This window comes from Ascidiella aspersa, chromosome 1, assembly GCF_963924565.1.
Source record: "Ascidiella aspersa chromosome 1, kaAscAspe10.2, whole genome shotgun sequence".
NCBI lineage: Eukaryota > Metazoa > Chordata > Ascidiacea > Phlebobranchia > Ascidiidae > Ascidiella > Ascidiella aspersa.
In genome coordinates this window covers 9,442-131,337 of record NC_139447.1, presented here as the reverse complement: position 1 = coordinate 131,337, position 121,896 = coordinate 9,442, and the positions used below count along the sequence as shown (strand labels likewise).

Here is a 121,896-nt window from a genome sequence, read left to right as displayed (position 1 = left end):
TATAAAAATATTATGTCAATTAGTGACAAATAACTTGCGAATAAGTAATTAATCTTAAACCATGTTGCACTAAATATGGGATAAAAGAAATTACCTTGACCCTTGCAAGATAAATGTCGACCTTAATTCCTGATCCGTAACAGCAGAATAATCTAGCACAGCTAGCAATTTAGGTTAGACACTTTTTACAGATCTTAAAAGACACAATTAAACAGATCTAAACTTTTTAGATCCGTTAATTGTGTCTGACCTGAATTGCTAGCTGTCCTAGAGTATTTTCAACTGTAATCTTAAACAAGTAATAATTTGCGTCAGCGATAAAACTGTGACAACGGAAAACAAAATTGCGAAAAAAAAACATGAAAAATATTGGGGCAAATAAAAACACCCACATGTCGGCCATTGCACTTTGCATAACACAAACAAAACAAGCAAAACATAATGTAAAAATTGAACAATTGATTTTGCTACTAATAGGAAATATTTTCAGCACAATATTGCAAAACCACTCGACTTTAGCTAAATAACTTCATACATAGAGCTTTATGCAGATGTTGTAAGCTTTACAAAAGTAGGACTTTTTGCGGCAACAAGGTTTAGTTCATGGGCACCCCCATTGGGGGTTTAATGTGTGGGGGGGGGGGCACTTGCCCCACTCTGGAATTATAAAAAGCGATTTCATTTTTATTGTTTATAAGTGTAATATGTATTACTTTTGAACGTTATGGAATATTTTGTATTGAAATTTCAGCTGATATAAAATCGTACATATTAATATCGGTACTGAAAGTTAAGTTTAGTATAAATATTTTTTTTCTGCGGGCGCCTCCGAGCCAGGTGTTCACGGTTGACGGACCCCAGCTTATGTCCTTGACGTCCCGAATGGCCCTGATGAAACACCTCTAAGGTAACGCGTGTATGACGTATTCTTCTGATGACGTAATGTTCTCTTCCGAATAAATGTCTTCAATAAGTCGGTGATATTTTTGGACGACAGACTTTCGTTTAAGTTTCATAGTTGGGCCTGAGACAAAAAAAATACTGGAATTAAACCCAACAAAAGTATAAGTTGCGAAAAGACATTTTCTTTCTGCATAAGTTTGTCAACAATAAAACCGGAAATTATAGATCCTAATCAAAATAAATTTAAAGCTTACCGATCTCTCCTCCAGCCACCGAGAACTCATCCGACAAAACAACCCACTTCTTGATTTGTTGGGCACGGGATGTCGCCAGAGAGTTCACAACGATCAAACTTTCCTGAAAATAAAAATGCAGCAACGTTTACTACGTCATCAACAAATGACGTCAGACAATAAACCACTGACGTCATATTCTGAGTGTTCATTTGTGTTTGGACTTGAATTTACATGAGTTCATTTTTCAAGTTCAAAGTTTGTTTCATAAACTTTTTACCTCAATGGCCTTTATGACGAAACTATCAGCGCCCGACGTGATTGGCTGAAGGGTAGTGACGTCACTACCACAATGACGACAGAATTGGAGGGCGGGGGGTGAAAGGCTCCCCTCTTCGTTCTACAAATAACAAAGTTTGAAACAAAGTGTAAGTTGCGTTTTATTTGAACCCGGACAAATGTTTCCTCATTTAAACAACTCAGACACGAAATTATAAACCAGAAATAAATTGTAACTGATCAAAGTAAAAGTGGTTGTAGTCACGGTAATTCCCCCAACACAACATTGTATTCTGCTTATACCTGTGTTTTGTGTCAACTAACAATGTATTACTGGCAGCTACCAGGAGACTGCTTGGGATATTTGCCACGGAGTCCAAACAACGTAAAACACAAACTGTTTCACTTTTTTAGTTACTTGTGTTTCTCAAACTCCTGGGCCGCGACCCAAAATCGGCAATAACTGTCGTACTAGGGAAAAGTCTGTAATGTTGGGGAAGGTTAGCAACAAAGATGGCGGCCAGAATAACTTGGTTTGATAAAACTAAATGTAAAACTGGGATAAATTGTGTTTATTATTGAACAATATCGTTTCTGTTGAGAAACAACTCCGACATGAAAGTATCGGAAGCAACTCCCTTTATCTACCACACTATCTATGTGACGTCACACCGCAGTTGTCACGTCACAAGTGGTGCTTGCGAGATTAAAGGCGTTCACTTTGAGCTGTCAATCAAACAGTCTTAATAAGCACGTGATGTAATGCTTGGCTGCACACGACACCACTCATTATGACGTAACACTTGATGTCTCGCCGTTAGTTTTGGTTCTCATAAGTTTCAACTTCGATATTTCTTAAAAGTATTTTGCAAGTTTTACACGGATTGTTCTTGCTACAAACTTGCTTATATTTTATCGCATTATTACGTCATAGAACCTTGATTGTAACGAGTAGGGAAAGAAACCTCCTTCGATCCCCGACGAGGAAGGCTGATCCGATGAGGGGAAGGGATTGCGTCACCCTTTGTTCGATTTGAGTAGGGGAGACGTTTTCTCCCCCGGCTGTGATCAGCAGGTCTGTAAGAGTTTATAAGAATTAATCCATTTTTTTATTGTTACTTTTTTTATCGAAAGTACCAAATATAAATCAGTGTGCTTACAAAAAGCTTGTCAGATCTGATCTGCGGCTGGCGTCCATAACAGAACATCACAATCAGTTTTGACAAGCGGAGTATTTCATTAAAACTACGAATGTAAAGACTTTCCAAGCAACATTAATTATCGCGATAAATATCGGACAGAACCGATACTGCGAAGCTCTTATGTCGTCACACTCACCTTTGATGCGACCTGTGACGTAAAGAAAGCCATCGTCATCAAACCGACCTACGTCACCGGTGTGCAGCCACCCGGAACGATCAACGGCCTCGTGTGTGCACTCAGGCATGTCGAGGTACCCCATCATAATGTTGCGACCCCAGAGAAGAATCTAAACATTGAATCGTTTTGAGAATAGAAAAAGTGTACATTGTGACGTCATCCGCGACTTTTAACCTTCAAAGCCCGAACCTCAAGGTCACGAGTTACTTCAGCTTTAAAATGGCTACAAAACTATTATAATTTAAGGTTCAACTTATTTTATTCGAGTGAGATTATGACATCACAAACATCGTGTTACCTCGCCGCTCTCATCCATTTTTGTGAGGACTCCGGGCAAAGTACGGCCCACTGATTGGATTTTGAACTGCCCAGGTTTCTGGTCGCATACAACGTGAGGACCTGAAGGAGGTAAGGGAATAAAACGTAAGCTACACACGGAGGTAAAAGTTCAATTGCACAAATCCCAAGACCACGGTTTAAAATGAAACTTTGAAGCAAAAACCCGGTTAATTTTAAAGTTCTGTTTTTTGCTTTTTATCCCAACATTCATCGTTTCGAGTTTCACCTTAGTTCCGAAGAACGTCTTGCTTTTCTCGAGTCAATTTTTTGAATTCTTAACTTCTTAAATTAATATTTTGGAAAGTTAACCTGAAGCCAAGAATATTTTTCGGCAGCTTTGGTTTTCATCTTAGGTTAAAGGTCAAAGTTCACCTGTTGATTCACTCAACCCGTACATCTGCACAACCGCCACGTGGTGGCACCACAGAGCGCGTTGAACGTCATCAGCTAGCGGTGCCGCCGAGGATACTAACAAGTCGCACCGATTTAATCCTAGGGAGGAGCGCACCTTCTTGAAGAGAAAGAAATCAGCCAAGCGGAACCCCAGAGAATTCCCCTCAATTCTACCAAGAACAATATTGTTACGTCACTATCAAATAAGTTTTTTTTTATATGGAAAAACTTTTTAAATCCATGGTTACAAAAGTAGCTTATGTCAAGATTTGTTTGTCCCTGTAATTCGAAGAAATATATTTACTTAAATAGAATCTATAATTACAAAAAGTAGCTGATTAAATTGACAAGCGAGTTAGTTTTATATCATTACCCATCATTTTGGAAAAAAAAAATCGTATTATTACAGCATGGCAAAATATTCCAATAAAATAGCGGATTGCGCGCATATTACTTTGATTTCAATAAATCTATAGTTACAAAAAGTAACTCCTGCAAAATTTATTCAAACAGAGTTGAATTGCAGAAGCAAAGCTGCAAATATTCACATAAAAAGCTTCGCAACAACTTCGAGCTTGATATTTGCCAAGCATCACGTGACTTCGTGGGTGTGTCACGTGACTGTTTGCTCAGCCCACGCAGGGGATTCCCCAAGTGTGGAATGCGGCGCAAAAAAATGACATTCGAGTGTTAAAAGGTATGACCTTTATATGACCTTTACAGTATTGGACGAACACAATTACATAAAACTTTTTTGGGTTGGAATAAAAACGTTAATTTAGTTTGTTAAAAAATGTTTTCAATCTCTTACATCAACGGACAGAAAGTAAATATAAATCCCAAAATTTCATAAAAAGCAACAGTTTTTAAGAAGCTTTTACAATTTGTGAACTTATAGTGTTGGTGGCATTGTTATTACGCTACAACCCACTTCCATCCAACCCCACTCACCCCATGGAAGCGTCGGTGAGCGACTTGAGCCCGATATTTTCGCTCCATTCCCTCAAGTTCCTCTGCAAGTTCCCAACATCACCAGATGAAAAGCTGAGACTCTGCGCGATCTTCTCCCAAACCCGAGGAACGGCGAAGAACTTGGTGGGTTCAACTCTCCTCAGACTTTGTGTCAACGCGCCCTGAACAAATACCAAGTTATTACGTCACAACCAAGCTTCTTGGCCTATTGGCCACCTAACAATAAGGTCAATAAGCTTTAAGCATAACTTGGTTTATAACCAGTCAGCACAGTTATGTCTTTCCAGTCCTTTGCGAAAAAGTTTGCTGGCCCAGTTATGCCGCTTTAAAGAATCGTTAATGCACAAGCTATCGACGATTTTTGAAGTATTGTGTTAAATTATTCACTTTGTGTCGTTTTATTCTAAGGTCAAATTTATTTACATTGCAACAAACAGTTAAAATAACTACTTGTTTAGGGGAGGTCAATTGTTGTTTTGGTTTAAACTGCAAGGTTTGTGACGTCATAATTTAGCTATGTCATGTTCACTGCATAAGTATCGATGAAAGTGCGACGAGACAATGGGCTACCGTCGCGTAGTGTGACGTAATATTTAGGGGTAATGGGAGACAATAGAAGGGACTTTGTAGTGTTTGTCCTTGGGGCGGTGTTGAAGGTCACGCGAGAAAGAACCACGTGTTAAGTCACGTGATGCATGACGTTGGGAGAATTGGATTCTACTTTCTCCCAGGAACCACGTGTTGGCAGAGGTCATTGTACCGCTGCAAGGTCACACATTCTCGGGAGTGCTTTATTCTGCCACGTCTCATGATAATGATCTCGCCACTTAACTAAAGATGCCCGAAAGTTTGTGTTCCGATAACGATATTTTAGACATAAGTGTATCGCGAACTGATACCAAGTGACGAAATTACTACGTCACAATAAGCAAAAGAAATTACATCAAAAATAATCGAACGATATATATTTCCAGGTTTTATGCCAAAATTACTTTAAAGTCAGAAAGTAAGGTCTTGTTAATTTACGTTTTAGTTGATAAATTTACCTTCAAGATGAACAAATATTAGAAGGTGGAAAAATATTGGAGCAAGACTGAAATCCCAATCTCCGTTTGTCCCTAAATGTCGGACGAACAACGACTAACCCCCCTCCCCCCATCCCACCCACTCACACACACTTACCACAGAGCGACAAACAGACGAACCCAAGAATATTGTCATTATTTATTCAGGACCGGAATGTCGCGTCCTTCCTTTATGATGTCATAACCGCGGCATTTTTATGAATGGAACGCGGGATTTAAGCTTTTTTATCAACCCTCGCATTCCACCCACACAAGCTTGTTAGTAGAAGGACAATGGCTTCGTTTGTGACATAACAATCGACAAAAAGCGGCATGTTGTGATGTTACAATCACAATGAAGGGATTAGCAAGTTTTTGATCCGCATATTTAATAAACCGCTGAATGTTTCAAAGTTTTAACTTTGCAAATATTTTAGGCAAACGACGCACAACGTTTCACTTCTTTGTTCTCCGGAGTCGGTTTGTGCGAAGCCGACATTTGAAGATTTAATAATATAATAATTAAAATCCGAGCCTTGCCGTTTTAGTTCTTTATTTAAGGCATATTGGTCGATAAAAAATATAAAGTTTTAACTGAATTTAGTTAAGATCAGCCGCCATACTTACTCAAAATGGACCGAAGTGAAATCACTTTTAGTTTCTAACCAATTTTTTACAGAAACAAAACTTTTTGCGCTTTTTGCAAGCTGACGTCGCAAGTTGCTTCCTAATAAACAACTTTGAGCTATTAGAAGCGACACTTAACGATAATACTGGCCACATATTCATCCGCGCACCTTTAGAACGTCGTGTGGCGCGAAGTGTAGGGTATTCCCCGCCACCAAGGTCGCCCAGAGGTCACACATTTGTGCTGCGATGTGCGAGAGTGGAAGATACGAGAGGAGAACTTCGTGCTCCATCTGCAGGTGCGACACCAAGTGGCGGGCTGTGCTGCACACCTGCAACAACATATCCATCAGCGGGAAACAAATATTCATCCGCGGGTGTTAGAGTTAGAGTCGGTATCACGTTAAATTTATCTTCACAGATGTTGAGAAATATATTGGGAAATTACTCAATTTAATTAATATTTATCTATCGATGAATGATTTTCTTAGAAAAGATGTTGAAAAACTGCTGCTCAACAAATAAACAAATAAGACGTTTTGGGTGAAATTATTCGAAGTTGTTGTGGAGAAAATCAAAACAAGATAAGAATTTAAACCATGTTAAAAGCTTACGTTATCGTGACTCAGCAAAACTCCCCTCGGGTCGCCAGAAGTCCCGGATGTGAATATTACTTGACAACATTGATTGGCGCGCTGTGATTGGACGATATCGCGAACACGTGACTCGCTGACGTCATCACCCGCGTCGAGGAAGGACGACCACTAGGGGGCGGAATACGTTTAGAAAAGTTAAACTTGATTGTTTATTTGATAAATTGAAAAGGAAAATGCTAGCTGTGTCAAAGTTTTGTGTATTTCTGTGTTTATGAGCCAATCTACAAATTTGTTACAATATACGTAGATACAAATGCACAACAAATACAAACGCTTGGATCATGATTTATGACTTCAAGTCAAGTTTTGTTGAATACGTGAATGGGCCAGTAGAGTAATACTTCATTAAACCACTTCAAACTCTTGCGAATAACTTACTTAATTTACAACAACATATTTTATGCTAGTTGTCTGTATCTTGGGTCATGAGGTGTTCACAAAACTCATACTTGGGCGCACTTAAAATAGCTTGGGAGCCACTGGTATACAGAAACAAACAAACACAAACACCTGTCGTTTTGCTCACCGAATAAACGCACACGTCTTCGGTTTTGGGGATTCCCCTGTACTGGACAGCAACCTTTAGGTGGGGGAGACCATCCCATACCTACGTCACAATAACAGGTGACAACGTCACAATAATGTGTCGGCTACGTCACAATAATATGTCGGCTACGTCACAATAATATGTCGGCTACGTCACAATAAGAAGTGACAATATAATATGGACTACGTCACAATAGGAATGTCGGATAATATCGGATCGGAGCCGATCCCTGATGCCAAGTTGCAACATCGGCACCTGATGCTAAATTAACATAGGAGCGATGATTTGCGATTAAAAGTAAGATTTTCTCCCTTAAGTAAATTTATTAAAAATTAATAAGTTAGCAACTGGAGGGAAATAAAAAAGTATATTTTTGCCTATCAACCTGGAAAATAACCTTGGAGTGTTTTAATTTCATCTATCCGCTTGTGTAAGGAATGACGTCGTTTAGTCGCGATACTTTTTTCCCAAATATCGTTATCGTTATCGTTATCGGAATCAAAGGTTTTACTGAAAAAAAAAATTAATAAATTTTGATTTTGCCGCTTTGTAATTCGCAACATGTTCATACTCGGCAATATGACCGGAGATTATTCGCAAATACTCGTTATTAATTGGTAAATACTCGTATGTACCCGCCTTCAATATTTTGTCGAGTTGTGTTTTATCTTCCACTACCACGATGTTAGCTTTGGTGATTTGTAGAATGTGGCGACAAGCTTCTGAATTGTTGGTCGTATAAATGCCGCACCCGGCGCCCCTACAAACAACACTTCACATATGATGGAACAAGTCAATTCAGTAAAGCAGGGTTCTTAACCATGGACCCTTTGGATCGCTTGGGGGTACGTGGGTTAATTTTGGGGGTACTTGGGTTAAATTTGGGGGGTACTTGAGACCTCATTGAAATCCTGTTGTCCAATTTAAAAAAATGAAACAAATTTTTAAAAGATAAGTTAATATCAAAAAACGCTTTGGTATTTAGACTTTATATTGGTTTCACATTTGTGGGATTAAAAGAGAGTTAAGCATAATTGTTTTATGATGTCATCTCTAAATATCCCACGCCGGCCCTGGCCAACCGGAACCGAAATAATTTTAGGGTCTCCATTGAAAAAGTTTAAGAACCACTGACTTAAAAGTAGAATCCAACATAATATATATAATTTAGGCTGAAATTCAGGTTTTACTCCACACAAAATGCATTAAACTGTTGACGAGCTTCCGCACAACCGTAGTTCACTAGATCATGACGTCACTAGATCATGACGTGTAAACGACGATGAAATGTATCGAGTTATTTGAAAGGAAATCGCCTTTTAATGTAGAGCTACATAGTATATGTATTATACAGATTTTAAACTAACTTTTCAAGCCATTGAAATTCCTTAAACTTCGCATTTTTTCAGATAAGCTAAATATTTGCCACTAGGAGTGTGCAGGAGCTGGTGTTGATTTTATGAATCAGATTTTTCTTTTTATGATAAAGTAATTATATTTAGCCGATAAAATGATGCCAATAAAACGAAATCATCGTAAAACATCGGCGAAGAATTAAAAGTTCCTGCTTCAACGAAGCAATAAAAAACTTGTTGAAAGATTCGGAAAGTTTGCTTGAGTGGGAGGTTAACAACCGGGGAATACCCTACTATGTTTGGTGATAAACATGCGCTGGAAAATTTCCGGGTAAAATTGGTTTATTTACGTCACAGACGCCATTATTACGAAGAACATGTTTCGTTGAAATGTATTTTTGTAAATGAGTCCATTTGTTTTTGACAAGCCCGGTTACGGCAGAATTAAAAAATATCTCATGTTTGTGTTTCTCCGCAGATAACCAAAACAAACACGAACAAAACGCGAAGTACATTGTCACACGATATCGCGGTCCATTGTTTCCATATTCCTCAAAGGAATTCATACATTATCGCGTCATAATGCCCTTCTGGGCCACAATAATGGCAACATTACTTAAGGGAATCGAAATAACGTCAAACTAACTGAGTTTCCTGACGCAAAATCAAATTTGGCTTAAACACATGATTAAGAAGACCTTTCTTTATTTATTTTACTTAATTAACTGTTGGTATGACGTCATTTGGCATCAAACGACTTATTTTCACGATATCAAGCATCGGACAGAACTTGCCCGATACTCGAGTGGTGAGATGTTCATGCAGCAGCCTTGTAAGCAGCGTGACGGTTTATCACGGTTGGATGATTACCTAACGACCAAACACTTGCGTCTAGTAGGAAGTCGAGCCCTCAAGGGCAAATATTTGTCCTTGTGGATGACGTCACGGGTGCTTACCCTGCCAAGATGGCGCCGAGGTTTGCGATGAGCCAGTGAGGAGAATTGAAGCCCAGGATGCAAACTCCTCTGAAGCGAGCAAGTCCGACCTGAGGAAATAACTGTGAATCACAAGCGCTATTGTGACGCAATTGTGACGCGATAAAGACTGGCGCGACGTCTGAACGTGGTAAATGATGAGAAATGATTGAGGTTTGGCTCCAAACTTTACAACTTTCAGGCAACGGTTTCCCGACAACCTGGGGCTTTCCCTTATATGTGCCACGTAATGTTGCTTGAACTTTTCTCGAACTTTGGAGCAAAGCATCTGAACAGCGGCCCTTTTATCGCGGCAACCAACTACTATTCGTAAGCATAACAGCGGAGTTTTGGCGACCCGACTCTCCTAACAGAGTTTTTACGCCAACAAACGTAAGACATTGGCAGAAATAAGTTCAAACTTAAGCCATCCTTGCGTATTTCTCTCCACAATTTTCTCAACTAATAAATCTTATACAGAAACTCTCAACAAATCTAACAATGTGGACGCTACAGTCGGCGACGCAAGCAAATCATGCCTCGATTAAATCTAGGGTCGAGACCCATGGGAGAAGAAACATTGATTTAAAGCAGCGGACCCAAAACTGGGTCCATGGAGTTTAAAGGATTAAAAATACACTGACCGATAGAATTTATTTTTAAGAATAATAAATAAATTTTTTTTCATTTTTACAGCTTGTGTGAAGAAAAAACACTTATACATGAACATTAATTGGAGTGTTTAACTAAATATTTCACCTCCTACATCTGGTTTAAATGAGATAAGATCCTCCAATATTTTAAGGCCGTAAAATATGTCCACCAAGTGAAGACTACTGTGTTGTGGGGGTTTGTGCAACCGTAGCGTATAGTAATGCCTGAAAGTATATCTCCACACTTTCTGCTAAGGAAGCTTGTATTTCCCAAAACACACAAAAGACAGGAATGTTAGTCACGTGACCCGGGTTCCTACATAGTGACGTAATAAAAGGCGGAGTTAAGTAAATACAATAAAACTATCTCCGGTTACAAGGTTGGGTTAAGTGGCGATTCTTGTTCCACCAGTTGTCCGTTAGTTTAGCTCGGCAAACCACATTCCGCTATTCACAACATTGTTACTATACGTGGTCGGTCAAGCGTGACATTACGTAACCCCCCAAAGTATGTTTTATTGATGTTCAGGGATGGGCAAGCGTGGGCGTAGGGGACAATAACCCCCTCCCTAACCAAACACTACAACAAATATAGAACACTTTGCGTCAATCACGTCACAAATAGACGTTTGTTACTCACAATGCCCCAGGGGAGAGTTGGAACGCACGCTACTTGCGTCCGAAGCGTTGTCTGCTGTTACGTCACAGAACGTACGTTAATATGTAGCGTTGTTGAGTGTGCGGTTAAAACAAATGGTAGTTGTTACGTCACAAAGGAACGAAGCGTCCGCCGATCAAGGTTAAGATCAAAGCTGAATTAACGTTTTACTCCGGTTTCATTTGCGGTTTAGCCGCGTTAAAATGAACTCAGCACCAATATACAGTGACTAGTCATTATACACGCAACAATTGAACCGCATAATGATCATGGTGACATCACAGACTTACCTTGACGCATGACTTAGCAAATCTCCAGGCCTGGTCATAATACTGCCGGTAGTTCCATGTGAGTGTTACCTCTGGTTCGGGATGGTGGACCAGCGCTAACCTTTCCTCGTGTTGCTTCACCGCACAGAGCAGCATCTCGCCAACCTAACAACATAAGGATGTCGGTGACACTTGGCTTATTTTGGTATTCAACGAACAAAAAGGTTAAGGAATTTGTCACGAAATGTTATTTGGTTTCAATTTAAATTAAAACCAAATACCAAATAAATACATTAAATACTGTTTCAGACTTTAGCTTATTATCTAACGACTTACTTGTAATTAAAATTCAAAACAAATCTTTACACATTTACTCACTAATAAGACAAACTAGTTGTATCTGCAGATTGAAAAGCTCTAATAATGGATGTGCCGAAGCCATATTAGCCATGTGTTACGATAACTGTTACTGCACAAAATTTGTAGGTTGGGCACAACACAACAAAGGACATAAGTGTTTTTGGGCTTAAGGTGCTCACAACAAACCTTGCTACGGCATCGCCTGCGAGTCTAAACAAAAGACCAGACCACTGTGAAACTTTCACGTTGGAACTTCATGGCCCAAAAAGTTTTCACATTACTGCTGTTTTTATACGTTTTCGTGAATTGTTTGTATTTCAATTATCTTCGACCAAATAAGGCGAGGTTTTTGTTCGTCGGGGCGTGGGACAGGTGTTCCCAAGAGTAGGACACTTGTGACGTCATAGAGTAGCGCGCGAGGTAATTCACACCCTTGACAACAGGAAGGCTTTGATCTATTTCAGGGTAAACTACGACATTCCATGGTCGTTACAAGAGTGGAAATCTAAACTTGATAGAAGTGTTTGTTTGATTTCCTTGATGTTCAAATGACTAATTATAAAAATATTTATACAAGCTTTTACTTCTTCCATTGGTTTATATTTCCGCAGAACTGTTGGCTTTGAAGCTGCTTCAAGATTGCTTTAAATGGTCTACTCTGCGCTTAGCTACTAGCGTTCTGCGATTTCTACAACTCCTTAGAAAAATATTATTTTTATACAGATCATGCTCTTACATGGAACTTTATTTTTGGAGCATTTGTCATTGAACTATGGCTCACAGGTTGTACACGATTTATTACACTAATTCGCAACTTAATATTGGTAAGGAGATGTTTCTAGAGATCTCTGATGCAGTATTTAGCTTTACAAGTTTAAAAACTAGTTTCTGACCTTAATATTGACACAAATCATCAGTAGTTTTACACCAAGGTCCACTCACGGTTTCATAGCATGGTTCCCCGGGATCGTTGCTGTTTATCCTGATATCCACGGCTTGTGTGACATCAGAAGTTGTGAAGCAACCCTCAGTGTGATCTGCCAGCAAGTCAAGCCTCTTCGCTGCTGAACAACCACAACATTACGCTTGCTCATTCAACCGTACATCTGCCAATTGTTACGCACTACAAGCAAACAATTGCTTCGCGCGACGTGATGGAACGACTGCCAAACTGGCCTTTACACATTTCAAATAACCACTCCCTCATACAAAATAACCCGCCTAACGTTTTCAAAACCTATTATTTTGCTGATATTCTTACAGTTGAGTTATTTAATGTGGTGTCCAAACTGATTAAATTTCAACCAGCTTTTTAAATGTAATTTCCTGTATGAAGATTTCTCAATTTGTGTTAATAGATTTTATTTTTAGTTTCTACCAGTTTAAAAGGTTATAGATGACTTGATATTTAATAATACCTTAACTAACTTTAAATCCTTTTATGTTTCCCAATTGTACTACAACTGTAACTGTATCTATCATAACACCATTCAAAGGAATCCTAAAACTGGTTGGGTTAAATAACTAGAATAACAAACATGCTAAATTAATTAAACTCTGTCCGTTAAAACAAATATTTTTTGACAACATTTTATTTAGAGCATATTTTTGCCCAATAAATTTGTGCTGTGGTCACGGCAAGGTGAAAGAAATAAGAAGAAATTTGAAATGTTGGACAAACATAAGCATTCTATGACATCAAAGGCAGAGCGAAATTAATTTGCTGATATTTTGGTCGAAAGCACTTGAGAATCTCACAACAAGCCGCTTAATACGTGTTAAGAGGTATACAACTACAATATATGAATAATTGAAGAGAGCACACATATAAGTTAAAAGCAGATGATTTCATTTCGCTAAAAAAACATTTGCTTATTTTACACAATAAATTCAAAACAAACTAAAAATTCTTTCAAGATGGGAAAGAAAATGATATAAAAAATAAAATATGAAATGCAAGGCACTTGTAGAGAGTTTATATGAATATCCAGTGGAATTAGTAGCATGGGAGTTAACCCACATTACATAAACACTGTAATACTGTACCAGATAAAATGCAATTCTGAAATAATAAAAGGCACAATAAAAACAAAGGCACAAAAATGAATATAAATAAAAGCACCGTTTTAAACAAAGTTATGATAAGCATGAGATGATACGATAATACAAGTAGACTTCAATGATTTTGTTAAATAGGCAAACATTCACCTACATACAAAGTAAACTTCATGCACTTACTTCCTCAGTTTAGCAACAAACTTGTTTTAACAGTAACAAATAAATACATGTGTGTATAAAAAGTTTCAAAATAAATTTGCACAAAATAAATGGCAGTGGCAACATAGATTCCAGAACAGGCAAAATTTAGGCTCAAAACTTTTATATTTAATTTAAAAAAATTAAATTTGTTTGTGTCACTGCCATTCAAATGGTATGTTATGGTGTCTAAACATTAATGCTCGGTGATTCGGGCAATTCGTCGCTACTTTCGATAATAACGCTGCCGGACGACAACGACAAGGTTGAGCCGATGTTTTGGTCGGTGAGCAACGGTAGATGATGTAAGTGGGCCGATGCCACCGGGCTCTTGTAAAGCACCGGGGCAGCAGGTTGCGGGTAAACAAACTCATTGTCTTCCCTGCTTGGGAAACTGAGGGACGTGTCGGGAATCTCGACCCCGTTGAAGGGGTCGTCACCATCGTCACGCTTCTCCGAGGTCACGCTTGGGTAGCTCGGAGGAACGACGTTGTTGTAGACGAACTCCCGGTGGCTCGATCCAGGACTTGAGTGGTTGCTAGGTAACGATTGTGCATGCGACTGCTCTGAGGCTACAGGGGAGTGGGGGGTGACGGCCGAAAGGGGGCCTTCATCGCGACCCATTTGTTCCTGGTGGATCCCACCATCGGGGCCGAAGGTCGTAACCTTGTGGCTTTTTACACTGCCGGTTGTGCTTAAGGGACTCCCCCCAATATACTGCATCTCGACCCCCTCTAGTGGTGGTTCGATGAGGTTGGAAGCGCTCCCCGAGAGCAGGTGTGCCGGTTGGTGCTTGACGATCGTGTCCAGCCCTTCATCAAGGGGGAGTTTGGCTTGGTGTAGATGAGAACTTGAAGCTTCGCTCTGTGGGTACGACCCCAACAATCCACTTTGCTCCTTTGCATCACCGCTTCGTTCCTTCTTACTGCCGTTAACGTACGGACCGCTCTTTGCCATCCCGTGGAGCCGCTGGCGCTTCTTCCCGTCACTCAAACTGCTCACCGACGGTCTGTTGCTAGGCAACCTTGGGCTGTGCGGTTCGTCGAGCACGGCTGGGGTTGAAGAAAGGTCGGACGATCCTCTTGTCTGTGACCCATTGTTGTTGGAGTTGAGGGGTCGGGTTACCTCGATTTCGGGGGAGTCCCGGGCTGGGGGGAGGCCGGACATCATCGGTTCACGCTCGACCGATGAAAAGAACCTCCCATCGACCAAAGCGACCGACGGGGGATCAACGTCGGGCGAGGCGTGCGAGGGGTAACCGTTCCACAAGTTGGGGGAGCGCTTCTTCTTGAATATGCAGTAAACACCAAGGCAGATGACGGCCGCGATGAGGATCGCGAGGCAAAGTCCAAGGACAGCTGCCACTTGAGGGGGTGAGTCCTGTGGGCCGGTGACCCCCCTAATTTCACATCGCCCCCCTCGAAAGTTGGGGTAGCACAGACACCTCTCACGTCCCTGATCACTGCAGCACAAACCGTTCACACAAAAGCTCGGGTTCTCGCAAGCTCCACAGTTCTTTACCGGTTTGATTTCTATGTCAAGCGTGTAAGTGACATTGATGTTGAGTACGTTGCTGTGGGCAACACAAATGTAAAGACCACTGTGCTTTGCTTTTGATGCATTTTTAATCGTCAACTTTGGAGATCTCCCCTTAGATACGCTGATACCTTTCGGAAGATTTGGTTTCTTCAGCTTCTCTCCATTAAAAGTCCAGTAAACCTGGTCGGGTTTTCCTTTCACCTTGCATTTCTCTGTGTGCTTAAATCCTTCCATAAGCTCAAGCGTTTTAGACTTCACTTTAAACTTTGGTGCGGTTAAAAGTTTCGTCAGAGTTTTTTTGTCTTTTCGTTTTGGCTTCTTCATTGGATTTACCACCAACCAGAAAAATCCTTTCTTGCTGGAAGGTTTTAGGAACAGCAAAGCTTTACCTTTCTTTACATCGATACAGTTTGGAAGTTTCCCAAAAGGGCCGATGCGTATCTTACTTTTTTTCTTTAATCCCCCGTTCTTGTTCTGAAAGACTTGGTCAACTTTTGCCGTCAAATTGTATCTTTTCTGGGAACCTTTGCCGACTTGGTCAACCTTTTTAAGCAGCCTTCCAACAATTACTATCGGAGCGTCGGTTGCAAGTTCCTTTACATTAGGTTTCTTGGGCAGAGAAGTGCAAGTCTGTCCAAAAACACTTTGTGCAAATATCGCACTCAAAATCAGGAAAACAATATAATGCATGTGATTTTCAGCTGAAGCTCTGCCAGAAAATTTAGTAATAAAGAATTCCCGGAATTTAAAGTCAAACTTTATTGTCTTAGCACCTAATAATGCGGACAAATGTGTTAGACAATAGAGATCTAAATAAGTGAGCTTACTCTAAAACTTGAAAGCTAAACTTGCTAATTCAATACATTTTTTGTAGTTTATCAAAAGCTCGGCTTTTACCATAATTAACACTTTAATTGGTGCTTGTCTAGAATCATACCACAATGCACAGTATTTAGTAATCAAGTTGGGGTGCTGGTTAGCGTTTAGGTTTGGGTGGGTTAGTTAATACTTGACCCAACCTCACTCAAACACCCAATGTTACCTCAACCCAAATGTTGTGGGCTGATTTAATAATTGTTTAACACTGTGGTAAAATTCTAGACCAGCGCCCTTAAATTTAAAAAGTCAGAAAAGTACCACATTTTAAAAACAGATGTTGGTGCCTAATGTTAGCTGCTCTATCATTTCTACATTTGTTTTACAACAAAAGTCAGTTTTAAAGCGGAATAAACCAAATATTGTATTAAAGATAAACCTCAGTATCTGCAAATGTTCTACAACCTGCGCTGTTTAAATATCAGCGTGGAAATTTACAAGAAGTAAAGTATTTAGTGGAGCCACAAATGTCCGGGCTCGACCCAGTTGCACTTTATAACTTCGCCTCCCACGCAAAACGGAGAAAAACAGGCCGTAGCGACGCCAGCCAAGCGTGACCGCCCAGATATACGCCGCGCGGCCGCATTGTTGGATTGTGACGTAACTATAGCACAGCGAGAATCTTTAGGAAGCGACGGGGAATTTATTGTCGCTAATGTTGCGTAATGCGCTGGGATTGGGAATTTGCTGGCCGTATTTTACGGGTTTTAAGGTATATTAGAATAGGTTTATAATTTAATGTAGCTGTTCTTTGACATATTTGTGCTGAAACATTTGTGGTATTCATTGTAGAGATCGTATTCACTAACCTTGATTTTATGTTGTTAAAATATGTTGTCGTGTGTACTCGAGGTTTTAGAATTGTTCTACACCTGGTATTAAGGCATCATATGTTAAATCGCCCGAGGCAGATTACCACAAGTGTTGGATCCACCTAATCGTTTCCGCTGCTTGGTAGTGAACCACGGCTATTGACACGAAATGTCCTTTAATACTTTGGTCGCTTCAACCAAGATAATATTAAAACCAAGTTTTTTGAATGACGTAACTGCTCACTAGCGCCTACTAGCGATCGACGTTACGACAAGTGCGTTTTATCCTCGCTTCAAAATCAGTTTTTTCATTAGCGCCAATTTCTCTACTTCTAAAACTACTTTCGCTTTATTTAGCTCATTTTTATGGTCTACCATTTAACGCAACTTCAATATACGCCTTTAAAGTCTGAATACAAATGTTTGCTTAAGGGATTTTAATTTTAGGTAGCCATTTTTGCTTGTTGGAGGCTGTTGACCCAATTCGCAATTGGAAGTAAAAAAAGTAAATAAAAGTAGCCCTGGAAGGCCAAAATTGCGAGACAAATTACCCAAAGACTAATCAGTATCACCAATGATATACCAATATTGAAGCAACAATTTAACTACACAACAATCTATAATTCAAGTCAGCATAACTGGATATTGTTTTGCGACATCATGTGATTATAAAAAAACGCAGTAAATAACATTTTCGCCACTACAAAAGTCATCTTGAATTATTTCCTTCTTGGTTATGTCCACAATATTGTGGGCCAACACAACACATGTGCGACAATTTAGTCTAACCACCTTCAGGTTTGCCAACCATCATTAAGAGGATTGTAGTGTGGTCTTGCAAGTGGCTGGCAAACTACTTGAACTTAAAGCGAATATCCGATACAACACACTCCTAATAAAAGCTCTTTATCAACAATATGGTGCTCATAACCAAGACCTTACTTCAATACACAACTACATCATCTCAAACTACAAAAAGTAACTTTGCCAACAACTGCAATTTAGCGAAAAACATGAAGGCTGTAAACTCACAAATGACAGTTCAGTCAAATACCGCACCTCAAAATGTCCTGACAATGTAATCTATGTTGTTGTAACAATGTGATACATACAATCAGTTATAAAGAAGCAAACGTTTGTTGTTTATATTTAGATTACTGATATGTACGAAACCAAATATCTATTTACTTCTGATATTTTTTACGAGGACGTTTCTCGAGCAGACGAGCTGTTACCAAATATACACCGAGCCCACTAAAGTAGCTTATCTGCTTAAACACCTGAAAAAACTAAACAAACTTTAACAACTTACCACGTGACGTCATCGCTGGTTAATCAGTGACTTTTTTAAACCACCGACGTCACTTTCAGTTTTAATGTAAGCAATTTAAATATTGTCCAAATCTGTAATAAAATGCAAATAACCTTAAAAGATAAAAATATCTTCCTAAGAAATCAGATTACAAGCCAAATCAGTAAAACGCCACAACAAACCATGTTTACCGATTATCGGCACTTTGCATTAAAAACATAGTTTTTTTGAAGTTAAACTTATCGGATAATATGTATCTCATCACTTTTGAATACAATTTCTGTAAAGTTTTGAGCGACCTAACCCCAACCGCTCTCTGTAGCAATGCTCTTGTATGCGCAAACAATGCTTGTATGTGACGTCACTATATACAAACACAAGGTACCAGCTGCGGAAGTTAAATGTTAACTTTTATCAAAACGTCAAAATAAAAGCAGCATTGCGAAAACAAACAATTTGATGTCATCATGAAGTTTCGGGGTCGTGGATTCGAATCCCACCAAAGTAGAAAGCATATTTGCTGCAGCGTGATATTGCCTCATAGACCCGAAACATTTATCTTTATTAGGACACGACCGGATTCCAAAAGAAAAAGTAGGCTACTTGTTCCCTTGAACAACTATATAAATCAGGTTTTTGGTGACACTTATGCTCTAGCATTAACAAATGGCTCACGACTTACGACTGCATACTACCTTGTACAATAATAATAATCAAAACACCTGGACTGACCTATTTGTGAAGACTTTCTTGCGTTTATATCATACATTTTTGAAGTAGTAGGTTTCGCACAAAATTTTTGATTACTCTTTTTAAAAATTACAAGTACAAACCTACATTCAATATTATAAGAATATAGAAATAAACAGCTTCCAATAAACTACTTAATTGAATGCTTTTCATAAAATAAAACTGGAAAAATTATAAAAATGTCTTTCAGTTTTTATATTTTTAACATTATTTAAAAGACAAAGATTTCTATTTTTTAAGCCTTCTTTTACCATAGAAATGTTACACACTTGAACCATTGTGAAAGTTGCGACAAGAATCTCTCTTTTCCCTGAAAATCCAGGAAGGTCTTGAACAAAAATATGGTGGGTTTTAAGCCGTTTAAATCACTTGTTATATTGCAAAAAATTAGGTTCTGTTGTATTCTTATTAATATATAAGGGTGGTTTGTCCCAATGAGAGTTAGTTATGAATGTTCTGTGACCATTTAGGTGACATATTTTCGATTGAAAATTGCTGTTTTGGCAAACCTATGTTTAGGCCATTGGTTCTTTAAACTGCAGTTATTACTCGAAAATTGGTAAATTGTCATTTTAAGATGATTTAGGCAAAGGTGTGAGATCGTATTTTGGCGCTGGTCTAGAATCCTATCACAGTTCTAAAATCAACGCACAAAATTTGAGTTAGGGTGCGGGTTTGGGTGTGGGTGGGTCAAGTATTATTATATTCTTTGTTTAATAATAATACTTGACCCACCTTAACCCAAACGCTAACACGCACCCTAACCCAAATGATGTTTCGTTGTGGTAGGATTCTAGACCAGCGCCGGATTTTTATATTCTTGGTGGCAAAAAACTGCTCAACGTTTGGATTGATCAAAATTTTAGACATTTTAAGTTCAAACATTTCAAGCTAACGTTTGTTGTTTCACCACTAATTGTTTATAGACATTAATAGAAGCGTTTAGAATGGGTATTTTTAATTTCTTCTTTTAGCAATCAGTTGCAAGAAGTTGAAAAACAACTAATTTTGGTGAAGCTTACAATTAAGTTCCTTACCTTATAATAATCTAAAACACCACAATATTTGTGTAAAGTAGCGTACTCGCCAATCCTGGAAATATATGCACTTTAACTTTGTGACGTAAAAGAAATATTTTACTCGCTTTCCAGGCGGATGCAGCGGCTGTCCCTAAACGAAGAACTTTTCGTAAGTTCAGCTACCGAGGTGTTGACCTTGACCAACTCTTGGACATGTCAAGGTCAGTTATATTACTTTTGTTTTATTAATTCTTACGATGTGTTTCACAAGTTTTACTGAACCGTATTATGGTTGATTGAAGTGGGGATGCCGGATGTCAAGTAACTGGAGGCGGGTATTGCTGCCGGCCTGATACCAAATAAGTTTGTTCATTAAAGCCATGTTTCGCATTCCAACAGAGTTTTCAATACTTTGATTGCAAATTATCCAAAAATGTAATATTTTAAAATATTAAAGGTTACCTCAATGCAAAAGCTATTTTAGTTCCTTCCCATTAATTATTTATTTTTGAGCTTCGGTATGAGGTTGTTTGGGACCAAATTGAGAAACTTTTTGACAAACAAAATTTCATACGACCAAAGTGCGAACATACTTGTTTATTGCGTATTTTTTTATGTATTGGAAATCACAATGATTATTTAATATTTGTTGCCATTTTGTGGCCTTACAACTTAATATCATGGTTTGTATTTTGTTTGTTATGTATAAAGCAGTGTTTGCTCTGTTTAATTAAGTTGTGTTTCTTTAGGGCTCAACTGATGGAGCTTTATTGTGCTCGTCAACGTCGAGCTTTCACACGAGGTGTCAAGCGAAAGCACAACGCTCTCCTAAAAAGACTCCGCAAGGTTCGTAACTTAAATAAAAGTTGTTCTTAGTTGGTATTTGATGAACATACACTACCATGAAAAGTATTGCAGTGGCTATTGTTGAGCTCATGTAGGTTCAGTATTTACCAATTTATGTCCAAGAGTAGCATCTTTTTATTCTAAAAATCAATGCAAACCCTCACTAGCTGAATCAATAGAGTTATAATATAGTGACGTACAGTTGGTTATTAACTCAAGTAAACATGAAATTACAAACATAAACACAACATATGAACTGTTGCTACCAGGCATAGTAATATAAATAAATATAAATAAAATATAATATAAATAAATAATATTTTTTTTGCTATTATATAATAAAAAAACAGCTCCTCTGGTCTACCAGCAAAAAAAATATTCCAGCTTATCATTCAATTTGTTTGGTATAAAACTTTTATACAAATGTGTGTTTAATAAGTTACTGAACAATTATTACTATGCAAATCTGTGACGTCGTTGTTGAATTGGTTAGGCGAAGAAGAATGCTCCTCCGATGGAGAAGCCTGAAGTTGTGAAGACTCATCTTCGTAACCTCGTCATAGAACCAGAGATGGTTGGAAGTATGGTCGGCGTCTACAATGGAAAGACCTTCAACCAAGTGGAAGTAAAGGTACATCACATAATTACTTGCTGGTTCACTAATACATAAGTAGCATGGTTGATGTAGGTCTGGTTAGCCCTTGAAAATGTCTCTGTGGTTCAGTTTAGTTACCGAAAATGTGGAGTTACTGAAATGCCCATTGTGAATAACAATTTGCATACGTTCAGTACTTCAATATTTACAGCAACAGTATGTGTGTCAAAAATGTGGCTTTTAGAGTTATAGTAGTATTTTTTGTATAAAAGGCGTCACTTGGTTTAGAGCAGGGGGCAGGGGTCGGAACCTATGGCTCTTTTAAATATGCCATATGACTTGTTTTTGATATTGTAATCTTGCTCGCAAATAAATCTGAGGTATTATTTCTTATCATGACTTGAATAAAACTCCACGCGGCCATGAGCCCTTTAAAACTGTATTTTGTGAGTATAATAGGAATAATAGCAAAATTTTCCGGGCTTTGTGAGAATGCTTTTGGTCTTTTTGTGGCTCTTAGCCGATTGATGAAACCCTTTTGCATATAAACGGCCTTGTTCATAGCATGACACTCCGTATTCAAAGTTTTGCAAACTTAGTCTTTTTTTTTCGCGCTTACTCTAGAATTAGTTGTTTTAAAATATAATATGGCTCTCCTGGAAATGCAACCAAAAAATATTCAGCATTATTTATGGCTCCCTCAGCTAAAAAGGTTTCCTACCCCTGGGTTAAGACGGGCCACCCTTTAAATATCGACCTATACAAAAGTGTTTGTTTTGTTTTACCGATGTTAACAGTGTGAATTACACGCTTTTGTAAGATTGTTACATGTGAATACTTCTTTTAGCCGGAGATGATTGGGCGGTACCTCGGTGAGTTCAGCATCACTTACAAACCAGTGAAGCATGGCAGACCTGGTATCGGAGCCACCCACTCGTCTCGTTTCATCCCACTCAAGTAAATAAAACAACCACAAACACCATCGTGTCCTGCTGGTGGGAGGTTTACACAGATTACTCAGTTATATGCCTTAGATCAGTCAACAGCTTTTCTGTATTTTGTGAGATAATGCAGCAAGGTTAGAAGAAATAGTGACTTCCAAAAGACTGGCCCAACCATAGTCGCTGGTTGCAGCTATCGATATGTGCACATGCTAACGCACGTAAATACAACGGTCCTAAAATACCAACCCCTGAACGAACTCGAGCCATAAGACCGGGGTAAGAACGAACCCCACCCTTGAGTACATCACTTACTCACCTAATAATTTCAACCAACCCATCTTCTAACCCATGGGTGGGCAATTATTTTTAGTCGCGGGCCGCATGAGAAACTTAAAATGTTGTGGCGGGCCGGGTAAAAAAAGGGATCTGAAATACGACGTCCTTCTCTGACGGTATAAATCAAATAAGCTAACGAATTTGTGCCAAAATGTACAATTTGAGCTGAATGTAAAAAAGCCGACTAGACTTCGCGCTAAGCGCCAAAAAATTGCGACTAAATTTGTATGAAAATGCAAACTTCAATTTAAATTTAATAATTTTGTAATTTAAATTTAATAATTTGGTACAAAAAACTCGTGTTTTTAAAGCTTTAAGTTATCAATATGTTACTTGCGGTACAACGGTCATATTGCTAAGACAATATTAAATTTGGAGAAACGCACAACATGACACTAAAATAGGTTGACAAAATATGAATCGGTATATTTCAGGGTTTAGAAAACGGTAGGTATTTCGTTCATATTTTAAAGACGGAATACTTTCGACGCGCAAAAAATATATAAATATCAGGCTAAGCTTGTTAGAGTTTGCGCGAAACTTGAAAACAATTTCTGTTTTAGGCTAAAAATCGATTTTGTCAGGGTCTTGAATAGTTTTCACTTATGAATTTTAAGGAAAATAAGCCGCCGGCCGGATTAAACTGCTTGGAGGGCCGAATCCGGGCCGCGGGCCGTATGTTGCCCCGGAGGTCTGTTCTAACCCCACCCATTACCCACCAATAACCCCAAACAGGGCCAGAACAGCAGCGCCGGTCAGACTAGGGCGTCCAAAACGGCCGATGGCCCCGATCGTCTCATACCCTCTACCCACAGGTTCGGGCCTTATTCCGTTGAATTTAGTTCTTATTCAGACGATTTTGATCTTATGCTGTACTGGATATTACTATGTATTTGGCTTTATTATGTCGTTGACCTTAATATTATGGTTTATAGATTTTTTTCCTTGGGGTATTGTTGCTTTTTAGATCTTATTGTGTGTTACCTCCTGAACGATTAATGCAAACTTTGACTGGCAATATTTTACTTCATGTTTAAACTTGCGATTATGTGCGGTTTATTTCTTTACTTGGTTGCATACAACCTTATACAACCTGAAATTCCTGACCCAGACACTTTTACCCAAACATTAAACTCTTCGAACACAATGTCAGTTGTCAAGGTCATCGTTAGTGAGCAGAAAAAGGTCAAACAAGCTTCACAAAATAAGAGTTTTTAAAAGAACTGCACACCTGTGTTGTGACCACAAAATCGCTCTTTGGGTCATGGAAGTTTCACCACAATCGCGTCATCATTGTTCAAAGTCACAATTTGTGGTTCAGAAGCGATAAAGGCGTTTTCATTTTGACAAATATTTACGTTAAAAGGTCTACAATAATAAAATAACGCTAAATGCAAAGAGATTAAGAAGTAAAAACACAAACGTGGAGAAGTTCTGCAAATAAGGAACAAATAAAAACCTGAGGCAGCAAAAATGTTGCCACTGAAGCAAAAAATAAAGTAGATCAAAAACAGGTTTTGGGAAAGTCTAAAAAATGTGCGAGTTTCAATCTAAAAATCGTGGTGTAATGTTGTTATTGTTAAACATTTTATTAAAATTACAGAAGCTATTATATTCGATAAAAACGACATTTTTCTGGTACAAACGTTTCGGCAAAACCCCAGGCGACCATCAGTGTAAAAATACAGGTAAAGATAGAAATGCTTCAATAAAAAATTTATCGAATAAAGCGGCTTTAATGTTTTTATTGAAATTACTGAAATAACCTGTGTATTGTGTTCCAACAACATTTTGTTATAAAAGTTCACTTCGATAGATTCATAAATAAACAAAATGCAAAAAAAAGTTTATTCATGGAAGTGCATTTCCTAAACATGTCAGTTTCGTCAAAATCTCCTTCGCCAAAGTTTACAGAATGAGGCTCGACTTCGGGCGCTTCTTTTTCTTTCTTTCCTTTCTATCCAACTTTAAGCTGCTTCTCGCTTTTGGGAGGTCGGGAGGGGGCGGAAGGTCATCGTCAAGGTCATCCAGCATGTTCAGCGACTTTGCTCTCATCTGTTTCCCGATGTTAACGCTCTCCTCATCGGACGAAGGCATCAGCATGAGCTTGGCGTTTGCTTTCAGCAATTCACTTCTTGTGTCGCTCGAAGTCGACCTGAACGAGCTCTGCGTCGCCCCCTGCTGGCTGCCACCACTGCTCACGCTTCCACCGCGAGATGGCGCCGCTGAGCTATGTGGAGATCCTGGCAGTGAAGCGGGTTTCGGGGGTTTAAGCGCTTTCGAGGGCGGGGGAGGGGGCGCAGAAGGCGTGACGTCATCGGGAGGGGGTGCTGTGACGTCAGGAGGTGGGGGGAGGTCGTCAGGGGGGTCGTTGGGGGTATTTTTGTTGAGTTTTGGGGGAGGTTTGATGGCTGATGTTGGCACGTGACCTCGCTTCGTAGATTCTAAACAAACAAAGTTATTTCGGTGAAAATCATAAAAAATGTCAGAATAAAGTGAATATTGCGTCATAACAACAACATAATGTTAGTATTGTATCACAATACTGGTAATGTGACAACAGTGAAAAGTTTTGTGCAAAACACATTTGAGTCAAACATTCCAAAGTGTTAGTTAAATTAAACATTTGTAAATTTGTGCGAAACTTGTATGACGTGAACTTGCTTTGTGACGCACACAACTAAAGTTATGACAGAACAAGCGCGCGTGCAGTTGCTTTGCACGAATCTTCCAAATAAGGGCATACGGTATGTGACGTCATGTCCTGCTATTCCTCAGTGATTGTTACGTCACTTACCCTTTTTCCTTTCCTCCTCGAGGTCGAGCGATATTTCGCAGACGGTAGCCTGGAAATAAACAATAAGGAGGTGAGTTGCAACAAACGCGAGTTCAACTTTAAACATTTGATACGAGCAGCAGAATTTTTAAACCAAGCTTATTGAATTGAAGTTTAAAACTACCATTAATTAATTAATTAAGTTTAATTAAGAAGTACACTTGGTGAAATAATTTGTTTGTTAAGCACACAATGGTGTTGATTATGACGTCACTTACCCGATCGCGAATGTGTTGTCGGGTTGGGGGTCTTCTGCGGGCTCCGGGGGGCTTCGGGCGCGATTTTGTCACGTGTTCCAGGTTTGCTCCTTCACCCTGAAACACACAAGGGTTACTCATGGTCACATGTAACCCGGGGTTACTCGAGGTCAAGTATAAACCGGAGTTACTCGAGGTCAAGTATAAACCGGGGTTACTGAATCTTACGCTAGTTAAAATATGTACCTTTTTAAATCAGCGATAACAGAAATGAACAGAACAATAACTGCTTTTCTTAAAAGTCGTTTTTATCTCTTCATCATAATGTCAACGTGTTGTAGATAAACAATTGCAAAACACTTGAAAAATGTTTTCGAAGAGTGAGCAGCAAGTAACATCCTTGTCAGACACCGGTGCGCAGTTATTACGTCACAATAGCGTGGCACGATGTCCTCACAACCTTGTTGTTTTAGTGAAAAGGAAGTAGTCGTTGAACAAACAAATGCTGACTGACTAGCGACAACTCATTTCAACCTCTGCAACATTTCGACCTCTGCGGCGCATTAATATTTCATTCCACATCAGGCCTCGGTTGAAATACGAGTCCCACCTGACACACACGACGTAACACCGCGTCATTTATTTGTATAAATTGTTCCTAATGTTGTGGCCGCCATTCGCGTAAAGTATTCCAGGTTTGCATTCAACACGTAAAAAAGTGCCCAACGTAGATGCTTTGTAAAGTTAACGTTCCATGTTGTGGCTTGTTTAGGGAAACACTTCAGCATCTTACACAGCGACAACTATAAGGAGGCTGGTTAGTCAACATTTCACCGAACCAATATTTGACAACTTTGTTTGTCGCGTTTAAACGCTTCATCGGACGAAAGTTTTATTTGTTTGGCGTCTTTCCAAAGTAACTTTGCGCAAATATTCCATAAACCACTGTATGCGCAGTTTTGTTGGGAATTTATAGGTAATACATTTTTCGACTGGAATAAAAGTTGATTTCGAAATATCATTATTCTAGTTGATAAAAACCGGGCATAGAAATTGTAAAATGTTTTAAATTTAGATTTATAGCTCAATTTATTTTGTTTAACAGCGCATAAAAGTGAACCACATCTTTGATTTGTGGATTTAACAAAGTGAAAGTTGTTGAAACAAACCTGTCGGCAAAAACACGTTGGTTCTCAGCAACCATCGGTTGTGACATTTTACATCGATCCAAACCCCACGCTCATCGGACGCTTTTAAATCCAATCAGCGGTCGATTACCGCGTCCCTTGGCGCCCTCTATCGACCGCATTAGTTGACGCGGGAAGGTAAGAAGTGCATGCCGCACGAAGTATTGCAAGTGCTGCTTGTTACAAGTAAAAAAGCGAATCCCCTCCCCCACTTTGAAGGTGGACCTGAGTGAGGTCACAGGGGTCAGCAAACTATGACGTAACAGTGACGCTCGCGGGAAACTTTCGCGGTTTAGAAACTTCTCCCGCCATAAAATCGGTGATTCCCCAACATCGATGCACCCATGCACTTTGACCTTTTGGCCCCAACGGTTCATTGTTCGGCTTTACAAATTTAGCCCCAACAATCTTGTAGCTATGACTTTCCTCGAGGTCAAAGGTCAACCACAACCAACAAGGAAGCGATGAAGAAACTCAATTGTGACGTAACAGAAGTGAAGTTTATCGTCACGAAGCGAGAATAAAATGTTTGAGTAAAGTGCCTAGAGGTCACGTGAAGGTCACGGAAGGAACAACCTTCTGGTGGTAACTTTAACTTACTGAGAACTACGCTGCATTAACAAGTAACCTAAAAAAACTGTCACCAAAGCGCTATAAACGAATGTACATTAGACAAACATCAAAAAACGCTAAATCTATACTTTTATCTCAACACTTTGCGTCTAAAATATCGCCTTGGCTTAAACTTCGATCGAAACTGACATTTCCACAAAATTTCCACTAGTGACATTTTAACTTTAACGTCTGTCGAAAGTTTGACCTGAACTAACCATCCAGCAATCGACGGTCAGTGACGTAACAATAGTATTGTTTTATGACGCAATAATTACCATGGTTGCGATGGCAACAGCTTCGGCGAGCATCCGGAACCATTTCTCGCAATCTTCAGCCGAGCTTGCGTAGAACAACTCGCGGTGAATCTAAACAACAAGTAGGTGGTGCTGGGGTTCGAACCTACGACCGATGGAACCTGAGCTACTGGTTTAGCAAATGGGTTGTGGAACATCACATTAAAACATATTTTGTATCGCATGTCCTTGCTTTTACCAAGCTTATTAAGTAAAATAGGGCTCAGTGCATTGTTATTATCTGTAGCTCACCGAACATTATTTAATCCAAATGTTTACAAACTTTCCGCTGTATTGGGACGATTATTCGACGCGTCACTAGAAGCAAATGTGTTTAGATAGTTTGCCTGTTGTTTGAGACTTCGTACTAAACGACCGCGAACCAAGCGAAAATATTATTTTGTCTCTAGATGCTGACAATCTTTGTTTCGAAAGAATGTGCTTTTTAGTTGTGAGTATTTATCAAAAAGTTAAGATAAAATAATGAAAGTTAAACCAAATAAGGCGGGAATAGGGTTGTTGGAACTGTCAGTTCGCGCTTAACTCGTTTTGTTGGCAAATTGTAAAATAACGCGGCTTTGACATAAAGAGCTTCAACTTGCTGCAACTCTATCGTGGGTTACCTTGGAGGAAGACTTGCTCTTGTGATCCTTCTTCTTAACTTCCAGCACCAGAGTGAAAGGACTCTTCTTGCTCTCTTTCTTCCCAGCTTTGGCGCATTTCTGGTACAATGATAAATCCAGTTCCCCACAACCCTTCTCATTGGGCTCGACCGGCTGCAAAGGAATTATACAAGGTTTTAATAATATTCCCTCAATAAATAAAGTAAACAGTAAAATGGCCCAGAATTTACTAATAAAAGAGTCGGACTGCATACAACATTCTACACAGTTGTGTCCGATAATATCAGATCTAGACGCTAATTAACTGAAGTTTAGAAGTTTAACTTTATTTAGGGTTTTCTTTGATAATTGCTTTCACAAACTTTTGTTCTGGTTTCTCTATGTAAGTGTTGGTGTCCACATTAGGACATATTATTTTGTTTATCGATACTGCCAAGTATCGGACGAGCAACGATACTTGTAGTGTGTATCGACCGTACTCGATATTGGCTGATGGTTTGCCTACTCCATGTTTAACCAAAGTCATTTTGTTAATGTCATGTTGGTTAAAACCAGCCGAACGTGAGCAGTTATGACGTGAGCAGTTATGACGTGGGCAGTTATGACGTGGGCAGTTATGACGTGGGCAGTTATGACGCACAGCCTTGTGTTTAATTGGTGAGCGATATAAGTGTGGGAGGCAAGCAAGTTTGTGTGTTCACGTTTGGCCACCAACGAAAATACAAGAGAAACATTGAAAAGTTGGAAACATTGAAAAGTCAGTGAATTAAGGTAACGTTGTAAACACAGGCCTGCATATAAGTTCAACCTCAAGCCATTATCTTAAGAGTTATTCGAAGCATTCAAAATGCTGCTTAGTTCTGTATGGGCTGTGATACTCATTCTACGTTTAACTACAACAACCGCTTAAGATAAATCGTATGTCGTAAATATGCCTTATTTGATCTCTTGTAATTCTGTCATACACTTATTTCTTGTAATTCTGTCATACACTTATATCACAAACGATTAATAATTTATTTGCCACAAATGCATCGTTTAAGCCAGGGATGTCCAACCCGTGGCCCGCGGCCCGCATTGCGGCCCATCTGATGTTTACGTGCGGCCCACCACTTATTCTCAGTTACAGTAGCCTTTTTTAAAACAATTGTTTCGACTATCATCAAAACGTGTAGAACGCGCAGTATTTGAAGTAGGCCTAATCTTATATTTTTTCTGAAACTAGAATTGAGTCTCTTATTTCCAACATCCATCAAACGCTTGTGCACACATTATTGTTAAGCAAGATGTGTGTTTTTCTAATTGTGCGTTTTTGCGGACCATTTTAAGGAAATTTATCCGCCCAAAGGTTCGTACCATGGCAAGATACGGCACGTAAACTTAATTTTTCGCGCTTCGCCAAAACAAATGGGGCCGAGATTTAGGCTACTCGCATATAAGGCCGAGATTAACTTGCATATTTGCGCGCGAGTGAATTCTCGAAGAGCGGGTGTTCGTTAGTTAAGTTGTTTTATGACGTCACGATATGGCGTAAATTATGACGTCACACCTTTAATTCGACAGGTTTTGCGGCCCATCGACATTTTTAAAGTGGCAATGCGGCCCATTCTGCTGAAAGGTCGGACATCCCTGGTTTAAGCGAACAACAAGCGTTAATGTCTGACGTCACCGGCCAATGACGTCACGCCTCACCTCGCTTTCGTAGAGTCTAAGCTTTCCATCGGTGAGGACGCACCATCTTTTGCGCCATCGCTTACGAAGCCAGCCTTCCTGGATAAAGCGGAACAGGAATCCAGCAGTTTGGCCTCCACTACTGCCAGCACCACCAGCAGCTACACCGGTACCAGCACTACTGCTGCTTGCTGCCTCCTGCACCAACAATTAAGTGATTAAGACTCGCCACAGGCGGCTATTAACAACACACAATTCGCCACTGGATAAGGTTGTTTTGGGAAGTTTTCCATTAAAACTTATTTAAACGTTCAGTCGCTGGATTTAAACTTCGTCTTTGTTAAATTTAAACAGATCTATTCTTGCCATTTATTTATTTTTACAAACACAATAAAATGTTTGGAGACGCTCATAATACAAACAAAAACATTGGAGTTAACCCAACAATAGACACCATTGTTTGCTTCGATTTATTTAATACGTCACAATGCCACTCACCTTCTGTGCAGTTCCATTTGCATTTGACGTCATAGTTCAAATTGAGTTCCAGAATCCTTGAGGTTTGTTGTCTATTGTTGCCGATTTACGACTGGGCCATGACCAGCAAAAATCATCAAACAAAAACTTTACGAGGCTTCGGCGTCGTTTAAACGCACCAGGCGTCTGTTGTCGTCACAATGTACATTTTGTTCAAACAACAAAGCAATGTTTGAACAACCTAATGGTGAATATATTCTGTAAAATATAGTTCACATAGTTTATTTCCTTTACTTTGTGCAAGCAGCATCCAAGTCTTGGAAATTGTTACATTTAATTCTTGTCCAGACATCCAGTGCCAGGGTTAACGACCAGGTACAAGCGCCAAATAAGGCAACAGTCGATACGAATATTGATTGGTTGGATATTAGATGTGCTACCACTGTTGCTGAAGCCAGGAACACAGGGTTTGCTTTGAAAAGTACTTTGATAGAAACCTGCAATATGCTTAAACCAAGTTAAATAGAAATGTGGGAATAAATTTCTTAAATAGCTGGAAATTATTCCCTTTATATTGTTTCGTTAAGGCCTGCATTAGAAGCTTTATTATGCGTCATAACACATGATTGTGTCGTCACATTGGTTCAGACAATCATTGCTTGTTACTCATAAAGCATATCTTCCGCCTTCAACTGACGCTATTCTACACAAGGGACAACTTTAGGAAACCAACTCAAGGTTTCTCGGGAGCTAGATCACTTTGTTTATGATATTTTTCTGCCAAATGGCTTTAACCAACTTGTACAACTTCGACTCGTAATTACAAGCAAACATCGCGAACACGCCTTTACAAATTTAAGCTGCTATTTTTGAAATTTTAATTCCAATATAACTTATAGCACCACTCAGTTGCGGTTTCTAGAACGCACGATCGTTTCGTGGCTACAAACTAAACCGAGGTCGGCTGTTTCAAAAGCACTGCTAATCAACCAATAATCAGTGCATTATTCGAAACAACAATAACTTTCCAACAATGCGCATTGTTAAATTGCTGCAACTACTTCTCAATATTGAGCCTTGTTTTCTTTCGTCGCCAAACCAGGAAACGCATCAGCCCGACCTCGCCTTCTTCTCACGCCTCTCTTCATCGCCTTCTTCGGAACTTCTCTCGTTTACAACTCTCTGGTTTTACTCACGACTCCCACCTTGTGTCAACCTTAAATTACGATTAAAATGATTGAATATTAAACAGAACGAGCAGCTTTGATCGAATAGTCCGTTTTAACGCCAAAGCCACATAGGTCTGCCTACGATAGGCAAATAACAAATAGTATTTTTTTTACAAAATGCGGACTTAACATAGAGAACCAAAAGTAAGTGTTCGACAACTCTTTGTATTGCAATATACTTATTTTTTTTAATTTTTACTCTTTAGGCTTTCCTTAGATTAAAATATGTTGTTGCAAGTGTTTCATTTAAATACAAAAAAGTTGCAAGTCCAAAATTTGGGAAACCGCTGGAGAAATTTTCCGAAACGGTCCCACGAAACACCTTAAAAAAAACTGTCTCTGTTCCTGTTTTGATAAAATAAGTTTATTTCATTTATTTATTAAATGTTTTTTTACACAAAAACTATTTGAAATAGGATGTTAAAATAATATTGTTTGGCTGGAGAAAACATGAGACTTTGGTTTAACTTTTACAAATCACCAACGCAGTGAGTTTAAAGAAAGTAGACGAAAAAACGGTTAAAATGTTTCGCTGTGTGCGTGTGAAGCAGCTGGAAGCCCTTTGGACCCTGGGACTAAATGCTGCGTTATTAAAATCAGGTGGAACATCACAACCCGAGGCAGAAAAAATGTCCCGGGAACGGAGATTTCAATTGAATGGCGCAAAACGCGATTGAAAAAATGTAATTAACCAAGTAACGGACCGCGATTATAAAGCAGCGGAATAATGTAAGCATTCTATGAGGTCGCCTGAGTGTACCCGCTGCTCAGTAGCGACATGTAGCGGATAGACAGTTCAACAAATTCTTGCAAAGCAAAAATTTATCAAACAACCTATCTCTATAATGCCTTTTTCTGCGAGATGCGTGACATGACGTCATGAGACACATAAATGTATTACGTCAAGAGTGAGCTCTAAAACAAATGAGCATGTAAGTCGGCTAAATTTGTTTTCCAATCACTTGCAGGTAAAGGCGGAATGCAAGATTTACCTTAATTTGACAAAAATAACTTCGTTTCAAACCATAAATATACAAAATATTAAGCTAACAAAGTAGTTTGTCAGCATTACGGATGCAGCAGGCAACGGTACTATGGTTGTTACTCGACTCCCTCGCCTCTGAGCCTGTGTAGCTCAGTTGGTAGAGCGACGGTCCCGGTATGGCCGAGGTCGTGAGTTCGAACCTCACCACAGGCTATAGTTTTATGAACAGGATGCAGCAGGCAACGGTACTATGGTTGTTACTCGACTCGCTCCCCTCTGAGCCTGTGTAGTTCAGTTGGTAGAGCGACGGTCCCGGTATGGCCAAGGTCGTGGGTTCGAACCTCACCACAGGCTATAGTTTTATGAACAGGATGCAGCAGGCAACGGTACTATGGTTGTTTCTCGACTCGCTCCCCTCTGAGCCTGTGTAGCTCAGTTGGTACAGCGACGGTCCCGGTATGGCCAAGGTCGTGGGTTCGAACCTCACCACAGGCTATAGTTTTACGAACAGGTCTTGCACTACTACAATCCTGATTAGGCGAGCTGAATTAAGCCTTTTGGACGGCACCAGTAAAATAACAAAATAATTTTGCCTATTTTAAGGAAACTGGATAATTGGCGGTAAAACGCTGTTTTTTTTATATATTTGTCCTAAATTGTTTTTAAATTTAAATGAAAACACATCACTTTTATCAAGTTTATTTTCAAACACAACAACATTATGACGTAACAATCGATCGAAATTGTTAGTTCACTTCAACAATTCTTGGAATGTTGAAAAAGCAAAAAGCCTGTAACAAAATAAGTTTGTGACGTCGTAACATCATTTATGACGTCACACAAGGACGACCAGCGACATCTTTGTGACGTAACAATCCTACTGTTGTTACAGAATAATCTCATTTTGGCATGTAACAATGCACATTGTTACAGCATTGTTGTCTTGGTGACGAAAAAGTAAAGTTACAAATATAATTCGACACAAAAATTGCACAAAATCGTTAAAAACTTGGTAAAAAGCTGCGAAGTTAGCTTTGTGTAAAAAGCTAGGTTTGCCTACAAATTCTAAAAGCGGAAAGTCCCTGGAAACTATGACGTCATAACTCTCAGCTAATAACTAACAAGAACAAACATTTGAAGAAGCAAGGAATTTACAAAATGGCGACAAAAAATAGCAATAAGTGACGTCAAGAGTGACGTAGTCAACAGGCATGTTTCGTCATTTTCAAGCCCAGATCTAAAAAAAAAACACATAATTAGCCTAATTAAATTCTATGAACATGTAGCTCACAACGAGTTACAACTTACCCTGAGCGTGGTGTCCCAACTGCCAGTGCAGAATGCTGTTCCATCGGGCGACATCCGCAAACAACTGACGCGGTTCTCGTGGCCGAACAGAGCTCCAAGCTTGTTCCCTTTAATTGCGTCCCAAGCGTGGACCAGGTAATCGTTGTAGGCGCCGAAGATTATGCGACCTGACACACAACAACTGTTTGTACGAGTTTGACCGAGGTGGGATTCGAACCAACGACCTCAGTAATGCCGGGAATGCAGAGGACTCGGGTTCAAATCCCACCACCGGTGCGTTAATTTTATATGTTTGTGAGGGCGGATGAATACTCACCACTAAGCGAGAAGTCGATGGAGTTGACGCCGAAGACGACGCTTTCTTTGCCGTAGAAGGCGATCTCCCGGTCAGCTCGGAGGTCGTACATTCGGATCTAAACAAACACCAAGTTCAACAACAAACCTAATGTAACAACAGTGAATTCAACTTACAACAACCATCAACGCATTTAAAGCAACACACAACCTACAGTTACCTCTGTGTGCAGCCATGCATGACAACACTGACCACAAACAAGCGACGATACATTGTGACGTCAACAATGCACATTGTGATGCTTCAAACTGCAACAAATGAGCAATCAACATGCAGGGATCGGGTTAATTTGATGAGAATAATGTCGCTTGTTAGACAGTAAAAATTTAACTAAAAACAAACAAATAAGTTAACTGCGCAAACCAAGCATTCGTAGTAGTAAAGTGCTTAAAACAAAATAAATAAAAACTAAAACAAGCTACAGACAATCATGCAGACCAAATATGGCGTCCAATTTACCGTCGCATCATCCGATCCAGTGGCGAAAGCTTCACCAGTGGGGAACCACCTAAACCAATACACAAAAGTAAGTTTCGAAAAAACTTTTATTGAATTCTCGGAATAATTATGTTCCACGTGCTTTGAACAGCGACTTTCAACCTGCTGTAAATGATCCACCATTAATACGTGAGTAGCTTTCATCTATTACGGGTTGCCAACTCATTGCAATACTGGGTCGATCTATAAATCGTGTTGCTGAGTGGCGTTGTAAACCAGTGAGGTTGTTTGTGATTGAGCTAAGTTTGAGCCAAACAAGTCGATGAAGCCAGGGGCAAGCAGTGGCGGTAAAATATACAAGTGCCAGAAACGGTTGAGAACCACTGCTGTAAAATATTTTTTTGTTTACCTGACAGAGTTGATGTCTGACTCGTGCGTTTGAAAGGACTGGACGCACTTAGCTGTCCTCATGTCCCACACGTAAGCCGTCTTGTCACATCCCTGCAACAACAAACTGGTAAACCCGGGCAAAGCACAAGCTGCTGTTGCACTTGACACTGATCACCGCCTAATCCCATTTAAAACCGATTAAGGATTCTTGAGACGACAAATAAGGTTTAGTAGATAATGGTCAGTGATTCGTGAAAATGCTAAAACACCAACAATATGGCTTGTAACAATATATAAGCGACTAAGCGGGTTCAAGGTATAGGATTACTTCGTTAATGCGGATCTGGACAATGTTTAATTGTAAAGATTGGCATAACAATAAAGCACCAAAGGTTTAAGAATTCAACAACACTTTTAGCCCTTCAACGCTGTCACTATCACGGTTTTTAAAAAGACAAAACCAGCTTTAAATCGCTTGTGGCCTAACTCGTAGTAAAGTTGCAGCCCAGAAAGTAACACGAGGAATTTATTGTGCAAACTGATAAATTATTTGACAGAAAATCCCCAGTTGTTTGTAAACAAACGTAATGCTGTTAACTTTAAAAGATAAACTTTTCTAGAAATGGTAAAATAACAACTAAAGGTGTTAAATCAAACTAATGCTAAAACCAGATTTCGGCCTAATATACGTGAAAACATAACCTTCAAATGTTTAACGTCTCGATTAACAAAATAGTAATGGCGGCATTTGCTATTGCAACGAAAGACCGTACTTTAGTTAAAACCCGAAATATTATCGACATATCAAAAGGTTAGTGGTTACCCCTGATATGAAAAGGTTGCCAGTCTCGCAAGGCGACAGAGCGGCGTCCATAACATCGCTCTGATGTCCGTGGAAGCTTTGTAGAAGCTGACTGCTCTCCACATCCCACAAAGCACAAGTTCCGTCGCCAGATGCTGTCAGGATCTGAGAGGAAACAAAACATTTCAAGCGATTGTAAATCTGCCAGGAATATTTAGTCGATATCAGCCAAAATAAGAACACACATTCCTGTAGCTTACTTTCCACAGCAGAAACAACAGTTTGTCCCAAATCGGTCTAGGAATTAATGCTCAACACACATATACGTCAAATAAACCTACATGATAATACATTTCAATGCTAAAAAGGTCGAATGAATCGACATAATCTTGATTAACGTTTCAATACAAACTTTATTTAATGTGACTTAGAAGTATTTCAAAGCGTCACCTATAAAATGTTGGGCGCAATCGTTATCATTCTGAGTTTCTAGTGAAGCATTAGTTATTAATTTTTGCTTTGAAATTCACTGTCAAGCTACATTACAGATCCTTGCATAATTTACCCAAACACCTACATGTAAGTGACAATAATTGTGTTGAAAGGTGTTTCTTGTGCATGTTAATTTTGTCTCGCTGGTCGAAAGATGTTATTGTTATGCTAAAGCAATGTACTAAAACCAACGGCACCTGCATATCACCACACACAGGTACTTTAATCCATTTTATCTTTCGGCATATTCCGATCATTTGACAGAGGTAACGCAAGATTAAAAAGAATCGGATTGTTTTGCGCAATGTTTTGCAAAGTGTTTTTTTCTGCTGCGTGTTCCAGGTTCAGCATAATATATATTATTGGACTTAGCGCCGAACCAAAGGTATACGACCAGTCGAGCACACATTATTCAAGCACCAGTTCACATGGCTATTTAAAATGCAGCGAACTGGGTAAAGCAAAGAAACTAACGAAACTCGCCATTCGGCAACAAAATTACGTCACAACTTATTGAGCAAATATTAAGCGAAGTGTGATTTTTGACAAACGAGGTACTATGATAAAATAGTAGCGCCACAGGAGGTTAGTTTGCACGTTTAGGAGGGGCTTCCTGCATTGTGACAGCATAATAACTCCAGTGTGACGTGTTCCTGTTTGTGACCAGCGCTCAGTGCAACTAATCAAACCTGGTTAAGTGGTTGGGGCAACTGCAAGGGGCTTGATTGAGGGCAGATTACAAACAAAACAGACAATCTAATTACAAAATCCCCATATCATCTGAAGTCAGACAAACATCACCAAAGACTTAGTTTATAAAACCTAACCCAGACCCTGTTGTATTGCTAAATACATTTTAATGCATGGGTTGAGGCAATAAGATCTGTGGAATTGGTTTTTGGGAAAATATATCATCAATTTAGTTCATGGCATCCCAATATCATAAACTTCACAAGAAATGAATCGAGCATAGGCTATGTTGTATAAATTTGAGGTCTTTTTGTCTTTCAATCAACTTAATTTGTGTTTTAAGCCGGAAAATAATTCAGTGATATTGGCAACAGGTAATATCAAAACATCTTTATTCAATAAACAAAAACTTCCATGAAAATAGTTATTGGTGGCAAAGTTGTATTTACTGGCAATGCACTGAAGTTTATAAAAAGCAACAGTTTATTTTAATTGTGCCAGAGGTGACCAAACGATGATGCAAATGATTGCAAGTGTAAAAAAAACATGTCTCCTTGTAAAAAATGATTCAGGCAGAAGTATGTTTTTAAACTAATTATCTACAACAGCTTGGTCCAAATTGTGAGCTTGCAGGGACACAATATTAATGCAGATTGGCAGCGAGCCACACAATGCAAGAAGGGGAAGACATGTTTGACGCGCAACTCAATCTGAGACTAAAGTTTGCATTTATTGGAGTTTAAATGCCAAATAAAGTACATTAAGCAAACAAAAATTTGCATATAACTTGATATAATGGAAATATCAAGTTGATTTGGCATTTGAAAGATAAAAAATGACAGCAAATATATGAGTGCTAGGCAAACATAAATGGTTAAACACGAAATGTTTCAAATCAGCACCCAACATGTTAAGCACATTTGCTGTTAATTGTTTATCAGCCTTGCTGTATCTTTTTAATGGTTCGAAAATTAAAAAAAGTGTGGGAAACAGTTTGTGTTCCACGTACAGCCAACGTTGCTGGGTTTAAACAACCCTGGTGAAAACATACAAGTGTGAGTGTGCGGCATATAAGTAAAAAGTGGCACATTGTTGCATGCACCGATGGATTCAAAGCTAGTATTTTGCTAAATATCTGCTTATTACTATCACTTTAAAACGTAACAACATTAACCCCACCTGGTGGTCAGAATGTGTGAACGTGCACGCCGATATGTAGCTTGTGTGCATTGCCACAACTTTCCGCTGCTGCATTATCGTCGACGAAACTGCTTCTCCTTGTGTTGCACTCACAGCGCCACCTACTGGCTTCGTGCTGCTCGAACTACTGTTGCCGCCACCACTAGAGGTCGTGTTTGAGTGCAGTGGAAACACGGAGCATTTGTTGTCGAGGCCGCTGCAAAACACAAGATGTTTTGCATCAGATTAAAGAGTTAAAAAAAATTAAAATTGGTGAAATATTAGGAATGTGTCATGCAACCAATATTGAAAAACAATAAAAGTTTTTACTAAAATGTATTAAAGAAAACAATATGGTAATTTTATTAAAACGAACTCCATTTAAACCAATGTATATAACATACTAGCAAATGTACACAGTTTAAATAGCATTTTATACTAAAAGTTACTATCCAAGACTGAAAAATATAAAGCAGAAAACAAATTTTAAATGTTAGCTCAAGACGTTTATTTTAATTAGGATCAGCTTTTTCAAAACAAGTCTGTTGAAGCACCCAGAGCATTACTATCCAGTCTACTGACCCGCAAGCAATGAATCCCCCCGATGGAGCGTAAGCGCAAGCGTTCACCCAAGTCGTTGGCAGGCTGATCACTTGCTCCTGACAACACAAACAATCACACCTTTGGCTTTAAATGTTTAAACAAGTTTTAGTTTGATCCGTTAAATCAGGATGTTACACATAACATGCAGGAAATGTATATCTTTTTTACCACGATTAAAAAACAAATCTGAGTTCTTAATTATTTCCAATAAAGTAAACCACTATAATATTCTAACTACTATTGCAAAGAGTTAATTTAGTCATTCTATGTTGTAAATCTAAAAAGAAGAAATGTTTTGAATTCTATATTTGTACAGCCTAAGCTGGACATGCTTTGTGCTAAAAGCAACAAATAAATAAACAACAACAAACCTTGTTCACAGAAAACGCGTCCCACACCAATATTTTTCCATCCTAGAAAACATAAAGATTACATTTTATTTTAAATTAAAAGATAAAATTCAGAGCAGAGAACTGCGTTATGTAATAGGAGTAAAATAGTCACGAAGGCTTCTCTCCAAGTTTTGAAGTTTTATTTATTTATATTTCAATGAACTAATTTATTTTTTTTGGTTGGTGGCGAACTCAGGAGTTGTGTTTTGACGGTAGTCCTGCTTTAAAGTTAACATTTTGTAGCTAAGTATTATTCAACTAATCAGAAAACTTTGTAGCTTCACAACTGTTTTATTTATTAATAGTTTTTTTCATTAATAGAATGGTTTGATGGTGATTCTTAATATTTCAGTTATAAGATTAATGTTATACTGACTTGCGAAGAGCTGACAATCCGTCGTTTGTCCAACGACCAATCCATGTCAAGCACTTTGCTTGTGTGTCCTTTCAAGATTCGACGACATCGGATTTGAAACGGTACATTCTCAGTTTCTGGCTTCTTGCCCATCAAAAATACTAAATTGAACAAATATGTTTTGTTTTTTGTACTTCGCACTATTCTGATGTCTAATTATTAAAACAGTCAATTAGGGCCAGAAGCTTTGACCGAGCTTTAGAAACGTTTGGATTCAGGGTAAATATAACATAACCATTGCATTTATTTATACATTTGTGAAATTCTGCATGCTTTCCAAAAGGTTATAAAGACTGTTTATTGTGTTCTTACTTTTTTACATGTTGCTTCGGTTAATTGGAAATGTTTTAAATTAACTTATGTTTTCTGTTTAGTTATCAGCCACTGTGGAAAGTGTGGCAAGTGCACCCACGAGATTGTTTAACCTTTTAAAAGTGCACCCCAAACAAAATCTGAACTGCATCCCAAATATGTAAAACGCTTGTGCGGAATACGTTTACAATACAATGTATACAATACAGATTGCATTGGAAAATCATAAAGTGCACCTAAGGTGCACTTTTTTGACCTCTGTTGCACCCGGTCACCCGGATTTTTTCGGCCATGCACCCGCGAGATCTCATCGAGATCTGCCACACTTTCCAGCAGTGGTTATCAGTTTGGATAAAATGAATAAACTTGAAAATACATTGTTTAATTAAGATTTTACTAACAAAACAGTAAACGATAAGTGCAAGGGACTTTGAATGGCACATGATCAGGTAAAATGTTGTAATTAACAATATTTTGGTGCTGGTCTAAAATTCTACAACGTTTTTTAAGTAACAAAACAAGTTGTCAAGATTAAGAACTGTATATAAAAAACAAATATTGGGGGGATTAACATCAATCCGAACGCAAACTTTAACCCAAATATTCTATGTTAAACAATTAGATGTGTGGTAGGATTCTGGACCAGCGCCGAACTATAAACTTTACGCTTTTCGCCAGTTTTTAACTATTTTTCATTATAATTTCAGCCGCCTTTTAGAAAACAATTGTTATAAAAATAACATTCAAATGATAATCCAAAACGCAATTTACTTTTTTGGCAAAATGCTTTCTTTATAACATTGCTGGTCAATCCATTATTTAATAAAATATTGATTAAGTTGCCAGACCAAAACTTACATTCTGCATCGTTAAGATTTTTTCGATCTTCTTGTAGCTTTTTACGCAGCAGTTCAGCTTCTTTCTTCAAGCTTTCCAGCGTATCTCCATTTGCTGCGTTCTTACTTCTAGCCATGTTAATTTATATAAATCCGAAATTCGTCTGTCGCAGATTCTCGTTAGATTCACTGTTTACGTTTTGAACAAGAAATGTCCGATCAATTCTTTAACAATCAGTCGAACTCGAATGACCGATGTATCGATCATCCACCAGGGGCGCTACTGGGTCGGAAAATAGTTTCCGAAGAATGTTTGGTTTCCGTGTTTGCAAAATATTTACTTACGAAGTTTAAAAAGATACTTTTTGGGCTATGCAAAACAACTTACGTTCGCTAAGAACCACATAAGTTTACAAAAACTACTTTTATTTAACTATTTTCGAAGTTTTATCATATTTAAAAAAAAAAAAAATGTGTATAAAGAATTCCTTCCAAACTGGTTAGTACACGAATATATATTGTGTTACCATTTATCGGATCCCTTAGTTGTTAAGTATGGGGCAGGATTTGTTTTGTTTTTAGTTGTGATATTTGCAATTAAACACTTCCAATCGACCAATTAAATATTTTTAAAGTTACCCTGGGTTATTATTTTTTCCCGCTAGGTGGGATATGCGCAATATTTCCCGCCATTGAAGTAAACATTAATTTCTTCAATGTTAAGAAAGTTTTTCGAATTAATCTCATTCTGCTTGTAACATAACAACTCATTTCATGGCGCTGATTTAGAATCCTGCCACAGCATTGAAACAGTAAATAAAGCAACACACAATATTTGGGTTAGGTTGTCGGTTAGTGTTTAGGTGAGGGTTGGTCAAGTATTATTAATTTTATTATTTAATAACATAACTTGGCGCTCTTTCACTATTGTACGTGAAAAGTTATGCAAAAAAAAATAATACTACCGCATACCACAACGCATATTGTTTGGGTTAGGGTGCGGGTTAGCGTTTGGGTGAGGGTGGGTCAAGTAATATTATGTTTATTATTAATAATAACTTGACCCACCCTCAACCAAACGCTAACCCAAACAATATGTGTTGTGGTATGCGGCATTTAAAGAAGAACTTTTTTTTATTAAATTTTACGTACAATAGTGAAAGAGCGCCCATAACTTACCCTTACGCTAACCAGGACCCTAACCCGATTTCCCAAATAATGTGCGTTGTGGTAGAATTCTAGATCAGCGCCCACTTTTGTTCTGTGGAATCCCAAGGTTTCCCAGAAGAATAATAGGTTTCGGATCTAGAATTAAAAATCCACAATATATATTTTTAGTTATGTGCTATTTTGGGCGATTAATAATAAAATACCTGTGTAAATAAACAGAATATAATTGCAAAACAATTTGTTGACATTTTTCTTGTATTTACAACTATAGTTAAACTTCTAAATATTTGTCATTTGGAGCTATTTTGCAAGGATATGTGGTATGCATACATTTATTAAAAAACCAAAAACATGGTACACTATCTACAAATACAGCAATGCACATTATTTGGGTGCAGGTGGGTCAAGTATTATTAGATTTATTATTAATAATAATACTTGACCCACGCTAACCCAAACGCTAACTTGCAATCTAACCCAAATAATGTGCGCTGCGGTATGCAGTATTTCTAGACTGTTTTTTTTTGTGTGTTGTCAAATCGATGGAGCACCCAGTTCACTATTGAAAGTTTGGCAAGTGCACCTGCGATTTATTTTCAACTGGCTATAGACCTGGGAAACCTCGGGATATAAATTACTTGCACATCACCCGAACACATACTTCAGTTTGAACAAGGTGTAAAAACTTTTATTCCAGACTTAGCATGATAGGCCACAGTTAATTATTGGGGACTTTCTTTCAAGTTAGAATTATGTCAACAAGCAACAATGAAGTCCGCTTGCTTCCTTTGAACGACGAAGGAAAAGAAAATCTAGAAGCCGTAGAAAAGGTCGGTGATTTTTGTTGTTCTAATGTTCAAACAATGAAGGGTCATATCATTTTTTTAGTTGTATTAAAATTATAATTTTCTATAGTAAATAGAAAATTTTTCAGTTAAAAATTGGTTTCGATTCTTAAAAGAATTTATTTTTTGTTTTATTTTGGATGGGAATTAAATTTAACCAAATACTGCTTTTATTTTTCTATAAAACTTGCTTGGCAGAGAAAACAATGTTGGTATCTGTTGTTTTGTTTATGAAGTTATACAGATCTAACCATGATTTAAGAATCTAGTAACAGGAAAGTTTAAAGATTTTTTAATGAGAATCACCTTCATATTTTAACCCTTCAGCTCTTGGAGGAACAAACTGTCCGCTGCAGTTGGATCACACCACTCGATGCCGTGGGGGTTAAAGTTCATGAAGAAGATACTCTTTACTGCGTCGACCCAACACAAGGTAATGTTTAGTATTGATTCTTTTTTTTCATGTTATTTGAAATTATTTTGTTTCATGAAAAAAACATCTCAACTAAATAAAGAATGCCAATAAATTGTCTCAACAAGAATAACCCTAAATAATGACTGCTTCAAGGTCCTGAGGTTGATCGGTTGGTGAAGCTTGGTTGCACGGTGATCGGGCCACAATGTGCGTTAACCGTGCTCAAGCACAGCAAGCAGATGAAACAAGGACTCAAGTACCCGGTGTACAACCTCACCATGATGGGAAGCCTTGTATGCTTCTCAAACATACAACCAAAGCAAAGGGTGAGTGTAACTCCAGGGGAAATACCACCCTGAGGGGGTTGACGTCAACCATTGTCTGGTATTCTGGCTTTTAAATGACAAAAACCGACATGACTAACCTACTAGACTTCTAATGTTGTTATCAGTTTTATATTGTTTTTAATCTAATCGCCTCAATTTAAATCCCAAACCTTCCATACAAGCATCTATAAACTCATTCAACACAACCCTTGTAAATAGATATTTGCCTGGCATTCATAGGTTTGTTAGATGAAATAAAACTAGTGACACAGTAAAAGAGGAAACCTATTTTAAGTATACCCACTATGCAGCCTCACTTAATAAATTTCATTTATTGAACAATTAATTTTTATTTTAATGTAACCTCTACCAAGTTTTGTCAAGTACCTCAGCTTGTTGCTTAAATTAATTGCGATTTTTAAATAAAATAACTGACATAATTATCTGTAAACAGCTTGAATTAACGAGCAAAATTGAACGCATGGGTGGCTCCGTGTCCGGCATTTTGACGCAAGATGTGAGCCACCTAGTGGTTAACGAGGTTGGCTCGGTGAAATATTTCAGCGCCGCCCACGTTGGAATCCCGATCATGCTGGTCGAGTGGATCGAACACTTGTGGCGCCATGGACAATCAAGGTGCAACATAAAATAAAAGTTGCTACTATTTATATTTTGCTGTCGACAAAGTCTATATAAAATCTTAGTTAAATATTCAATATATCAAGCTAAATTTTTTAAATTTGTAAAATTTATCAAAAAGTGTCCTTTATTTAGGCTCATTGCTGATTTGTTATTTCTACTTTTTATCCGACTTGTTTTTATACTTTTTTAGGCTCATTTAAGGATTAGATTATTAAATGCAAAACGAAAATTTATTAAATGCGAAACGAAAATTCAAATGTGGTCTAACTTTTCTTTTTACTTCAGGTACATATCAGCAAAGGATGGTAAATGGGAGGAATTCCGATGCCCGATATTCCGGGGGTGCTCGGTCTGTGTGACGGGATTCCCCATCGGTGAGAGGAATCGCATCCAGAACCTGATCACAAAGTTTGGGGGGGAATACAGCGGGGCGATGCGGCTCGATGTAACAACCCATCTCGTTGTGTTTAAACCTGAAGGTGATATTATCGTTGTTGCTCAAAGTGTTTATCTCAGCGGTTGCCAAACTGGGGCCCGTAGACCAATTGTTTCAGAGGGTCCGCAAAGAGAATTATTCTTCAAGTTTTTCAACTTTAGGTTTAGCAAATGTTTTTAAACAATATCTGTTATATTATTGTCTTTAGTTATGCTTTCTTATTTGATAATACAAGAGGGTTTTAGGATGTGATGCCATATGAACCGCTGGTTTAACTTATGGACTAAAATGCATTTTTACTTGTTAATAATGAAATGCGTGAAACGCTGATAACACTAGGTTTGCAAAACATATTTTGCCACTTGATATTCTTGTAATCTTGCAATTCGTAAAAGTTATAAGTTGACTCAAGTTGGAACTTTGTTTGCTTGTATATACAATATGACAAGTTGTCATAATATGTTCTAAGCAGGGCTGGCAAGCCGGACTCAGGACTTTAGTAAAAGTATGTAAAACTACCCGAGTTTTTTCGTGCGCATGCGTAGTACCAAATTTAAAAACTGATATGGCCCCTGCAAATTGTAAAGGCGGAATAGCATATGGTGGAATGTTTTCCAACCATGTATTGTGAATTAATGAATTTTATAGCACCGCTATGAGTGATTTGCTAAATATTCACCTTATTTTAGTGATAGAAGTTGGTAAAAACATTCTATGGAGTAGAAGTCGGTCTCAGAAATTGACAATATTTGTTTATCGTTCAGGCCAAAAGTTTGCGATGGCGAGTGAGTTTGGTGTGAAGACGGTCAATGTGAAGTGGGTTTACGAGAGCGTCGATAAGCAATCATGCCAGGATCACAACAAGTACCCCGTTAAAACATCACGTAAGTCACTACACGATGCTCCTGCTGCTCTATAGGACAAATAAGCTCACTTGTACTAATTAATAAGGTCATTGTTTAAAAAGGTCAATATAACTCATTTTTGCCATCAAGCAATCAGCAAGTTTTGTCAGTGATACCATACGATCAAGCCCAACTACATAATAAAGCAAAATATTCAGGAATATTCATGACAGAATAAAAAAATCTGCAGAATAAGTCCTAAATTAATCGATAAAAGCCCTAAATGGGCAAAATAACGCCTGAAACTGTAGGGAGAGTGGATGGGAAGATTGGAGAACATCTGTCTGGCATCAGCAGATTGTTTGTCCCTGCTTAGGAATGTGCAGGGTCAGAAATTAAGTTAGGATTAAAATTATTAAGGAAGTTTGTGATGATGTTTGTGTATATTTGGCGACTTTTGAACTTATTCCGATTTAGACGTGACGGCGAGGTTTCAGTATTAGTTGTTTTCATGTTATTTCCACTTGTGTTTTAACGATGTGTTTTTTAATTTCGTTCATATGAGTCCTTGGCAGCTTTAAATTTAATAGATCAGCCACTACTTTTTGGTATCAACTCATTTATTATACATTAGGGTGGAGTGAAAAAAATAAAAATCACCAATTCAAAAAAAGTCCCCTCTCAATAGTTGCCTTTGGTCCTAAAACTAAGTTTAAAAATGTTTTTTGGAAGTTGCTTTCAATACTCGGGTGACAACCCTGACGCAAAGGTCATGTAGGGGTCAAATCCCATAAAAATGCCATAACTTAACCTGTGGTGTTAGAGAGTTAGTTTTGATGCCAAAAGAAGCAGAACGTGCACTTTCCTATCTGTTCTAAAAGAACTATTTGTCCTAATTTCATTAGATATATGGTTATTTTCATAAAATGTCATTTTTGGTTCAAATGTGAATAGGACATAGGATTATGCACAGTTTTACATCACAATAACATAATCACAACACAATAAATCAGCATAATGAGTATAAAATATCTCTAACCAATGAAACACACATTTGAGAGGTTTTAGATGAAGCACCAGCACAGGATGGTAACAGCAAACAAATACAAAATTGGGTTTCATAATATTAAAATAGCGTAGACCATGGGTGTTCAAATGATTTCTGCCATGATCCAACACAGCCAAACCTGACAACGATGATCCACCAAATAGGAATAGTAAACATATTGGCCACGCTTTAATTTTTATGGTGCTTTATTTATGTAAACGCGATAAGTTTAATACCTAATCTCGTTTAGTGTTTGTTAACCTTTCTAAGTCAGGGCGAGCGAAGCGAGCACGATTTTTTTTAGGTATATCTGCATTTCTTTTAAATTTCTTTCAAGTTTTTATTGCATTGCCAGAAATACAAAATGTTAAAAAATACATATGTCCAATATTTTTGAATAAGTTTTCCATTAACGGTAACGAAGCGCTGATCTAGTTCAAAAGACCGCATCAAAACGAAAACAAGCCGGGCGTAGACTCGTAGAGAGATGATTCGCGCCAAGCTGGAAATTTTTTCGCACTTACGTAGTTAAAATAGTCAAAAAGTATTTGAAATGGACTCGTATCTAGTTTGTCAAAGAGGCAGCGGGTCGAATGAATTCAATTGGCGGGGCGCATTCGACCGGCGGGGCGCATACTTTAGGTCTTACAATAGCATCGAATTTGGATTTTCTGTTGCTAAATGATATCCTCCAACGCTTACAATGATTAGCATTTGGGAGTTTCTTTCTATGCTTATTTTTTGCAAAATTCATTAACACTGACAATTGGTTCACATAAAAACACTGTGGAAAGTTTGTTTTTTAAGACTACATTAGAAGATCCGAACAAAACGCTGAAAAGATCCGGAACCGGATCGCGATCCGCCATTTGAACATGACCGGCGTAGACGTTCTGCCAGTTTTATGCAGGGAGAAAATGGCATCAGCATGAGGACCTAAGATTGGAATTGATTTTTGGTATTTTATCGTTTCATCAGTTTTCGTGAACGAATCTTTAGCCTGGTCAGGCCGTCACGTCTGTCGAAGCCAGCTACTGCTGATGAAGCTTCGGTAACAAGCTTTATGTGGCGCTCCATTTAGCATGAAAAAGTTTTGAAGCTTGTAACCGAATCTTAATCAGCAATAGCTGGCTTCGAAAGACGTGACGGCCTGACCAGGCTAAAGATTCGGTCACGAAAACTGATGAAGCGATACAATCAGGGCTGGGGAGCCGGAGCTGGAGCCCGGAGCTAAGCATTTTCTCTGGAGCCAGAGCCATTTTTATTATTACTTTTGTGGAACTGGAGCCGGAGCCATTTTTATTATTTTTGTGGAGCTGGAGCTGGACCCGGAGCCCTTTTTATTATTTTTGTGGAGCTGGAACCATTTTTCAATTTGTGGTGCTAAAGCTAAGAAATTATATTTTGTTTCATCTCCAACGTTAGTTAGCCAAAAGCAATTTTTAAAACTTGTCATTGAATAAGTGACTGGTGGCACCGGATATGGAGCCGGAGCTGGAGCCAAAGTATATGAGTTTTACTACTCCGTAGCTGGAGCCGGAGCCATTTAATAAGTGCCTGATGGCTCCGGAGCTGGAGCGGGAGCTAATGCTATTTTACGGTGGCTCCCCAGCCCTGGATACAATGCCCAAAATCAATTCCAATCTTAGGTCCTCATGCTGATGCCATTTTCTCCTTGCATAAAACTGGCAGAACGTCTACCATAATTTAATATTATAAAACCCAATTTTGTATTTGTTTGCTGTTACCATCCTGTGCTGGTGCTTCATCTAAAACCTCTCAAATGTGTGTTTCATTGGTTAAAGATATTTTATACTCATTATGCTGATTTATTGTGTTGTGATTATGTTATTGTGATGTAAAACTGTGCATAATCCTATGTCTTATTCATATTTGAACCAAAAATGACATTTTATGAAAATAACCATGTATCTAATGAAATTAGGACAAATAGTTCTTTTAGAACAGATAGGAAAGTGCACGTTCTGCTTCTTTTGGCATCAAAACTAACTCTCTAACACCACAGGTTAAAGAGTTATGGCATTTTTATGGGATTTGACCCCTACATGACCTTTGCGTCAGGGTTGTCACCCGAGTATTGAAAGCAACTTCCAAAAAACATTTTTAAACTTAGTTTTAGGACCAAAGGCAACTATTGAGAGGGGACTTTTTTTAAATTAGTCATTTTTATTTTTTTCACTCCACCCTATTATACATAGAGCCTAGGTACGTAACTACACCCTGCTTATGCTGTATGCTGACTCATGTTTCTTTGAACAGCTTCGACCAGTGAAGCACGACCGACATCGTCAACACCAGAGGGCAGCAGGAACCGGATGCCGAGCATAAGTAAGTGTGACGTCACAATACAAGAACTGTTTGTTTCTCAATTATAGCGTTCGTGTAAAAATGCCACGTTTAAACTTTAGGCATAAAATAGGTTTTTTAACAGGTTGTGCAAAGCCAAAATCCATTCTGTTCATATAAAATGCCAATTTACAGCCACTAAAGCAACGGTTCTTAACTTATGGGGAATTACGCACATGTGGGTAATTTCAGGATAGCAGGTGGGTAATCACTAATCAGCTGAACCAGAATATTTAGAATTGGTTGTAACAAACAATGTCACAACTGTAAGTGGTAAAGTTGCTTTATTACTTGCATTTTTTTGATGTTTTGAGCCCGTTTTAAGAACCACTGCACTAGAATTAAGCGGCCATATACTGAAGCAAGCTAAACAACAATATAACAAATAGAATTATTGCTCCTTTTTTTGGAGATTTGAACGGTTGCAACACAATTTAATTAAGGAAATAAAACCACCCGTCATCTTATTGCTAAAGTAGCTGGCCTAATAGAAAAGTAGCAGCTGCATACTTTTGCTCTGCAGGTTGTACATCCCTGATATATGATAAGTAAAAATGCAAATTGTTTTAACAAGTTAGAATAAAATATTGTAGTTTGTATAATTTGAGCATTATGAAGTGACAGTTATGTGATGTGATAGATGACATGAGCAACATCAGTGTAATGACGGTTAACGAGACGGTTAGTGCGAGCATGGCCGACATATCGCGACTCTCCACTTTCAACCAACCGTAAGTTCAAGGTTCCGATGCAACCTGCTTTGTGGTAACAATGTTTATCGTGATACGTTCCAGGCCTTCGACCGCCCACAAAATTGACTTGGTAAGTTTCCCGATGAACGAACACTTTGAACAAGTCCTTGATGGAATCTGCGTTTATTTGGCCGGCTTTACAGCGAAAGAAACCGACAAGTTTAAAAAGATCCTCAGTTTCAGTGGAGCAACGAGGTAAAAACACTAAATATTTACGATAAAATCTCATTATTTTAACTAGTTTTACGTGAGTTCTTGTTTCATGTGATTTGCAGCTGTGTTTATTTTTCATGAGTTCTTGTTTCATGTGATTTGTTGCTCTGTTTATTTTTTATGAGTTCTTGTTTCATGTGATTTGCGGTTGTGTTTATTTTTCACGAGTTCTTGTTTCATGTGATTTGTGGCTGTGTTTATTTTTCATGAGTTCTTGTTTCATGTGATTTGCGGCTGTGTTTATTTTTCATTAGTTCTTGTTTCATGTGATTTGCGGCTGTGTTTATTTTTCATGAGTTCTTGTTTCATGTGATTTGCGGCTGTGTTAATTTTTCATGAGTTCTTGTTTCATGTGATTTGTGGTTGTGTTTATTTTTCATGAGTTCTTGTTTCATGTGATTTGCGGCTGTGTTTATTTTTCATGAGTTCTTGTTTCATGTGATTTGCGGCTGTGTTTATTTTTCATGAGTTCTTGTTTCATGTGATTTGCGGCTGTGTTTATTTTTCATTAGTTCTTGTTTCATGTGATTTGTGGTTGTGTTTATTTTTCATGAGTTCTTGTTTCATGTGATTTGCGGCTGTGTTTATTGTTCATGAGTTCTTGTTTCATGTGATTTGTGGCTCTGTTTGTTTTTCATGAGTTCTTGTTTCATGTGATTTGTTGCTCTGTTTATTTTTTATGAGTTCTTGTTTCATGTGATTTGCGATTGTGTTTATTTTTCATGAGTTCTTGTTTCATGTGATTTGTTGCTCTGTTTATTTTTTATGAGTTCTTGTTTCATGTGATTTGCGGTTGTGTTTATTTTTCACGAGTTCTTGTTTCATGTGATTTGCGGCTGTGTTTATTTTTCATGAGTTCTTGTTTCATGTGATTTGTGGCTCTGTTTGTTTTTCATGAGTTCTTGTTTCATGTGATTTGTGGCTCTGTTTGTTTTTCATGAGTTCTTGTTTCATGTGATTTGTTGCTCTGTTTATTTTTTATGAGTTCTTGTTTCATGTGATTTGTTGCTCTGTTTATTTTTTATGAGTTCTTGTTTCATGTGATTTGCGGTTGTGTTTATTTTTCATGAGTTCTTGTTTCATGTGATTTGTTGCTCTGTTTATTTTTTATGAGTTCTTGTTTCATGTGATTTGCGGTTGTGTTTATTTTTCACGAGTTCTTGTTTCATGTGATTTGTGGCTGTGTTTATTTTTCATGAGTTCTTGTTTCATGTGATTTGCGGCTGTGTTTATTTTTCATGAGTTCTTGTTTCATGTGATTTGTGGCTCTGTTTGTTTTTCATGAGTTCTTGTTTCATGTGATTTGTGGCTCTGTTTGTTTTTCATGAGTTCTTGTTTCATGTGATTTGTGGCTCTGTTTGTTTTTCATGAGTTCTTGTTTCATTTGATTTGCGGCTGTGTTTATTTTTCATGAGTTCTTGTTTCATGTGATTTGTGACTGTGTTTATTTTCATGAGTTTTGTGTTTCATATGATTTGTGGCTGTATTCATTTTCACGGATTGTTGTTTCATGTGAAAGGTTGATCCAGATGACTCAAAGTGTGTCTCACGTCATCATTGGTTCTGCATCACTGGTTTCTGATGACATCATCACCTCAATCCAGTCGTTGATGAAAAAAAGTAAGTTTGTGTTTTATTTTGTATTTTTAAGCCAAAAGTATGAACACTCCATCAAATATATTCTCACTTATACTGTATTCATTAGATCATTGTTTAAGTAGGCCGCTGTATTTTTTGTTTGCCTCCAGCAATTAAATATTTTGCAAATTTAATTTGGGCCTGCCGCTACTTTTTGGCAATAAGTCTATTCATTTGTACTCGTATTGCCGAATTGATCATCTTCAGCTAATTATCACGACGAATTTGTCCTACTTATTTTACGGAAAGTAAAAAATACAATCAAAACATTTTAAGGAACAGGGTATTTTAAGCACTTGTATTTTTTTAAACTAAAAAGTGTATTTCTTGCACACAACTAGTTGCAATTAATTAATTATATTTTATTCTGTTTTTTTGTATTATTTAATACTTTGGTCAAACGGTGGCATGTCTGTCATGTTTAATTATGAAACAAATCAGTTTCTTTTTACCATTTTTGATTTTTTTACTATGGTACAATCCTATACTAGATTATCTTATTTGCAAAACCAATGTTTCGCCAAATAATAACCAGCAAACAACTACATCGCTTTGGTAAAAAAGTTAGGTAAAATATTGTTATTTTTTAACCAGCATTATTGTCACTTGTATCACACAAGCATTGATATAATTATATTTGACAGACCAAGAATTGTTCGTGGTCAGCTACAAATGGGTTTTAAACTCTTTGCAACAAAGTGAAATTCTTCCCGAGGTTGAATATTGGGAAGATGACGTAATCGCGAAACCGCTGGACCATGACGAAACTCATGACGTAACGAAAGCGGATGAGACCACGGTCGCTACTAAATTCAGGTTGGGACTCGATTGAATTCTCGTTTTTGTGGAAGTTTAATTGTTTCTTTTTACCACAGAAACACCCCCCACCCCCCGAATGACGTCACACTCGACAATGACGTCACACACATGAACGACGTGTTGTCACAGTACATCGGCAATGATGACGTCACTAGTAATGACGTCACAGCTGGTTTGGGAGGAGATACGTCAATGATGAACAACTTTGCCGAGGATTTCGAAAACAAAGGTAGTTTGCTTTTGGCATCTTGTGTTTATTTGAATGCGCCTTTTCAACGATGGCTGTTCCAGACTTTTTATATTTGATCAGCAGATCGTGAAAAGTCGGTTGTTAACAAAGGTGCTGAGGACGAATCGCTTCTGTTCAGCGGAAAAACTTTCCTGGTTTGTGGATTTGCCGACGAAGATCACGAGAAAATTGTCGACACTATTGAGGTAAGACGACAAAATGTAAACAAGCTTTCATCAACACTTCACTCTGGGGTGTGGGCTATAAATTATTAATATTTTGTAATACATCTGCTATTCTTGTGTCATGTTTGTAAAAGTTTGTAAAAGTTTTAAATGTTCGTGGTGGTAACAGCTTTGCATGTTAGTGTTTTTTATTTTGCACCAACATTGTTTTTAGTCGATTGAAGGCGAGGTTCTTCCAGTTTACAGCAAGAAGGTGGCGGAATACGCTGTCGTCCCGGTGACAGGATGGCAAGTGGAGAAAACTGTTGGAAACATCGTCACGCCTTTTTGGCTGGTGAGCTTCTTCCCTTGTGATTTCCATCTTCTATCTCAGTGGTTCTCAAACTTTTTTAAAATAGTATACACGAAATAATCACAAAATAACACGTTGTTTTTAATGGTAAGTTGCCTGAAAATTTTATTGCACAAAAACTTCTTCTTTAGGAGCGTTGTGTTGATTTTTTGGTGCTTCGCGGTCCTAGAAAATTGTCTCGCACTGTTCTATCTAATGTCAACATTTCTGGCAAACTTATATAATGTGGTGCAGCTTTGTGAAGTTTTATTTTTATTTTAGGATCATTGCATCAAGGAGGGTGAGGTACTTTCCCCAACGTGCCACCCCCTGTGCACCCCGTTTACCCTCCCTGACCAGGTGTTTCCGCTCGATGGGTGCGTCGCGTGCCTCAGCAAGTACCAGGACCCCGAGCGATCACACTTGGTGGCGCTTGTATCTGAGCTCGGTGAGTGGATTCCAGCAAAAAACGAATTTAGAATAACATCAACACAAAACACACTTCGGGATAAGACCACTATAGGATCAATACCTAGTTGTAATAAAGTCTAAATAGGAACAAGACCTCAACCCGTCGGAATAAGACCTAAATGACCAGATTCAGGCCTATACATCGTGTTAACTAACCGTGAACCCCACCTCATCACTAACTCCCCTAATAATTTCCACCCTAACTAATTTATATCCATACCTAGTACCAATTACCAACTCTGAACACTAAACCAAAACAGTTTGGTGTCGATACAGAGGCGAATTAGGGCGCCACCAATGCCAGTCCTGACCCTCTAACCTTTTCGATGAATTTAGGATGTTTTTCGGTAGATATAGGTCCTACTAGACCAGCGGTTCTCAACCAGTGGGCCATGGCTCACTGGTGGGCCATAAGAACATTTGAGGTGGGCCACAGACCAATTTAAAAAACCTAGATTTAGTTTCATTTGTGTTGCTATATTTAATTTTAAAGGAATAATAGCTTGGGGAGGATTTAAAAAGGAATGTAAATTTATTGTTCAGCCGCAAGTATCTCACTAATGCACGGTTCAATAAATAATCTGTTTTGAAATATGTTCTGCTGTGTTTTGTTCTAATAACCCTATTTTAAAGTTTTTTTCTTCCATAAAACTATTGGGCCGCAGAATTTTTTTGCAACCTAAATAAGCCACGAAAGCAAAAAGGTTGAGAACCAGTGTACTAGAAGATTTCGATCTTATTCTGCCACGGATATTATTGCGTATCCGGCTTTATTACGTCGTTGGTCTTACTATACGGCATTATAGATTATTTTACTTAAAGTCTAATTGTGTGTTTCCAGGTGAGTTTGTCTCTCTACTGACTCCCCCCTTTTTTCTCTACTGACTTTCTTATCTCTGTGTTTCCATCTCAGTATGTTTGTCTCCCTCAGGTGGCGAGTACCAGGATAACGTGGCGAAGAAAGATCTTCCATCAGACAACCTCCGACGAACAACCCACCTCATCATCCCAACACCAGAGGGCGACAAATACAATGGGTGCAAGAAGTGGGGAATCCCCTGCGTCACAGCCGAGTAGGTCACACTTGAGTGAACACACTTACACCTTAGGTTGGGCGCTGTCTTTGTGGAATATCATTAATTGCTGTTAACTTCACGATGTCACACACAACCAACAAATGCTTCCATGCACCTTATTGGTGGCAGCTTTGTGATGGAAAAGCATAGATTAGTAGCTAAGAACTTTAATGAAGGGCGATCACTTGTTACGTAACAATGTGTTGATTGGTACGTAACGATGTGCTGTCTTGTGACGTAACGATGTGCTGTCTTGTGACGTAACGATGTGCTGTCTTGTGACGTAACGATGTTTCATTGTTAGGTGGGTTTACGCTTGCGCTCGGAGCGGACGAAAATGTCCTGAGGAGAATTTTTTCGTGGAAAACAAGCGAAGCGTATCAAGCGATGAAGCGGAACAACTTTCCAGCGACAAAAGAGAAATTGAAGAAACTAAACTTGTTCAGCCGAGGAAAGGTGAGATTATTGAATGTCATTGAAAATACCGGGAAATTTTGTAGTGTTACTCTATAAAGTGTAAGTGTAGATGTAAGATATTGCGACACTAGCATTATACAGCGACTGATTTGTTAGCAGAGCACCCCTGGCTTGACTACGCGGGTGAAGGGGTGACGTGGGTGGACTTCCCCCCTCTGAAGCGACCCCCGAGCAAAGTGGATTCAATCAGGAAGCGGATGGAAGCGAGGATCGCAGCCGATGAAGCGAAGCGGCTCCAGACCCCGGCAGCTGAGAGGGTTAGCAAGCACTTGCATCAATTAATGTGTTTGTGGTGTTATTTGTTTTTTGTTGTTACACTGACTTCAACTAGATACGTCGCTTGTACCAAGAAAGTCCCAGTACTTACAAAGATGGTCAAAATATTTCGTTTGATCTCACAGAAGTGTTTGAATTGTTGAAGACGCCCGCAAATGTTCAAAGAAAACTTAAAGATTCTCTTCAGGAAACAGTTAGTTGTAGTTGTTCATAGAGGATGTCAATCAAAATTATAATCTGTTAGTTGCTGTTTTAAAGGAAACTAGAAAGTTCTGTTAAAGCCTTAAAAAAACTACTTCTAGTTTGTTAGAAGTTTGATGAAACCTCCCTCTAATATTAATTTCTTATTATAAAACCTTTCAGCCCCTGAGTGATTTTGTGAAGCGATTTCACGCGGATTCTATTCGACAAGCCGAAGAATTGCTCCAGAAAAAGGTCAACATTAACCTTGGTGACGTCATGGATCAAGTGACGTCACCCAGTAGTAGTCCTTCTCGCCCGAGCAGAGGTACGTCACTTTGCTGCTGCTTTGCTTTGACCGTTGCCTCAAGTGTGACCTTGACTAGCACGTTGCTTCGAAGTTTGACCTTGGCTAGTACGTTGTCTCAAGTTTGACCTTGGCTAGTACGTTGTCTCAAGTTTGACCTTGGCTAGTACGTTGCTTCGAAGTTTGACCTTGGCTAGTACGTTGTCTCAAGTTTGACCTTGACTAGCACGTTCTCTTTAAGTTTGACCTTGACAAGCACTTTCTCTTTAAGTTTGACCTTGACAAGCACGTTCTCTTTAAGTTTGACCTTGACTTTGACACTTATTCTTGCATTAGATCCAGAGCAAGTGGTGACGTCAGCTGAACTTGAAGTTGTGACGTCAAAGAAACCACTAGATGGAGTAGTTCTCTACGTTGCTAAGGTAACCACGATTTATTGACATTTTAGCTCAGCAAGTTCCACATTGGGTATGGATTAAAACAAGAAACATCAACATGTTTGTTAAAACATTTTTTCATGTTTTTTTGCAGAAACTTACGAAGATCCGAGCAAAGTTGAGCTCACAAGTTCAGGGTCTTGGTGGTGAATTTCGCTGGACTTACGACTCTGCTTGTACACACTTTGTATTCCAGGTATGTTTAACTACTGTAGGCTGAAGTTGCGGGGAGTTTGTGATCAAACATTTCTTCATCCAGGGCAAACTGAACGACACAAACAAAGAGTTTCGAAGCGCTCGAAGCGACAAAAAGTTCATTGTTTCCCCACACTGGTTGACAGTCTGCTGTGAGACTACATCGCGCGCTGACGAAGAATCTTATCCACACGATTTCAACCCGAACAAATCCATCCAGGTGAGGAACAAGTTGTGCGATGCAAACCAACCAAGCTTTAATTAAAAGCAACTGGTTGAAGGTTGATGTGTTTAAGATGTTGCCTCATTGACTGAATTACTTTTTGAACTCGTGCCTTCATTTGTTTATACTTGGCTTGTATAATTTTTAACCTATAGTCAAAAAATTAGCTAGAAACACTTTCCAACAAATGCAAAGCAGACTTTCCAGTGGTGATATATACTCTTGTATTTTGTCACAACTTGAAGGTTCTCCGCAACTCAAGCCCGAAAGCAAGGCGAGTGAAAGATCCTGACGCCACAAACCTTACATCTACAGTAAATAATCCTGACGCCACAAACCTTTCCAGGTAAACCTTGTTTGGTGCCGATCCAGTTATCGGCTCACGTCCGATAATATCGTTCTGTTGATCCAGGTTCGACGAAGCAACTTTCACCGACAGCGACCTTGAAATCGCCAACCTCCCCTCCAAAGTGGTAAGTACCACTGTGACGACACTATGTGTTGTGTGACGTCACAGTGCGTGTTTGTTTCCAGCTTGATGGCGTCGAGGATTCTCAGGAAGCGCGGGAAAAGCTGAGGAAGACATTGGACAACATCATGTCGTCCACCAGCGGGGTCGCTAGAGAGGCTCCCCGGCTGAGTTGTGAGTGCGCATGCGCAGTGACCTTTGCCCCCTTTGATGACGTATTCAACCCTCTTGTGATAAATACATCGTTTTTCAACTGTAAACCAAATTAGGAACCTGACCTCTCCACGTGACACAAGGATAACAGGGTTACCGCAGGTCATTGACCTCGAAACCCTGCATATTTGTTACACTAGGTCATTGACCTCTGCATGTGTTGTTGCAGACAGCAGACCGGAGAAGTTTTCATCTCCTGCTAACGTCATTCCTCGTCGAAGTTCAGCTGTCAATCAAAGTAGAGCGGAGAAGACCGATTCATCGCAGGACGTTCAGGTTGGTTGGCACAACACAAGGCTCACTCGGATCCTAAGCTTCTTATTGGTCGTTGCAGGTCGTTTGGGACGATCCTATTGGTCGAGAGGAGCGGGAAAGGTTACTTAAGGTCGAAGCTTGTGGAAGCGACGATCAAAAGAAGGTAAAAGTTTGTTTTTAAGTTGCAAACTTCAGGGAAGTTATAGATTTACGAATACTATTAAACTGTCTTAATTAACGAACAACAGCGTCATTGATTGACAGCTGGTTGTTTGATTGACAGCTAGTTATTTGATTGACAGTTGTGTTAACAGGGCGACGAAATATCCCTGAATGACGCACCTCGCGATGATAAAAGTCCAACCATCGATCAAACCAACCATAAGGTGATGCTTTTCTAAACATCATGAAGTTATGAAATACTTTAATACGAAAGCGTTTCCGACTGTGAGTACGTTAATACCTACTCCCTGCAGAACGTGGACTCACTCTCCCAGATAATCCGCGAAGGAAGAACTCCAGCATTCCTCATTTCATCGGTTGCTCCAGAGTTGAAAGCAGAGTACGCGGCCATCGTTGAAAAACTAGGTTTGTGATTGCTCAGCTCAAGTAAATTTTACGACGTCAAGTCACTGAGGTGTCAGTCATGATGTTGACCTCACATTTACACGTGGTTTAAGTATTGTGGGCAATAACAGGGAACACAACTGATTTGCAAATGCACCAAAATATCCTCCAGATCCGCTACAAAGGATCGAAGTAGAATCTGTCGCTTTACTTGCAGGTGGTATTTACTTGGACCGGGACCGCTTCGACGATTCGTGCACGCACCTGATCGTGAAGCGACCTGTCAGGAACGAGAAGTACCTCGCCTCGCTCAGCTCAGGGAAGTGGATTTTAAGCACAAGTTACATGGAAGCTTGCAGAGATGCAAACGCATTTGTAAAAGTACGTCCAAACATATGTTCGTAGTTTAGACCCAGTTACTAAGCGACATTTTTGTGGCAACTTCGCGCAGGAGGAAACACACGAGTTCGGCAACCCCTGCTTTAGGTGGAACCCCCAATCCAATACCGAGGCTCTACTTGTGACGTCAGCGTTCAGATGGAGGTCAAAGTTGAACGAGGCAAGGTCAAGGAGCACGACCTGTCCTGGTGCATTCTCTAATTGGAAGGTGATTCCCCTTCAACTGTTAAACCTGCTTTATTTTATGTTTAGTTATTTTTTGCAAAGTTTGTGGACGATGAGATTTGAATGAATTGTGACAAATTTTTTCTGTTTTGACTTTATGCAAAAAGATAATTGCAATAAAGGTCACTTTTCCACGTGGTAGATCGACACACAATGAAACTTTTATGACGTCATAACCGCTATTGTGTCGCAGGCGATTCTCCACGTGGTAGATCGACAAACAATGAAACTTTTGTGACGTCATAACCGCTATTGTGTCGCAGGCGATTCTCCACGTGGTAGATCGACAAACAATGAAACTTTTATGACGTCATAACCGCTATTGTGTCGCAGGCGATTCTTCACGTGGTAGATCGACCAACAATGAAACTTTTGTGACCTCATAACCGCTATTGTGTCGCAGGCGATTCTCCACGTGGTAGATCGACAAACAATGAAACTTTTATGACGTCATAACCGCTATTGTGTCGCAGGCGATTCTTCACGTGGTAGATCGACAAACAATGAAACTTTTGTGACGTCATAACCGCTATTGTGTCGCAGGCGATTCTCCACGTGGTAGATCGACAAACAATGAAACTTTTATGACGTCATAACCGCTATTGTGTCGCAGGCGATTCTTCACGTGGTAGATCGACCAACAATGAAACTTTTGTGACCTCATAACCGCTATTGTGTCGCAGGCGATTCTCCACGTGGTAGATCGACAAACAATGAAACTTTTGTGACGTCATAACCGCTATTGTGTCGCAGGCGATTCTCCACGTGGTAGATCGACAAACAATGAAACTTTTATGACGTCATAACCGCTATTGTGTCGCAGGCGATTCTCCACGTGGTAGATCGACAAACAATGAAACTTTTATGACGTCATAACCGCTATTGTGTCGCAGGCGATTCTCCACGTGGTAGATCGACAAACAATGAAACTTTTATGACGTCATAACCGCTATTGTGTCGCAGGCGATTCTCCACGTGGTTGATCGACAAACGCAAGGATTTAAGCGACTCATTGAAAGCGGAGGAGGTTCGGTGCTTTCCCTTAAATTACCATATCATGGCTCGCTTGATGACGCAACACATGCCTTTATTGACGTCAACAAAGCGGGACAATTGTCGAGTGGAGAGATCGAGAGCTTGGTGACGTCAGGCGTCCATTGCTGCCTCCCTGAGTACATCGGTAAGCTTCTATTGCACGAGGGGATTCCCCGCTTGATATTGTTTATCTCGTTCCAGCTGACTACCTTCTGCGAGATCCTCCTCCCACTCCTGACGTTAATTACCTTCCTCAAGCAAAAGTTTTTCTGGAAACATTTGGACAAACTCCGAGTAAAAGACCAAGACTCGAGTGAACCGCTATTACTGGGGTTACTGCGGGTCACAGGGGTTAATAGGGGTCATGTGAGGTTACTGCAGGTCACATTATTCTATATTAATGCGTTTGTTGGACAAATCGATATTAATCTACTATATTTGCTCATGATAAGCTTTTGGTGAGCCGTGAAAGAATGAATAGTTCGCAACTGTGTGACGACATTAACCGACAAGTTGTTGATGAAATAAAAAGTTGTGCAACGTGTTTGTAGTTTGTGTAGATTCTGTAGAGTGTAGGTGATGTACAGGATCGCAAATACGTCATCCGCATGCGAACCATTATTTACTGTGCTTGTAAATTGACCTTTGAGTGCAGATCCGCGGGAAATTGTGCCTAAACTTATTCCGCTTTGAAATACAGTGTATGTTACTCAACAATATGCAAAACAATATATAATAAAGCAGGGGCGGATTCAAGGGGTATGGACGCCTGGCCATCTTGCCCAAAATTCATAGCCAACCTAACTATATAAACTTTTACGCTTCGTGCAAACATGAGGCGCCGTCTATATCATGGCGTGTTTGATTGCCAACATCTATCCTTTAAAAGTATATTTAGGCTAGCGGCATGGGGATTCTATCTAAAATGCAATTCTTCGTACTCCATCTAGTTACGCAATTTTGCCGCTGGCGCAAATGTTTAACGTCTGTGCAACATTTCCATTGTAATGACGTAACAACAAGTTGAGTAAGTGAATAAACGATTTTGCGTACTTTATGTCGAACAGGGTACGCTCGTCGGGATTCCCAATCGGTAATTAATACCTAAAACACCGTGGGACCACTGATATTTACCTAATTTAAATTATTGGGTATCACATTACTTTACCTAAATGATATATTGTATATTTATTAGATTGTAGCTAATTTCTATTTTTTATTTCAATTTGGAGAATAGTACAATTGGTAGTAAAAGTCGAAAAATACAATAAAAATGATTCAATGTTCAGTCGACAAAATTAGAGGGTTTTAAACTTTTAACTGTGAAATGACTTTAAACGGGATGCCTTGTCACAAGCGTATCCAGGATTTTTTTAATTGTAGATGTGACACGCCTGTGATCGGCTGTTGTGGTAGGCTATTGCTCATAAATGCTACAGAACAAATTATTATTTAGAGTACAATATTTATAAATTATTGGGGGGCTCCTGGCCCCCTGGCTACACCCACGACATCTACACAGTCACTTATTTTTTTTGTCCAGTCGTCTGATGCAAAACTTTTAAACTTGCAACAGGTCTGCGTTTATTTATGACTTCAACTTTAGAGCTTTACGCTACAAGAAGTCAATGTACACGCACTATGCGGGAATTCAAGCTGGACGAAGAAAGGTTTCATAGCTTGGACGTCACAATTGAGGCATGCCTCAAATCATAGCTAAATCGTTCGTCATGTTTTCTGAGAGAATTAGCGAAAGAAAAAGGCACGCATAATGCAGTACATAGCACTTCTGTGATCTGAAGAGAGGCACGGCTTAGCACTGCCTCACTTCGCGATTTTGACCGCGTGAACGCTTGATATTAATAACGCAAGTGAAATAAAAGAAAAAAAAATAACACAACAGAAAATAAAAAAAAAATAACACAACAGAAAATGAATAACACAACAGAAATAGAAGAAAACAGTAAAGCACCCTTTAGGTATAGAAACGTAAAATTTGCGGTAAAATTTGCCAGATGTTGCCAGGTGAGGCACTTCCTCCCCTGACTGCACGTCCCTGCTCCTATTATAATTTCATACGGCACTAGGAGACGTATGTTTATTTAAAAGATTATCATTTTCAAACAAGACGTTATAGAACAGAATGGTCTAAGGTTGGCAGCATCGCCCCCCACAATAATTGCATATTGTTACCAGGGCGTCCACAAACATAAGGTTGCATGCCGGGGGCAGATTCACGATTTTCATTGAGGATGGCTTCGTCAAAAAGTGACTTGGAATGACATTTAAGCTTTATACACTTGCTGCTATCGTCGAACCTATGTGTAAATATGAAAATCAAAAGTGGTAACACACGCTGAGAGCAAAGAGCGTTAGATTTTTCCATTTTAAGTTGGACGTAATAGTCACGAAACTTTCCTCATGGCGTTGTAAATATTGTCGAACAAAGTTGTTTGATTAAACAACATAAAGTTGTCGGCAAGTCGAGAAAAAGAAAGAAATTATCGAGCTTTGTTAAGTGTGAATGATACTGGGGAAAATGATGCGCGCAAAGCACGAAAAAAATGCCTGCTTAACAAAACTTTTCATTAAGATAAATACGTCATATGCACACCCTTGAACATATTTAACTCGATCGCAGTTGCACGTGCAAGTTTATCAATTATAAATACGTGTTTCGTGACGTCACGCTTTGTACGTCATCTTTAAAATTTTCACGCCTCGCCACAATAGAAAAAAACATTGATCGTCGCGGGCCCCAGGCCCCCCCCCCCCAAAATTGAGTGTGAAAATCAGTTCTGCATCAATAGTTGTTATAAATCATACCATTTATGTCTCAGACAACTTTGGATTTTACGTGAAAATAAAACGTTACGAAAATCAAACTGAATAAAATAAAACAATGCAGTGAACTTGAATGTTGACAAGGTAATTACAAACAACAGTAAAGTATAAAAACATCGACTTAATAAGAACTAGCAAAGTACCGGGGCGGCAAACCAACAAGCGATGTCGTCATTCTCGTCGAAGCAAAGTTGTGAAGCGACGTTTGGCTTTGGCACAAACTCACTTATTACAAGGCAACGAGCAAAACGGCAAAGCGCTTTGGGGAGACGAGCGCTCGCTCAAATAAACACGGCTGTGGTTTTGGGTAAGAGTCGGCCAAACATGAACAAAACAAAAGTAACAGCAGTCAATGAGCGGGATGACGTCACATGTTGCATCTAAACGTGACGTCACATGTTGTGACGTCACATGACACCACACATTTAGTTATACAAGTTTTAGGTTGGAGAGGTGTTAGTTTTAAAACAAAAGCGACATTAGAAAGATGTTATTAAAAAAACGCCTTTATGTATTGTTTAAGTTGCGATGAGACGCAAAGATTCCTTTCAACTAAAACCCTTTATCAAAATGGAACATACTGGAAACCCAATGAAAAAAACTAAAATTACATAACAAACACAGTTGGGCAAACAATACAGTTAGGGGGGCGTGGCGTGTTGCCCCACCCCCTTGAACCGCCCCTGCCCCTCAGTTCACTTCCATCAACAGGAAAGCTGATAAATGTTTCGCATCACGGAGGGACGATTGTTGGTCGCTCGAAGCAATCCAAGATCAGTCGAACTTCATAAGTCAAAACACTCTGTCCTCCTGTAAAACACAAGATGAAAATTAAAAGCTGATAAAAGTGTTTTGCAGGCAAAGAAGAATTCCAACCCGTCACATCGGTTTACAACAATTGTAATCTAGCCCATCTGATGTTGTTGTATTTACATCGGGGGTAATTAAAGAAGTGTTGTTAAATTGGGTCCGTAGGTGAGTTGAGACCCAACCCTTAACATCTGCCCCCACAGTTCATCAAGAGTTTCAATATTAATAATAACAACCGTTTTGTAACTGACCTTAAATTAGCGCAAATCTATTAATTAACTTATTTTCCTTGCTGAGAATGTTACTTCTCATACATTGAGGCTATTATGTCACACTGTTCGTATTTGTGGTTTTATGCTGATTTGATTAATAACCATATTTCCAAAGTACCATTAGAAGAGACCACCGATCAGTGTTTCTTAAGATTTTACGTCATGGTGCACCTGTAGACCTCTAAACACGTGGTGGCGCACCTTGCGAGCGATATCAATTGAGTATACTAGAGCTTATATGTAAAGTTTCAACGTAACAAATGCAAAATGCACAAAACAATCTATTTACATCACAGCGCCAAGTTGCACACAATATTGACAATCGCCACTAACATGCTTAATTTAGTGTCATACATTTGCTCAGGGATGCAAGCGTCAGGTTTTACAATTAGATCTAGTTTTTTATAGTTTATCTAAAATTTCTAGTTTTTTTTCTTCAAAATAAAGAAAACCAATTTTTATTGACAAATATAGCTTTGTATCTAAAATAATTACAATATCGAAGGACATCTAAAAAAGTGACAACATTTTAAATATTTTTTAAGTTAAAATAATATTTCACAGTCCTAGAAACTTGTACTAAACATCAATGTAGCTAAGTACACTACAGTTATATTTTTGAAGGTAGTTGCAGGATTTGCCAAATAATTTAAACAATAGCTAAGAAGAGGCACGGTGAACAATTACATTCAATACGTAATGTATACTGAGCTAAATCTACATAATAAAAGAAAAAGTTTGTGAGATGTGTGTGGCAACATGTTCGCCCAGTCATTTTACAATATATTTGTGTTACATCACAATGGAAGTGTTACGTCACACTTAATGCAATTTTCAACATGGTACAATGTTACCAAGATTGTGTTTAAGCATGTATCCCAAGCCCCAGCGTTAGTTAATTTAATATAGGTATATTTAGAAGTTTTTGTGGACCCCCGGTTGAGAACCACTGTTATAAACTATGCCAACAAACGTGTGCAACGTTCCAGGTAAAGACTCAAGTTTAACAATGCCAAATTTAGGCAGAGTTCGCAAAATATCGCGTTTGTTGTCGCAGTAAGTAAAAGATAGTCCAAGTTCAATTTACCTGCCGGGAAATAAAAAAATAAATTAAGTACATTTCCTTCATAAAGTAAAATTTTAATGTTTCCAACTAAGACTATTATGTTTAGGAACTTATTGATGCCTGTTTACGCGTAAAATTTAGGTAGAGTTCGCAAATTTACGAAGAATTGAATTTTTATTTTAAAGCCGTTTGTTAGCGATAGTGATTAAGGCCAAATCCCAATGACTTCTTACAATGTGTTTACCCACGCAATACTTAGCAGAGTTCGCGAAATATTGCGTTTATTGCAGCAGTTAACAGTAAGCATTTGTTTTTTCAATGAGGATTTTTCTCACGTTTGACGCAGTTTAGCACCGGGATTATGTATTTGCTTAAACATGACGCTATCAAGCAAGTCTAAGCAATTGCTGCTGCAACCTAAAGTTTTACGTTTGGGAGTTATTCTCAATTGACAAACGTCACGGGTTTTCGTTACTTAAAAGATGTATTGCATGCTTAGCCAAGTGTTGTGCGCTATAGTCAACCCACTTCACATCACATGATTTGAAATTTCTATGTAGTGACACTCAAACGTTTAGGCATAAGCAAATTTGTTATGACACTTAAAAAAATATGGTTGCATTATTTATGTTTACGAAGATCTTACGAATAACCGGTAAATATTCTATTTAACCTGGGCAACGCCTGGTATTTCGTCTAGTGTTAAATATTTTTTTAAGTTCAAATTGTATTTCACGGTCGTAGAAAGCTAATAAAAATACCAAGCATTGTGTTTAATGTATTTTTACTTGTTTTACTTCTTCACGTCAACAACAATTACAGCCATTAATCAACAAATAAATGCACTTACTTTTAAAAATTGTACAAATAAGGCATTTTAATTTAAACTAACTTAGTCATTACAAAGCTTGTTCTTCGACGCCGCCAAGTTTTTTTTTAGAGTCGGCTCTGTTTTGTAGTGAGCCAAGCGGTGTCATTACATTCGTCGAGATGATTTCTCAATTTTCCTTTTATTAACGCGTTACTATTAGCCTACTTGAATGTTGGCCTAAAAATGACCTTGAATATTTGAATAACCCTGTAGCGTACTTTATGCGTTTTACGATGGAATGTTTATTTTGCAACTGAACGCTCTTAAAGGAAATTGCAAACCAAATACACATTAGTTGCTCGCTTAACAGCATTTGTTGGACACTTTATGATTATAGGCAAAAGGGTATCAGTAAGTGAAAATGGCCGGCCCGAAAAAACGCTGACGCCGCACTGCATGGCTATGTATGAAGCAGCACAGTAATCACAGCGACAGGCCTTTAACCAAACTTGCCACACGCGAGCGGCCAATTAGGCGTAACTTTCAGCGATAAAACGATTAAAAATGATCTAATATTCTACTTTTAAACATCCCTATACTGACGAGTCAGGCACGTGTCAGAAAATGGGTTACAAAACGTTACAAGAAAGGTTTACAGTCATAATAAAAAACACAAAATTAAGTTAGCTGTGAAATTTTAAAAATAGTGACACTTTGGTTTTTGTAATGTCTAGCTAGAGAGTTATGCCTGTGGCCCCCCAGGGCGGGCCGAGGGCGACGGTTGAGAAAATCTGTTTAAACAATAGCTAAGAAGAGGCACAGTGAATAATTATATTCAATACGTAATGTATACTGAGCTAAATAATGTACATATGTAGTGAGTGATGTTACTTTTCACAATTTACATAAGGTGACAATCGAAAAATAATTTAGGATAATATAATAAATATGTATTCTAGGTTTATTCCGCAAAATCTATTTTTTTTTGTAATGAAGGCTTTTTATAATTTTCCCAACATTGAGTGACTTTATAAAAAGTGCTACCAGACAAATTGTTTGTCAAGATGCATTTTAACATAGGCCGTTGTTATTAAAAGTATATGATTATGAAAATATATTACTTTTGCATTATATTTCTATGTTTTGTTGCTTAACTTCCAAATATATATTTTAGCGTATTTGCTGTAACCTCCTAATCACCATTGTAATAGTTTATTTGCATTATTACTAGTTTACTTCGGATATTCAACAACTTGTCAAAAAAATATTTTTTAAATTTGTTTCTAATATCAACGCAAATAATATCCCGGATGTTATTAACATGAGCTCGCAATATTTTGTTCAAGTTGTTTCGTCTCATCAATGGACCTACTGTTACGTCATAATCACACAATGCACATTTTGTCCGAGGTACAAACGTCACAAAATGACGCGAATTGAGCCGAAACCGTGTTTTTATTTAGTTGCGCATATTTTTGTGTTAATCCTGATATTCTGGGCGAATTTGGTAAAAAAACGTCGATAAGTGCGGCGCTGTGTTAAAATAATAAGCTTTACTTCCAAATTAAGATTTATTTTATAAACGCCGAAAACAAAAAAAGTTTATTTCCTTGACTTCTGTTGAAACATATTAATTTGTTGTTGTATTTGTTGTTGTTACTCACGTCAAGTCCAAGTTCTCTCAGTTTCGATCTGATCACCTCCTCGCCTTCCTCAGTGAAGCCACAACCAGCGACCCGCAAATCCTCGATGTTTGGGAGGACGCGAGAAAGCTCAAGAGCTCCTTCGTCGCCGATGCGGTTACCACTGAGAATCAGCTCCTTGATCTGAAACAACAAATTGATGAGCGAGGTTAGATTTTGAAAGTGAGCCACAAATGGCGTCAAGGCACCAAATAGCTCCTTCTGATAATGTTCAGCACCTTAATGTCCGATTTCGTCACTCACCGAAATGGCAACTAATTGATAATTTTGAGTTTTTTAGATATGGCAGTGAATGGTAATATATCGGGGAAAGAGAAGTGGAATATGATTCAAAGGAAAATAAATATTCAAACAACCAAGTAGTTTAAATATGATGAATGTGAAGTGACATACCGAGTGGTTATAATATGTTACAGACAAAAATAGGTTTTGTGTGGCCACATAAAAATAACCACTGTTGTATGATATTTGTTTTATCAGTTTGGTGGCTTTGGCAAATTATAATTTTTGTGTTTGTTGCAAACTTAAATGGCTAGAAAGATCACAATTTGACAACAGCAACATTTTCTTACTGTGTTCCCCACCCTAAGCATTTAAGCAAATAATTTTTATATTTAGAAATAAAACTTTAGCAACTGCGTAGTTCCTATTTTTATAGTCGCTGGTCTTAATACTAAAGAATGATAGAGAATCCGGCTTTAAATATTGTTACTTTATAATTCTTATTGTGTGTTTCCACTCTTACTTCACTGGGCAGTGCTTAAATTATTCGAAAATCAGTTTCGGCATCCTATGTTCCCATAATTATGTCAACCTTGAAATATTTGCATGAAACACTAAACATTTTACATTGGCAACAATTAGGTTGTAAGCGGTATGTTCCCATGACACTTTGCTTAAACATGAAAAGTTAAACAGACTTCGGCAAAGTGAGAACAAAAACATGTTATTTTATTGGCGCGATGGTAGGTAAAGTAGCAAGTTTGGGTATTAGAAATAAGCTTATTCCTCTTCAAGAATTTTCTGTAATTAAAAACGTTTTTTATCCCCATATGAATTTTAACAAAAATGGTAGTAATAAATTAATTTTCGATAGGTTAGTCACAGAAATCTTTTAATTAGTTAATGCAGTAGTTATAAACTTTACAGCATTAAGATTTTAAAGTTGTTACCCTTGGGCTCACGGCAGTGAGTACATATTATTGGTGAATTTGACCCATTGGTTAATTATTATTATTTATTTAGGATGGTCTATTTATTTAGTGAGATGGTTTACCACAGCTGACACTTTGTGGGTGAATCGGTCGACACAAACACATTTACAATTAAGGTACAGTTTGAACTATTATCCGCCTGCTGAAGGTGCAGTAGCTAAAATCAAAATTGTGACAAAAAATAAAACAAAAAAAAACTTTAAGAAATTTCGTTGGAAAGGTAAAGTAGCAAAACGTTTCAATGTTTGATATAAAGTGACATCGGTGTAGGTACAGTTTAAAAACATCAGCCACGTATCAAAGGTGCAGTAGCAAAACACGAATATTTATTATCTTTGATGAAAATTGACAAAATAATCATGCCAAATTATAAATTTATTATTTTTGTTAAATTTCACGAACTTGCAACTGTAGCAAAAAATGGATTTATTGCTTGAATGAATTAACAACAAAAAAATTATGGAATTAGTCTTTACCCGGCTAATAAAGTAGTTTACTGTTTAACAACTAATGAATGCACGTGTACTAGAGCAAGCCGCGAAAAAAACATTTTATTTTTACTTTTTGCTAAATTTTAAATGGAACATTTCTATTAAATTTCACGAATTTGCTTGTTCGGCAACTGTAGCAAAAAATGGATTTAATCTTTGAATGAATTAACAAATATTATTATGGAATGAGCTATTCACTCGGCTAATAAAGTTGTTTAAAATAATGTTTAATAACTAATGGGTGTATGTGCACCTAAGAGAACCGAAAAAAAAAACACATTTGTTTTTACTTTTTGCTAAATTTTAAATGGAACATTTCTATTAAATTTCACGAACTTGTTTGTTTGGCTACTGTACCTCTGACTGCTTATCGAGAATCAACTTTAAGAACCACCTACTTTGCCATCTTTGTTCTTGATGGCGTCGGTGAGTGGACTGATGTCTGTGATGCCACAATCCCTCAACCACAACTTCTCCAACTTGTGAACAATCTCCGACAAACTTTTCACTCCGGCGTTTTGGATTTGGTTGTTGGTGAGGTCAAGCTCCTTCAACTAATTCATAGAAACATAACGTCGTGAGTTTAAATATTTCCATTCAATGTTTCGTTGAAATCAATTATTACGTTCAAAGAGCGAAACAAATCTCAAATAATTTTGGACGAAAATATACAAGTACCAAAAACACCGCAAAAAGTTTTATTGTTTGTTTCAAGGTGACGTCAGGGAAGGTACAGTTTAAATTATTACCCGCATATGTATTAGATATTTGAATCAATTACCAAATGTTTTTAATAATGCAGTAGTTATAAACTTAAGCTATTTCCCCGGCTAAAAAGTAGTTTCAATTAATGTTTAATCACTAATGGGTGAGGGTGTATATGTTCGCAAGCAAGCCAAAAAAATATTTTACTTTTATTTCGAAAAAAATTCTATTAAGTTTATAACAAAACAAATTTCAAGTAATTTTGACCGAAAATTTAAGGTGAAGTAGCAAAACATAGCAGTGTTTGATTTACTGCAGAGGTGTGCATGTTAAAGAAAACACAAGTGTTGGTGCGCGGCACGTTTTATTGCGGTATCGATATTTTAAGCAGAATGTAAACCGCGGTCACGTTTGAACTCGTAATAATGACTCTTTGTCCCGTTTTAAAAACATCGCCATTGCTGCAGTGGTAAATAGTTATGAGGTTTATTTTTTAACCTAAACGTTGTTAATTAAAAAAAATGTTTAACCCAGTCGTTGACGCCTTTGAAAAGTTTATTGGACTTGTGATGTACCCAGCGATAAAAAAAATAACTTTTTTGTATTTATTTAATTGTTTGTATTCGAAAATTATAAGCAATTACTGCAGTTGTTCGGTAAAAAATAAGTAGCTGAGAATCAGCAATTAGTCTACGTAAGAATGTTGTTGCGATCTCTTAAGTTCATAACGGTCAGCCAAGCCAAAGCTTAAAAACTAACTGTCTGTAAATATTTTATATCGCAATTATGTTTAGATACGAAACGAAACCATTGCGGACGCCCTTGGAAAATAGAAACGACCCACTATGGGCGTCACGCAGCACACAACCTCTGGTGCATATGGTTAACTTTGTAAATGGTTTAGTTGTAAATTTACAATTATTTTGTCATTATTTGTGGTTCAGCCATATAACTGAACAAGTCAGCAAAAATTTTGTGTGGAAAAAGTAATTTATGCGCTACTAAAAAGATTTTCTGTTGGAACTGACAGCTTCGTATCAGCCACAGCGATTGCAAGCTTCCCAAGATGGCCTTCGTTTGACAAAGAAGAAATTAAAAGTAACTGGTTATAGAAATAACTACAGTTTTAAGTTTGATTATTTGTCATATTTTGCAATATTTGGAGATAAAGAAGTGCAAATGATCTGCACACAGTATTCCACATTGCTCGTAAGCGATGGAATATATAGTGTTAGCGTGGCAGAAAAATGGCAGCTGCTAAAGATGCATTTATGCAGACGGTATCAGCGTCAATCTAAAATTATAATGTAATTTAGTAATTGCAATATTTTATTTAGATTCAAGGAATCGGTCGCGAAACTATCTTGGGATGAGGTTGGTCGTTAGTTTGGTGACGATTACAGCAACATTTTTGCTCTTATTGATTCACTGCTTTGTTTGCGGCTAGTTCTTCCGAAAACGAACGTGGATTCAGCAACATGAAATTGACGAAAACTTGTTTGAGGAACCGTCTAGCCACTGATACGATGAACGACTTGACGGTGGTGCAAATGTGCTCCATTAATCTTACACAATTCGACCCACAACCAGCCATTAATGTGTGGCTAAATGGAGCTAAACGCTGCAGAAAAGTAACACAAAAAGAATCGCCATCAAGATCTGTGGTCGTTGACGCTGATTGCAGCTCGGATGAATACGACAATGACAGTGATTGTGGCCAAGCTACAATTGACAAATGTTGAAATGAAAAATGCTCTCATTAGCTCGTGTAGCTCTCATATCAGCTTGTAAATATTGTCAGTGTTATTTTTTCACTAAAGATAGAAAAAAAAAATATATATATATATATTTAAGGAATTGTTACATTCTTTACATTGATGTTTTATCGCTTTTATCTTCACTTGATTTTTACACTGATGATCGCATGAGTTATTGCTGAAACGTCTGTAAATTGCGAAATGTCGATTTTATCGAATATAATGGCTTTAATATTTTTATTAAAATTACTAAAAAACCCGTGTATTGTGTTCCAAATGTTTACATTGTTTGAAGCGTGAACTGCTTTATGGTTCATTAATTTGTTTATTCATGCTTGGAAATAAACGAACAGACTTTTATGAAAACTAATGTTTACGTATAGAAACCATAAGACAGGTTAACGATAACCCAAGAAATGACCGCGCTAGGACGGAAATTTGTAGACGGCTTGCCAACAAATTTGGCGAGTGTTATTTCGGCAGGCGGGCGAGTCTGATTGATAGCCGCTACCAAGACTGGCGAGTGTAAATTTTTGCTCATGAACAACCCTAAAGAACTATACTTTTTTCGCGTTACGAGCGAACTTTTATCCGTTTTAATTAGGTTCAATGAGCAGTTGAGCACTAAAGCGCTATGCATACTTTCGCATGTTGCGCCGCGGTGATTCAAGAATGCTACAATTGCAATTTCAGTCAAATTACACTATTAATGGCGTTATTTCAAGCAAAATTCGAATCGCTTTCTTATACGTCACGTACATAGGCGCCGAACTTTTAAAATTCCAGGGCGTTTTTTTAAATCAGTGCGAAATTCTTACAAAACAGAACGTAACTTGGGAAAGTGATTTAGCGCTTTCGCGTGTTAGCTGAATCGTACAAAAGAGCGGGGAAACGGATTGATCTACATCAGTGTTTCCCAACCTTTTTTACACTAGTGCCCCCTTGCGCTCCATATAAGTATTATTTCATATCGCCCTCCCCCCCCCATCTTGCTTTACAGTAAAGTATTATTTCAATCGTTTTCTGATATTATGCTGTCTGTACTTTTGTTTCGATGAGCTGTCAGTCATGTTTTAGGTTGACTAACATGCATTCACTATAGGAATGTACGTGAGCATGTGTATAAATTGAACTAAATTAATGGCGTAACTTAAAAAATAAGGCATGTAGGTAACAGGACAAGAGGACATAAAATTTATATTTTTTTTTCCGAACCGTAACCGGTTTTTATAAGATTTAAGGAGCTGAACGGGAACTGAACCAAATAGTTTAAAAGAACATAAACCTTAGCCGAACCCGGACCTGTAAGCACTCCAGCATGACGTAACAACTTGTATTTTACAGAGTCAAGTTACGCCATGTTCGAAATTTTATGAAAAAAATATAAATATTGATTAAATAAAAGGTTGATTTTTTATTTTTTAGACATTTCAATATTGAGTTGCTGTTTTTTTAATAAGTCACGTAACTTAGATTAAATGACTTACAATTCAAAGATTATTCTCTACATTTATTGACCCACATTTTGAGATTTAACGCAACTTATATTGGATCCGAACCGGAACTTACGAACCGGTTTTGAAATAACGATGGTCGAACCGGAGCTGAACCGGAACTTTAAAATTGCTCGAAACCGAAACCGGAACTGAACCGGATTCCGAAAAATCCTTAAACCCAAACCGAACCTGAACCGGAAAAGTCAAACGGTTCGACTCCCTGCAATAATTGCGTTAAGCTTTAAACACACTGGTGAATACTTCTTTGCGCTATTGCAATAAAAATGGCTGACAATTCAACATATAGTTTCATAATGCAATCCAGCTTGGCGCTAGCTGAACATAAAAGATTAATTCCTACTAGACATACATTATTTCACAAGGTTATGTTATTATCACGAAAATTTCAACTTTCTGCACCAAGACTTAAATCAGGGGCCGGCAACCTTTTTCTAGTCGCGGGCAAAACACAAAATGTTAACTAAGAATTGTGTGATTAAAATGTTAGAACAACTGTGAATCAGGCGGGCCTCGGATATTTTTTGCACTTAAAAACGTGTTTAATTACATTTAAGGAGGAAGTAAAGTGTTGGCGCAAAGCGAGAAAAAGCGTTTGTTTGGTTTTAAATTCGAGTCCACATCATCCATACTACTAATGTTAGTGTAATAAAACTACTTTGAGGAAACGCGACAACCTTTATAGTTTATCTAGTTGAGTGTTTGTTAACCTTTTTAAGTCCGGGCGCACCTGGCGAGCGAAGTGTGCGTGATTTTTTTTGGTACCGGAATTTCTTTTAAATTTCTTGAAAGTTTTTGCTACATTGCTGAAAATAAAAAATAAAAAAATGTTAAAAAATATATGCATAACATTTTTGAATACGTTTTCCGTTTGTCCGCGACGCACTTGACAGCCTTCCACGGCGCAACGGTAAAGAAGCGCTGATATATGACAGCATCAAAACGTAAACAAACCGGAGGTAGAAAATAAAGCACATTGAATTTTTCGCACAATTTAAAATAGTCAAGAAGTATTTAAAATGGACTGTGTCTAGTTTGTCAAAGAGGCGGTGGTCGAATGAATTATATTGCCGACCCCTGTTTTAAATATACAAACATTTTCCCGCGTATAAAACGGTTAAGCGCAACAACAACCTTACATAAGAACAATACCCTTACATTGTTACGTCAGAAGTTAAGAATGGGAGGGGGGGAAACTTCTACAAGTTCTTAGAACGAAAGTTGCCATTTAAGCTCAAATGTTGCATACAGTATTACAGTGCTGTTTGTTACTATTTATATGGGAACTTTTTGTAAAGTTTTGTGGAAAGTACTTTTATGTAACGCCACCTTATGCGTGTTCGGCGCCCCCCCAAACGAGAAAAAAAAACACCCCCTTGTAACTCGCCAACGCCCACAAGGGGCGGTACCGCCCACGTTGGGAACTTCTGATCTACATGAAGCTCATGATGCGCGTCAAGTACAAAATGGCGGAAACTCAGCGAAGTTTAATCCATGTTAACCGTGAACTCCCAGGCACCAATTATCGGATTTTGTTGATTGTCATCATAAATTTGTGGCGATATGTTGTGATCACATCTCTAAGGATACTCTATAACAGGGGTCGGCAACCTACGGCCCGCCGATGTAATTCATCCGGCCCGCCGCCTCTTTGACAAACTAGACACCAGTCCATTTCACATACTTTTTGACCATTTTAACTATGCAAGTGCGAAAAATTTCAATGTGCTTTATTTTCTACGCCCGGTTTGTTTATGTTTTGATGCTGTCTTTTGAACTAGATCAGCGCTTCTTTGCCGTTGCGCCGTGGAAGGCTGCCAAGTGCGTCGCGGACAAACGGAAAACGTATTTAAAATAATGGACATATATTTTTTATCATTTTATTTATTTTCGGCAATGTAACAAAAACTTGCAACAAATTCAAAAGAAATGTCGGTTTACCAAAAAAAAATCGCGCTTGCTTTGCTCATCAGGTCTGCCCTAACTTAAAAGCTTAAAAAACGCTGAGCTAGATTAACTATTAAGGTTATCGCGTTTCTCAAAGTAGCTTTATTAGACTTTTCATTAGTAGTATGGATGACGATACTACGAACATTAGTAGTATGGATGATGTGGACTCGAATTTTAAACCAAACAAACGCTTTTTTCTCGCTTTGCGCCAACACTTTACTACCACTTAAATGTAATTAAACACGTTTTTAAGCGCAAAAAATATCCGAGGCCCGCCTGATTCACAGTTGTTCTAACATTTCAATCACACAATTTTTAGTTAACATTTTGTGCGGCCCGCAAAGATCTTTCTGAGTTGGGTTTTGGCCCGCGACTAGAAAAAGGTTGCCGACCCCTGCTCTATAATATGCAGTACTATTTTCAATAAACCTAATTCAAATGGTTAAGTTGTGCAAATATTATTAAAAACACCCATTACCTAATGTGTCCAATGTCCATATACCTATTCTAGCCTAATATGTTATATATATATATATTAAAATATTGGTGAAAATATATTTAATAGATAACTGTATGCAAGTAGATGAAATGTTATAATTTTAACAACAAATCGCGAAGTAAACGCCAAACCAAGAGATAGACATTTGAACACACTTATTAAGCGACTAACCTACCTTTTACAAACCACCGTCTTTAAAAAGTTACCACCGTCTTAAGACTGGCTTGTATTTTTTAAATTTTGAAAAAAAAAATTAATTTAAAAAAAAATTAATTTAAAAAAAATATTGAATATTAATATTCGCCATAAAAATAAAATTAAAAATTTTAAAAATGTACATAAATTAACACAAAATAACAAGTTGTTTTTAATAGTAACAATGGGATGGGTGCACTTGCTTCTTTGCTATCAGCTCGGCTTTGTTAACCTCTAACGAATCACTTTATTTGAGTGAAGCAATCACGAACAGTCTTAAAACCGTGACCGTATATAGCCCACAGTGTCAGCGCAGCAAGCTGTAAAAACGTAACTCTCACTAGCACAACGCAATACTATGACGTCACAATGGACAATTTAACTTGAAGCGTGCAATGACGTCAATGGACAACTAATAATCAACTTGGTTTGGAAAAGTAAGCTGCCTGAAAAGTTTATTAAACAAAAAAAATTCTTCTTCAGGAGCGTCGTGTTGATTTTTTGTTAGGTGCTTCGCGGTCCCAGGAAATTGTCTTGCGGCCCCCAAAAGGACCGCGGACCCCAGTTTGAGAACCACTGTCTTAGGCCAAAGCGTCATAAGGATTTTCAACTCCATAAAAATATAATTTAATAGATCAATGCGTTTTTGCTTAAAGCGCAATTCCTGTTTAGTCTTTGCAATACAGTTTTAATGCTTTGGAAAAAACGCTACAAACTAACATTCGTAAACCAATCGTTTAACATGTTTGTGGCCCCTGAAGTAAACTAATAAGTTGTCCCGGTAATTAATTTCATATTTATTCTGTACCTTTAAAAACAGGGGGGGGGGGGGCGCGCGATTCTGTTTTAACATGCTTCCTTATATGGGAAACCACGCTACAAGTAACTGTTAGCCAGGGCATGGCATTGAAATCTTTATATCAATAATGTAACAAATTAAATGAGACAACATGCTGATAATTACATGAAAGCACTTTACCTCGTGAGTCATTTTCCCGATTCCTCCGCAAATGTGTTCGCAACCTTGACTTGTCAGGTCGCAGTTCATCAGACGCAACACCTCGATTGGTTTGTCGACATGCTGGAGCATCCGCCCCAAAGCGTGGCATGAACTTGTACCGATGGGTCGGCGGCTAAAATCAGCCTTCACAGGGAAGTGCTTTGCGAAAGACTGGAGCACTTCTTTATTGCATTCTTGCAAATCAACAATCATTCCAATATCTACAACTAAACACAGTTTTCAACAAATATTAAAAAAGCAACAAAAATAACATTGTAGGTTGAACCAGCAATTGGCACTGTGACGTCACAAGTGTGAATCGTTCTAACAATGGTTGTTTAAAGCAGAAGTTCCAAATTTTTTAGACGAACTGATTAAATAAAAATATGTTCACGGACCGGCAAAAAATCACAATAAATAAAAGAGATAGTACTTGTGTAAGATATTGTAATATTTCTGCCTTGTAAGCGGCTTGCTTTATGTTGTTGGACAACTAACTTTCAAAATCGTAACTAATAGTAAAAAGTTTACGTGAGTAGATCAACCCGGAGAAGAACTTGTTTCTAACGAAGTCATTTTTACACGAAGATATTTATTTAATGCTAGGTTATCCATAGATTGATAATTTTATATTTTTACCGCCATCTACTTAATGTGTTTCTTTAATCGCGTTCACGGCTAAAGCTTGTAGCGCCTAATATGCTCACGTGTGTTTTACTTGTTTGAATACATATGTCCAGTGAAAATATAGCATAAGGTAAAATAAATGTTGTAAACTTACCATTGGGATATCGATTGAATTGCTTTAAAAGGCGTTTGTAGAACATCTTAGCCTGGCCTGGAAATATATCAGGAAAACATATTTTACAAACATGTAAGTTTTTCTGTTGACAAACTTTCACTTTTCGCACTTTTAAGTCGCCCATTAAGCTTAATTAGATGCTGAGCAGGCGCGGATCTAGGATTTCAGTTTGGGGAGGGCCATGAATTTTTTTCAGATATGACGTCACAATTTTTTCAGATATGACGTCACAAAAGTATACCATTGCGTGACGTCATAATTCAGGTAAAAATAACATCGGCTGGCCGAATAAACTAACTCCTGCAAAATAACGCGAAAAACAGACCTTTTGAAAGCACGAAAAAGTAATAAGGTTAGCCTCTACAGTGGGCCGGTTTCCTAGTTTGACCCGGTATGAAGAATATCGCTGAAAGACGCTAACATGTCTATTGTCTACACATCTTGCTTTTTCCCGAAAAGGCGAGAGCAACCGCACATGCTTCCGAAAAAGCGCCGAGGCCACGTCGCAATAAAACCATAGCGTTGTCTGCTGCGGTCAGCTGTGGTTCTTTCATGACACTTCTCTCAATTTTTAAGTTACTGTAGTTGGTTTTTGCCAAATGAGGTTGCTGAAATGAGCAAAACTCTATGCAGAGTTAATCCTAACATTAGATAGGTTACACAAGGGTCGGCAACCTTTGTGTAGTAGTCGCGGGCCAAAAGCAAACTCAGAAAGGTCTCTGCGGGCCGCACAACATATGTTAAATGAGATTTTGTGTTATTACAACTTTATAACAATTGTGAATCAGGTGGGCCTCGGATTTTTTTGCACTTTGAAAACGTGTTTATAATTACTTTTAAAGAGGCAGTAAAGTTTTGGCGCAAATTCGCTAAAAAAGCGTATACTTGGTTTAAAACTCGAGTCCACACGTCGCCATCCCCCTACTGCTATTAAAAAAGTGTAATAAAACTACTTTGAGAAAACGCGATAAATTTTATAGTTAATCTATTTTAGTGTTTGTTAACCATTTGGGGCACACCTGGCGAGCGAAGCTAGCGAGCGCGATTTTTTTGGTACACCGGTATTTATTTTAAATTTCTTGTTTTTGTTACATTTAAAAAAAATGGTTAAAAAATATTTGTCGATTATGTTTGAATACGTTTTTCGTTTGTCCGCGACGCACTTGGCAGCTTTCCACGGCGCAACAGTGAAGAAGCGCTGATCTAGTTCAAAAAGAGCATTAAAACGTAAACACACTGGATGTATAAAGATCATTAGCGCGAAGCGCGAAAATTTTTTGCATTTCCACACTTAAAATAGTCAAAAAGTATTTAAAATGGACTCGTGTCTAATTTGTCAAAGAGGCGGCGGGCCGGATGAAGTATATTGGCAGGCTGGTTCTGATACAGATTTGCATTAACAACAAAAAAGCTTTTAATTGTACTTGGATTTAAGTTAGTTATTATATAGTCGAGGTCAGCGTACGGCAGGCTGGCAGAATCTTGCCAGACTTCTGGTGACAAGCATTTTTGGCGAAAATTCTTCGTTTTTTGGTCGCGCCCCTTAAATTATGTGTTCGCCTAAGGAATGTATGAACCTTGCCATGTTTTGGCGATAAACTAATTAATTTTGTGACATTATTAACAAGTACACAAGGGACATGTGAAGGTACAACCTGGGGCCTGGGGATGTACGTACATGTCTGTTTTTCTTGCTTTAAAAGTGGTACATAGATAGCTGTTTTCAGGCAAACCTGTGTGAAAACGTGCTGCTCAAAACGAAAAAATATTCTTTGGATAAATTTTCAATCTATATTGCTCGAAATAATGATATTTATAATAAAATTTAATAGAAATGGTCACAGTCACAGTGCCATATTACCTTTGAGATAGATTTGCTGAAAAAAAAGACACAGAAACGTAGCAAAACCAGGCTAAAGAAAACTTTTAGCATTTGCGTAATTAAACCACCAAAAATATACTTTAGGCCTTAGGTGGAGAAGCATAACCTAGTACATCCTTAATATGCCGATGCGAATGTTATACCAGTACATTTAACAGGAATGGGGAATTCAACTCAATATAGAAGTACTTGCCAATTTAAAGTAAAACTGCCAACACGTAACAATTGTATGATTAAAAGCGTGTACTTTATAAAATAATAAACAGTCTATAGGCCTTACACTACCATAACTTTTTTCAAAATGACACAAACAAAATAAATTTCTGCCAATTGTAGTATGTAATGTTATTACATATTTCCGCTGTTCAAAAATAGATGTGATTGAATATGTGTGGAAACAACCACAAGGTATTTTGTAAATTGGAGTGCGCGAAACGAATTTTATCATTTTTTTGAAATATTCATTATATGGCGCCATAAGCTGGAACACCACTACAAAGCTTGAAAATATGTCTTATTTTGGCGAAAATAGGCCATACTACCTAGGCAACCGCGAAAATAAGCTGCCTATTAAGTAAAAAAAATCTACATATTTTTTAGTTTTGGGGGGGCCATGGCCATATCGCCCCCCTCTAGATCCGCCCCTGATGCTGAGCATTTAATGATTTCCAAATGAAGGATGATCTGAATCATTGCCAGGTGTAAGTTCATCAAATGGTCGCTTACCTTCATTTGTTGGTTTCTGCGGATTGTCCGTTCTGCTTTGGTCGACATTTGGTTGGTTTGGTTGATTGACAGGTGGTGTAGCTGCTTGTTGCTCGGCAACCTGCATACATAGCTGGTGAACAAACAGAACAACTCCTATAATTATAAATGCGTATCAAGCAGAAGCATGGGCGCAAAGTTTGAAGTTTACCTGGGGTTGGAAGGGGTGTTACTGGTGACGTCATAGTCACAGTGACGATGACAGCGCTGGAGTGTGAATAATGTTGTCTCACACAACTGATATTTAGTGCTTTAATTTGAATACTGGTTTATTTTCGTCCATTGTAGAAATCTTAACTTACGATGAGTTAGGTTTTCGATATTCGTTATGCGAAATATTGCTCAGAACTCAAGTTTAACATTTGTTCTAAAATGACAATGTTGTGACTTAAATTTGACTGGGGTTGGGTAACTAACGACTTATACTTGTTATTTGTTAAGAAAGACTTGAATTGGACTTTAGTTGCTTGCTAATGACTTGACTGGGATTTAGTCATTTTAAATTATCTTGTTTAGAACACTGGGTGTGATGCGACCCCGATGGCGTCCAGCTACAAAACGTTCCCAGATGCCAACCAGTAGGCTATATTTATCCCATTGTATTCACATGCGATCACACTAAACTGCTACTAATATCAATCACACCAAATTATAGAAAAAATAGCAACCTGTTGGTCAGTTTGTTGATGTGTCGCTTGTACAACAGTCGGTTGTACAGCGGTCGGTTGTACAGCGGTCGGTTGTACAACAGAGGAATCTTGTGCCAACTGTGACATGGCTTGCTGTGGGTGGAAGCTCCCGGGTCTCAACTGGCTACAAACAAATAAACTTTCATGTTAAGTAGTTTATTAGTAATTAGTTTTAACAAAGAACCATAATAAAGTGTTGCTACAAATCTACACAAGGACTTACTGGCCGCAATCAATACATTTGTCGCAACGTTGTTTTCATTGGGCTTAGGTTACCGACTCCTGATGTAAGCGATTAATCCAATTAAATAAGACCTGAACAACTATGATTTCTATGGATAAATGGGCCATGTCTTAGTCGAGGTGAAACATTCTGGCACGACCAAATCCTAAATATGTTTAGCGTTACACAAAACTTGTGGCAATAAACAGGTTGGTGGTGATAGCAAACCCGTAGCTTGAAGTTGATTGCGCTTCTCTTGGGGCAACGCTTGGATGTTGATCGAGCAGCAAGGAGCTTCTCTGTATCTTCTCCTCACACACAGATGTCTGAAAGAATAGCATTTCAATAAATCACAAAAATATAAAACTATTCCAAACATCCAAAGCAATTTCTTAATGGAATGCTTTTTCACTAATTAGTTAGCTAAACTAATTTATATAAAACTTTTAAACTAAAAAATTGCACTACTTAAGCAAAACAGTACAAAATGCTACTGAAATTTATTTGTTATAATATATTTAGTTTGTTTGTAAACATCAACTGCAATACTTGTGGTGTGGATGGTGCGCCGTCAAGTGGTTGCGGAGTTGCCAAGTGCGTCGATGAACTAGTTGATGGTTCTGACGTTCCTGGGTGAAACATAGCAGTTTGTGAATACAAAAATATTAAACTTTTCACATATTCCAACTACTTCTTAGGATGCAACAAATTATGCTTGGGGTGCAGCACTACCAAAGGGTGCATGACAAACTTGCACCAAACAAAAGCTTTATGTACCAAAAGTTGATTTTCAAATTTAACCTAAACTGTTGCATACTTTGTAATATGGACGTAACTAAGGCATTATTGATAAAAAGGGAAATTAGCTCGGTTGATAGAGTGGCGGTCCCGTTAGGCCGAGGTCGTGAGTTCGAATCTCACCACATACAGTTTTCTAAAATACCTAATTGAGTGACTAGTTCTGTTTGCCATTAAAACTGTAATATTTATTTTTTCACGTTTAAGCTTTTCAGAGTGACATATTGTTTGTTCCAGTCCACTGCTGACTTTTTACAGAGTTAAGCAACAAATATGTTTATGATATCTATTTGTACAAGCTATAGTCTAACAAGTTTGTGTAGTGTAATAGTTTTTTTAAAAAGAGATTCATGAGCACAAAGTAATTTCAGGAAAATAATGAAACAAATTTGATTTACATTTCCAACCAAACGAACCGAAACAAACAAAGAGATAAAATTGTCTCGTTTTTCCCGGGTGTTATTATGCCACGATTAGCACAATATCTGCGCCGAGCTGTTTGCCAAAGTCAGCAAAGTGATAGAAAAATAAGATGTGTCAATTATACACTAAACATGTGGTCTTACGATATGGTTATAGAAAATAATTTTGCGGTAACAATCATTAAATGCCATGGTTACACCAACACCAGATATTAGCGCGAACAGCACTAGCTGCGCCTAACTCGACGTTTTTGACGATAAGTAAGAAGGCTTGACTTTGCGTTGTCAATTGTCGAATGCTAAACCAGAACAAATAACAAAAGGCGAAAGAGAAAAACATCCTGCGTTTACAGTCGACCAAACATGAGACGAAAAACGGCGCTTTTAACGATTTTAGGTAAAAAAGCGCCTTACATATCGATACAATACATTTCATACTAGCGAAGTAGTTTGTACTACACGGTGTACTTTGCTCATGTCACCAAACCAAAATATAATCTAAGAAATCACGGTTAGAAATGGTGTACATACCTTTTCTTTTATCGGATTCTGCATCACTGGAGGATTCGTCGGATTCTGGAACTGTGAAGTTATCTCCGAGTAGAAGTCCACATCCGAATCTTCTCACCATCGCCCAGTGAGGACGAGCGACCAGTTCATCAACAATTAGACTAAACTCATCTAAACTTATGTTCTGGCTAATATGGACAGCGGTATAAAATTCTTGAAGTAACTGATGCGAAAAATAAAACTTTTTGTCCCCGTCGAAAAGTTTCTGGTTAAAGTGAGAATACCCAGGTACTGCGATTATAATATCCTGGACTATGACATCACTTAAACCTTGCTCAGCCATTTGTGGATAGGTCATAATGACAGTTGAATTCTTTGTAGCGTTGTAAGCAATTTTTGTAAGTTTGACTTTGATTAAGTTGATGTCATGACCCTTGGCATGTTCTGAGCGTCTCAAGTTTTCAAGTAAAACTATGAAAATCTGAGTGATGTTACAAAGTTCGATGGGATTATCTGTGCCCAAAGCAGCCAAAAGGATCAATTGAAGCATGATTGGGGTAAGACAAAGGTCAAGTAACACAGGTGCGAGTTTGGTAAAGCTTTTCCATATTCTCTGGGCTTCATTTTTAGCGAAGGCAAAGAACAGTATTTTCATGTCGACTGGTGTAAACTCATGTACCAAAACAATTTCCTTAGGGCGAAGTAATTCATGGAGAGTGACTATAGAATGTGGTCTGGAAGTCAAAACTATAGAAATGCCTGGAAAGAATTTTCCGGTGCATAAATTAGCAACTACCTCTTCAACTAACATGGGAGTATCGTATGACGCATTTCTAGGCTTTACATTATCAAGTGACCAAGTTGCCTGATCATAACCATCAAGTATGATACCAAATTTCTCTGGGGACTCCATCATTGCTGCAAATATGGCGTTTCGTTTTCTTTCGCTTAACCATGGGTACGCATAATCAACCACAACCTGCCTTAGAGTGACTTTTTCTGACCCATAGTGCATGTTCATGCACAACAGGAGAATCCAGATTATGGACGAGGTGTTCGACAGTCGTCTGGCTATAGTTGATTTTCCAGAACCAGGAGCCCCAACTAAGGCTGTGTAGCGATGAGGTACTACACTATCATGCAATTGCTCATAACTGACTTCTTTTGAACCAGAATTGACATACCTTTGTTGTGTGGAAGGCTTATAATTTCCAGTTTTACCTGATGAACCTCGATAAAAGTTTTCCTCTGTCCTTAGAACTGGATGAACACGGGGAAAGTTTTCCTGCTCGTAGTTTAGCCCGAGCGAAACAACTTCTTGCTGTGGTCTCTTGAGATCTTCCTTTATGATTTCAAGTGAAATATCGCCGGAGGTGGAATCTAAAACAGAGTTTATTTGTGAAATAGGTTACATGTTTATTTGGGTTGATGTTCGAGTTTTATCTCTTAGCAGACATCAACGTCATCGGTTGAACAAATTAATACCACCTTTAGCTTTAGTTGCCTTAAACATAAACTTATCTTATTGGACGCAATATGAACAAAGTATTAACATTAGCTTTTGGTAAAGTAACACCCTCGAAGAAAGGTATTTTAGAGCTGCAAAAATAAGTGTGGGAGGTAACACACAATAAGTATAATCAGCCCAGCAATATCTTTATTTACAATGCTTAAATTAGGCTTTTGGAGAGGTGCATGTATGCAAGGCCTTAAATTATTTTGGCTCATTCCATCTTTAATTTAAAGTTTTTCAAAATTTGTCCACCCATGTTCTCAGATTTTTTTTATATTTTAAACAATTAAAAACCTCAAAGAAAAAATAAGATTGCAACAAATTTGAGCGTTCTGTGATGAGTGGTTACAAAGACATGACGTTTTGAAATATTTGACCACTAGGTGGAAATAGATATTTTTTTGGTTCCGCTTGAGTGCTTTTATCTAACTGGAGGCTTTATTTTGCAGCAGAAGCCTGTAGTAAAATGCTATTCCCCAATTTATTGGGGTGCTGGTTTCAAAAATGATGCTTAAACAACTATGTGGCATTTCTTCTATATGAAAATTGCATTTTAAGTTTTATGACTTCCAAAGAGTTTTCCGAAGCTTCTCTGCATTTTTTTTATGTTAGCAAAATAATCTTTAGACAACATAGTATTTGGACTTTGTAAAGTGGTTCTTGGTATTTTACAATTAGTAATTGGTTAAGTTTCAAATTTAAGGCTCTTGTAATAAAATAAAAAGTGACCAAACTTGAAAATGCGTTAATACACTGACTTTTGCAGCTTTACATACAACTATTGTACAGACATAACTACAATAACAAATTGGCTTAAATAATTCTATTCAACATTTTGTATAAGATTCCAGAAAAAGAAGTGCAAACAATGAGACAATGTACAAAACTTTTCAGATATTTTGTTATGTGTAGATCTGTATTCCATGACATACTGGGTAAATTTAAAAGCAGAAATGCAACTATGTGTAGAGCTGTTTGACATCAAAGCAGATTAGATCTTCTAAGCTACAAATATCTCCTAGTGATGGAGTAGGTGACCCTGTTAAAGACTTATTAAAAAAATGCTCACATTTCAATCAAATACTGTATTGTACAATGTTTTTTATTACTGTAAAATTAGCATTGGTGGAAATAGCCAAGTACCAAGACTCCAGCAAAATACTTAAAGCAACATAAAAGGAGCTAGCAAAATGGTTTAACCATGGAAATACTTTTTTTAAAACAAGATCCTATTATTAGTATATCGCTTCGGCCCCAGACAAACCAGATGACAATACATAATTTTAGACCCCAGCTATAGTAGCACCAAAGTGGTTAATTTTTATGGCTTGTCTAACTTTGACAAAGTAAATTAATGGGTTCGTCAATATGACTCTCTATGTTGGATAGGTATGATTTCAAGTGGATGAGAACGTAATAGGTGCTTGTATAGTAATAATTTTTCAACAGTTAATATCTTGAATTTAAAGAAATTATATTTAGAAATAGCTGGATAGTTTACAGGAATTCTAGAAAGTAATTAATGAATATATTTGTACAAAATAAAAATATCATTTGGCATATTGCCAGATAAAGTTGCTTAAAGGGTCTTGCTTGATGCCTTAGACCAGTGGTTCTTAACCTTATAAGTGTCGTGGCTACCTTCCATTAGCGCTAAACACTTTGTGATCCCTTTGCCCACGAATTCTAAAAACATCTCTGGACAAAACGCAAACCAAAACAAAATGGGTTAACTGGCTAAAAATTAAAATACAACATGCCTGTTGACCCCTGGGGCTTCTCTATGCCCCCCTGGGGCCGAAAGGACACCGTTGAAAAATTTTGCCTTTATATTCTTCTTTTTATTTCATGAAACAAAACCATTTATTCGAAATTTGTTTATACCTAGTTCATAAATTTTCAATTGGTGAAAATTTGAAATTTATAAAATTAATTAAAAAATGTATCCAGTTGTCATATTTTTGTAAAATTAAGGCAATTCTTATCAGCGAAAACTAAAATAATAGTAATCTAAAACAGATATTTATCTTGTAAATTGTAGAATATTACATCTAGAATTATACCAAAACATTTAAATTTAGATGAAAATAATCTAAAATAGCAACTATGTGCTCTGGTCAAATTTATGCGGCCATCCGATCCATCTCCCTGGTTTTATTAGCTTTGATACAATGGTATTTGCTATAATCAATTTTAGGACATAATGTGTAAATTGAAACCTGACAAGTAACAGGCAGTGGTATGACCTACACCCTATTATCAAACATAGGTAACAAATACTTTGTCTTATTATATGGGCCGAAAATTTATTTTCGGGACATATCTTGTTTTTGCTTGAATTCTTTTATGTTTTTTTTGGTTTGTTTCAGACCGTTTTTTGTCCAGAGTTTTACAGGAAAACTATAATTTGGAGAGACTTCAAATGTCCATACAAGATGGAGGCGTATATGTAAATGAGCCTTTAAGGGTTTTGAAGTCTATTTACCTAGGGGCCTTCAGCTGGGGGTAGAAATTGGAAACAAAATATGACGTCATCGTAAAATTGGTTTTAGCTCTGTACTCCTACCTAGCGGTGGCAATATTTCCTAAAAAAGGATCTGGTTAAAACGGCACCGGTTATACCGACTGTCTCGCGTTAATACGCGACAAAGGGGCACTGTTAAAGCAGCGAAACAGATTCCTCCAAGGGAGTACATTCTATTTTGAAACGCCAGACACAAGTGTCAATATTTACAGCCGAAACCTAAACATCTTCCTTGCCATCGGCTTTTGCCATTACGAAAAACTGTCCATTATGTTTTTATAAGCCTTTCGATATGTGTATTTTTATTTTTATCATTAATGCATTACGCAAACCATAATATAATCAATTCTTTGAAACGTATAACATCACTCTAAAAAACACGTACTACGGTAAGTTATAGATTATTTCTGTTTATTGTCGCATACAAACTGCAGTGATGTGGTTCTAGTGACCTCCAATGCACCTCATGGGAACAAAAATACGTAATGAATAGCGAAACATAATAATCAAACCGAATTAGGCTACGCTTAATCAGAACCGGAACCTTTTACGCGCTTGCGATTGCCCAACAACGTTTATTTATTGCTTCACTACCATAAAAATATAATTATTCGCAAGGATTAGGAAGAATTACAATTTTAAAATTTAACTGGAAAAATAATTACACAAAAACTGGAAAACTTTTCGCTTGCAATGGTAGAATATAATGGGCAATTATAAAACGAAATCAGTCTTTTAATATAACGCCACAAATGTTTTGTGGTTTTTGAAATTTTGTTTCCTGTTTCAAAAGAACTAAAGGAGTTTGCCGCAATATATTAAGTGGAACTTGCACTAAATGTTTTATTAATGCACAGAGCAAAATATTTTCACTTTTAGCCAAAACACACACTTCAAAGAAACATTACAATCTCCATTACCAGGATTATCATTTAAAACGCAAAGGCTGGCATGAGTTGTGTTAAAAGTCGAATATTGGGCAAGATCCATTATAAGTTTGGTACAACTTTAATATTTGGTACAGCTGTTCGGACTATAATTTCGATAGCCATAATAGGTTGAATGGAAAATGTTGTGGAGGCTGTCTCGCGCTAATAAGTGACAAAGGGGCACCTTGATTGCAGCGAAACAGATTACGTCAAAGCGTTGTATTTTGCTTTAAAACGCCAGAAGCCAGTATGCCAAACAAATACAGACAAAACCTAAAAGTCTCCCTGGCCATCGGATGTCATATGCATTTATGGAAACTGTTTAATATGTTTCAATAAGCATTTATATTTCGCAGTATAACCAGTGCATCGAAATGTATAACGTAATCTTGAAATTGTGTGCGCATTCTAAATTTTTATCTTAATAAACAAATACGGAATACGGTAAGAAACAGTCTAATGAATTCTAGACAAAAATCTCACAGTTTTAAGAAGGAAATGTATTTTTTGAAAATTTTTGTTTAATTTTTTGAAAATATATATATATTGGTAAAATCAGTCATCTGTTTATACAACGAAGATGATATAATGATTTTATATTCACGAGTAAACAAAACAAAATCTGTCGTGGAATACTATTTACTAGGGTTGCCATATTTTTTACATAATCTCTGGAAACGTCATAACGTTTTAAACTTTAAGAAACTTGCTGTTGTCACGCGAAACAGATCGCAAACAAGCATCTTAAGTTAAGTGTTTTTAGCGCGAAAATGTTTTTTTTAATTGTTTTTAACATTTTCATTGTTCTTGTTTAAAAACGGATATTGTTAATTGCGCCTCAAATAGTTTTGAGGGTCTATAATCTGGTACTCATAAAGTTAAAGTTTAAAACTTAACATATTCGGCTTTCATCTTTAAAATTTATATTTATTATGTAAATTGGGTTTTTACGTTCAAAATTATGAGCGGGTTTTATTTTTCGCTATAAAAAGTGTGACTTTAAGTTATTTGAAGCTTTCTACGCCTACTTAGCGACAGTAATATCTAGCAATATCTCCCTTTTGTAGTGTTCGCCAATAAGCTATTTATGTAAACCATAAAAATAATACTACGAATCACTTGTTTGTTTTTCAGGCCTAAACAACCCAACATTTCGGGTGCTTTTGTGAATCGGGTGCTTTTGTGGAAAATTAATCCAAAAAGTTAATTTGAGTTTAGATAAAAAAAGATGATGAAGAAGGTTGTAGATTTTTGTGGTTTTTGCCCAAGGGTTGGGGTAGCATTTTTTGAAGGGCGTTTGAAAAAAAAATTTAAAATATTGTTTTGTTAATGAAATATTTACTCCCGGGTGGCGAATGCTAGTTTTGTTTATCGTTTATCTTTGGTTTTTAATGGATTGCATTTTTTTTATTAATAAGGGGGAAATAAGAAATAAGTTTTTTTTTATTTGGTTTGGGGGGAGGGGGTTAAATCAATAGGCATTTTTATATTGTAAAAAAATTTGCATCTACGTCAGAAGTGAAGGCAGGAAATTTTCGGCCCATATTTGTTTTTGCTTGCAGAAATAAGAAGAGAAAGTACAACTTAATGTAAAGCGTAAAACGAATAAACCAAAGTATAATATGTAATACTACAAATATAACCTGGTAGAACTCTATTTATAATGACCCAATTATTGAATCACCCATGAAAATAAGGCCCTGAAAAATACCCTATGACAAAATATACAACAACCGCAACCCCGTCTAGTTACTTCTATGTATTGGTTTTTCTAGAACTTTATACAATCTGTTGAATAGAAATATTTCAGCCAATGTGTTATTGTATGTCTGTACTATAGTTGTATGTAAAGTTGCAAAAGTCCGCGTATTAACGCATTTTAAAGTTTGGTCACTTTTTTATTGTATTACAAGAGGCTCAAATTTGAAACTTAACCAATTACTAATTGTAAAATACCAAGAACCACTTTACAAAGTCCAAATACTATGTTGTCTAAAGATTATTTTGCCAACATAAAAATTGAAAAAAAATGCAGAGAGCTTCAGGAAAGTCTTCGGAAGTCATAAAACTTCAAATGCAATTTTCATATAAAAAAAATAACCACATAGTGTTTTAAGCATCATTTTTAAAACCAGCACCCCTAATATTTTAAAACGTCATATCTTCGGAACCGCTCATCACAGAATGCTCAAAATTGTTGCAATCTTTTTTTTCTTTGAGATCTTTAACTGTTTAAGATATAAAGAAACTCAAGAAACATGGGTTCCGCCCCTTTAAATTAAGCATGGAATGGCCTTTTGTGAATGACTCTATATATTACTTCGCTGGGTTAAGGTTGATTCTTAGGTACTGAGCAGATGCTTTAGCACTTATTTTCTTTTTGAGCGATCAACTCTGAATAACGCAATAACTTTAACTTAAAACCGGGTGTTGACAGTGAATATGGGACGGGTGGCTAACGTAAAATGCAAAGTGCACAGATTTCACAATTTCCTTGCACATTATCAAATAACCTTTATTAATTTTGAATCAACTTTATAAATTTTCTTAAATAACTATATTTTATCACCCCTTTACCTTCCCGTAGTTAAACACAAAAGTAATACACTGGACTTAATATCTACATCAGGGCGCAACATACGGCCCGTTGCCGGACCCGGCCCTTGATTTTGAGCGGTTTCCGGTCTTACATGATAAAAGGTGGATCATTTTCCCACATCGTCCCGCAGACTGGAGAAGTTACCCGCCCCTGGGCTAAGTAGACACTAGACATTCAAGTAAAAATAGTGTTCAAAGATTCTTTAATGCACAAATAAATTCAAAGATTATTCTAATGCTTTTGGAAAAACATCCTTTCATTTAATAATTATGCAACAATTAAAAACATTTAAATATTGAAAGACTTTCTGGCAACCCTGAATAGCTAGCCAAGCTGCTCAAAACATTACTATAGCCCTGTGGTCTCCAAACTTTTATTCACCAACGTCAATTTACATGAAATGAAAACAGCTTTAGCATGCCACCCCAGTTTGTTTTCTAATAAGTAATGCCTGAATTAAATATCACCAGAGATTGATTATGCTTAAGTTATACACAATTCCAGAGAACTGTGGCTACACATGTGTAGTAAGATGAGAAGTTTAAATTAACACCTAGATTTACACACACACAAAAAAAAAAAATAAATTAAAAAATAAATGTTAAAAAATATATGTCTAATATTTTTGAATAGGTTTTCTGTTTGTCCGCGAAGCACTTGGCAGCGTTTCATATCAAATCATCTTTGATTTGGCAGCATTTTCATATCAAATCATCACAAAAATTGAAATTTTGTAACCACCCGTCCCAGATTTTCATGATATTTACGTTGTGCAAAATATGGATCAAAAAAATATGTTTGCAAATAAAAACTGCAAAAATTCAATCCGTTAGGAAGTTACAACATTTTGAAATTTGATCACTAGAGGGGGTTTTTAGACACCCGCAAAAACGCAAATGTACATTTAAATGCAATAAATTAAGTAAAAATGGAAGAAAAAGTTTGTTTCCTACCATTTTTGGGTCAAAATTGCATTTGGATAAGTGTTAGAGGCCTTTAGGGGCTATTAAAGAGAAACAATTCTCCATGTATCAAGCTAAATTGCTTAAGTCTGCAAATATTTAGGAACCCATTTTTTTTTATATACCAAGAACTTCCAAAAAAGCTTAAAATGGAAAATTAGACTTGTTGAAAAACAGTTTTACATCTAAAATTAGACAATGCACTAATTTGTCTATAAATTGAACTTAATCTTAGCGCTGCAAAACGTAAACAAACCAAATGCTGTTATACTATTCTCGCACTTACGTAGTTAAAATAGTCAAAAAGCATTTGAAATGGACTCGTGTATAGTTTGTCGAAGAGGCAGCGGGCCCGATGAATTACAAAGACTGCTTGGTTTATTGCTATTAAGACGCATGACCCAATTACATCGAAAAACCACGCAGCTTCGAACGGTGAGTTAAACCCTGACAAAAAAGAACAAAAATCAATAATGACTTATGAAAAGGGGGGTCCGAACCCCCACCCCTGGATACGCCACTGTGCAAAACTAACACCTGAAAATATTCAACAATCGTAACCCCGTCTAGTTTTACTTGGTAATTCAGTAAATGACCCAGCAAATAAAATAATTCTGTAGTTTGGGTTAATCATAGCAAAATTTTACAGTGATATCAGAAAAACAGTTGTTTTGTTAAAAGAAACAAATTTGGCGATAAAGGGGCATTTCCCAAAATGCAGATAGATCCAGAATGTTGTGAGGAAAATTGCGCACATTGCTTGTAATCACACAAATAAGTCACTAGTAAGACATTGTTTAACGCGTTGATAAACACGTAACAGGCATATTTCAGAAAACGAAAATGAATTATTAAAGTTTAAATCAAGTAAAATATTCAAGTTTTATCCACAAACCTGCTTCAGTGATGTTGTCATCTGCTTGGACGTTGCCTGGTGGAAGATGAATGTGAACATGTTCAGCTTGTATGTTATGCACATGATGCTCGTGAGTTTCCTGAGTGATTTGTTGTTGAACTTGAGCACCGAGGAAAAGGTTTTCCACTTTCAGTTGGTTCTAACAATGCCACAAACAAAAATATAATTCTACCATTGAGCTGAACATCAATTATTGCAACAAAATAGAGTTAGGATCTGTTGCACTTGATGCAATAAAAGTGTCTGTCGCAGCTGTGAAAAATCAACTTTTGTTTTGCATTTTGTCTTATTACTTTTTTAGTTACAAGTGATTACATGAACCGAGAGATGCCAAATGTAGGTGTGTAGGTTTATAATAGGGGTCAAACTACCCAGAAATTCGACAAAGTTATTTTGCAATAATTGTACAAAATCAGCTGATAAAACCACAATATAGATAATGCAATATCTGAGGCCAGTAGCTAGGTTTTAGTTGAACAATACAACCCGGGTGCTTCCAAATTACTGACACATTAGTTAAACAAACATGACAAATATCTCAACACACTCTATTAGGGCAGGTCAAATGATTCAACGCGCATCTTATATCACCTTAAGAAAGTACAACCGTTAAATCACTACCACATCATTAAGATTATTTTTATATCACTAACACTAGCGCTAACTAAACGGTTGCACAGTGCACACATTTTGTTTGGCTAAACGAAAGTCACAGATATCAAATATATTTTGCACAATTTTACAGTTTTACAACTAACCATCCTTTTCACTGAGCATGTTGATATTAATATGAACAAAATGCTTCTATGATATAGATTAGGGGTTCCCAACACCTTTTAAAGGCGACCCATTTTTGAAAAAAAATCAGTTCGGTAAAATCTCGCGACCCAAGCAATTTGTCACATTTTATAAGCCATACAAGATTGCGTTGCATGCAAACAGCACTGCAAAGTGCCTTTTCAGAAAATAACATGTTTAACCTTTCCAAAACATAATATGTTTAAACCCCTGCTCTAACCATTGTTTTATATTGGAGTGTCCCGGTCGGCAAATTAGGGAATTCCAGCAATAAGACAGAAGTTAAAATAACATCAACGCAGGAATAACACATAGCTTGAAATAAAACCGAATTTTGTCAGAATTAAACTCAAACCACTAGAAAAAATTTAAGCAATCTTTTACCAAACCCTAACTTCATCACTAACTCCACCAATAACTCTAACCCGAAGCCAATTTTTAACCCAACCTATTTCCCAAACCCAACCCCAAACATGGAAAATCAGTCCGGTAAATGTGGCGGCCCACAAACTGTGTCGGTCAAATTATGTCGTTTAGGTTTTATTCCATCATTTTTTTTATTGCCTATTTATTATGTCTATTATCTTGGTACCATGGTACTATTAATAATTCCGCTTTAACGATTGTTACTTTATAGATGAATGTGTGTTCACAAATTATGCAATTGTTAAACTCACCAAGTCAATGTTCTGAACATCTGGAGCTCCGTTGCCTTCTTCTTGATTATCGGCCATTCTATTTCTTTCATGCAAACCCTAAGCAAAAGCAACTTAATGAAACAACCTACAGCAAATAAATTACCACTTACAACCCTAAATAAACCAAAAAAAGTCTACACCAGTCATCTTCATTGAATAAAAGGCCAACCACCAAAATCGTAGAATACTACATTTGGTGTAAAATGCAGTGAAGTTAAAAGGTTTTAAATACAAAGCCATATAGAAATAGATTTTTTTTAAATATAAAGTTACATGCCTTTTCAGTTGTACAATTGAACAGCTATAACAACAATTAAATTGTTTAACAGCTTTTTAACATAAGTTGGTGCTATGATGAATGTTGGGTTTTAGTTCAGCACTTAAAGCCAAGCAACAAAGCAAACGTAATACAAAATTATACAGGATTCTATTGAAGTTCTAATGCTTTGCAAGGCAGTGCTTATACAAGCCAAAATGCTTGCAAATCTGAGTTAATCTTATTGATATTTGATATGTGTACCATTGTTCAGTTGAACTTCACAAAGGTTGGACATTATCATAAATATACTATTCATGTACAGCAGGGGACATTTTTGGGGATGCGACCCCTCAACACAATTTATTAAAACTCATGCCCTTTTTATAGCCACACTGATCAGCATAAACAGGCAGTTTTCTTCATATAAATAAAAACATAGCTACCAACAAAGATGGCTTAAATGGAAAACCGGCAAATTATGTGAAATTATTTTAACACCTATGTTTATCTTTATGTAAAAGTTAGCTTGAAATATTTTAACCCCCATGTTTTCTTTAGCTGAACTTTGAAGTGTAATTATGTTGGCATCTAAAGCATATTCAAGTTGTTAAGAAGGTGATTTGTAGATTGCTAGGTGCACATTAATTGCCAATAAGATTTTGTACAGCACACAGTCTGCATGGCACATTTTCTTCCTTTGTGCCCCCTTGCAAACCCTTTATGTGCCTGTAGGGGGAGGGGGGGGGGGGGTGGTTTACTTACTACTAACAACAAGAAAAACCTGCAATAAAACACATTTAAATCTTCATGCAATATGAGCTTCATAAGTCTGATTGTTTCAGCATTATACTTTATTGTTTTCACATTCACACTTAGGTAAGCCTGGATGCCTGGTACGCAAAGTTGTTAGTTTACAGTAAAGGTCAACCAAGTACGACCTATGCAGCCTGTCCGGTTGATTTTATCGACCAGCGGCAACATATATACTCAACGAAGGTAACATATAGTAAGTTAATAAGTTTGACAGCTGTTACCGGCCCCAAGCGTCAGGCATTACAGTTATCCAGTTCTTTGTTAAAAAGTATGGTGGCACCAGGTATAGAGGGTTATATTTACTCAAACAGATTTTATTTCAGTAAAGACTGACGAATAAGTTTAAAGAGTGAAATGACAACATTGTTTTGTGTAGATTCCTGTATCCAGGAAAATAATGAATGAATTGTTTTTCGCTTCACTCTTGAAAATATAAAAATAAAACTGGTTCATAAGTAACAAACTAATGCCCGTAGGTTAGCATTAAACACAACTCAACCAAACGAACAAACTTCAAGGAGCACAGTGCATGTTTCATTTCTATAGTTGGGCTTAGTAAAGGTAGTACCTGTTATAACAAATATACTTAGTATTTGTAAAATTACAAACAAGCTTGTGAGATCTTTAAGCACAAACAGTTTAACAACATGGTTGATAATGTTCAAGGCCAAGGGTTAGGCAATTATTATAAGGGTTAGACAATTACAAACAACTTGTAAAATGGGAAACCCACAACAGTACCTAAAGCAGGCCATGGGTCTGGCACCGGCCGTTTTGAAGTCGACGTTTGTGTGCCTTAGATTGAATGGCGCCTTTTTTAACAAGGGTTAGGCAATTACATAACTGGATCCGTCCCTGGAAAGAGTGGTGTGTATATAAATGTTCAAACATATAGAAAGTCGTGCTTGTTTCCTGAGGTTTGAGTTGCAGATTCCAAAATAAGTGTTTTAAACAAAATAAGCCGGGCTGCATTTGCCCAGGTCTGTTCCAGACAGCCATTATAACTTGGTATAAGCAGATATTGATACGACAACACGGCTTGGCATGTCTAGACTGTTAACAACATTTTAAACACATTTAGAAAAATGAAAAGGAGAAATATATTATAGCATCTAAAAATCGGTATTTACACCATGATTATTTCGACTGTTGTAGAAGTGTAACTACTGCAGTGGGAGACCAAACCGAATTAAACGTCGGCACACATTCAGGTCGCGACCCATAGAAACATTGACATATTATTTTCAGTGTTGTCAACCTTTTTCTTGGCGACCCAAATACCAAGTGTAAGGGAATGGGTAATTGCAAATCACCACCACAAAAAAACACAAATAAATTATGTTGGATGCAGGCTGGTAGCATTACCGCCTTCTGGTGAAAAGCATTTGTGGACAAAATTCTTTGTTTTTTGGGTGCTCTCAGTTCTTACTAAAGTTAAATTCTGTATTCGCCTAACGATATGCGCTTCTGCTGTTCTGCATATTATCACTAAAATGTCTGCTCGACAAAAAAGGTTTAAATAATACGGTAAATTGGTTTGGGGGGATATTATGGGGTTAAATTAAGGCCAGGTTTGTAAGGTCTAGGGGTCAGTAGGTGTTCAATTTTCAGCTTTTGTAACTCACTCTTCCTAACTGGTGAGGATTTTTTTAGAGCAAGGAATATTTACAGGAGAGTTTACCTTTCTTTATTTGGAGATAATGTTCAACAATTCCTTTAATTATGTCAAAAAGTGTATAAGCATTAAATCTAACACACAATATTTTTGTCAACAAAAAAAACAATGATAAACTGGGTAAATACATTAAAAAACTGTCGCATATTTAGATGTATGTAGCATTTAGCCTACTTTTACGTCACTAGACACGTGACCACTGTCCACTGATGTGTGACCGCCGCACCTAACGAATTGCTTTTCCGCATTTGACAATTCTTTCTACTTTAGACGTCTTACTGATTAGCGGCTTGAATCACCGCTCTGTTTATCGCTGTATTTCTGAGATTTGTGAATATACTCTAAGAGCAACTATCTACTGAGTGGATTGTCTTTGCTCAGAGCACAAGAAGTTAAGGACAGGTATTCTAGCGGCCTGCTCCTTTGGAGTCGGATTAAGAACTTGTAAGAGACTTAGGCAGCCGTCGGCCCTCGTCTACAGGGTCAGCAGCCTTCTATAGCTCCCGACAACCCCTCCACGCTTTACTGGTGACCCCTTGTTCTTCGGAAGATATCTGAAGACAGAACATTGCAATCAAAAGCAGACAAGTCTCAAAAAAAAAACGGACTAAAATTCTCGACAATTAGAGAGACGACAGTCAATCGTCTCTCCCCGAAGAAGATACATCGCCCTTTCAACGGCCCCCGGGAAGATCCTCTCGTACGAACAGCCCAGGATTCCTTCACACTCCCCGTACCGGCAGCGTGCGACCTTAAAGACGACCTAGCGTCAAAGGATTATTTTGGAGGAACGGAACCGGCTTCGTGTCTTGTCCCCAGGGAACTTCAGAAGGACGTGCGATTTTCTTCACGTCACAACTATAAAATTAGTAAGATAGACAAGGGATTTTCGTTCGAAAATAACTGATAGTTCGCTTGTCGAATTTTCAAATAAAAATCGTCGAATTTTCCTGCAAAATAATTGTGTAAATTTATCGCATAATTGGAATTAATAAGTTTACGCCCATTGAATGTTGTGTGTTGTGCTGAATGACTGTTGGATTGGCATTTTTATATTTCGAGTAACTGCTTAATATAAAGCGCTTAACCGTAACGGCAGGCACAGCGAAATTTGGCTAACACCAAAATAGCTTCCGGTTCTCACGCTCTAAACCGCGCTTAACCGAGACCGGCATAAAAGCTTGTTTACGCTATAGCTAACTGAGAAGACCTCTGTTTTCTGTCAGAAATCGAACTCGAACCAATAAACCTTACTAACCCCTCCCCCCTACTAACCACACAAACAAAATGCCAAAACAAAAGACCTCTGATGAAGTTGGAAACCAAGAGACCTTACAGGCTAAGGTTAAATCACTTGAAAAGAAGCTTCAAGCATCAAAGGTATTTGAACAGCAGGCACAAGATCGTCAAGCAGAAGTGGAAGCTACATTGAAAAGACAAGAGCACAAATTGGAAATGAACCAAAAGAAGCAGCAAGACTACCATCTCGAACAAACTCGCTTGCTGGAAGAAAAAATTGAACAACTCCAACAAGCTCAACTCCAAAGAGAAAAGGAAGCCGAAGAATTATCACAAAAGATGAGCAAACTGCTGCTACAACAGGAAAAGTCACAAATTCCTGAGCACAGGGCCTCAACACAAGAGAAAGACCACGAAAATCAACCAGGCACATCTGGACTGCAGTCACTTCCAAAACCAAACTGGGAGAAACTAGGAGAAGAGCAGAAGACACCAGAGAGAACAAAGACATCAACAGAAGAAAGCAGACAAAGAGTTGAAGGAGGAGAAAACGACAAAGACACTCGCTCCGGAGACAGTGACACCGCCTCATCATCCTCGTCTTCATCCTCATCATCAGAGACAAGAAGGAAGTCAAGGAAGGCGAAGAAAAAGAAGAAGAAGAAATCAAAGCACAAGAAGAGGCGCAAACGCGACTACAAAGTGCCTGACATGAAAAAAGTAAAACAATGGTTTGATATCGCAGACGACACCTTTGACCGTCACAAGGCAACGGACCAAATGCGATACGAAGACTTGTCAGATGCCATCCCTAGCTCTATGTTTTGGACACTCACCGAGCAAGTGAGGAAAGCAGGAAGACACCCAACTGACAAGTATGGAACTTTAAAAAAAGCACTTTTAAAAGCCTACGGTTTCGAAGACGAATCAGGTTGGATGGATCGACTGGAAAAGACAAGACGCAGAAAGAAGGAATGGCCTTCGCTTTTTGCTGACAGGCTGATTCGAGTGATTGGAGGTGAAGATGAATTAAACATCGACAAAGTCAAAGCTTCAGTCAACAGGAAATTCATAGACGAAATTCCCGAATGGCAGCGCGCCACAATAACCGCAATGGATCCACAAGACTTGGCCGCAAGAGCACAAAAAGCGGACCAGCTTTGCAAGGAATCTCGCATATGGAACAATCAGAGCAGCGGACAAAGCAGCGACTCTGACGACACCAATGACGACACCAGCAATGAGGCAAAACCAAAGACAAAAGAACAAAAAGGAGTACAAAAACAATTCTCCAAGATAATGTTAGAGCTCTCACGAATAAAAGAAGAGAAAACAACAACTCAAGTTCCAGAGTCCGACAAGACAAAGCATCGACAATTTTCCAGAAACTGGAACTCGAAAAGCGGCAATTGGAACCCAAAAAGAAACAGAACTTTTCAAGACCAAACAAGAAGAAACAGCAGTTGGAATCAGCCACAGACATCAAGACGCCCAGAAGTCCAAAATAACTCTCGTTACTGCTGGAAGCACAACAAGTTCGGCGCCGAATCAAGAGGTTGCATACCGCCCTGCGCTTCGAAAACAGACCACCCTGTGAAAGAAAAATCAGTTAACAACGTCACAGGAAATGATACAGCCACTTTGCCATTTGTAATAAACAAAACGACTGGTCAACGGTACCTAATCGACAGCGGAAGCCCTTTCTCCTTCATACGCCCAAAACCTCACGCAAAGCCAGATAACAAAAACGACTTTTCGACGACAACGGGAACACCAATAAACACGTATGGAGAGAAAACTCTAACTTTAGATTTGGGATTTTCCTCAAAAATCACACATACATTTATTGTAGCCGACATGGCCTACCCAATCATTGGATGTGACTTTTTGGGGAGAAACACACTCGATGTGAGCATTGCTAACCAAAAACTACGCAATACATCGACGAACGAACTGATTGACATACAATCAGACCAAACGGAACCACAAAGCGTAGTCGAACGACGTTTTGCCAGAATTCTAAGTTCTTTGCAGGATGCTTTCTGCAGGATGCTTTCAAACATTCATGAATGATGTGCTAAAAGAAATACCAAACTGCCTGGTATATCTAGACGACATCCTAGTATTTTCAACAAACGATGAACAGCACGAAACTGACTTACGTCGTGTGCTTGGCAGACTCGCCGAATACAATCTCTATGTCAACACGAAGAAATGTGAGCTCGCAAGACGGGAATTGCAATTTCTCGGACATGTGATTTCAGGCAGAGGAATTCGACCGCCAGAACGCAGAATCCAGGCACTGCAAAAAGTTCAACTCCCAAAGACCCAAAGGCAACTGCGACAGCATTTAGGGAGCTTAAACTACTTCAATCGTTTTTTTACCGAAGTGCGCGGAAACCCTAGCACCCTTGTATGCAATGCTGAAACGCAAAGGGACAAGACAAGCCTTGACCTGGACCGAAGAACAGAAACAGGCCTTTCAAGCTTCAAAGGACAAATTATCAGACGCCGTTGCACTTTGTCATCCGTTGTTAGACGCACCACTGTCAATAACGAGCGACGCTTCAAACCTTGGATGCGGCGCGGTTCTACAACAACGTGTAGACCAAAAATGGGAACCTTTAGCTTTTTTCTCAAAAGCCTTCAACAAAACCCAACAAAAGTATTCCGCGTTTGGACGCGAATTACTTGGCATTTACCTTGCGGTGAAACACTTCATATATTACATTGGAGAGAGAGAAACAACGATTTTCACCGACCATCTGCCTCTCGTTCACGCTTTCACATCGAATGCGGATCGCACAATTCCGCGAGAAGCGAGACACTTGGCCTTCATCGCCGAATTCGCCACATCCATGGAGCATGTAGCAGGAAAGGATAACGTCGTAGCCGACCACTTGTCTAGAAACGCGCTCAATCACATTCAACTCAACACGGAAGCGATCGACTGGAAAGCCATTGCACAAGCGCAAGAAGAAGACCCAGAATTGAAAGCCCTATTGGACAACGGAACTGGCATGTCGCTACAAAAACTCACTCCACCAACCATGAACACGGAATTGTGGTGTGACACTTCAAGCTCTGTGCCAAGAATCTACATTCCGCAAGGGTTTAGACATTACGTCTTCCGGATTCTACACTCCGTGACCCACCCAGGAATCAAACCCACCATCGAACTGATTGCAAAACGCTATGTATGGCCACATATGAAAAAGCACGTTCGCATCTGGACCAGACAATGCCACGAATGCGCGACTTGCAAAGTGACACGGCACAATTTCACTCCAATTGGACGATTCCAACCAGTTGAGAGGAGATTTGAATGTGTGCACGCCGACATAGTGGGACCGTTAAACAACAGCAACGGTTACAGGTACATTCTAACCATGACTGATCGTTTTTCTCGTTATACCGAAGTTTCACCTCTAAAAGACATAACAACCGAAACTGTGTTAGAAGCTTTTCTACACACCTGGATTTCGAGATATGGAATATGCAACACTTTGACCACAGACCGTGGATCTCAGTTCACATCACACCAGTGGAAGGAAATGATGGAATATTTGGGGATATAACACAATACAACCACCTCGTTTCATCCACAAAGCAACGGCCAAATCGAAAGATTTCACAGACAGCTAAAATCGTGTCTAAGAGCACAGACTTCAGCAGAGGACTGGTACTACAACCTGCCGCTCATTATGCTGCAATTACGATCAACGTGGAAAGAGGATTTACAGTGCTCGCCAGCAGAACTTCTCTACGGCCAAACATTGAAATTGCCCAATGACGTTTTTGCCACTACGCCGCCAGAAAGCGAGGCAGCAGCAGGAAGCATTCTTTGCAAAATTCGCTCCTACATGGACAAACAGCGATACAAGCCGACACGGCCGCGAAATAAAAGGCCCAATTACGTCGACAAGGCATTGATGACCTGCAAACACGTCTACGTGAGAAACGACGCTTCAAAACCAAGCCTGGCCCCACTCTATGACGGGCCATACAAAGTTTTTGACAGAAGCGACAAGTACTTCAAGCTTGACAAAAATGGAAAACCTGATAACGTTTCCATTGACCGCTTGAAAACCGCCTACGCTATTCTAACTGTTCCAACACAACCGTCACCTAACGATGTTTCAACAGATGTCTCCGAAGATGAAGACACTGAAACACCACCTGAGACGGAACGGACTACTGCAAGAGGACGAAACATCCGCCTCCCAGCCAGATACCGTGATTAACGCATCACGCAAACAGACTAATTTTTCGTTCGTACTGTTGATATTGCATATATTGTTTTTGCCGTTAGCAACCCCCATACAGCTAACAAATCTACGCCTTTGCAATAAGGCTCAAATCTCACAAGATTACGTCATCAAGACGCCAGAGCAATGCGTCTATCACGAAACAGGGTCAATCAAGCATTGCTCAGCAAAAGTTTACAATCCGGACTTGCATCTTCAACAACTAACTGCCTACAGCTGTCAACAAACAATAACAACCTACTCAACTGTCTTGTATTTCTTTGGCGCCAAGACCAAAGAACAACACACCGCTTTCAAAGCAGCACCAAGCAGGAATCTTTGTCAAGAATGGTCAAGAACAAAACAGACTAAATTTGGACATCTAACGCAGAAAACGCCCAACCAGTGGTTGACAAATAACAAACCAAATTTCCGATACGTTTGGCCAATCAAATCCACCGGAACAGTACAGAACGCAATTTTGACACAAGTGACAATTTTATACGACCCAATAAAGAAAAGGATAAGCAGCACACTAACTTTACTACAAGATTGCCAAGTTGCGAAAGGCAATTGCTTATCTGGAACACATCGGTTCATTTGGGAAGTTCCGCAAAACATCGGAAGCCCGAAACTAACCACCATCGGAGAAGAAAAGGTGCTTCTCCACTTCAATACTCAAAAGAAGCTTTTCCGTTTGGAATTCCGAAGCCTCGCCATTTCGTTACACACGTGGAACCTGTGTGATGAAAACACATTGAGATGCCTTCGAGTTCCCACAGCTTTCTGTGACCTGGGCGGACTAATTTTCGCCCCACAAAGCTGCAAAATCCCAACGAAAGACTTTCAACCCCCACACAACTTTACACTGGATCGATACTCTCCTGTGGGTCGAGCGCTCAATAACCTACAGGACAACGTCGAATCACAGCTGACACGAATAGTAAGCGAAATCAATTTGCTCGAGTGTCAGATAAAACGAAGTGCAACTATGACATTAAAGATGCTTTCACGCGTCTACCCCAGCGAGGTTCTTTCAACCATGAAGGACACGAACTCAGCGGGACTATCAAATTCGGACACAATCAGCCAACTTTCTTGCCGAACAATAGATGGGAAACTGATCAATTCTCTGACATACAACGGCAGGTTCTCGAGGCGTCCGCTGATAAGTTATCGTCACCCCGATGGTACCACTCGAACAGCACAGCTAGGTTACGATTGCTTTGCATACGACCAAGTGGAAGCCCTCGAAGATTACGTTCCGAACAGAGTACAAAAATTTGTCATACAAGGAGTTCTTTACATCTTCAAGAACTACACGTTGGAATACGAAAACGTCCCAACGACAACGCTAATAATGCATTTCGCAAAAATTGCGTTGAACTTCACAGCTCAAGACTACGTGGACACGCTCCACACTTTTGCTTCAATGTCTTCGAGTTCAACCGACCTCAGCACTCTCGTGAACTCCATAGAGGAATCACGTCATATTGCTGAAACAATGAAAGCTTACTTCACCGACCTGGCAAACACCACGTCGTCAGGCGGAACAGGCGCAAAACTCAGCTATCTTGCAAAAGTTCTAGACAACGCGCTGATAAGCATGATATCATCTATATCAAGCCCTTGGATACAGGGAATAATTTGCTTCCTTGTAATTCAAGCGTGCATTTGGGGAATGAAACTGACCATCGCAGCTCTATCAGAAAGGCTTCAACAGCGTTTCCCTAACAACCCATTCGAACAACGAATGGCGAACATGCGGATTCGCATCTCAGAGTGGCGCAGTCGCCTACGCAATATTGCTAGGAGAGACCCGAATATGCCACCCTTACAAAACAACACAAATAACCCTACCCAAACCCCTACCCCTAACCTACAGTAGGCGGCAAGACCGTTGACAAATTCGATCTCTGACAGCGCGAACAGCGACACAGAGGCCTAAATTAACGTTTGCTAACAATAACTTTAAAGCCAAACGCTAAGCTTACCGAATTGTGCATGAAATTTATCGCCATGTATCTATAATTCGATGTACCGCATTTCATCAATGTACGCCTGAAATTTATTTGTGTCACAAAGGGTCCGAACGACCAAGAAAATATTCGTTCAAACTTTGTTTATAAAACAGACAGCCTTCAGCTGTTCATTTGAGTTGCCGCAGCTTGAAAGAGCCCGGCCAAACATTAATTGTTTCCTGAATTGCATTTTCAATCGTTTGTGTACAAATATATCACGGAGAAAAATCTTTTACAAAATCGCCCCTAAAAAAATTATAAAAACACCCATAAAACGTTGCTCTCTTGAGTTGTAAATATATTGTTTTCTTACAACGCCACGCTTGTTTTTCGCTCGCCATTTTTGCATGCGATTTCTCTTTATGTCCCACAGCTTTCGGACATGCACCCAAACCAAATCCTAATATCAATCTTTCAGATCTCTTTTCCAATTAATGAACAACCCTTCCTACGTCTGGCTTGTTCATTGGAAGGGGACTTCTGTAGCATATAGCCTACTTTTACGTCACTATACACGTGACCATTGTCCACTGACGTGTGACCGCCGCACCTAGCGAATTGCTTTTCCGCATTTGACAATTCATTCTACTTTATACGTCTTACTTATTAGCGGCTTGAATCACCGCTCTGTTTATCGCTGTATTCCTGAGATTTGTGAATATACTCTAAGAGCAACTATCTACTGAGTGGATTGTCTTTGCTTAGAGTACAAGAAGTTAAGGACAGGTATTCTAGCGGCCTGCTCCTTTGGAGTCGGATTAAGAACTTGTAAGAGACTTAGGCAGCCGTCGGCCCTCGTCTATAGGGTCAGCAGCCTTCTTATAGCTCCCAACTACCCCTCTACGCTTCAGCAGCCTGTATGGAAATGGTAAATTGATGTTAGGCCTGAAAAATTATAAAAAAATATTGCTAATGGTACGTAAAATTCTTAAAATTTTTTTAAAAACCTGTGGTCTAAATGTTAATTGGAAAGCCAATTGAACTGAAACTTTCAACCCATGATCTTGTAAAACCCAAGATTGCATTCTGTAATTTGTGGCCGTAAATAATTCAAACCAAAAAATATTTTTGCATAAATCTTATTTTAAAATTTAGCATAAGTCTAGAATCTTACAACTTTTAACCAAAAGAGTTGTCCAAATTGAAACTGCCATAAACAAATAAATAAGGTGGTAAATTATTCGGCAAACCCAAACACTTACTCGCAACCTAAACCAAATAATGTTAGCAATATAAACCCCTGGACAAAAATGTACTTCAGTTACCCTATTTAACTCCCAGTTTGCAATTTTAATTTTGAAGACTGGTTTCATAATTGTGTTTCTCTATTGTACAAAAAGGTGGCAGAATTCTGAGCCTGTGTCTCAAATTCTGCCATATATTAGAAAAGGCGTTTTTTATTTTAAATTCACTATATTCCAGATTAAAAACTTTAGATTTTGTACTGGGGAGACGATTTTGCAGCCTAAAATTGCGCGTCTGAACAACGGTATTTGTAAAAGTTGCGCAGCTGTTAATGAAGTACTATACTGAAAACTGTGCGACGAAGCGTTTGAGTGATTTATCGCGGCAGACGGCATTTTACAGCAATGTGCGGCTCATGGGCACTTAATTTATTTACCCCCCACGCACGCCTTATTTTCCAACCTTGACTACATTGATGAGATTTTACACCAAATGACGTCACTGGGAAGTTTTAGGAAATGTCAAAGATATTTGGCAAAAAGGGTGCGCTGTTCTACAATCATACCACTTTTATTTCAACACTAACAAAACAAATTTTTAAAGTTGAAATTGCAAGGAACGTGTAAATATGTAAGAATGAATATAATAATAATACTTGACCCACCCAAACACTAACTTTCACCCTAACCCAAATATTGTTAGCAATATAAACCCCAGGATGAAAATGTGGTAGGATTCTAGACCAGCGCACTTAGCCTGAATATTGTGCGTTGATTTAATAATGGTTTTGTTTATTTACAGTTTGAACGCTGTGGTAGAATTGTAGACCAGCGCCCAATTTTTTTGCCTTTTGTATTGATGCATTCCGTAATAGTTTTTTAACTGTACAATATTAAAAAGTTTGACGAAAACTTTTGCAAATGTTTTTATTTTGCTGCAAAATTTTTTTTTTTTTTTTTTTTTTTATAAGGAACGCTTCACGATTTTGCGTGTCATCCTTGCGCAGGGGCCATGCTAATCTTCTCTGTATCGTTCCAATTTTAGTATATGTACTGTTTGCTGCAAAATTTTTGCTTCGCCCTTTTCATAGAATACTTAAACACAGAATAACTTCGGGTCAAAATCAACACTGACCTCTCAACTGCAACCTCGAGTCAAATCAACACTGACCTCTAAACTGCAACCGATTCCCGTCAAATGAAAAAACAAACGAATTAAAACTGTTGTTAAGCTTCGATTGGAATCAAAAACTTTCTAAATTGACAATTTTGATCGCCTGCAAACATAATTGTTTGAATAATTTGCTTAAATGTGGCGATTTATCAAGTTAGGTGATTTCTCTAGCACCATCTACCGGTTACTTTTAATCCACCAATAAAAACTCTATTTTTTCTGTTGCTTTAAATCTGTGGTTTGCTGAAATTTTACTCTGAGCAGGTTTGTGTGACCAAAACACACTTAAGGTATTTACCCTCAGGATCAATAAAATCTGCGTGATTGAGTTTTTCCGCATCGATGGGAGGCTTCAAGTAAAATGTTTGGCTTTCAAATCTAAAGCTCTTTGACCAAACGCTAGCCAACACACAGGGTCAGCACAAAAAGTAACGCCAAATTAAACATATTTATCCTAAATATTTAAGAAAAAAATTTTTACCCTAACTATAACAATGTTCTATATTTTCTAAATTACAAAAAATATTAAAAATATTAAAAAAATATTAATAATCAATATTTAAAAAAAATATCAATATTCAATATCATATTCAGCATAAAATATGCGTATTTCCGCGAATTTTCATCCCACCAACATCTGACCAAAATAGATCCAAATATCAATTTACACACCGAGAGACCAATAAATTCGTGTAGCGCTTGATCATACCTTTCCAACGATGCCAAACATGACCTGGTGAAATTTGAGGATATCGGCTTTTATCGTCGATAACCGATACCAATATTCATAAGCGATCGCGGTCATTTTTAAACGCTTGTCACTTGCCCAATTCAATTCACAATCGAGCGAAATTTTATCAAAACACTTCTACAAATCACATTGATCTGACAAATTCTCCGCACCGCGAATATTTAAACTCGTTAGCATGTTGCGCAACAAAATTCTTAAGAATCCGAACTTTATACTTAATCTCTTTCTTTGACATTTTTACATAGACATCGTAGAAACCTTCAAATTTTCAGACATGGCGTAGAGTGGTATGTAGGTGCTTTGTAAAAGTTTATGAGGCTGCACCCCCAGGGGCCTTTGCTTGGGGGGTAAAAACCTGAAATATTGCGTTTTAGGACTTTGTAGCTAACGACTGCCATCTAGCAGCAGAAAAACTTTCATACAGAATTCGTTCATATTCGCTTGCTTTGTCCAGCTTGTGAAGTGACGAAGCGACTCACCGCCTGCTGCGCTTTATTGTCCCGCGCGTGAGACTTTCATTGTGCGAAGTGGCACGTCCTAAACTGGGCTCGTGCGACTTGCATTTTAAAACGAGGCTTCTCTTTAGTAAAATTACTTAATGCTGTTAAGAAACAACTTATTTTACCGCCGCAAATTTAAATGCGAAATCTGGTGGCAACTCTAATCCAACATATCAACACCAGGCCTACACAACTTAAAATTGTGTGTTGATATGTTGGATTGGAGTAACATACTATACAGGTGCAAATAGCAAATATTCTCCAAATACGATTTTTCCAATATTCTCCAAATCGTATTTCATCGTATTGTCGCGGTAATACACAAAGAGGTAAGGCCGTGAATAAAGTTTCACCCACCGTACAATTAAGGGAAGCATTGCGAGTAGAGATGTTCAAAGCAGAATATCGGCGACTCATTTATAATGCTTGCTTTCAATGGGGCGTTAGTTTTTTTTTCGGGCGACCAATTACTTCGCGATAATCTTCGCCTAATAATTAAGTGTCAATAGGGTGTATTTACCGCCGCAAGTTTAAATGCGAAATCTTAAGGCAGTCTACGCCTCTCTGTTAGCACCTGTCGTGCATCTTGCTCCAACCAGCATACCAACATCAGGCCTAAACATCTAGCAAAACTTTCGATTTAATAGTTTACGTATTGAGAACGTAATAGTGTTTTTCATATTGTTTGAAACGACAGATTTAAAGCCTGTTTTAACAGTGATTGCTCGGCCCAAGCCATGGTAAAAATTACCGAGTAAAAGTTTGCAAAAGTATTGCAAACCATAGGCGTTAAACCATTTTTAGTCTTTAAGAGAATAATAATATTTGCTTTTCAAACACGTAAGCTGATCAAAATTTAATAAAATGACCATACACATTATCTACGTAAATTCTATTTATCAAATATATGTTTCGATCATTCCCCAAATTCTACGCCATATTTCAACCCCTTTCGCATCAAAGGCATATTTTAAGTGGGGAAGTTTTCGGCCCATATCTGTTTTTGCTTGCAGAAACAAGTTAAGGAAAATAAAAAACAAAATATATAATATAAAGTACACAATACAAAATATTAAAAAAAATAAATAAAAAAAATAAAAAAAATAAAATAAAGTAAAAATTGAAAATAAACACCAAGCCCTGAAAATATACCCCCTGACAAAATATACAACAACAGCACCCCCGTCTAGTTTAATAATGGTTTTGTTTATTTACAGTTTGAACGCTGTGGTAGAATTGTAGACCAGCGCCCAATTTTTCGCCTTTTGTTTTGCTGCATTTCGTAATAGTTTTTTAACTGTACAATATTAAAAAGTTTGACGAAAACTTTTGCAAATTTTATTTTGCTGCAAAAATTTTTACTTCGCCCTTTTCATAGAATACTTAAACACAGAGTAACTTCGAGTCAAAATCAATACTGACCTCTAAACTGCAACCGATTCCCGTCAAATGAAAAAACAAACGAATTAAAACTGTTGTTAAGCTTCGATTGGAATCAAAAACTTTCTAAATTAACAATTTTGATCGCCTGCAAACATAGTTGTTTGAATAATTTGCTTAAATGTGGCGATTTATCAAGCTAGGTGATTTCTCTAGCACCATCTACCGGTTACTTTTAATCCACCGATTAAAGCTCTAATGTTTTTTCTGTTTCTTTAAATCTGTGGTTTGCTGAAATTTTACTCTGAGCAGGTTTGTGTGACCAAAACACACTTAAGGTATTTACCCTCAGGATCAATAAAATCTGCGTGATTGAGTATTTCCGCATCGATGGGAGGCTTCAAGTAAAATTTTTGGCTTTCAAATCTAAAGCTCTTTGACCAAAATCTAGCCAACACACAGGGGTCAGCACAAAAAGTAACGCCAAATTAAACATATTTATCCTAAATATTTAAGAAAAAAATTTTTACCCTAACAATAACAATGTTCTATATTTTCTAAATTACAAAAATATTAAAAATATAAAAAAACTATTAATATTCAATATTTAAAAAAAATATCAATATTCAATATCATATTCAGCATAAAATATGCGTATTTCCGCAAATTTTCATCCCACCAACATCTGACCAAAATAGATCCAAATATCAATTTACACACCGAGAGACCAATAAATTCGTGTAGCGCTTGATCATACCTTTCCAACGATGCCAAACATGACCTGGTGAAATTTGAGGATATCGGCTTTTATCGTCGATAACCGATACCAATATTCATAAGCGATCGCGGTCATTTTTAAACGCTTGTCACTTGCCCAATTCAATTCACAATCGAGCGAAATTTTATCAAAACACTTCTACAAATCACATTGAACTGACAAATTCTCCGCACCGCGAATATTTAAACTCGTTAGCATGTTGCGCAACAAAATTCTTAAGAATCCGAACTTTATACTTAATCTTTTTCTTTGACATTTTTCGTATTTTCAATTTGTCAACAAAGTGATCCAGCACCACACGAACGATCAAAATTAAAAGATCCAGTCGCACTCTTTATCAATTTAATTCTATCATCCTGTACGTCACGACTCTTACTTTTTACCATCTATTTCGCACTATCTGTACGAGACCCACCCTGAACATTCAACAAAGCACCACTGCTACTACCGCAACTGTCTGCTCAAAACACAGCGCCACTAGTTTTATCACATTGAACTGACAAAATCTCCTCAACCGCCAATTCAAGTTTATTTAAGTTTTTAATATTTTTTTTAATTTAGAAGATACATGGCATTCTTTTAGTTGTGGTGAAATTTTTTTCTAAAATATTTAGGATAAATATGTTTAATTTGCCGTTACATTTTTGTCCTGACCCTGTGTGTTGGCTAGCTTTTGGTAAGAATAGTTTATGTAAATGCCTTGTTGCGATATTTTGAACTGCTGGTTTGTAATTGCAACATTATTATTTTTTGACCGAAGGTTTCTAAGAATATTCTTCAAAACCTTCTTCAAAACTAAAATGTAGCAAAAACATTGCTAATTTCTGTAGGGGAAGGTTGTCCGTGATGGGACTTTTTGTTTCATATCATTGTAGCTTCAAACTATAACAATAAATTCAAAATATTTTTGGTCGAAATGTTAGTTCCGTCATCCCTGCTTGTTTAACAGTTTCAAGTTTTCCTGCAGCATTTGAACTTTTACGGTAAATGGTGATTTAAAAATCGTACTTTTGTCCCGTCTCATGAAACTTTGGACAGCATGAGCCGCGAGATGGGACACATGCAAACTATATTATATTTCTTAACATTCTTGATATACTTATTTTACAACCCTTAATGTATACCATAAAGTTACAAAAGCTTTCAATTTACCTGCGACAAAACATGAATTTCAAAATAATCATTTAAAAAACAAACATTTCCATGTTTTTTACATTTATTAAAAACAACGAATATTAGAAGTTTAAAACTGGCAGTCATGAGGTTATGTACATAAATCACATATAAAGAGTGGTCCTTCTGGGTCAGCACATTTTTCAAGTGTCCATATTAGCTGCATTGTATCCAGTCTTCTGTGTCAAATAGCTTTCACCACACACAACGCAGGACCAACCTTTTTTTCCATTTTGTGGTCTGTTTTTTCGGAATAAATTTTGTTTTGCTTTGCATTGTTTTGTTTTGTTTTTTGTACTGCAGTGTAATTCTGTTGTTTCCAATTCCCTTTTCCTTCAAAGTCTTTTTATTCGGTGATTCTGTTAGTAAAGTAGATGACTGCGCCCTTCCACTTCTTTTCTGGTTAGTGGCGACTGGTGGAGGGCTGACGTCATAAACCGAGATGGATTCTAAACCCTCAATATTAACGTTTTTATCTTGCATAGAATTAAAAGCTTCTTGAGAAATGTCGGACCTTTGTTCAGCAGTTATTGATTCAATTGCAGTTGACGAACCAGGAACATCTGGTTGAATGTTCTGAAAATCCTCCTCAGGAATGTCTGATGTTGCAGAAGCCGCAAGTTCATGTTCTTCGAATATATCTTCGTTAATCGGCCAGACTCCACATTTTCTAAAAGTATTTACAGATAGTGATACAGTTGCAGCTTTCCCAAACGATTGAGAAACAGCTTCGGCGATTTGAAACTGTGTAAATGCTCTTCCTGGATGCTCACGCAACCAACGTTCAATTGCTTGGTCGTAGTCAGTGTTGTAATGACTTAAGTCATTGACTTGACTTAAGTTACTGTTTTCAAATGACTTGACTTGACTTAAATCATTTTGTCAAATAACTTGGGAGTAAATTAAGTTTTTTTCATTTAAATTTATCTCAAGTTTTGCACATTAAACAATTTATTGCTTTATATTGCGTTTGTGTGTTTTTTTAGTTTGAGTTATTGCTCATAATCGGCAACCAATCAGATACCAAGATCCACATTTTGTTACTTGGTTAACCGCTAATAATCACACTGTTCACCAGTGTTTCAACCTTATAAGGCTGACCGCCCCCTCAGGAATAATTAATAGATTGCGGCACCCCTACAAGATTTTTCCGTAGGTAATTCACTAGAAAGTTACAATAAACGGAACTGAAACAACACACATCAACTCTACACAACTTACGAAGTTTTAATTGGATTTATTCCACTCTAGTCTTAAACAAAAAGTTGTAGCAAAAAAAATCAGATTCTTGAAGATTGCCAAATATGTCGCGGCACCCTTGAGGATTAGAAATGACACATTAAGGTGCCGCGGCACCCTGGTTGAGAAACACTGCTTTAGACACATGGAACAAAGTGAATAACCAATCACTCCATTTCTTACTCACTCCCACAAAGCGATCGCAGAAAGCGCGAAAAAAGTGCCTTTATTTCGTTAAAATTTTAATTTAGGAGACGCGACGCATTGGATAAAAATACACATTTCTCGATATAATGTCCTATATACATATCACTTTGGCATATTTTTGCGTAACTTATCTTGTTTGAAAAGTGTTACTAAAAATAAAATGGCGAGGAAAACAGTCCGAGTCGAAACCGACAATAACTTTATAAAAAATTTTTTCGAAGAAAATGAAAATATACCCAAAATTAAGTAGACCATTAACACCTAATGACTTTAGGCCAATTCCTGTTACCTCTATTTTTGAAAAAGTATTGCACCATCAACTTCTTAATTTTTTGCAAAACATGAAACTATCAGTAAACATTAACATGGATTTAGAAAATATCACTCAACCTCACTTGCCGCAACAGAATTATATGAAAACCTATTAATTAACCAAGAAAACCACAGATATAGTTGTGTAGTTTTCCTTGATTTAGCCAAGGCCTAGACAACCAAATATTACTTAAAAAAAACAAATAGTTTTAATTGAAATTCTGTGTTTCAACTGAGTGACTAAGAATGCCGTTGGACAAAGTAGGAGTTTTGGAAAAATCCGAATTAGATTAGAACTAGAATTAGAGCACACAGGCAATTCATAAATTAGATTAGAATTAGAATTAGCCGCATTTTGCTCTAATTCAATGAATTAGAAAACTAGAATTATCTAGTTGTCCAAGTCTGGTGCCTACTGTTCAATTGTGGAGTCCAGATCTCGTACGTTATATGTGGTATTGAACACGCATAATACCTTCTGACTAACTAATATTCTAAAATAATTAATATTAACCTATTGTTTTGATTATATCTATTTTAACCCACGCCTTTGTACCCATTTTAGTCCTATTTTTCCGTGTGTTATTCTTTGTAAATCGTTTTGTCGAAGAATAACTTATCTACTTTCTTTTCAAAGGTTTCAAGCAAAATTAAAGCTTGCAACGCTAAAACTTCGACTCGACTAGCTGCCATGCTAGGTAATATTAAGAAAGGTAATAGTTTTCCGGGTAATAAGGGCATGAATTCGAACGTTTCTATCAAGCTTCGTCGACCGCAATTAGGTATTAGCTCTCTTCCTAAACTTGTTTTTCCGTACTCTAAAAAGAAATTTACAGAAAATGGTGTTCTAATGCCATCGGTTCAAGTTGTTCCACCGATCGCACTGCCATTCTCGTCTACTGATTCAGTTTTGCAACCTGCAGCTGCTTCTTCAGCTGAGCCGCAGATGGACAACGACTTACCGCATTCAACTTTCGAAGCCGAAACTCGCAACAAAGCGAGTTTACTGCATCTACGACGTTCAAAACATCTATGACGACATGCTATTTAAAGCCAGACTCTATTCGAAAGGTACTTTTAACCTATCTTTTTAAACTTTTTTTTACCTAATCTTATCAGACAGGAATTCTTGTCGATCGATTGATGATTTTAAGTATCTCGATAACTGGTATCGTCCGCCGGACCTAACAGCTTGCAAGCAAATCTTGCGGATCTGTTGCGACAGAAGCAGCACTTTCCTACGACGTTTACACCTGATGATAACGTAATAAGCTTTCATAACTTTACTTTACCTTATCTATCTACGGCCTCTTACTATCCTAACCTTCGACTATTCTAACTTCGTTTCCCCTTATTCTCAGCCTTTTGCTAGTTTTTTTTATAGACGCTTAGTTAACATTTTTGGGTAATTTTTAGCGCCTATGGCTTAAGGTTATCGCTAACGCAGGGATGGGCCGTGCATAATCAAATTGAATTATATCATAGGTTCATTACGTAGGATGGCAGCTATAGTTTATTCGTTATTTTTGTGCGCGATATGCATTGTCAGTTATTGATACATGCCTTGTTTACCTTTTAACGCACCACGCCTGTTTTTCTATCTAAGCCGCCGCCATTGTAAGTATGTTGTTGCGTAATTATGCGCACGTTTTAATGTTGTTATATCGATCGAACAATGCAGATTTAAAACCGCCTTTGAGCTAAAACTAAATTTACGGCATAGCTGTTCAGTCATTTGCAAAATTACGTCTCGTTTTGTTAAGTTAAAGGTGAACTTTACGTAAGAGAATATTCTTCTCTCGTAAACTGATCTCTAAGCCTATAAACAGACATATTTATCTCTCACACTTACAGAAGTTGCGCCTTTCTGAAGTGCATTTCCGTTTGCAGCTAACCTGCAGTCTGGTCCTATATGGTTTACGGTGTTTGATCAGAGATATCACACCTAAAATAATCAGAGATATAACACCCTAAATAACCTGACCGTTTTGTTTGTATTCCGGGCAAAGTTCCCGATGATTTTAAGGCCACGTGATGCCGTGATGCCTTTTTTTTTACCTTACTGACGGCTGAGGTACCGTCACATGTCCATTTTGGTTACAAGCTTGCAATAGTGTAACTTTTTAGTTTAACCTTTACGCCAAGGTTATCATGTCTGTCACTTAGGGATTACTTTAAAAGTGGACAAGGCGTTAATTTTGTTTTCGAGTTTCAGAGTTTAGCACCTTTTAACTTTCTTGATTTCGGTATTCTAGAACGATAGATTCTAGGCATTGGACTGACGGTTTCGCCTTTTTACACTAAATTACGATTTTTACGGTTCTATTTCTGCATTGTAGGCTGTACATTTCTTGCATTTGCATGTTGTTAATCGCCGGTGTAAGTATTTTTACACAGATCGTTCAGCTACAACGAACCAGCTCGATAACGGAGGAATTCTCGTACACATAAGGAGCAGTTCAGTTTCAGCTCTTTGATTACCAACGCGCTTTGTACGAAGCGAGCTTTTTCATCGTTGGACAACAGTCATCTACGCCTTGACGGTTGACACCGTTCTTGACTTGTGCTACAAAGAGCCGGCCGACAAGGAGGACACCATTATCCAATGAACAATATTTGACATGCAGGAGTAACACCACGAAGATGAAGTTTCTCCAGACCTCTTGTCTTAAAGGCAGGGAGAGTGAAATGTAGAGGTTTTGGACTTTGGAACTGTGATCCCGTAAACTCTGTCCATTCTGTGAACAGCCTGCCGGCTGAATCGCTCATGCTGTCACTTTAATTTCCCGTCGCGTGTTGTATAAATTGGTTCGTGCCTGGTCGATTTCCTAAGTCGTGTTATGTGTCATGTTTCTAACGAATTAGTAACTACTAACATCTGTCCAATGTAGGCTATATAAGAAATGTTGTCGTTAATTCAGCAGTGCCTACTGTTCAATTGTGGAGTCCAGATCGCGTACGTTATACGGAGGTAACTATTGTACGTATATCGTAAGAACCTGTAAGTACTGTTTGCCGTTTGTTTATTGGCAATAAATATTCTTTTATTGTGTTTAAAACCCACACTGTCATTTATATCTCTCATAATGACATAAAACAGCTTCAAAAAATAATTAAATAAATATAGAAAAAATTGAGCACTGGTTTCGGGCTGACAAACTATCAATTAATTATTCTAAAACACATTACTTGGTAACCAATTCAAATTTGGAGATAGAAAATCAATTCAGTATTAAAATAAGGGATAATAAAGTAAACAGGTAAATTCAGCTGAATAATAGGCCTCATCATAGATGATAAATTGTCATTCAAACTTCATATTAAAATGATTGCTAGGGGAAATTAAACTCTTATCAAAAATGAAATACTATTTAGACACTCATGCAGTTCGACTTTTATATTGTAGCTTAATCAATACTTATCTTCGATATTGTGTTGTAACCTTGGTAGCGCTTATCCAATTAAAACATCTTGAAGTATTACAGAATAGAGCAATTCGAATTTTAAGCAGCACCCCTCCCCAAATACTTACATTCCCATAATACAAGGCTGCGGAGTAAGCAAAACTATTTTCAAGTCGGCGCCTCCACCAACTCAGGAAGAAAAACCATAGGATTTTTAAGGCCAAAATATTGGGCGAATTTAGAGATAAATATTAAACTATTACCATACAAGTGATTTGTTAAGGCAATTAAACTAATGTTGTTGAACTCTTACCACGAGGGAACGTAAACACAAAATCAAAACAAACCCTAGGCAATTAAAAAGGTAAAATTGGCTAATCTGCGAAACAGGGGTAATAATGAAGTATTTTAGATAAGATAAAAAACACTAGTTAAAATTTTAGATACGAAAACACTGCGTGCAATCAGTTCTGCATCAATAGTTGTTATAAATCATACCATTTATTTCTCAGGCAACCTTGGATTTTACGTGAAAATAAAACGTTACGAAAATCAAACTGAATAAAGTAAAACAATGCAGTGAACTTTAATGTTGACAAGGCAATTACAAACAACAGTAAAGTATAAAAACATCGATTTTGCAAGAACAAACAAGACGCTAAAATGCGTGGACAGCAAAGGAGCGGGGCGGCCCCTAACAAGCGAGGTCGACATTCTTGTCGAAGCCAAGTTGTGAAGCGACGTTTGGCTTTGGCGCAAACTCACTTATTACAAGGCAACGAGCAAAACGGCAAAGCGCTTTGGGGAGACGAGCGCTCGCTCAAATAAACACGGCTGTGGTTTGGGAAAGAGTCGGCCAAACATGAACAAAACAAAAGTAACAGCGGTCAATAAGAGGGATGACGTCATATGTTGCATTTAAACGTCCATAAGACAACACATTTCGTTTATACATGTTTTAGGTTGGAGAGGTGTTAGTTTTAAAACAAAAGCGACATTAGAAAGATGTTATCGAAAAAACGCCTTTATGTATTGTTTAAGTTGCGATGAGACGCAAAGATGCCTTTCAACTAAAACCATTTTATTAAAATGGAACATACTAGAAACACAATGAAAACTGGAAACTACGTAATAAAGGTAAATAATTCAAGGCGTGGCGTGTTGCCCCACCCCCTGGAACCGCCCCTGCCCCTCAGTTCACTTCCATCAACAGGAAAGCTGATAAATGTTTCGCATCACGGAGGGACGATTGTTGGTCGTTCGAAGCAATCCAAGATCAGTCGAACTTCAGAAGTGAAAACTCCGCTCTGTCCTCCTGCAAAACACAAGATGAAAATTTAAAAGCTAATAAACGTGTTTTCAACTGAAAGAAGAATTCCAACCCGTCACATCTGTTTACAACAATTGTAATCTAGCCCATCTGATGTTGTTGTATTTACATCGGGGGTAAATTAAAGAAGTGTTGTTAAACTGGGTCCGTAGGTGAGTTGAGACCCAACCCTTAACATCTGTCGCCCACAATTCATTAAGAGTTTCAATATTAATAACAACTGTTTTGCAACTGACCTTAAATTAGAGCAAACATATTACTTAAGTTATTTTCCTTGCTGAGAATGTTACTTCTCATACATTGAGGCTATTATGTCACACTGTTCGTAATTGTGGTTTTATGCTGATTTGCATATTAACCATATTTCCAAAGTACCCTTAGAAGAGACCACCGATCAGTGTTTCTTAAGTTTTTACGTCATGGTGCACCTGTAGACCTCTAATCACGTGGTGGCGCACCTTGCGAGCGCGATATCAATTGAGTATATTAGAGCTTATATGTATAGTTTCAACGTTACAAATGCAAAATGCACAAAACAATCTATTTACAATCGCCATTAACATGCTTAATTTAGTGGCATACATTTGGTCAGGGATGCAAGCGTCAGGTTTTTACAACTAAATCTAGTTTTTTTTATATTTTATCTAATATTTCTAGTTTTTTTTCTTCAAAATAAAGAAAACCGTTTTTTATTGACAAATATAGCTTTGTATCTAAAATAATTACAATATCGAAGGACATGTAAAAAAGTGACAACATTTTAAACATTTTTTAAGTTAAAATTATATTTCACAGTCCTAGAAACTTGTACTAAACATCAATGTAGCTAAGTACACTACAGTTATATTTTTGAAGGTAGTTGCAGGGTTTGCCAAATAATTTAAACAATAGCTAAGAAGAGGCACGGTGAATAATTACATTCAATACGTATACGGAGCTAAATATTGTATACATGTAGTGAGACATGTAATTTATCATAATTTACATTACAAATGTGACAAGCGAGATTTTTAATAAATAAATATGTATTCCAGGTTACTTCTGCAAAATCTAGTTTTTTTTGTAGTGTAGGCTTTTTATAATTTTTTACTGGCAACCCCACATTGAGTGACTTTATAAAAAGTGCTACCAGACGAATTGTTTGTCAAGAAGCATTTTAACATAGGCCGTTGTTATTAAAAGTACATGATTATGAAAATATATCACTTTTGCATTATATTTCTATGTTTTGTTGCTTAACTTCCAAATATATATTTTAGCGTATTTGCTGTAACCTCCTAATCACCATTGTAATAGTTTATTTGCATTATTACTAGTTCGGATATTCAATAACTTGTCAAAAACTAAAGTTTTTTTTTTAAATTTGTTTCTAATATCAACGCAAATAATATCCCGGATGTTATTAACATGAACTTCGCAATATTTTGTTCAAGTTGTTTCGACTCATCAATGGACCTACTGTTACGTCATAAGCACACAATGCACATTTTGTCCGAGGTACAAACGTCACAAAATGACGCGAATTGAGCCGAAACCGTGTTTTTATTTAGTTGTGCATATTTTTGTGTTAATCCTGATATTCTGGGCGAATTTGGTAAAAAAACGTCGATAAGTGCGGCGCTGTGACGAAATAATAAGCTTTACTTCCAAATTAAGATTTATTTTATAAACGCCGAAAACAAAAAAAGTTTATTTCAAGTGTTTAGTGTTTTTTATCTAAAGTTTGTTATACATTTTTATACTCCCCTTGTAAAGTTTTTACATTTCAATTTTTTTTTAAAGTTCAAGAAAAGCACATTATAACAGGAAAGCTCTCATGCAGCTGATCTTTCTACAACTTCCAGTCCCTTATTTATTTTTATGTATATTTCGCCGCTAGTGTGCGCTGTTTGCTGCGTTGGGAGTTGGATAAAAATGTTTAAAACTGTTTGACCTTCATGATAAAGGTGACCTGGACTTCTGGTGAAACATTAATTTGTTGTTGTATTTGTTGTTGTTACTCACGTCAAGTCCAAGTTCTCTCAGTTTCGATCTGATCACCTTCTCGCCTTTCGCAGTGATGTCACAATCATGGACCCACAACTCCTCGATGTTTGGGAGGACGCGAGAAAGCTCAAGAGCTCCTTCGTTGCCGATGCGGTTCCCATTCAGATACAGCTGCTTGATCTAAAACAACAAATTGACGAGCGTGGTTAGATTTTGAGATGTGAGCCACAAATGGCGTCAAGGCACCAAATAGCTCCTGGTGATAATGTTCAGCACCTTAATGTCGGATTTCATCACTTACCGAAATGGCAACTAACTGATAATTTGGAGTTTTTTAGATATAGCAGTGAATGTTAATATATCGGGGAAAGAGAAGTGGAATATGATTCAAAACAAAATAAATATTCAAATAACCAAGTAGATAGTTTAAATATCATGAATGTGAAGTGACATACCGAGTGGTTATATTATGTTACAGACAAAAACAGGTTTTGTGTGGCCACATAAAAATAAACACTGTTGTATGATATTTGTTTTATCAGTTGGTGGCTTTGGCAAATTATAATTTTTGTGTTTGTTGCAAACTTAAATGGCCTCGAAAGATCACAATTTGACAACAGCAACATTTTCTTACTGTGTTCCCACCTAAGCATTTAAGCAAATAAATTTTTTTTTATTGAGACATAAAACTTGAACTTAGGTCGTACGTTTGCTATGGACGGTTTCTTTTGCAAGGGAATTTGAAATCTCTGCACCTGGCATTACACGTTAGGTCTCGCCCAACGGCATTTGACCGACAATTATTATTATCGGCAAGTAATTGGCCGCCCGAAAAAACGCTGACGCCGCACTACATGGCTACATATAAAGCAGCACAGTTAATGTTCGCCACAGCGACAGGCCTTTATCTAAACTTGTCACTCGCGTACGTAGGATAAGGCGTAACTTTCTGCGATAAACAAATAAAAATTAACCGATATTCTACTTTAAACATCCCTATATTGCCGGTTCAAAAAACGTGTCTGAAAAATGAGTTACAAAACGTTACAAGAAAGTTTTACAGTCATAATAACTGGCAATTGATAAAAGTGGTGACATTTTGGTTTTGCAATACTTAGCTAGAGAGTTGTTCCCGTAGCCAGCCTAAAATGTTTTGTGTGGTCAAATATTTTGAACTTGAACTAGTGAGAGTATTTGGTTTGGTGCACCGCCTATCGATGCAGAAAAAAACAAGACACGCTGAGTAGGTAATAAGTTGAGGCTGAAGCTGATACCTCACTGCGATAAATCGACTGTATATAAAACATAAACCAACAACTATTTACTACGAATCCGTAATGACACTACGATTAAAAGTCGATTATTCGCTTCCCGCCAGCGAGGCTCGTTACAACTTCGCTTTTTCCAGTCCAGTGTATCAACTGCCGTATCGAAGACAAATAAATATGAAAGCTCAAACCGTTTCGAGCAGCAACTGACTGAGTTTTAGCGCAATACTCAAAACCATTCAGATAGCAGAAACAAAATGACTAAAAATAATAAAGCTACATTACTAAAAGTACAGCAAACATAATAACTATGTTGTCTGTGACGTAACAGTGTATGACAATTAAAGGTGTGGCGTGCCTGTGATTGTTGTAGAACTGTTCATAAACGCTACCAACAAATTAATTATTAGGAGTACAATATTTATCTTTTTCGGGGGGAGGGTTGTGGGTCTTTTATTCTGGCCCCTGTCACCCCCTGGCTACGCCTATGCCCGTGGCCCCCCAATTACCGCTACGTGAAAACCCTGGGTTAGTTACAAATGTATTTTAATTATTTAATGCAGTAGTTATAAACTTCGCAGCATTAAGATATAAAAGTTGTTACCCTTGGGCTACACAGCAGTGGATACATGTTATTGGTGAATTTGACCCATTGGTTAATTGTTATTATTTACTTAGGACGGTCTATTTATTTAGTGCGATGGTTTACCACAGCTGACACTTTGTGGGTGAATCGGTCGACACAAAACACATTTAC

General features: G+C 37.8%; 8 protein-coding genes, 3 non-coding genes and 1 pseudogene across 11 annotated transcripts in view; 5 read left to right on the top strand and 7 right to left on the bottom strand.

Annotated features, from left to right (window-relative positions):
• Nucleotides 1–423: 423 nt before the first annotated feature.
• On the bottom strand, nucleotides 424–11,458 carry LOC146166371 (long-chain-fatty-acid--CoA ligase ACSBG2-like). Its single transcript, XM_083391996.1, has 14 exons — nucleotides 11,324–11,458; nucleotides 9,705–9,793; nucleotides 8,033–8,153; nucleotides 7,373–7,453; nucleotides 6,805–6,954; nucleotides 6,361–6,522; nucleotides 4,479–4,660; nucleotides 3,507–3,697; nucleotides 3,094–3,194; nucleotides 2,754–2,904; nucleotides 2,353–2,492; nucleotides 1,417–1,536; nucleotides 1,158–1,260; nucleotides 424–1,024 (listed from the first exon to the last, which is right to left on the bottom strand). Exons 1-14 carry the CDS (start codon nucleotides 11,456–11,458, stop codon nucleotides 903–905), a joined length of 1,848 nt encoding a protein of 615 aa, XP_083248122.1. The 3' UTR covers nucleotides 424–902.
• A 1,794-nt stretch (nucleotides 11,459–13,252) lies between these two features.
• LOC146166370 (uncharacterized) lies at nucleotides 13,253–16,781 on the bottom strand. The gene has a single exon (XM_083382431.1). The coding sequence runs from the start codon at nucleotides 16,145–16,147 to the stop codon at nucleotides 14,108–14,110; it is 2,040 nt and encodes a 679-aa protein (XP_083238557.1). The 5' UTR covers nucleotides 16,148–16,781; the 3' UTR covers nucleotides 13,253–14,107.
• Nucleotides 16,782–19,483: 2,702 nt separating this feature from the next.
• On the top strand, nucleotides 19,484–22,646 carry LOC146166369 (small ribosomal subunit protein uS19-like). Its single transcript, XM_083383162.1, has 5 exons — nucleotides 19,484–19,551; nucleotides 20,359–20,447; nucleotides 20,976–21,072; nucleotides 21,566–21,703; nucleotides 22,515–22,646. Exons 1-5 carry the CDS (start codon nucleotides 19,549–19,551, stop codon nucleotides 22,626–22,628), a joined length of 441 nt encoding a protein of 146 aa, XP_083239288.1. The 5' UTR covers nucleotides 19,484–19,548; the 3' UTR covers nucleotides 22,629–22,646.
• A 1,450-nt stretch (nucleotides 22,647–24,096) lies between these two features.
• On the bottom strand, nucleotides 24,097–31,107 carry LOC146166368 (uncharacterized). The gene is made up of 7 exons (XM_083389287.1): nucleotides 30,868–31,107; nucleotides 30,391–30,567; nucleotides 28,699–28,851; nucleotides 28,058–28,147; nucleotides 26,002–26,097; nucleotides 25,745–25,793; nucleotides 24,097–25,391 (listed from the first exon to the last, which is right to left on the bottom strand). Exons 1-7 carry the CDS (start codon nucleotides 30,898–30,900, stop codon nucleotides 24,856–24,858), a joined length of 1,134 nt encoding a protein of 377 aa, XP_083245413.1. The 5' UTR covers nucleotides 30,901–31,107; the 3' UTR covers nucleotides 24,097–24,855.
• Nucleotides 31,108–33,199: 2,092 nt separating this feature from the next.
• Trnat-ggu (transfer RNA threonine (anticodon GGU)) lies at nucleotides 33,200–33,273 on the top strand. Its single transcript has one exon. It is a non-coding gene; the product is annotated as a tRNA-Thr (tRNA).
• A 67-nt stretch (nucleotides 33,274–33,340) lies between these two features.
• Nucleotides 33,341–33,414, top strand: Trnat-ggu (transfer RNA threonine (anticodon GGU)). The gene has a single exon. It is a non-coding gene; the product is annotated as a tRNA-Thr (tRNA).
• Nucleotides 33,415–33,481: 67 nt separating this feature from the next.
• On the top strand, nucleotides 33,482–33,555 carry Trnat-ggu (transfer RNA threonine (anticodon GGU)). The gene has a single exon. It is a non-coding gene; the product is annotated as a tRNA-Thr (tRNA).
• A 194-nt stretch (nucleotides 33,556–33,749) lies between these two features.
• LOC146166364 (guanine nucleotide-binding protein subunit beta-5-like) lies at nucleotides 33,750–41,495 on the bottom strand. The gene is made up of 11 exons (XM_083392529.1): nucleotides 41,295–41,495; nucleotides 40,086–40,225; nucleotides 39,689–39,730; nucleotides 39,297–39,373; nucleotides 38,715–38,931; nucleotides 36,375–36,518; nucleotides 35,571–35,662; nucleotides 35,183–35,231; nucleotides 34,685–34,781; nucleotides 34,369–34,535; nucleotides 33,750–34,297 (listed from the first exon to the last, which is right to left on the bottom strand). Exons 1-11 carry the CDS (start codon nucleotides 41,407–41,409, stop codon nucleotides 34,286–34,288), a joined length of 1,152 nt encoding a protein of 383 aa, XP_083248655.1. The 5' UTR covers nucleotides 41,410–41,495; the 3' UTR covers nucleotides 33,750–34,285.
• Nucleotides 41,496–43,194: 1,699 nt separating this feature from the next.
• LOC146166363 (DNA topoisomerase 2-binding protein 1-A-like) lies at nucleotides 43,195–60,819 on the top strand. Its single transcript, XM_083391985.1, has 34 exons — nucleotides 43,195–43,272; nucleotides 43,615–43,720; nucleotides 43,856–44,028; nucleotides 44,483–44,664; nucleotides 44,956–45,149; nucleotides 45,871–45,990; nucleotides 49,280–49,348; nucleotides 50,007–50,097; nucleotides 50,161–50,313; nucleotides 51,851–51,951; nucleotides 52,614–52,785; nucleotides 52,845–53,017; nucleotides 53,102–53,223; nucleotides 53,417–53,536; nucleotides 53,816–53,981; nucleotides 54,936–55,077; nucleotides 55,385–55,536; nucleotides 55,654–55,814; nucleotides 55,889–56,026; nucleotides 56,197–56,341; nucleotides 56,657–56,742; nucleotides 56,852–56,953; nucleotides 57,017–57,172; nucleotides 57,421–57,521; nucleotides 57,588–57,648; nucleotides 57,710–57,818; nucleotides 58,027–58,133; nucleotides 58,192–58,275; nucleotides 58,427–58,498; nucleotides 58,589–58,700; nucleotides 58,897–59,060; nucleotides 59,131–59,286; nucleotides 60,267–60,483; nucleotides 60,540–60,819. Exons 1-34 carry the CDS (start codon nucleotides 43,195–43,197, stop codon nucleotides 60,653–60,655), a joined length of 4,401 nt encoding a protein of 1,466 aa, XP_083248111.1. The 3' UTR covers nucleotides 60,656–60,819.
• A 2,536-nt stretch (nucleotides 60,820–63,355) lies between these two features.
• On the bottom strand, nucleotides 63,356–94,265 carry LOC146166362 (uncharacterized). The gene is made up of 12 exons (XM_083383888.1): nucleotides 94,179–94,265; nucleotides 92,683–92,842; nucleotides 83,282–84,640; nucleotides 82,080–82,159; nucleotides 81,759–81,856; nucleotides 81,287–81,431; nucleotides 80,580–80,679; nucleotides 77,951–78,007; nucleotides 77,149–77,396; nucleotides 69,948–70,103; nucleotides 67,806–67,967; nucleotides 63,356–63,992 (listed from the first exon to the last, which is right to left on the bottom strand). The coding sequence occupies exons 1-12, from the start codon at nucleotides 94,233–94,235 to the stop codon at nucleotides 63,975–63,977; spliced, it is 2,640 nt and encodes an 879-aa protein (XP_083240014.1). The 5' UTR covers nucleotides 94,236–94,265; the 3' UTR covers nucleotides 63,356–63,974.
• Nucleotides 94,266–106,599: 12,334 nt separating this feature from the next.
• LOC146166361 (U6 spliceosomal RNA) lies at nucleotides 106,600–106,698 on the bottom strand (annotated as a pseudogene).
• An 11,133-nt stretch (nucleotides 106,699–117,831) lies between these two features.
• LOC146166360 (ribonuclease inhibitor-like) overlaps nucleotides 117,832–121,896 on the bottom strand; it is a gene marked incomplete at its 5' end in the record, with an annotated part of 13,141 nt that continues 9,076 nt past the window's right edge. Inside the window, 2 exons of the mRNA XM_083391973.1 lie at nucleotides 117,832–117,870; nucleotides 119,890–120,051. Coding sequence (XP_083248099.1) covers nucleotides 117,832–117,870; nucleotides 119,890–120,051 — 201 coding nt within the window. The remainder of the gene's footprint in view (nucleotides 117,871–119,889; nucleotides 120,052–121,896) is intronic.

Coding starts and splice junctions, on each gene's coding strand:
- LOC146166371 (XM_083391996.1), bottom strand. CDS start 11,458: ATGCTGCTCTGTGCGGTGAAGCAACACGAGGAAAGGTTAGCGCTGGTC. Junction 9,794..11,323: donor TTGCTAAGTCATGCGTCAAG/GTAAGTCTGTGA, acceptor TTATTTCCTCAG/GTCGGACTTGCTCGCTTCAG. Junction 7,454..8,032: donor AACTCGACAAAATATTGAAG/GCGGGTACATAC, acceptor ATTGTGACGTAG/GTATGGGATGGTCTCCCCCA.
- LOC146166370 (XM_083382431.1), bottom strand. CDS start 16,147: ATGCATTATATTGTTTTCCTGATTTTGAGTGCGATATTTGCACAAAGT.
- LOC146166369 (XM_083383162.1), top strand. Junction 21,073..21,565: donor TCCTAAAAAGACTCCGCAAG/GTTCGTAACTTA, acceptor TGAATTGGTTAG/GCGAAGAAGAATGCTCCTCC. Junction 21,704..22,514: donor TCAACCAAGTGGAAGTAAAG/GTACATCACATA, acceptor TACTTCTTTTAG/CCGGAGATGATTGGGCGGTA.
- LOC146166368 (XM_083389287.1), bottom strand. CDS start 30,900: ATGACGTCAAATGCAAATGGAACTGCACAGAAG. Junction 30,568..30,867: donor CAAATGGAACTGCACAGAAG/GTGAGTGGCATT, acceptor TTGTTGGTGCAG/GAGGCAGCAAGCAGCAGTAG. Junction 28,852..30,390: donor TTAGACTCTACGAAAGCGAG/GTGAGGCGTGAC, acceptor ATTCCTTTGCAG/CCGGTCGAGCCCAATGAGAA.
- LOC146166364 (XM_083392529.1), bottom strand. CDS start 41,409: ATGGCTAGAAGTAAGAACGCAGCAAATGGAGATACGCTGGAAAGCTTG. Junction 38,932..39,296: donor GGGGGATTCATTGCTTGCGG/GTCAGTAGACTG, acceptor TGTGTTTTGCAG/CGGCCTCGACAACAAATGCT. Junction 34,536..34,684: donor CATCGACTTCTCGCTTAGTG/GTGAGTATTCAT, acceptor GTTGTGTGTCAG/GTCGCATAATCTTCGGCGCC.
- LOC146166363 (XM_083391985.1), top strand. CDS start 43,195: ATGTCAACAAGCAACAATGAAGTCCGCTTGCTTCCTTTGAACGACGAA. Junction 59,287..60,266: donor GTGCATTCTCTAATTGGAAG/GTGATTCCCCTT, acceptor ATTGTGTCGCAG/GCGATTCTCCACGTGGTTGA. Junction 60,484..60,539: donor CTGCCTCCCTGAGTACATCG/GTAAGCTTCTAT, acceptor ATCTCGTTCCAG/CTGACTACCTTCTGCGAGAT.
- LOC146166362 (XM_083383888.1), bottom strand. CDS start 94,235: ATGGCCGATAATCAAGAAGAAGGCAACGGAGCTCCAGATGTTCAGAAC. Junction 84,641..92,682: donor TGACAACATCACTGAAGCAG/GTTTGTGGATAA, acceptor ACTCTGTTTTAG/ATTCCACCTCCGGCGATATT. Junction 82,160..83,281: donor AGAATCCGATAAAAGAAAAG/GTATGTACACCA, acceptor TGTTTCACCCAG/GAACGTCAGAACCATCAACT.